The sequence below is a fragment of the Zingiber officinale genome, chromosome 7A (genome assembly GCF_018446385.1).
Source record: "Zingiber officinale cultivar Zhangliang chromosome 7A, Zo_v1.1, whole genome shotgun sequence".
Lineage (NCBI taxonomy): Eukaryota > Viridiplantae > Streptophyta > Magnoliopsida > Zingiberales > Zingiberaceae > Zingiber > Zingiber officinale.
This window is the reverse complement of record NC_055998.1, coordinates 37,797,282-37,940,313: the sequence shown is the minus strand read 5'-3', so window position 1 is coordinate 37,940,313 and position 143,032 is coordinate 37,797,282. Positions and strand designations below refer to the sequence as shown.

The 143,032-nt window shown below is 36.1% G+C and overlaps 3 protein-coding genes, 1 long non-coding RNA gene and 1 pseudogene across 7 annotated transcripts; 4 read left to right on the top strand and 1 right to left on the bottom strand.

Moving 5' to 3' along the window:
• The first annotated feature begins 17,166 nt into the window (after positions 1-17,166).
• Positions 17,167-18,697, top strand: LOC122000061. Its single transcript, XR_006116914.1, has 3 exons — positions 17,167-17,190; positions 17,274-17,393; positions 18,636-18,697. It is a non-coding gene; the product is annotated as an uncharacterized LOC122000061 (long non-coding RNA).
• A 3,632-nt stretch (positions 18,698-22,329) lies between these two features.
• Positions 22,330-25,116, top strand: LOC121999350 (60S acidic ribosomal protein P0-like). The gene is made up of 6 exons (XM_042554041.1): positions 22,330-22,587; positions 22,681-22,749; positions 23,697-23,742; positions 24,709-24,780; positions 24,872-24,990; positions 25,108-25,116. The coding sequence occupies exons 1-6, from the start codon at positions 22,330-22,332 to the stop codon at positions 25,114-25,116; spliced, it is 573 nt and encodes a 190-aa protein (XP_042409975.1).
• A 4,540-nt stretch (positions 25,117-29,656) lies between these two features.
• LOC122001336 (glucose-induced degradation protein 8 homolog) lies at positions 29,657-37,163 on the top strand. 2 transcript variants are annotated; one of them, XM_042556037.1, is made up of 7 exons: positions 29,657-29,828; positions 32,925-33,066; positions 35,280-35,427; positions 35,502-35,577; positions 35,658-35,769; positions 35,849-35,935; positions 36,877-37,163. In XM_042556037.1, the coding sequence occupies exons 1-7, from the start codon at positions 29,766-29,768 to the stop codon at positions 36,915-36,917; spliced, it is 669 nt and encodes a 222-aa protein (XP_042411971.1). In that variant the 5' UTR covers positions 29,657-29,765; the 3' UTR covers positions 36,918-37,163. The 2 variants fall into 2 exon arrangements, with proteins under 2 accessions (XP_042411971.1, XP_042411970.1); XM_042556036.1 differs by having other exon boundaries at positions 35,849-35,940.
• Positions 37,164-40,623: 3,460 nt separating this feature from the next.
• Positions 40,624-62,441, top strand: LOC121999348 (annotated as a pseudogene).
• A 1,253-nt stretch (positions 62,442-63,694) lies between these two features.
• On the bottom strand, positions 63,695-135,852 carry LOC122001334 (protein SABRE-like). 3 transcript variants are annotated; one of them, XM_042556033.1, is made up of 24 exons: positions 135,422-135,852; positions 133,267-133,378; positions 129,397-129,666; positions 124,910-125,166; positions 124,287-124,500; positions 118,779-118,952; positions 118,619-118,696; positions 112,863-113,114; positions 109,400-111,514; positions 107,517-108,131; positions 105,915-107,175; positions 105,499-105,599; positions 98,597-98,950; positions 98,357-98,475; positions 94,124-94,370; positions 93,529-93,753; positions 91,614-91,753; positions 74,523-74,595; positions 67,206-67,307; positions 66,924-67,109; positions 66,374-66,724; positions 66,107-66,274; positions 65,400-65,772; positions 63,695-64,336 (listed from the first exon to the last, which is right to left on the bottom strand). In XM_042556033.1, exons 1-24 carry the CDS (start codon positions 135,490-135,492, stop codon positions 64,233-64,235), a joined length of 7,962 nt encoding a protein of 2,653 aa, XP_042411967.1. In that variant the 5' UTR covers positions 135,493-135,852; the 3' UTR covers positions 63,695-64,232. The 3 variants fall into 3 exon arrangements, with proteins under 3 accessions (XP_042411967.1, XP_042411968.1, XP_042411969.1); XM_042556034.1 differs by having other exon boundaries at positions 105,915-107,498; positions 107,840-108,131; XM_042556035.1 differs by lacking the exons at positions 124,910-125,166; positions 129,397-129,666; positions 133,267-133,378; positions 135,422-135,852 and having other exon boundaries at positions 118,779-118,947; positions 124,287-124,419.
• Positions 135,853-143,032: the final 7,180 nt, after the last annotated feature.

Below are 143,032 nucleotides of genomic sequence, written 5' to 3'. Positions count from 1 at the left end.
TTGTTTCTCAATGAAGGACTTAGGTGAAGCAGCCTGTATTCTAGGCATAAAAATGTATAGAGATAGATCTAAGAGATTACTTGGCCTAAGTCAGAGTACATATATTGACAAGATATTACTACGGTTTGCCATGCAGAATTCCAAGAAAGAATTTCTACCGATGTCACATGGTGTGAGTATTTCTAAGACTCAAAGTCCCTCTTCTAGGGAGGAGAGAGACCGTATGGATAAGATCCCTTATGCTCCAGCCATAGGATCTATCATGTACGCCATGCTATGTACTCGTCTTGATGTTTCATATGCTTTGAGCATGACGAGCAGATACCAGTCAGATCCAGGTGAACGTCACTGGATAGCGGTTAAGAATATTCTTAAGTACATGAGAAGGACAAAAAACTATTTCTAGATATTTGGAAGCGATGACGAGCTAGCTGTAAAGGGTTATAGTGATGCTAACTTCCAAACTGACTAGGATGATTATAGATCGCAGTCTGAGTTCGTGTTTTGCTTGAATAGTGGTGCTATGAGCTGGAAGAGTTCGAAGCAGGTCACAGTTGTTGATTCTACAACAGAGGCCGAGTATATTGCTGCATCAGAAGCAACAAAGAAGGCAGTTTGGATCCGCAAGTTCATTACTGAGCTTGGGGTGGTTCCTAACATAGCAGATCTTATAGAGCTCTATTGTGACAACAATGGAGCAATTGCGCAGGCTAAGGAACCTCGCTCACACAGCAGACCAAACACATACTATGGCGCTTTCATATCATTCGAGAGATCATCGATAGAGGAGATGTGAAGAATTACAGAGTACCCACAGAGGCTAACGTTGTTGATCCCTTGACCAAGGCTTTGGCGCAAAGAAAGTATGATGGTCACTCTAGGTTATTAGGCCTTAGAACCTACACTGATTGACACTAGTGCTAGTGGGAGATTGTTAGTTAAAGCCCTAGAGCCAATCATATGATGATTGTTATATGGACTCGATGTATCATATTCCTATATACTTATAAAGACATTTCTTTATGGTTATTATACTTACTTGTATTGGTGTCAAATAACTAAGTGTAATAGCGTTCTTGAGTAGAAGGTTCTTATCTATATCAATCGATTGGTTGAATCGATAGTGAGATGATATAGAGAACACTACTCTTAATCATTCCTAGTCAAGTATTAACATTCAGGGACAATGTTAATGGGCTGAGACTAGCATGTAGGTCAACTCGATGATTTGATCTCACAAGTCATGGATATAGTGTTGGGTTTTTTGGGCCGCGAAAACCGCTTTTTGCGTCGCGGAAACCCCGAATCACCCAAAGCCATAGATCCGTGCAAGGAAAACCGAGCGAAATACAAATACGAGTTTCAAAATCTTTAGATCTACTCCTAGATCTATGTGTTGAGAACTTTACCCTTGTTGCGTGCCCTTTCGCGTTCCCGCTCTTCCAAGGAGTTGCCGGATCTCAAGACCGTCAAGCGCCGGTCCTCTAGAAGTATCCACACGGACACGTAGGTGGAGAAACCTCACACAAAAGGTGTGCTAGCACCTTGGTGAGATTCGGCCAAGCAAAGAGGAGAGGGAGAGGGAGAGCTTGAGAGAAGAAGAAAGGAGTAATCACTTGAATGAATGAATGAAAATCAATTCACCCCATTCAAAATGTGGCCGGCCACTATCTTCATGTGTAAATTCCCATTAAATGCAATTAATGTGAAGTTATTAAGAAAATGACTTTGTAACTTCCATGAGGTGGCACCCATGATGATGTGGAGTAACATCATTGGTCCACTTCAATGCCAACTCACCAATGAGGTGGCATAAAGTCAAGTCAAACTTGACTTTTAATCTTCCTCTCAAGTCAAGTCAAACTTGACCAAATCTCTTCCATGGTTGATCGAATCCAACCATTTGATTCAAGCCAACTTAATATAATGAATCTAATTCATTTAATTAAATTAATTCAATGAGTCAAAATCTAAATTAGACTCATTGAACACATGAATCAACTTGAGTCGAACTCAAGTTAGCCCAATTAGGATTACTCTTAATCCAATTTGATTCATCAAATGAATCTAATCCTCTTGGTTCATCATATGAACCTAATCTCCATCTAATTGTCCTAAGTGTGTGACCCTATAGGTTCTTGTAACGTTGGCAATGCCCTAAACCCATTTAGGAGCATAAGTAATGAGCGGTATCTAGCAACACATCATTACTACCCAAGTTACAAGAAATGTCGAGATCCAACATCACCTTATGACTACTAATTGTGACTCCTCACAATATATGACAATGCCCTTCTATCCTAGACATCTAGATTGATCAATATGAGGCATAGACCGTGTCATCCTCTAATCAATCTAAATCTTGAACTCCAAGTAGACTCACTCGATCAAATGAGCTCAACATCTAATGTTGATTCATTTGGGCATGGCCATGCACTTAGTGGTCTCACTCTATCAAGAATACCGATGTCGCTCCCGTCATATGAGAGGGATAGATCCCATCTACATCACTCACATCCCTCTACATAATTCGTTACATACCCAGTAATCGCCTTTATAGTCCACCCAGTTACGGGTGACGTTTGACGAAATCAAAGTACATAACTCCTTATGTAGGGATCCATGGTGACTTCAGGTCTAAGGACTAATAGTCATACTAATAGCCACATGAGAAAGTATATGACACTCATATAACGATCCATGATACTTTCTCATGCCGGGTCATTCAGTATACATTCTCCAATGCATACCCATGTGTCAACTTGATATCTCCATATCCATGACTTGTGAGATCAAGTCATCGAGTTGACCTACATGCTAGTCTTATTGCATTAACATTGTCCCTGAATGTTAATACTCGACTAGGAATGATTTAGAGTAGTGTTCCCTATATCATCTCACTATCGGTTCAACTAACCGATTGATATAGGTGAGAACCTTCTACTCAAGGACGCTATTATACTTAGTTTATTTGACACCAATATAAGTAAGTATAATAACCAAACTAAATGCCTTTATTAATATACAAGAATATGATACAATGAGTCCATACAATCATCAAATGATTGGCTCTAGGGCTCTAACTAACAATCTCCCACTAGCACTAGTGCCAATCAGTATAGGCTCTAAGGCCTAATGACCTAGTGTGACCATCATGCTTCCTCTGTGCCAAAGCCTTGGTCAAGGGATCTGCGATGTTAGCCTCTGTAGGTACTCTACAAATCTTCACATCTCCTCTATCGATAATCTCTCGAATGAGATGGAAGCGCCGTAGTATGTGCTTGGTCCGCTGGTGTGAGCGAGGTTCCTTCGCCTGTGCTATAGCTCCATTGTTGTCACAATAGAGCTCAACTGGGTCAGCGATGTTAGGAACCACCCCAAGTTCAGTGATGAACTTGCGGATCCAAACTGCCTCCTTTGCTGCCTCTGATGCAGCAATATACTCGGCTTCTGTTGTAGAATCAGCTACTGTATCCTGCTTCGAACTCTTCCAGCTGACAGCACCACCATTAATGCAAAATACGAACCCCGACTGCGATCTATAGTCATCCTGGTCGGTCTGGAAGCTAGCATCACTGTAACCCTTTACAGCTAGCTCATCATTGCCTCCATATATCAAGAAATATTCTTTAGTCCTTCTTAAGTACTTAAGAATATTCTTGACCGCTATCCAGTGACTTTCACCTGGATCTGACTGGTATCTGCTCGTCATGCTCAAAGCATACGAGACATCAGGTCGAGTACATAGCATGGCGTACATGATCGATCCTATGGCTGAGGCATAAGGGATCTGATCCATGCGGTCTCTCTCCTCTCTAGAAGAGGGACCTTGAGTCTTCGAAAGACTCACGCCATGTGACATCGGCAGAAATCCCTTCTTGGAGTTCTGCATGGCAAACCGAAGGAGTACCTTGTCAATGTATGTACTCTGACTTAGGCCAAGCAATCTTTTAGATCTATCTCTATAGATCTGTATCCCTAGAATACGAGATGCCTCACCTAAGTCCTTCATTGAGAAGCAACTCCCTAGCCAGGTCTTGACAGACTGAAGCATAGGGATGTCCTTCCGAATGAGTAGTATGTCATCCACATATAATATGAGGAAGACAACTATATCCCCTACAACCTTCTTGTAGACACAAGGTTCATCTTCGTTCTTGATGAAACCAAACTGTTTGATTGCATCATCGAATCGAAGATTCCAGCTCCGAGAAGCTTGCTTTAGTCCATAAATGGACCTATGTAGCTTGCATACTCTACAAGTATGCTGTGGATCTACAAAACCCTCAGGTTGTGTCATGTACACATCCTCGAGCAGGTTTCCATTCAGAAACACGGTTTTGACATCCATCTGCCATATCTCATAGTCATGGTAGGCTGCAATAGCAAGCATGATCCGAATGGACTTAAACATCGCTACTGGAGAAAAGGTCTCATCATAGTCAATACCATGAATCTGCTTGAAACCTTTAGCTACCAAGCGACCCTTATAAATAAGTCCATCCATGTCAGTCTTTCTCTTAAAGACCCACTTGCACCCTATGGGTTTTACCCCTTCAGGTGGATCAACCAAAGTCCAAACTTGGTTGGTGTACATGGATTCCATCTCGGATCTCATGGCCTCTAGCCATTTCTCGGAATCTGGTCTCATCACAGCTTCCTGATAGGTGGTAGGCTCATCCTCTATTAGCACAACGTCATCATGGTCAGACAAGAGAAATGAGTATCTATCAGGCTGACGACGTACCCTATCAGACCTGCGAAGAGGAATGTCTACTTGAACTGGTTGTTGTTTCTCAACTCCTTGTGGAACATCATCCACAACACTTTGTGGTTCCAGTTCAATTTCCATCGAGGCATCAGTGCTATTGTTCGCATCTTGAACTTCTTCAAGATCGAACGCGCTCCCACTAGTCTTTCTAGGAACAAAGTCCCTTTCTAGAAAGACCCCAGTCTTTGCCACAACTACCTTGTGCTGACTGGGAATGTAGAAGTAATATCCCTTAGTTTCCTTGGGATATCCGATGAAATAGCACTTGTCAGATTTGGGTCCTAATTTGTCTGAGACTTGACGTCGTACGTAAGCCTCACAGCCCCAAATCCTCATGAAAGACACCTGGGCATCTCTCTCAGTCCATATCTTATATGGTGTCTTTATCACGACCTTGGATGGAACTCGGTTGAGAATGAAAGCTGCCGTGTCTAGAGCATAGCCCCAAAGGTATGTCGGAAGATCTGTGTGACTCATCATAGATCGTACCATATCTAATAGGGTACGATTCTTCCTTTCGGATACACCATTCCACTGTGGTGTTCCAGAAGGAGTGAGTTGGGATAGAATCCCACACTCAGCTAAATAGTCACGGAACTCATGGCTAAGGTATTCTCCACCTCGATCGGATCGAAGTATCTTAATACTCTTGCCAAGTTGGTTCTGTACTTCACTCTTGAATTCTTTGAACTTTTCAAAGGATTCGGACTTATGTGTCATCAAGTACACATAACCATATTTACTGAAGTCATCAGTAAATGTGATGAAGTATCTATAACCGCCTCTAGCAGCGACATTGAAAGGGCCACATACATCACTATGTATGAGTCCTAACAAATCAGTCGCTCTCTCGCAGTGCCCACTAAAGGGAGTCTTGGTCATCTTGCCTCGTAGGCATGACTCGCATATCTCATATGATTCAAAATCAAATGAGTCCAGCAAACCATCCTTATGGAGCTGGGATAAGCGCTTGTCATTTATATGACCTAAGCGACAGTGCCAGAGATAGGTGTGGTTCATATCTTTCGATTTGAACCTCTTGGTACTAACGTTATAGATAGAGCTCTCAGGGTCTAGAATATAGAGTCCGTTCATCAGAGGTCACTACAATAAAACATATCGTTTAAATAGACAGAACAACATTTGTTCTTTATTATAAACGAGAATCCTTTCTTGTCCAAACAAGAAACTGATATAATGTTCTTAGTCAATGCAGGCACATAACAACAATCGTCTAACTCTAGTATAAGCCCAGAAGGCAGAGATAGAAAATAAGTCCCTACAACAAATAGCAAGAACCCGTGCTCCATTGCCTACTCGTAGGTCTATCTCGCCCTTTGTCAATGCTCTGCTATTTTTCAGTGCTTGTACATTAGTACAAATGTGCGAAGCACATCCGGTATCTAATACCCACGATGAAGAAATAGAGAGGTTGACTTCTATAACATTTATACTTGAAGTAGAAATCTTATTTCTCTTCTTGTTAAGATCTTCCAGGTATCCTGTGAAGTTCCTCTTCCAGTGCCCTGCTTGTCCTTGATATAGTTGACGAAGATGTTCAACCATATCATAAGCACACATCAACTCATGTTGCTTCTGAAGCTCAGAGTTCATGGTTGCGAGCATTAGACAGGACCCATCCATTGCGTCATCTTGATGCTTCTTGTAAGCATCCCGGTCAGCTCGCGTGGCAGTGGCATGATGCTGCAGAACGTACAGTTTACGTTCCTGAGTGAGAACTATTCTCAGGTTCCTGTACCAGTCCAGGAAATTTGCTCCGTTGAGCTTGTCCTTCTTAAGGACAGAACGCAGGGAGAAAGAGTTCGTATTCGACGTCATGGTTATCTACAACAGAAAATTTGCAGAAATAAATATCATATTCTTTTAAAATCATTTAATTAGGCCTTTAATTAAATGATGCTCCCACTGAATTCTATAATTCTTGTCGGACAAGATCCACATCATAATAACCCTTGAGTTAGCTTTGGCTAATACGCCCAAGGCTTAGTATGATCGGTAGGTAACGATTACCAATTATATCTCTATGCAACTCTTTTTTATAAAATCAATATCCGCATTTATATTAAAACTCAAGTTAGCTTTGGCTAATACGCCCGAGAGTTAATATAGATGTGATTTTGACCTATCTTTTCCAACCGTTGGAAGAATGCCTATAGTTGACTCGATCTAACCGAGCAACTAGGAATACTCAATCTAATTGAGTTTGTATTCACCCATGCGTTGATAGGCGGGACCAAGATTGTCCCTCCGTACCCTACCAAGATAATATGTATTGCTCTGCTTTGGCAGATTCAACAATACATGTGATCGAGGTAGTGATAGGTATCACGACACGGTTAGACATTTAGAGTTGGTTCGATCGAGATCTAATCTAATCGAAAAGGATGCATCTTGTGCACGACTTAGATCTAATCTAATCGCAAGGGTGCATCATGTGCATGACTTAGATCTAATCTAATCATAAGGCACTAATTAATTAATTACTTATTAAACATGCATCATACACATAAGCAATTAACTAATTAATCTATTTGTGATTTAGTCATGGCCCCACTATGATCTTCTCAAGCCAATGAGAAGATCGAATGGTCAACCTAGGGTCAACAGCTTCTCCAAGCTCCTCCCTTTGACCACCTTGTGTTGCTCGTGCCCGCCTCGAAACTCCGTCTCGTGTGGACCCTCCACCGCTTCAATTTGTACATTACAATTTGAAACTTGAGTTACATTCGAGTCTAAATCTAATTTACAACCAGAATATATGAGAAAGGCACGACGCGCAGGTCGCGGGAAAAAAAAAACATACAACACGCGCAAACATATAACGGCACGCAGGCCGTATTATGAATTACAACACAATCCAATCATATTGGGTTTTTGGGCCATGACTATCACAAAATTAATATATAATTCAAAATTATATATTTTCATAATTTTCTATAATTTTACAATTAATTTTTACAATTTTTACAAGTAAACTTTCCCGGCGGTCCCGTTTAGCGGTTTCGGGCGCAATCGCGGAACGGATCCCCTTGCGGGGCCAGGGGCAGCGCCCCTACCCGCGATCTAATCATCGCGAGGGTTCCTTTGCGATCCTACAGCGCCTTAGCCCACTGTCCCAAAATAATTTGGGACGAAACCTTTGAGAAGAATTTTCGCGGCGGTCCCGATTAGCGATTTTGGGCGCAATCGTGAAGCAAATCCCCTTGCGGGGTTAGGGGGAGTGCCCCTACCCACGATCTAACCATCGTGAGTTGCTCCTAAGCGATCCTACAGCGCCTTCGCTCGCTGTCCCAAACGGATTTGGGTCGAAACATCACCGTTTTGGAAAAATCTTCCCGGTAGTCGAAGCCTACAAGCGTCTAAACACTTGTGCTTCGATTACTCGAGAAAAATACTCATAAAAACCCAAAAATCATAATTTTACAGAAAATTACAGAAACTTTAGTTTTCATAAAACCAAAAATTAAACTCGTACAAGCCTTGCACGTGGCTCTGATACCACTGTTGGGTTTTTCGCGTCGCGGAAACCCCGAATCACCCAAAGTCGTAGATCCGTGCAAGGAAAACCGAACGAAATACAAATACGAGTTTCAAAATCTTTAGATCTACTCCTAGATCTATGTGTTGAGAACTTTACCCTTGTTGCGTGCCCTTTCGCGTTCCCGCTCTTCCAAGGAGTTGCCAGATCTCAAGACCGTTAAGCGCCGGTGCTCTAGAAGTATCCACACGGACACGTAGGTGGAGAAACCTCACACAAAAGGTGTGCTAGCACCTTGGTGAGATTCAGCCAAGCAAAGAGGAGAGGGAGAGGGAGAGCTTGAGAGAAGAAGAAAGGAGTAATCACTTGAATGAATGAATGAAAATCAATTCACCCCATTCAAAATGTGGCCGGCCACTATCTTCATGTGTAACTTCCCATTAAATGCAATTAATGTGAAGTTATTAAGAAAATGGCTTTGTAACTTCCATGAGGTGGCACCCATGATGATGTGGAGTAACATCATTGGTCCACTTCAATGCCAACTCACCAATGAGGTGGCATAAAGTCAAGTCAAACTTGACTTTTAATCTTCCTCTCAAGTCAAGTCAAACTTGACCAAATCTCTTCCATGGTTGATCGAATCCAACCATTTGATTCAAGCCAACTTAATATAATGAATCTAATTCATTTAATTAAATTAATTCAATGAGTCAAAATCTAAATTAGACTCATTGAACACATGAATCAACTTGAGTCGAACTCAAGTTAGCCCAATTAGGATTACTCTTAATCCAATTTGATTCATCAAATGAATCTAATCCTCTTGGTTCATCATATGAACCTAATCTCCATCTAATTGTCCTAAGTGTGTGACCCTATAGGTTCTTGTAACGTTGGCAATGCCCTAAACCCATTTAGGAGCATAATTAATGAGCGGTATCTAGCAACACATCATTACTACCCAAGTTACAAGAAATGTCGAGATCCAACATCACCTTATGACTACTAATTGTGACTCCTCACAATATATGACAATGCCCTTCTATCCTAGACATCTAGATTGATCAATATGAGGCATAGACCGTGTCATCCTCTAATCAATCTAAATCTTGAACTCCAAGTAGACTCACTCGATCAAATGAGCTCAACATCTAATGTTGACTCATTTGGGCATGGCCATGCACTTAGTGGTCTCACTCTATCAAGAATACCGATGTCGCTCCCGTCATATGGGAGGGATAGATCCCATCTACATCACTCACATCCCTCTACATAATTCGTTATATACCCAGTAATCGCCTTTATAGTCCACCCAGTTACGGGTGACGTTTGACGAAACCAAAGTACATAACTCCTTATGTAGGGATCCATGGTGACTTCAGGTCTAAGGACTAATAGTCATACTAATAGCCACATGAGAAAGTATATGACACTCATATAACGATCCATGATACTTTCTTATGCCGGGTCATTCAGTATACATTCTCCAATGCATACCCATGTGTCAACTTGATATCTCCATATCCATGACTTGTGAGATCAAGTCATCGAGTTGACCTACATGCTAGTCTTATTGCATTAACATTGTCCCTGAATGTTAATACTCGACTAGGAATGATTTAGAGTAGTGTTCCCTATATCATCTCACTATCGGTTCAACTAACCGATTGATATAGGTGAGAACCTTCTACTCAAGGACGCTATTATACTTAGTTTATTTGACACCAATATAAGTAAGTATAATAACCAAACTAAATGCCTTTATTAATATACAAGAATATGATACAATGAGTCCATACAATCATCAAATGATTGACTCTAGGGCTCTAACTAACATATAGAGATATCAAGTTGACACATGGGTATGCATTGAAGAATGTATACTGAATGACCCACCATGAGAAAGTATCATGGATCGTTATATGAGTGTCATATACTTTCTCATGTGACTATTAGTATGACTATCAGTCCTTGGACCTGAAGTCACCATGGTTCCCTACATAAGGAGTTACATACTTTGGCTTCGTTAAACGTCACCCGTAACTGGGTGAACTATAAAAGCGATTACTGGGTATGTAACAAATTATGCGGAGGGATGTGAGTGATGTAGATGAGATCTATCCCTCCTATATAACGGGAGTAACATCATGATTCTTGATAGAGTGAGACCACTAAGTGCATGACCATGCCCAAATGAGTCAATATGAGATATTGAGCTCATTTGATTAGAGTGAGTCTACTTGGAGTTCGAGATATAAATTGATTAGAGGATGACACGGTCTATGCCTCAGTTGATTAATTTAGATGTCTAGGATAGAAGGACATTATCATATATTGTGAGAGTCACAATTAATAGTCACAAAGGTGATGTTGGATCTCAACATTCTTGTAACTTGGGTAGTAATGATGTGTTGCTAGATACCGCTCTTTACTTATGTTTCTAAATGAGTTTAGGAGCATTGCCAATGTTACAAGAACCTATAGGTTCATACACAAAGGGCAATTAGATGGTGATTAGGTTCATATGATGGACCAAGAGGATTAGGTTCATATGATGAACCAAATTGGATTAAGAGTAATCCAAATTAAACTAATTGAGTTGGACTCAATTTGATTCATGTGTTGAATGAGTCTAATTTAGATTATGACTCATTGAATTAATTTAATTCAATGAATAGAGATTCATTAAATCAAATTGACTTGAATTAATGGTTAGATTTGATCAACCATGAGAGATAAATGGGCCAAGTTTGACTTAACTTGAGAGGGAAGATGAAGGGTCAAGTTTGACTTGACCAAATGTCACATCATTGTGACTTGGCATGGGGCCGACCAATGATGGTGTTCCATATCATCATGGCCACATAATTGTGTGCCACCTCATGAGGGAGACCAAGAGCCATGACTCTTGGTATTACATGGAGGTATATAACCTCTCATAAGGTGGTCATCCACTTAATGGTAATGTGAAGCAATTAAGTGCTCATTCAAGAGATCATCTTCTTCCTCCTCTCTTATCATCTCTCCCTCTCCTCCATTGCCGAGCCACCCAAGAGTGCTAACACACTCTAAGTGGTTTTTCTCCACCTTTTGTCCGTGTGGATACTTGTAGAGGAGTGTTCACTTGACACTTTTCGAGATCCGACGCCTTTTGGACGAGCGGGATAAGCGAAGGGCTTCGCTACAAAGGTATAATCTCTACCATGTAGATCTAGTGCATATCTAGGAGAAAACTATGTATATGTTAATTTTTATCTTCGCACGGATCCGTGGCAAGAATTTCGGGGTTTTTGCAACGCAAAAAGTGATTTTTGCGGCTCGAAAGTTCCTACAAACGTTTGAGAGAATCATGTACATGAGAGATCGTTGCACCAAATTTGAGGTACCTTATTTACCTTTACTTCATTTTTCCATTTACAAAGTTAAATAGGCATATTTGCTTCCATTCTGCCTTCTGTATATCCTTGCATGATATTCTCTCTAAGTTTGTTGACACTCAACAATTGTTGATATTGCTAACTGTTATAAATTAGTTTAAAAGAAATGGAGACCAAGGTATTGAATTTGAACCATGCTCAAATCTTGAAGATTTAAATTTAGATGTTAGATATATTCAAGTAAATACTCATGGATGTTGTAAATTATTTGTTAGCAAGTACAAGGGGCTTTGAGGATAGAGGTGTTTGGTTTTTCGGGCCGCGAAAACCGCTTTTCGCGTCGCGGAAACCCCGAATCGCCCAAGCCACGGATCTCGTGCAAGGTAAAACTTTCGAAAAATACAAGTACGAGTTTAAAACACGATCGACTCTTAGATCTACGAGGGAAAAACATTTACCCTTGATGCGTGCCCTTCGCAATCCCGCAACGTCCAAAGGTAGCCGGATCTCGAGACCGTCAAGCAAACGGTCCTCTAGCGGTATCCACACGAACAAGGAGTGGTCTTCTACCACTCAAAGATGGAGAGGAGAACCCACAAGTGTGCTAGCACTTTCTAGGGCTCTCGGATTGGATCTAAAAGGTGAGAAAGGAGAGAAGGGAAAAATAACTCACACACTCCTCTAGGTACTCTCCTTTTGTGACCTTCACACCACCTAGTTGCTTGGAATCAACTCTCACTTCTTCTCCACCATGAAGCCACGACCATCAGCAAGCTTGAGAGAGGGAGAAGCACCCAAGGAAGAAGAAGCATTGAACACCATTCAATAGCCACCAAATGAAACCCTTTCCTCACTTAGTGTGGCCGGCCACCACATGTGTAACCCCCACATTAATGTGGCCGGCCACATTAAGAGGATTAATGGTGTGTAACCTCCATGAGGTGGCACACCATTATATAAGGGGATGATGTGGCATGCCATGTAGGATGAGTCATCCTCATGATGTGGCAATTCATCAAGTCAAAACTTGATGTGTCAACCTCTATTTGGTCAAGTCAAACTTGACCAATGCTCTTCCTTGTTGAGTTAAATCCAAGCTTTGATTCAAGTCAATTTTAATTTAATGAATCTCAATTCATTAATATAAATTGACTCATGAATCAAATTTAAATTAGACTCATTCAACAATTGAATCTAATTGAGTCTAACTCAATAAGTCTAATTTGAATCCAATCTTTGATTCATCATATGAATCTAATCCTATTGGTTCATCATATGAACCTAATCTCCATGCACATGTTCTTTGTGTGTGACCCAATAGGTTCTTGTAACGTTGGTAATGTTTCTAAACTCCTTTAGAAACATAAGCAATGAGCGGCATCTAGCAATACATCATTGCTACCCAAGTTACAAGAAATGTTGAGATCCAACATCACCTTGTGACTATTAATTGTGACTCCTCACAATATATGACAAGTGTCCTTCTATCCTAGACATCTAGATTGATCAATGTGAGGCATAGACCGTGCCATCCTCTGACCAATCTAAATCTTGAACTCCGAGTAGACTCACTCAATCAAATGAGCTCAATATCTCATATTGACTCATTTGGGTATGACCATACACTTCGTGGTCTCACTCTATCAAGAATATCGATGTCTCTCCCGTCATATAGGAGGGATAGATCCCATCTACATCACTCACATCTCTCTGCATAATTTGTTATATACCCAGTAATCGCCTTTATAGTCCACCCAGTTACGGGTGACGTTTGACGAAACTAAAGTACATAACTCCTTATGTAGGGATCCATGGTGACTTCAGGTCTAAGGACTAATAGTCATACTAATAGCCACATGAGAAAGTATATGACACTCATATAACGATTCATGATACTTTCTCATGGCGGGTCATTCAGTATACATTCTCTAATGCATACCCATGTGTCAGCTTGATATCTCTATATCCATGACTTGTGAGATCAAGTCATCGAGCTGACCTACATGCTAGTCTTATTGTATTAACATTGTCCCTGAATGTTAATACTCGACTAGGAATGATTTAGAATAGTGTTCCCTATATCATCTCACTATCGATTCAACTAATCGATTGATATAGGTATGAACGTTCTACTCAAGGACGTTACTATACTTATTTTATCTGACACTAATACAAATAAGCATAATAACCAAAAACCAATGCCTTTATTAATATATAAAAATATGATATACATGAGTCCATACAATCATCAAATGATCGGCTCTAGGGCTCTAACTAACAAGAGGAATAATTAAATTATTTTATTTTGGATTTCCAATTGTCCTCTTCTCCGGTCTCCACATTGACTTTCATATATACTAGTTCATAAGGATTGAGCCTTGGTTACTATGTATACACATTACAGTACGAAGACAGTGAAGGATCTTAGTACTTCCTTTTATAGATGTAGAATTTATTCATTAAGTTTAGTGTAATTATATGAGCTTGTTTATTGTCTTAAGTTTAATATATAGATGTTGCATCTATTGTTAGCTTATTATCTTTGTTAAATTTATTCATTGGTCGGGTTTAATGTATTAATTATATGAGTTGCTTCATCTTAATTATAATGTAACAATTTAATATATTGATTATATGAGTTGTTTCATCTTAATTATAATGCAATATGTTTCTTCCTTGTAGATGAATGTGAAAATAAATTGAACACTACAACAAAAATGTTAAAAGACAACACCCCTATGACAACGGTTTTAAGAGAAAGTGTTGTGTATTTGCTCAAAGATAACGGTTTTTGCCAAAATCGTTGTCTTTGAACTCCCCGTTAAATATAAACGACAACGGTTTTGTGAAAACTGTTATCATTGAGAGACTTCTTTGTAAAACGACAACACTTTTTACAACGGTTTTATAAACCGTTGCCTTTATCCGTGTTTTTAGGGGTTACAACAACAGTTTTGATAAAACCGTTGTATTTGACTTTGGTCTTTTTTTTCCCCTCGCGCGCAGTTTTTGCTTTCCCTCTCTCTGAATATCTTTTCGGCGCTATGTCTTCCCCTTCGCGTTCAACCCTAGCCATTTTTCTTTCCCTCTCCTCATACAATCTCTTCATGCCATCTTGTCGACCGACTGTCCGCCTCTACTGGATCTTCCTCCATGACGGTGTCAACAAGAATCCCCCTCCCCTAATGCAAAACCCTATCGCAAACTCCCCCGCAAAACTTAAGACATTTGGTGACAGCCAGAGCAGCAGCCGCCTCCTCTAGGAGCACCGCACCCAGCGCCAAGCTGCGGACATGGATCCTGCGGAGGGAGCTCTGCGGAAGGTCCTCGTCGGAGGAGAGCTTGTGAGTGCCAACTGGATCGAGGTCGGATACCACTATGGTGGAGTGGCTCCATCGTGCAGTGGCGTCGGAGGATGAGGGTGGTGGAGGATCTCCAGCAACTTCGCGATGACGGAGACTGCACCCTTTTTGATGGCTTGCGGCCTTTGCAAGCGCCGCCTCGGCCCCGGACGCGACACCTTCATGTATAGGTATTCCTCAACGTCAACAAAGGGGGGAAATGATTTTTTAGGGTTCACTTTTTTTTTTTTTTTTGTTATTTGGATGTCTCATCATCCCTTGTTCTTCTTTTATGCTATTTTTGGTTTTTGTCTAACATTTACTTTAAAAAGAAATTTCTTATTTGATTCCCTCCTTGCCATTGTTCGATTTTGCTCCATAGGAAATCATGGAGATGATTTTGTGCACATATTTACTTACTGATCATACGCAAACCTGTGTGTATCTTCTTCTCCTTTTTCTGATGAATGAAAGCATGTAGATATTTAAGTTCATGCTTACCCCATTGGAAATATTCAAGCTGTTGTAAATGCTCGTCATTTTGCATTATTGTTCAGCTATATTTTTCAATTTATAGCAGCCAGATCATGTCACAAATCAGTAATTGGCAAGCTGTAAATCTTTGTTCAGGCTTAGAAAAATATTGTGAACTACGAGAGATATTGTCTCAAACGTGCGGCGAATCCAGTAGTCCATGACGCTCGCTTCGGTGAGGACCGCCCACCGACACCTTTCGCCCCTTCACCACTAACCCAATCTGGCCCGCCGGCGTCCCCAAAGCAAGGCTGTGCCCATGCTAAGTTTGGCCTGGTCCTGACAGCCGTACGTGTCGAGGGGTTTGACTGCCTTAACCGCGGCCGCCGGAGCTGCAGTGGCATCACTGCCATGGCCTAAACCAGCCCCTTCTTCCAACGTGCTCTCGGCACCGTTTTGGAGCGCTGCAGCAGGAAGAGTGGGGGAAAAACAGGGGAAACAAAAAATTAACATCAACAAGTTAAAAGTCTAAAAACTAGGCGAAGTTAGCAACAGAGATGGGGAAGAGAATTAAGTTAAAAAGAAAATGGAGCTCTTAGATATTTTGCGAGGCCTTTCAGCTTTTTCTTTCCAATTGTACATTTTTCTGGTACCAATCTGTCTGTTTGTAATTTAAGCTTCATGTAGATACAAAATAAGGGAGGTGAGAGGGAGTGGAATAATTCAAATCTCTTATCTTTTTTATGTGTTTGATTTTGATCCATGAATTAGATTTGAGCCATTGTTCTTAGGAGCTGTGACTCTAAAGGAAGACTATAGTTTTGAGCTCAAATGGTCTGGGTCTTCTTGTTCAGTCAGTTCCAAAATTGTTATTGTAAAAATAATTTTGAAAGAGCTTCTAAATTATCTTGTTTATATCTTTCTTGGATCCTAATATTTGCTTTTTATTCTTTTTTATTTAATTTCTTCAATGAAACAGTTGAATGTGGAAAAAATTCATCAATATCTTTTTGACAACTTGTCCTTCACTTCAACGTCCATAAATTCTGTCATTAATGCTGAGTAATACTGATCTGATCAAATTGTCTTTTGGTTAAGACCTTCATAAAAATACATAGAAACTGTTCTCATAGAATATTTTAAGGGTTTTTTTCGATATATTATTCTTGATGATGCTTGTTTTTCTTTCTTTGTAGGTTGTTGTACCAACATCTAGAGCATAGGAAATCAAGGGTATTCCTTAACTAATGGAGCATAAGAACTAGTTTTTCTTGTTCCCCTATTGACGCCAAGTAGCCATGAAGGATTTAGACTCATTGGATGATTATTAATAATTTGTAGCAAGCTAAAACAAATTTTATCAGTGCGAATCAATAATTAAGAGTAATCATATTTAGCGAAAATGACATATTCCTAACTATAGAGTTTTTTCACAGGTAACCAAGCAACATAATGAAGACTATAAAAATCTCTTAAGATTAATGGGTGTGCCTACTATTGAGGTAAACTAGTCCACTTTCACTTATTGAATTCTTTATCCTTGCTACAAGAATTTGAACTAACAATGTCACAGTTTTGCTTTCTCTTGCAAACATTTCCTAAAGCTGCATGCAATTGCTTAATATACAAGTATTGTATCTCTTGTTTTAGAAGTTAAACTCATCTTTTTGATCTAAAGGCACCCTGTGAAGCAGTCAATGCGTAGCTCTTTGCAAAAGTGACAAGGTAAAATGATACAATGTAACACATTTTGTTTTATTTTTTTAACTTTAATATCCTAAATGTATTTCTTTGTTATCAATCTCTAGGTATTTGCGGTTGCCTCAAAAGACATGGATACTTTAACTTTTGGGGCACCAAGGTTTCTCCGTCATTTAATGGATTCTAGTTCCAAAAAAATCTCTGTGATGGAATTTGAAGTTTCAAAGGTATATTTATTCTGCTTATTGCTAATTGAATTACTGTATTTATTCACATCCTTATTTTTCAGGTTCTTGAAGAGCTAAGACTCGCTATGGATCAGTTTATTGATTTGTGTATTCTCTCTGGATGTGATTATTGTGATAGCATTAAAGGTAAACTTTTTTATGAGATATTGTACATTCAACAAGTTTAAAATACAAGGCTAGTACTCTAATGCTTACTGTTTACGAAATTTGATAACTAATGTTCATTCAAATCTCTATTATGATAATGCTTGTGTGGTTGAATATGGTGTCAGTGCTACAACTGTTCCATGTCTATATTACTTGGGCTTGATATAGTGTTCAACATGAGTATGATCGCAATCTCTGACATGACTATTTTTACAAATTGTACATGTGTTCAATAGGATTAGTGATTGTTCACTCTTAGTGTCACTGTTTGAGTGTCATTATCCAAGTATCTATATCCAACGCAGATTTGGGTAGTTATGTCATGCTTTGAAAATTTCTATTTTTTTTTAAATGTTTGGTTGAAGGGAAAAAAATTTTGTTTCTACATTTGATGTTCCATGAAATAAATTATACACATACCTTTGCCCAATACCTCATTCTAACATTTGATGTTACATGACACTTATTTAGTTGTTTCTGCATTATGCAATGACTGACGGTAAAATTATATTTTGTGAATACCAGAGTTCTTTTCCTTTAAGACACAGCCTTGATATTCCTCTTCCAATGTGTTACTCATGAATGCAGCTGATTGAGAGAGAATTTTTTTATTATTAGAACCATATTTCGATAAGGCTCCTTGAGTCACATGGAGTACATTAGTTGGAAGAGTTTCTCCATTTCTTCTAGCAGTGGCTAACAGTTCTACAACATGTACAAATAGATACTCAAAGATTATGTTCAAGGGTAGTCATAAGTCTGAGTCAATGTAAAACTTGATAAAGTTGCAAAAAATCCTCTTTAAACCAGTCATTAGTTGAAAATGTAAGAGAAGGAGGAAAATTTGTAATTGTCTATTTTTCCCTAACGGGATGAAAGTAGTTTTTTAGTTGCTCTTATTCATTGGTAGTCATATTTATAGTAATTTTGACTATAACCACCTCAAACATGCAACTTCGAGTATAAAATAGCATGTTTCCTTATATTGCTTGTTTTCCAGGAATTCATGTTGTCATGTAGACTATAATCTGGAATTCTAGAATTTTATAAGTTTTGTTGAATTTTTCTTTTGAGGTCGGGCAATTCGTGAGGCTTGAGTTTTTTTGATGCAAGAAGTGAGCTTTGTTAGGATGTAGCTTGCCTTGCTAATTTGTAAATTAAAAGCCATATGGAGAACAACAAATGGAAAACATGTGATTTAATGTATATGGAGAACAGTAATGGAAAACATGTATATTTTGATGAGTAACAACTCATTTTGTATATTTTTGTATATGTGTGGCTACTTATATATGGATGTTTATTTTGGATTTAATATAGTAAATATTTAGTTTTGTATTGGTGGTTTGCTTATAGTAAAATAAGATTGGTTGTTTGGTATTAATGAACATTAAAGACAACAGTTAAAAATATTATAAAAACTATGTAAACCACAATGATTTTTTAAAAAAAAAAGTGATAAAAGACAACGGTTTTATCCGTTGTAAAATATATTAAAACTGTTGTAAAAAAAAAGCAAAACGAGTAAATATTATCTACCACAACAGTTTATATCTGTTGTAAAAATAGTCTACTACAATGGTTTATTTCTGTTGTTGAAATTAGCTATCACAACGGTTTTAAAACGTTGTCGTATCCTTCGTAGTCAAATTTTGAGCATATATACAACAACGGATAAAAACCGTTGTTAAATGTCTACAAAGACAACGGATTCAAAACCGTTGTCGTAGGGTAATACATTCTACAACACCCTCAGTTACAACGGTTTTTTGATCCTACGACAACGGATAATATCCGTTGTCGTTTGCAGTTTTTGTTGTAGTGGAAAGTGGAGTTTTTATTTTACCAAGATGGGCACTCATATATTTTTGAGAAGAAAAGTTCCAATCCAAGAAGCAAGATATATTGGAACTAATATGTATGTCTAGTATGTAGGGGTCTTGCTTTTATTAGACTTAACATGGATCCAAATTTTATGGATTATACCTACATATTTTTTGTTTAAATTGTATGATACATTTGTGGTTCAATAATAAGAAATTTGATTAGTTGTACTTTCATAGTATTTTAATTTATATTATTTATAATGGTTTAATTAAGCAATTCATGGTGTAAATATAATAGACGACGATTTTGTAAATAAAAAAATAACGCTTTTTAAGTATTACAAAAGCATTGTCTTTGCAAAAAAAAGACAATACTTTTTAAGCGTTGTAAAAGTGTTGTCTTTGCAAAAAATAACAACGCTTTTTAAGCGTTGTCTTTGAGCAGACTTTTAACAACAGTGTTTTTAACAACGTTTTTTTAGTCACATAGTTTCAGCTTTTTTCTTGTAGTGATATTTATTTTATTCCTATCTTTTATTCTTAAGAAAATAAATTATCTAAATTAAATGAACTCTTAAATGATCCAAAATTTCATATTTTTCAGTCATTTCATGTTGTATAATCATTTTAAGTCTAAAATTCAATGGTACCATTTGATTGATTTTTTTTTTGGATTAACACTCATTTTAACAAATTATTCAATTAGGTTGAGCCCAACTTTTATAACATTTTAGAGCTACAAACAGTGGCGGATTCAGACAAAAAAGGAAGAGGGTGTTCAAAGAAGGGAGCTAGAGCTTGTCTTCCTTCTCTCTGCCCCTCGGACTGTAGCATACTAGTGGAATTTTCCAGGAGCAAGGGGGTGCTCAAGCACACCCCCGCTCCCCCTAGATCCGCCACTAGCTACAAAAGATAGTTAAATGGAAATATTTTTTTAAAAAATGGCAAACTCTCAAAGGGCACACATAAAGTTTTAAAATTCCCAAAAGACCTACCAGTATTTCATTATTCTCAAGAGGTACACCAAATTATAATTTTACCCCTCTACATGCATTGAACTTTTCCCCCTCTATTTTACATGCATTCAACTTCTCTTTCCTCTTTTCTATTTCCTCCTAAATTAAATTAAACACTATTTAAATTTAATAACTAATTTTCTAAATTTATTTATTTTTAATTTAAAAAATTTAATAAAAAATATTAAAAATATAAAAATATAAAAATATAAAAAGAAGGTTAATAAAACATTAAAAGTATTTTTCCCTTGATTTTTAATATCTTTAATTTTTTAATATGTAATTATAAAAGAGTAAAAATAAAAAAAAATAATAAAAGAGTTGATTTTATTAATAAAATAAAAAATACTTTGGTGCTGGTTTTACTAGCACCATAGTGGTGCTGGTTTTTTAAGACCAACAACATAGTATTATGAAAATTTTAAATTATTTTTAACAATTTCCGGGAGGACTTTAAAATAATAAAAGAGAGCTTATTTAGACTCATGTTCATCTAATAAATCCACTGAAGTTAAAATGAGCCCGATCGATGTTTTTTAGATCCATTATTATATTTTGATTAAACTTATTGATGGACCTAGATGACTTGGATTTCTGAAACTTTATAATGAAATGGAAGTATAGAATGTGTAGAAGGTAGATATGGCAAAAAATCTTGATCCTGAGTCTCCTACACGAAGTTATATGGTCGTAATAATTTGTACAAAGTCTGAAACTTTCTTAAGCAATGCTGAAAATCTTTTACAATGATAACAGAGGACACATTTTGACTCCTTGGCACTGTAAAAACCTACATAAGTAGGAATGAATTTGATCAAAGCTCTCTAAGTCTATCAATGGGTTCCATTCATCAATAGATTTTGACTGAAACTCAATGATGAACCTAGATGACTTGGAATTCTAAAATTTTACAATAAAATGGAAGTGTGGAATGTGTAGAAGAGAGATATAGTGAGAAATCCTGGTTCTGAGTTTTCTACACACTACAACAAAAACCCTACATCAGTGGAACAACAACGGTTTTAAGCAAAAACCGATGTCTTTGAGTATTTTACACCGGTTTTTCCAAAAACCGGTGTCTATCAGCGCAGATTTCCGCTCATAGAGATCGGTTTTTTTAGCCGATGTCTTTGAGCGCCTTTTTTTCATTAATAGATATCGATTTTAACCGCGGTTTTTAAAACCGGTGTCTATGAACCAAAATTTTGGCGGACTTTCGTAGCGCCCTTTCTTTTGGGATTCTCCTCACCCACAATAAATCGAAACCCTAATCCTCTGCATCCTCCTTTTAGGAGATACCATTTGAAAGACGAGCAATGGATCTCTTGACGGCGATGTGGACGGCGGCCGTCGTCGGCGCTATCGCGGTCTACTGGTTCGTGTGGGTGATGGGCTCGACGGAAGTGAAAGGCAAGCGGGCAGTGAACCTTAAGATGAGATTGATCATGCAGGATAAGGTGCAGGACAAGTACAAGCAGTACTTGTCCTTCTTTCTCCGCTCCAAGGAGGGCATTGCCGCCGCGCCCGATGATGATAACGTCCCTGCCTTCGTCGACACCTTCTACAACCTCGTCACAGACATCTACGAGTGGGGATGGGGGCAGTCCTTCCACTTCTCGCACTCACTTCCCGGCCGCTCCCACCGGGAAGCCACACGCATCCACGAGGAGCTCGCCGCTGATCTGAGAGATGGGGATCTCCTCTCTCAGATCCCCATCCGAGGTCGCTCGCTCCTCCTTCCCTTCATTATGACCGGCAAAAGGATGGCCGCCCCATTTCTCTTGCTGCTAATCGCGTCCTGCTAATCTCTCTTGCTGCTAATCGCGCTCCGGGGTGAATCGCAGCGCAAAGGGCGGCTCGGACTCTTTGTCCCTCCATCTCTGTCCTTTCTCCGTCTCCCATTGCGTCGCCCGGAGCTAGATCGAGATGGTGGTGAAGCTCTCGAAAGCGGAGAAGAAGGTCCGCTACGACAAGAAGTTGTGCTCGCTTCTGGACGAGTACGGGAAGGTCCTAATCACCGCCGCCGACAATGTTGGGTCCAACCAGCTCCAAAGCATCCGCAGGGGCCTCCGCGGCGACTCCGTCATCCTCATGGGCAAGAACACCCTCATCCGCTGCTGCATCTGCTTCCACACCGAGAAGACCGGCAACAAGGACTTCCTCAACCTCCTCCCCCTTCTCGTCGTACGCACTCTTCGCCATTTCCCATTTCCTCATCTTTAGTTCCTCCATGAATCAATCATTTAGCTATTTAGTAATTATCCTTGACTGATTCAGGGGAATGTGGGATTGATATTCACAAAGGGTGATCTTAAGGAAGTTAGCGAGGAGGTTGCCAAGTACAAGGTGTTGAATATAATAAATGTGATTTTTTGATGTTGGTTATCACGATTATCATAGTTTTCTGTCGAGTGATCAATATTTTTGGTGTTTTCCATTTGCAAGTTCGTAGACAACTTTTTTGCTAGATTGTATAAACCTTTTCCACTCCGTAGTATCTTTAGTTCAGTACCCCATGCGTACATTTGAATTCCTTCACCAAAGGGGCCAGATATGAAACACTGAATCTATGCTGCTTGATCATCTATCTGTTAATGTGTTTTTAATGCTATTTTATGTTGGATATTACAATGATCAGAGTTTTGGGTCAAGTGATCAATATTTGTTGGTTGAGGTTTTCCATTTTGCAAGTTCTTAGATAACTTGTTTGCTATATTGTATAAACCTTTTCCACTCTGTATTACTTCCTGCACCAAAGAGACCAGATATGAAACACTGAAACTAAATCAACGATTAAAAGTGATTAATCATCTCTAGTTTAAGCCATTTTGTTCTCCAAAGAAAGTATCTTTCTTCTAGTGTTATGTCAAGCAAATGAAACATTTAATAAGAGTGTTGATGCAGGCATTGATAATGAGAAGGCAGTCAAGCTTTATGAAGTTCCACTCGTGAAATTCTTAGAGCAGAAATAGCTTTGTCATTTGGGTGGTAAGTTCCTTAACTCGAAAATAGCTTATTCTGAATCGAACATGCTAAGATCAATGATATGACTACCATGTCTTTATACTATTTAATTGCTTTTATACTACATGCATTATTGATTATGGCAGAGTCAAGTATAGTAAAGATATCCTAAGTTACTTGGAGGATCTGTGGCTGAACGATGAATGCCAATATAATGGTTCTATGCTGGATGTCTTTCTTGTTACTGATCAATGATCCCTCTCTTCCTGAGCTTTGTCTTAACTAATGTTAATGCATGTTTACACTTACGTGTGGTTGAACATTTGCAGGTTGCATCTTGTTTTTTCTTCTCCAAGGCATCTAATGATTTCTGGAGTATGCATTATTATTATGGAAATCTTATATCTAATGGATTTTTCCCTTTTGGGTTTTGTGATTTGTTCTTCAATTTTGGGATTCGGTATGCTTCCTCTTCTCTCTTGTTATAATATATTCCATTTTGACATTGCATGTAGTGTCATGAGTTGCTGCTTCTGTAGTGATTAGAAACTGGACAAGGTCTTGATGATCCATGGTCCAATAGGTTGGTGGGTTATATACAAGGCTATCCTTGTATTGTTTACAGTATTCATATGGATTTTCTCTTTTGTGCTTTAAGTTGGTTGGCAGAGAATGCACACTTGTTTCGGGTTGTATTTATAATGATCTGACTTGTGTAATGTGAATCATATATGTTCAAAGATATGCATGATCAAGAACAATGAATCAAGCTACTTAGCAATGTCGTGATTGTGTTCCAGCACCATAGTCATAGGCACAATATAACATTTGTATTTTCCAAGGTACTTAGGCAATGAATTTAGCTGTGTATTTTGATAAATATTTTTCTTTGTTAAATTATTTAGCACCCAGAGCAACATAGTTGTTTCTTATATCATTTGTGTATAGTCATCATGAAAATTGAAAATCTGATATTTGTTCAGGATCAAGAATAGTACAATTTAATTTAACACATTTCATGTCTGATATTTGATGGTATTTGGACATACAAAGGAAAGAGGGCAACCAACTTATAGCCGTAGCTTTGAGGGTCATGAATTACTAATGATGTGTTTATCCTCGTGTTTGCATATCCTTTACTCAACATTCACATGTTCCATTGTACCTAGACCATTCTGGGATATTTCACTAGGATGTCTTGATTAATATGGTTGGTGTGTATAGTTTTGCTTTGATCTGGTTACACTCCTTGAGAAACTTAAGAGGATGTGTTCTTTCTCTTCTTATAACCAGCACTTAAGAGGTGTGTATAGTTTTGCTTTGCTGCTTATGTGTTCTTAGGACAAATAAGGCTTGATGATGATGATAACATTGAAGGTTACTTATCATTCTGGTGTCATGCTGGCATGCTCAGTACACATAGTTGACATGTATGAAGTTAAACAGCCAATCCCGCTTTGTCTCTCTTGTTTCTTTGATCATGATCATGTTAAATTATGATTAGGTATTTTTGAAGCAACTTCACTTGGGAGATTTAGAAGAGGTCCTCAAGATTCTCAGCCAGGATTAGAGGGAGAACTTCAAAAGAAAATATTCAGATGTCTCCACTTCCAAGCTGATGATGTATGTTAATCCTTATTTAATCTGTTATGGGCATTCGTTTTTTTTTTTTAAAAAAAACATCTATATAGTTAACTCATTCATGTTTTGCCTTGTAAATGATAAGTCTATTTGTTGCAGGATATTTAACATCCTTTATCGTATATCACATATTAATGACAAGACAAGCAATTTCTCAATTTCTGGGTAAAAAATTGCTATTGCTATCCTTAAATAGCAATGTTAAAAACAAATTGGAAAAATGAGTGCTCCTCCATCATTAATGATTTTTCTTGTGTGGTGGAATTTTTTTTAGTAGGAGGATGTAGACACACTTGTGCTTGGGCCTTACACTTTCTCAATGTAATATGCCTAACTGAATAGCTAATCTGTCTTGTTTGCTAGTTAAGTGAGAAGTTCTTTTCCTGATTTCTTTCTTCTCGTTTGGAGAAATATCAGAATAGTTCTAGGATGAATTGATATTATGTCTAAGAATACAAGGTACTGTTTGATGTGCCCTTAGACACCAATTTGGATAGCTATTGGGATAATCGTTGAAAAACCACAATGATGAATGTTGTGTGTTTTGGTCAAAATGGATGTCTCAAAGAAATAAGGTAAATCAGAATGATTTGTCTTAAACATTCAAATTAATGGCATCATCTATTATGGTCTTGCTGTGATGTATATGGTTGCCTAACGTTGAAAAACCATTTCCCTGTTTCATTAATCTGGCGTTATGGTTAAGAAGTATTTCTTTTCAGTTTAATCTTGTACATTACATCTTAACTGCATTATTCCCTGAAACTCCTGTTTTTACTTACTATTGAATGGACCCAAAAGGAAGCTCTAACTTGCTGTTTTGGGTGCTGAACTAAGGAGGCAGCTGCCTTCTTGCCGCATTCCTTGCTGCTGTGGTTGGTAGCAGAAATCACAGAAAATAGGGGGCTTAGTGCAGGATATTCAGGATACCAAGATGGCATCAGAGGTAGTACAATAAATAGTATATCTCTTCATCAGAGGTAGCTTTGTTCTTCTATGCTTCCTTCACTGGATTTGTTGTATAGTCATATTTCTTTGTTCAACCATTATCATGCCTAGTAAGTTGTTGTATGATGTTGTCGGTTCTTATCAATCTGTACACTTGAATTAGAAGGAGCAAATTATCTATGTTATATTCTAAGCAGCATATACTAAGTGTCATATATGAAAGTTTTAGATTCTATGTTATATTCGTTATCTTCCACAGCAGCCTTTAAAAACTCAGTATTCTATTTTATTTGATACATGTACACATTTGGTTTAGTTATTTGACATATGGTGGATTTATGTGTTTTTATAGTTTACAAATCTCAAGTACTCCAGAGTTGAAATTGATGAAGTGCGGTTCGAGTGGGCTGAATGCATGCTAGATTACATTTGAAGTGCGGTTCTACCTTGATGTGTTAAAAGAATGTTCTACTTTGATTTTGATATCTATTAGCTAGCTTTTGATGTAAAAAGAATGTTTGGGTATTTTATGGATATTGTTGTAAGAAGATTATTTATATAATTTGTGAATATTTGTATATTTTATGAATATTATTGAATGAAGAATATTTGTATAATTTGTGAATATTTGTATATTTTTTTTTGTTATTGTCGGTTTTTCATTGTTTCGGAAATCAAATTTGTGCTGTTAAAAAATATACATATTACATCGGTTTTCCACCGCTGCAAAACCGGTGTTATTAACTAATATTACATCGGTCATTTACCGCTGCCAAAACTGGTGTTATTAACATACAATATTACATCGGTTTTATACCGTTGATGAAACGGTGTCGTTAAGTGATACTACACCGGTTAATAACCGATTCGAAGATCGGTGTCGTTAAGTGATATTACACCGGTTTTAACCCGATGTCTAAAATGGCAGACTTTTAACATCGACTTCATAGACATCGGTCGAAAATGAAATAGACACCGGTGGAAAACCGATGTCTATGAAGGTTTTTGTTGTAGTGACATGAAGTTATATATCCGTGCCAATTGACACAAAGTCTGAAACTTTCTAAACCATTTAAGCAATATTGTGAATAATTTATAATGATAACAGAGGGCACCCTTGGATTCTAGGGCACTGTAGAAACCTAGAGGAATTGGAATGAGTTTAATTATAACTCTCTACGCCCATCAATGAGTTTTGACCAAAATCCATTGATGGACCTAGATGACTTGAATTTCTAAATTTTTATAATAAGATGAAAGTGCGAAGTGTGTAGAAGGTAGATATGATGAGAAATCTTGGTTATGAGTCTCCTGTATGAAGTTATAAGCCTGTATCAATTAACACAAAGTCTAAAACTTTCTAAATTTTTTGTGCAATGCTGAGAATCTTTTATGATGATAACGGAGGGCACCCTTAGACTCCAGGGAACTGTATAAACCTATAGAAGTTGGAATAAGTTTGATCATAATTCTCTAAGTTCATCAATGAGTTTTGAATGAAATCCATTAATGGACACAGACAACTTGAATTCTAAAATTTTACAATGAGATGAAAGTGTGGAGTGTGTATATATGGTGTCCAATCCTGGTCCTAATACATGTAGGAAAAGTTATGATCGTGTATCAATTAACACAGACTGCGGTGTTGGTTTCTGAAGACCAACACCATAGTGGTGCTAATCTTCAGAAACCAATACCATAGTGTGTGATCGGAACCAACACTGTTGTGCTAGTCTTCAAAAACTAGCACCATAGTTTGTGCTAGTTGGCATACGACCATAACTTCACTTACGTATTAGGATCAAGATTGGACACCATATATACCTTCTACACACTAACCTCTTAAATCTCATGGAAAAATTTTAACAATCCAAATACCCTAGATGCATCAATGAGTTTCGATCAAAACCCATTGATAGATTTAGAAAGCTCTGATTAGGCTCATTCCAATTCATATAGGTTTTTACAGTGCCTAGGAGTCCAAATGTGCCCTCTATTATCATCGTAAAGGATTTCCAACATTGCTTAAAAAGTTTAGAAACTTTCAGACTTTATGCAAATTGACACGAGATTATAACTTCATATAGGAGACTCAGGATCAAGATTTCTTATAATATCTACCTTCTACACACTCCACACTCCCCAGTCTACATTTTTGTCTCATTATAAAAATTTAGAAATCCAAGTCATCTAGCTCCATTAATGAATTTTGATCAAAACCTATTGATGAATTTAAAAAGCTCTAATCAGGTTCATTCCAACTCATGTAGGTTTCTGTAGTGCCCAAGAGTCCAAATATGGCCTCTGTTATCATTATAAAGGATTTCTAGCATTGTTCAAAAGGTTTAGAAAGTTTTAGTCATTGTGCAAATTGACATGGGTCTATAATTTTGAGTAGGAGACTCAGGATCAAGATTTCTCACTATATCTACCTTCACACTTCTATCTCATTATAAAATTTTAGGAATTCAAGTTGTCTAGATCCATCAATGAGTTTCGATCGAAATCTATTGATGGACTAAGAGAGCTTGGATCAGGTTCATTCCAACTTCAGTAGATTTATTAGGTGAACATGAATCTAAATAAGCTATCATTTATTGTTTAAAAGTCCCCCAATAATGCTCAAAGCGATTTGAAAATTTTAGAACACTGTAGTACTAATTTTTGAAGACTAGTACCACAGTGATTTTTCAAACTAGTACCAAAGTATTTTTTATTTTTAATTATTTTTTTAATAAAATCAATTCTTGTTATTAATTTTATTTTTATTTTTTACTCTTTTATAATTACATATTAAAAAAATTAAAGATATTAAAAAATAGGAAAAAATGTTTTTGATTTTTATTAGCCTTCTTTTTATATTTTTATTAAATTTTTAAAAATAAAAATAAAAATAAATAAATTTAGAGGATTGTTTATTAAAGTTTAATTTAATTTAATTTAAGAGGAATGAGAAAAGAGAAAGAGAAGTTGTATACCCTGCATAAAAGGTGTAAAATTATAATTAAGGGGGCATTTTAGAAAATAATAAAATATTGATACGTTTTATTGGGAATTTTGAAATGATGTGCGTCATTCGGAAATGAGTAGTGAAAAATTCCCAACCATAATTTAAATTTTATCCTTAGTCTCCTTATAAAAATTTTTTTATTCTTACTCTCTAACTAAACATAATAAATACTCATTTACTTAATTATCTTTATATTTTTTATAGATAAAAAATCTAAAAGAAGATATGAATTCTCTTAAATTCATGATGATTAAAAAAGAATTTAATATATTTTTCATTCAATTAAATCGTATTTTTTTTCATCTGACAATTGATTGAAAATTTTATTAGTTAAGTTGAATCGATTGGTTAATACATCCTAAATTAATCGATTAATATGAATTCTTAATTAATTGATTAAATAGAAAAAGAGTCATGACTATTTTAATAAAATATATATTAAATTTTAATCTAAATATACTGAATTTAAAAAAATTATATCTCTATTTAAATTTTTATATCTATAAAAAAAAACTAAAAGGTAATTAAGTACATCAGTAAAGTGTGTATGACTGTATGTAAAAAGCAGAAACAAAACTTTTTCTGAGTAATTTTCCCTCCTGAAATTTGCGTGACAATGACACGATAATTTTAATTTTTTAATTAAAAAAAACATTGTCCAATATTATTATCGCATCGCATTTGCAATTTCGTTATCTTATAGGTGATTTAGGGAAGCGGCGTCTCTCTCCTCTTCCGGGGTTCGGCGAGTTTGAGCAGATTAGTCGGCCACGGGAACTCGTCGACGGCGAGAGCGCCGATGGCGGAGGGGACAACTGACCCTGATCGCAACTGGTTAAGGGTAGCGATGGAGTCGACAAACGTAAGAACTTCCCCCTCCTTTTCTTCTCCCTTCTCCTTGGCTCTCTTCCTGGCTCTGATCCCGCTGCCTCCATCCCTGTTCTTATTTCTTGCGAGCCCTTCTGTTCCATCTTATTTTCCCCTTCCTTTTGTTTTTTCTCTGCTTGATGCACGTGTTAGACAGCGTGTTTGTTTTAATTTCTTCCAGATGATTTCCCCACATAGCCGATATCTAGGGAAAATAAGAATAGGAATCAGCCTCGTGTTTTTCTTTTTGGTCAGAATGGATGAAATCCAGCAAGCAACAATGGTAACTCAAAGAAATGTGACATTTATTTGGTTTTCTCTTGCTTGAATCAAACTAACAGTTTGTTAATACCGTGCATTACACTATATCTTGTTCTGTTGAGGTCAGTTGGTTATAACTTAATAAATTTTTCCTGAGAAACTCATCGTACTTCACCATACAGAGAGAACCACTTCATGCATCCAGCATCCACTTGGTTTTTCTTCTCTTTTATGAAGAAAAAAAACATAATAGAAACGATGTAAAGTGAAATTCTATCCATCAAAACACACTCTTACGTGTATATTACCTGCAGTATATCCTTGATTTCTTCTCATGGTTACTGAATCAAACTTGTCAATTAGTCGTATGTCTATAATGTATGTTAAAATCTATGTTCAAAAGCTTTCCGCTTATACCGTCACCAACTTTGCATTTGAGCATCACTAAGAATTAAAATTATTGCCTTATATGAATATTTATGGATATCAATTTGTAAGCCATAGTCGAATAATTTTGATACATGTGTCATTTTATTTGCGTATGTTTGTTTGACTATTAACACCATTGACATTGAGAGTCATTCTCTAGGTCACATATGGCATTTGTGCATTAGAACCTATCTCATTTCATCATTTACAATTTAGTATTTGTAATTACCCTCAGTTATTTTATCTATGTTTGCTAGATGCTACCATTTTCCTTTCTGTTTCTTCTCTCTAATAAATGGAAAGTTTTCATATATTAATTTTAATTACAAATCAAGTATATAAGATAATTGACAAGTGGCCCAGGAAAATTAACCATAACAAAATCAAACAATTACAGCTTCCATTTTTTTTTTGGACGATTAACCTGACTCTTGGGCTTGACAATTACACACAATCAAGCAAGGAAAATTTGATTTGCATTTCACCAAGATGAACCCCACTTAACTTACCTAATGAAAAAGGGTATGAAGATACTTAAAATAGAAGAGAATGTTAAAGCGAATAAGATGTAAATACAACATGTTAGCATACTTAAATTAAAGACCAATTGCAAGGTTGTAGAGTTGGATCTTGGATCTGAGTGCTAGCTAGGTAAGCATCTTGTAGTGAGTTTAGTTACGAACTTCATGGACCGTCTACATGGGGCATGCCGTGTGCTCCCCAATTGGTATTAAAAAAATCCCATAGCCCTTTGGGGCAATCAAATACTTGGATGTATGAAAAGGACAAAAAGATAGTGATAGTTTTATTCTTTGTTGCCATAATGGGAATGTTGTAATTTTTAAATAGATTTTCACAATTAGTCTCATTTTGATTAAATAAACTGAACTTGGGTTGAAGTCTACTAAATTAAAATCATGCAAATAAATATAACTTTTTAGGAATAGTAATTAAACTATTGCACTTAGTGATATTCTCTTGCATAGAGCTCAATGGAGGTATACAGATTCATATAGCTAAACCCAAATAGGCAGGACAAAGATAGCTGATGATTTAATTTTATTGCACATTGCATGGGTCAGGACTTGGTTTTAAATATCTGTGAGTACCAATAGCGTTTACTTGGAAGATTCTTCTTTGATTAGTATTACCCATGAATTACACTGTGCATTATGGGCCAAGAAGACTCGGACTCAGGGCATCTCCAATCATTAGAGCTCTATGCTACATCAAAGGCATAAAACCTACTACTCTCTCCACAATCAAAAAACCTCCCTACAAATCTCAAGCCTCATTATTAATTAATTACTGGCCCACCCACATGGTTAATTTCGAAAAAAAAGCAGTTTTGAATTTTCTTAAATTAAAAACCTCAAACCTCATGCTCACAATGGTTCGAGCTTTTTTGTTCAACTTTTTGGTTTCACAAACTTGTCTAAAAACCTTGCATTGGAGATGCCCTTAATGATCCTTGTGCATTGTTGTTTGGTTATGTTCTTGTAGGTGCTGGAATGTGGTATATTAAATGGGGTTATTATTGGTGGCAGTAAAAGCAACAGAAGTGACCTTCTGAACTTACATCTTTAAATCTTTATTTTATCTTATGAAATATCATGGATGCTTTTGCTGACTTAAATTTCTGGAATTCACGGTTGTTTGTTCTTGTTGGATCATGCTTGCTACTACCAGCCTTTCATCGAATATTTTCAGGGTTTTTTTTCCTTATGGGTTATGATTCCTTTCAAAAATAAGAAAAAGCAAATTTTTCTTTTTTCGTTTGTCATCAATCTGGTCCAACTTTTAGAAATATGTCATACCAATCTTGGCCCATTATGACATCCATTAAGGCTGTGCAACTTATCTATAGAAGGGGGATAAGATGATACTCATGCGATGTATTTTATTGAGAGGATATGTATGCTTCGCCATAACAACATCATGTATTGGGACTGCTCAAGTTCAGAACATCATCATCATCATCAACTCATGTTTGCCCCAATTATTTTTTGTAAACCATAATCATAGCCTTTAATTTATGAAATTTGATATTGTTGGTAAGGCTTAGTGTGATATGTATATCAATTTCTTAATGCTAATTGTTATCTTCTATTTGCATCTTGACTTCATGCTTGTAATGCCACCTGTATTGCTAACAATGGTTTGTCTTAAAAACAAAATTTTTGTTTTTAGTTCTTTGCATATCTCTAGCCCATTGTTTTATAATTCTACTTCATCTCAACCAATACTTGAGTAGGTATTTATCATTAAAATAATTTAGACTTTTCTTCTTTTACCTTCCATCTTCTATCAATTAGTTGATTGAAAACTTCTTAGCTGCAAAAGTATATCCTTTTGTTGACAATTTCATGTGCTAAATTTTTTCCCATCTTTTCATTTATAGCCAATCAGCGACAGTGATGTTCATAGCATCATCTTGTCTTATCTCATGCACAATTGCTTTAAGGAGACAGCAGAAACTTTTCTTTCTTGTACTGGGATGAGCCAACCTGTTGATTATTTTGTGGACATGGATAAACGAAAAAGTAGGTAACATTAGTTACAACTTATCTGACATATATTTTAGACATTTAGGCCTTGCATTCTGGGATATTATTTTATTTGTTCTTTCTTTAGACTGTTGGTCAAATTATTTTGGAAGTGAGATGTGGATAATGGTAATTCATGGAGAAGTCAATATAGTAGCAACTGAGGAACATGAGTTGTATAGCACTAAGCTTGTGATTCTTGATTAGCTTCTGGCTGGATAATGCAAATTTTTTATAGCAAATATTCATGATTTTCACAAATCTACTCTACCAATTGCATAATCATGGATCAAGTGATTATGCAAATTCTCTTGTTACTAATGTGAAATGCTTCAACTGGGAATGAATGAAAATCTTTGTTGCAGTGGTTGGTATTGCCTGCAATGCACTCTTCCGACCAATAGCTTCTATCTGGACCAAGGCTTGTTGTCTGGTAGTCGTTTCCACTAAGTTTATCTTCCATTGACCCCATATTTCACCAAATCATCTTTGTTCAAAACTAGTACCTTGTAACATTTTTTTCATTCTAATTTTTCTCCTTCAGAGTTTGTCAAACCATTCATCCATTCTTGTGTCCTTTCCTATTATGAGTGGTTAATTTTCTCCTTCAGCTTAATTTTTTTTGACAAGTGGTTAATGAGTACCTTTAGTTTGAGTATCCAACATGAGTATGGATTTAGGTGTCTAATATTTCTGTTTTAATTTTTTTTCTATGATTAATAAGGGATTGATGACTGACTCAATGTGTTGGTGTCCAATTATGGAGGAGCTAGATAAAGAGTGGGTAGTAGAGCACCAGGTCAAATGTTGTTGCCAGAGTGGGTATCCACACATAATCATATTTTCTTTGGGATGCCTAGTGTCTTGCTAAATTTATCTACTTTTAGCTTGTCTTTAAAGTTTATGATTTTCATGTTACATGCTAATATCATCCACATTGTACAACCATTATGTTAATGTTCTTGCCTGAAGAATCTTTTTAAGCTAAGGTGATATATGCATGCATTATAAATATTCTGGAATCTAAGATGGATGTCTTTTCATTTAGCCTATATCTGTGGAATTGAATGTAAGATGTTAGAACATGGACCAGACAAGAACTTAAATCTCCATGTGCATTCTATAGGAAACTAGTTTTAATCATGTATGATTTGCCTCAAAGCTGGAGGTTGTGCATCACATCCTTTTTATTCGACATCAGTAAATAACAACAATTCATAGAGGAAGATGGCTTTTGAGTTAGGCAATGGAAAAGTAGTAGATATTTAAAAGTATCACCTTGGATGCAGATCATTGTCGTACTCACATACCATAGTGCTCTAAAATCAACTTCATAATGCTGTGATTATTCTTTTGTTTATCTGTGTGTGGTAAAATGCTTCAATATCACCTGCATCAGGAAACATTATATGTTTTTATACACATGTATTCTTGATTGATTACAAGTTACATCTACCTTCCACAGGATCAGATACTCCAATAGTTCACTTTCAGTATGACAATGTTTCTTGGAAGAAATGAATGTATATAATAAACAAAAATTTCTGATTAGTTTAATTTCCTGTTCTTCCTGTAGATGATTCAGAATTTCAATTTAAATTGAAGCTACATAGTAGAGCCAAATATGCGCCAGTTCATCCAGGAATGTTAGCGGTAATAATTTAAGATATTCCTTGATTGAGATAGTGTTTTTGATTTTTCAAACCTTAATAAGCGTGAGGAGATGAAGAAGCCAAGGATCTGATTAGAGTAAATTTTCTCAACAGTTAAGAATTGTGAGTCTTGCTTCTCATGGAGCCTCAATGCTCAACTGTTAACCATGTCAAATAAATATACATTTCAAGCGCTCTGGGCATAGAAAAATATAGGAAGTATTTAAAACATACTATTGACTTCTCATGCTGATTGTAACTGGTATAGTCTTAAACAGTAAGAGTGACATTACTTTTTAAAATTTGTTTGCCTGGAAATCCCTATGGAATTCCCTAGCGGCTTAACTTTAAACAATACTGACTGGTTTATTTGCCCATTTTAGTTTGAATGTGTGACTATTAAAGCAAAATGAACTTTATAAAAACCAATTACGTTAATCTTGATTGTTGCATGATTCTTTTGTACGCCTACTATTTGAGAACAATTTTAGTTTTCTTAAATGCTCTATGAAATTAAATATTGATACACTGATCATCATGTATTTTGATTATTTTCAGAAATTATCCATTATGCAGTTGAGGGAAATGCTCTCAAAGCAATTGAGCTAACAGAACAGCTAGTACCCAACTTGCTAGAGGATAACAAGGATCTGCACTTTGATCTACTTAGCCTTCACTTCATTGACTTAGTACGCTCAAAAAACAGGTAACAGATATTTTAATAATATATAGTAATTCATAATGTATATTGTTTTCAAGTGAGTCATCATTCTGTTGCAGCAATGAAGCATTGGAATTTGCTCAAACCAAACTCGTACCATTTGGAAATACGGCAAAGTATGTTGAGAAACTGAAAGTATGATCAAGATCTAACCTAACCAGTACGCATTCCTAACTTCATTATTACTTAGTGTCCTTACCTTTCCATTTTGTTAGGAGTTTGTCACACTCTTTGCTTATGAGGAGCCTGAGAAATCTCCAATATTTCATCTTCTAAGCCCAGAATATCGAGAAAATGTCGCAGATAGTCTGAATAGAGCTATCCTTGGTATTTTATGTCTTAAAATTCTCTCTTGTACTATCTTTCAGTATATATGATGAAGGATATACCTTGTGTTTAATGTTAGGTTGTGCTAATCTCCCAAGCTATTCTTCCATGGAAAGATTGATACAGCAAGTTACGGTGGTTAGACATTTTCTACATCAAGAACTTGGTAAGGTTAGTGGATAATAGTGGTACACTAATAGCTCAACAATTTTTTTAATGTTTCATTTTTATGCAGATTAAATGATCTTTAGAACTGTAGCCCCATTTTCTCGTTGCCTTTTTTTTCTCCTCTCTTTGTTGAATCGATGTTACCTGAATTGGAAAAACAACTAAATCCTTTTCCAACTCCTACCTACTTGATGTTTTGTTTATTATATCCATACTTACATGCACATGTTATTAGTCAAGTCCGCACATTTAGAGCCACTACTTCAGACCAGAAGCCTATGTTATATTCATGCTAGGTTTTGGGACTTCTGCCATGTTGCCCCTTGTCGAGGCTAGACAATTTTTATATAAGTTCATTGTTCATATATTTCAAACTTTTCTGGGGTCAAGTAAATCCAGTTGACGTCAGGACTCCGCCACTAGTTGAGGCCTCCTAACCCACACCATTTGTGTTATGGGACAATGTAAGTTCTTTTCTTGTTAACTTGCACTAGTATAGTATATTTAGCATTCATTGTGAGCCAATAAATATGAATTCTCAAAGAGATGTTTAGTTCTATTGCTTCTATCGTTCTTTATATTAAGCATGGAGTTAATCCCTGAAGGGGAGCCTTGGTGCAACGATAAAGTTGTTGCTTTATGACCAAAAGATCATGGATTCGAATCCTGGAAACAACCTCTTGTAAAAAGCAGGGTAAGACTGCATATAATGGATTCTTCCTCAGGACCCCGTATAGCGGGAGCTTCGTGCACCAGGCTGTCTTTTTTTGATGGAGTTAATCCCTCAAGGCATTAAATTTGTATTGGACAATTATCTTTTCTATTTCTTTTGTCACTTCATGTTATATTCTCCAGTAAGTTACCCTAATTATCATTCCCACTCACTATTGCATAGATCTATTGCCTATATGCTTACGCTTGCAAGCCCCTAATTTACAGGATGGTCCTCCACCGTTTTCTTTGAAGGCGTTTCTGAATAATTAGCGTGAATATGTACGAAGTGATCAAACACAAACGACATCGCCATGGTCGCTAGCGCCAGAATTTATCAAATGCATGTGCTCCTTGTGCAAGTTTCAGCTGGATGGAACAGAAAGCAAGCTTGCATTTGGCTATGTAATTGTTTGATGGAAGCAGTATAGTGTGGCCTGCTCAGAATATTCTCCAGTTTCTTATCTGTTCTATTTAACATTCCATAAAATTAATGAATTTTTAATTCTATAAAAGGATTTAGGATGATCTAGCTGATGAACTTGGATCAAGTCTTAAGTTTGCATGCGGTTTAATCAATTGATCTACCGGTTTGTCTATTGAATTAGTGACTTAGAGCTTGACTGGTTTGATTTTTATAATGCAATTACTCAAAACGCCAATTTCATTTTCAGCACTTTATTAAACTGCATATGCAATTTTATGTAATATATAAAATAGTATCTCAGTCGATTGATGATGTATAATTAGTCGATTAATATGTAACAGTTGAGTTCTTAAATTTATTATATTCAAATTGTGATTAATAGTTGATTGTCCATAATTCATTAGTTGACGGGCAGGATATTATAAATGTTTTAATGGAGTGTAGATTTTAAAAACTCACAACTTTTTATTTATGTTATGAAATCTATGTGTAAGAGAATGGTTACGCCTGGAATCATGTAAGGAATGAAATGCATTGTATTCTGAAGTGGTTAAGGTTATTTGTGAGCTTGGATCAAAATTTCTTTATTGATGGCCTTAGGAATATCAGAATCATTTTAAACTAATACTATTATGCTCTTGGGAGTCAGATTTGAATTTTATAACTTAGATTGAGAGAAGTGGATCTTTGATATCTTCACAATCTTTAGACAATTTAACACAAGTTCATTGAAGAGCTTAGCCATCGTCAGACATGAGTAGCTATCTAGCGATAATATTGTGCAACTTTTTACTTTATATACATTTATCTTTTGTAAAAAAAAATTAAAGAGCCTACGCCTATTCTATTTATTCATCAGTACCATAACATTGTACAACTTTTTATTTTATATACATTTATCTTTTGTAAAAAAAATTAAAGAGCCTAGGCCTATTATACTTATTCACCAATACCATAAAAATATTCCTAGGGCTTCTTTTATTTAGATCATATCAAGATTTTAAAATTCTAAATATTATAATGTCATTAATGAGTTTTGATCAAAACTCATTAATAGTTTTAGAAATTTTAACATCTCTTCAAACCTAGAGCATTATACTTCTGAGAGCCTTTTGAATATAATCATGCCCTTAGATCCAGATTTCACAACCAAAATTGAGAGATATGAGTTGCTGAAATGTTTATAGCCTTAAGATAATTTGGCATAAGTTTGTTAAAGGGTCTAGGCTTATCATATTTACTCATCAACAATACCAAAGGGTTCTTAATGTTGGTGCAGTTGGTATTAATGGTCAAATCTGAGTTTTGATGAATGATAAGTGAATTAAAGTTAGATGTGTTTGTGATTTAACCCTGTTACTGAGTGTGCAGGGTTGACTAACTTAACGGGTCAAGAGGACCAGACACTAGGTAGAAAGTCTAGTCTAGATGTGTGACTCCCGATTGGTGAAGTCCAGATGTAGGATTCTGACAGGAGGTCAGGATGTTCAATTCCTGATTGGTTGAAGTCTGGATGTGCGATTCCGGTAAGAGGTCGGGATGTTTGATTCCCGATCGGTGAAGTCCGGATGTGCGATTTTGACAAGAAGATATAGTGGGTCAGATTGAAGGTCAAGGAGGTAACATTATACTTGGTAAGTGGAGGTAAGTCACTAAAGGAGAATGACTCAGTGAAGACATATCCTGGTTGAGAGGGCATTAGGCGTCGGTCCAATTTAAATTTATTTCAGAAACCTAAATGGAGACCTTGACTAGTTCCTAATCTTGGAAAGACATGAACTAATTATTACTGTTTATTTTTATTATACTAATTTTATCTTGCAGGGATAGATATTTTTGTGATGGATAACACATTTTGTAGGACAAAAGGAGTATAAAATGCCTCTGGTGAATAGTACACGAGACGCCATCAGGAGCTTAAAAGGCACCTTGAGTACTGCTCATGGAAGGCTCCCGACGCCTTCAGTCAAATAACATAGAAGACTTCGACGACGATAAGGAGTTGAAGTTGCAGGATAAACTTTTGAGATTGAAGGTGTCTTCAGTGCTATGAAAGGCGCCTTCCATCCCCTATAAAAGAAGCATTCAACCAAAGCTTTTACATCACTTCAATTACAAGCTTCTATGTGTCTATTTGACGTTCTGACTGCTCCAGCTTTGCGCTGTTGCTCTGCTATGACACTATTGCGCTCGACTATCACTGAGAAGTCGACCAACACCGAACCTGATCCGATCATCTACAAGTGTTGTGAAACGAAAGTAAATTCTATACTTAATTTTTGTAGAAAAGGAAAGTGTTGCGTGTTATACTTGTCCTGATTTTTATTAAAATCGATCCTCTCTTCCGACGGTTTTGCAAGAGGTTATTAGTGGATTACCCATCGATAGGTCTGTGGGACCTAGGTCTTGGAGTAGGAGTTGCAAAAGACTTCGGACCAAGTAAAATCGCCTAAGTTTCTATTTTTAGTGTTTAATTTTCCGCTGCGCACTTTGTTTTCAAAACCAAAAAAGTAATAATTTTAAAACCATGTGATTCACTCCCCCTCTCACGTGCATCCTGATCCAACAAGTGGTATCAGAGCGAGGTTCTGCTCTGATTTTAGTTTTTCGTATTTTATTTGAATCGGTAAAATTTATCTTTTCAGATAATTATTTTTCGTTCAGTTTTAACTCAAAGTTGGTGTAACACCACTCAAGTCGTCGATGTTTCTTTTTACCCCAAACTCTGCTAATCCATGACCATGTCTTGGGGCATTTCTTCTCTTCTATTTTTTTTGCAAGATAATTCAAATGTCCCAACTTGAAGGATACAACACCGCTCGTCCTCCTCTCTTCAACAGAAATGACTTTCCGTATTGGAAGAAGAGAATGGAAGTCTATTTAAAGACGGGCATCGAGCAGTGGTTCACCATCCAACGAGGGTATAAGGCGTCTGTAGACGAAGCAACTAAAGTACTCCTCAACCCAGAAAGATGGAATCCAGAAGATAAGAAGAAGGCCCAGATCGACTCGAAGGCATTGAACATGATTTAGTGCGGACTCACAAAAGAAAACTCAACCAAGTCTGTCCGCACGAGAACACAAAGGAGCTATGGGACAAGCTCATCGAATTACATGAAGGAGCCAACGATGCTAAGGTAACTAAACGAAACCTGCTTCTAAATTCTTTATTTAATATCAAAATGCATGATGGAGAAACCACAAGCCAACTACACGCAAGGATCAAGGATCCTCAACGACCTGCACATGATCAGACATCAACTCGAGAACTGCAATATTATTAGGTACACTCTAAACTTGTTTCCTCGAACCGCACTGTGCGCATCGATCGTAGATTCCTATAAGGTTTAGAGGAACTTTTCAAAGTTGAAATTAGACGAGTTGTTTTGTGAATTAGAGCTGCATGAACAAACTAACTCCACAAAGGTCAAGAAAGGAATTGCGTTTCTTGCGAGTACTTCGAAGGAAGCCAAAGTACGAACCCAAGCCAAAACCGAAGCGAAACTAAGTCTGACTCAGAATCAGATGAAGAAGAGAAGCTAGTGAACATGGTAAGGAAAATGTTCACTAGATGCAAGAGAAATGTCTCCAAATGCGACATAAAGAAGATGACCAAATCCATATTCAACAACTCAAAGGCGAACATCATGTCCTACGGCTGCAACAAGAAAGGACACTTCAAACATGAATGCCCTAACGAAGATAAGACGAGGAAGACAAAGCAGAAGAAGACACTTAAGGCAACTTGGGACTAGTCTTCCTCAGACGGATTGGAAGCAGACGAACCAAAGAAAGCATGCAAGTTACCTCGCACTAATGGCAACCGAAAGCAAATCGGATCAAGAAGACGAGTCTGAATATAAGTCAAGCAACGGATCTACATTCGGTTTAGATGAACCAATCGGGGTAAATTTTAATTATATTGTAATTTTTAAAAAAAATAATTTCCTACTTAAATAAAAAATTAACAAAAGATGAGGAACATACTAAACTCCTCCTTAAGGAAAATAATATCTTTAAGGAACAACTGAGCTTGACCTCCTTAACTGACCAAGTTCAAGACAAAAATTCAACTAAAATTGCAAACTTTGAGGAAGAAAATTCTGTCTTGAAAAGTCAAGTTAAAGAATTAAAAGAACGGTTGGAAAAATTTACCTTAGGATTCAAGTATTTAAACATAATACTTGATCCCAAAGAGCTGTGTATAAAAAATCTGGACTTGGATATAATTCTAACTCTACTTTTAAATCATTTCTAACCCTAACTCAAAATAAAAAACTAACTAAAGCATGGGTTCCTAAAACTTTTTTAACAAGCCATGTAGGACAAAATCAATACTATGTACCTAAAAATAAAATAACTACCTAAAACCAAATCAAAATGAACCAAATAACTCAATATTAATCTAAAAAATTAAACCTTCTAAGCTAAATTCGAACCAAAAAAATAAAATGAAATTAAGAACTAAACTTAAATTAAGTAAATACAAAATTAATCTAAATTTAAACTATAATCAAGTTCATTATAACTATAAAATAAATAGGCACAAACCTTAAACTTAAACTCAAAGTTCAATAATTCAAGAGGAGACATCAAATTAGTTGGCACCTCCAAAACAATAGTTTACCCGGCTGGGTAATTAGGAATATTTAATTAGAGACAAAAGTTTAACTTGACAAGCAGTACTGGAGAAGTTTTGGATGATAATAGGTTGAAGAAGCTTTGTTTATGCATGTCTAGAAAGATATGGCTTCGACCGGGTGTATTTAGCTTAATGGAACTAACTGAAGCTACCTCTTACTAATCCTACCTGGTTAGACCAAAGTTTTGTACTAAGTTCAGTGGGCAAGACAATTTGAAATATTTTGAAGCATGTGGTTACTCTAATAAAGTTCAATTGACTCACCACAGCCTAGACGTTCATCCAAAAAATGTTTGCTTGTTAGATCCAAAGCTAAACTTGAATATAACACAAGTTAAACCAAACTCTGAAATTCAAATTTAACTCATCTCATAAAATTATAGGATTCTCTAATTGAAAATATAGATCAGGTGAGATGAATAATAAAAAAGGGCAGCCTGATGCATGAAACTCCCGTTATGCGGAATCCCGGGGAAGGATCCATTGTACGCAGCCTTACTCTACTTTTTGCAAGAGGCTGTTTTCAGGATTTGAACCCATGACCTTTTGGCCATAAAACAACAACTTTACTGTTGCGCTAAGGCTCCCCTTCTATCAGGTGAGATGAATAATAATTAAAAATAAAATAAAATAAAATAAAATTATATTTAAATAAAATAAAATTATATTTTTAAAAAATTAAATCAAAATTAAATTAAGTTAAAATAAAAATAAAAATAAATCAACTTTAACTAAGTTAAGTTAACACTTGAGCTAAACTTTTTTCTCCTACTCTTTGTAGAAATCTAAATGAATTTGGACAGTGGTTACATCCGACATATGATCGGGGATCAAACAATGTTCACAAAATTGACTTTCAAAAGACTAGAGACAGTTGTCTTTGGAAACAATGACAAACTTAAGGTAATTGGAATAAGTAACATTAAACTAGAATCTAATTTTATTATTCATAAAGTACTACTTATTAAAAATTTCAAATTCAACTTACTCAGTGTTAGTTAATTGTGTGATTCAAAGTATAAGGTTAGATTTACAACCACTAAATGTTTAATTAAACATATGAAAGATCCAACAATAAAATTAAAAGGATTTAGGAATAATAATATTTACACAATTAACCTAGCAAATTTCTCACTTAAGTGTCACTTAACACAAAAGAAGGAAATCTAGCTATGACATAAAAGACTATCCCACACTCACTTTAGAAACCTCACCAAACTAAATGACTTAGTTAGAGGACAACCAAAACTATCCAACTTAGACTCAATAATTTGAAATATTTGTCAATAAGAAAAACAAACAAAATTAACCCACAACCCAACTAATCAAACTCAAACCAATTCAAGACTTGAATTATTATACTTAGATTTATTAGACTTACATGGAATTAAATCTATTAATAGAAATTTATATTGTCTAGTAATAATTAATGATTACTCAAGATTCACTTGGGTAAAATTTTTAAAAAATAAAGATGAAATATTTAAATATTTAGTAATTTTTTTGAACAAATTGAAAGCAAAAAAGACATAAAAATTAAAAGAATTAGGAGTGATAACTGTGGAAAATTTAAAAATCATAGGCTTACTAAATTCTGTATAGAAAATAGGTACCATTAAGAATTCTTGTGTTCTAATACACCTCAACAAAATGGAATAATCAATGCTTAATGAATATCAACTATCAAAATATTTCTAGGCAGAAGCTGTTAGTACAGCTTGCTATTGTTAGGACCAAAAGTAGCTAGAGGGGGGGGGGGTGAATAGCTCGTCGCGTTCGCTCGGTGCTCGGCGTTGCTTGTTCCTTCAAAGATATGCAGCGGAAAATACAGAAACAAACACACAACGCTAACACGGTTGGTTTACTTGGTATCCACCTCACAAGAGGTGACTAATCCAAGGATCCACACCAACACACACACCCTCCACTAAATAAAACTCTCCTTTATGGTAACTACCAAAGGCGGAGAAGCCCTACAAGACTCAATACAAGAAGAGTGGGAAAGGATACAAGAAATACAAGCTTACAATGAGTACAAAACCCTAACCCTAGCTTCTCTTCTTGGCTTTGATCCGCCTCTTGACTTGGAGAGCTTCCAAGATCCTTCAAGAACTGGCGATCTGAGCTTTGTGAGCGCTGTGGAGGAGTTGGCGAGAGCTCTGGAGTGAATCGGAGAAAAGATTACCGCAGCCATCGAACGCCTGCAGCTATAAACGACGCCAACGGTCGGATCCCGATCGATTCGAATGTTCCCAATCGATCGGGGAGGCTTTGGATCGATCCACGGATCGATCCAGAGCGCCTCTGTGCTCTGGAAACGCGCCTGGATCGATCCAGCGCTTATCGCGCGAAGCAGCCGCGTCCCAATCGATCCACTGATCGATTGGGACCTCTGGATCGATCCACGGATCGATCCAGAAGCTCTCTGTTCGCTGGGACAGGTCTGGATCGATCCACTGATCGATCCAGAGCCTGGATCGATCCACTGATCGATCCAGCACTTGGTTTTTGTCCAAAACCAAGTCCTAAACCTCCCAAACCAACATCCGGTCAACCTTGACCTGTTGGTATGTCATGCCTAGCATCTAGTCACTCCCTTGACCTGCTAGGACTCCCTTACCAAGTGTCCGGTCAATCCCTTTGACCCACTTGGACTTTTCTCTGTGCCAAGTATCCGGTCAATCCCTTTGACCTACTTGGACTTTTCTTTCATGTCAAGTATCCAGTCAATCCTTTGACCTACTTGGACTTCCCAGCACTAGATGTCCGATCATCCTTGATCCATCTGGATTTTCCCTTGCCTGGCTTCACTCACCAGGGCTTTCACCTAACTTCACTCACTAGGGTTTTCCATCTGCCTAGCTCCACTCACTAGGACTTTCACCTGGCTTCACTCACCAGGATTTCCATCTGCCTAGCTTCACTCACTAGGACTTTCACCGCCTCACTCAGGATTTCCATCCGCCTAGCATCACTCACTAGGATTTCCTGGCTTCACTCACCGGGCTTTTCTTCCGGCTTCACTCACCGGGACTTTTACACCGGCTTCACTCACGGGACTTTCATTTTGCCTATCATCTCGACTTAAGACTTCATCAAGTATCCAATCAACCTTGACCTACTTGACTCTTCTTCAATCAATATCTTATTGTCAAACATCTAAACCCAAACCAAGACTCAGCTTGGTTACCTGTGTCAACCTTGACCCGATGGATATTGCACCAACAATCTCCCCCTTTTTGATGTTTGACAATACCACAATAACACTTACAATCCCATATGTAAGTTAGGCTAATCCCATAGCCTCCTTCTTCATGCCACTAGGTAATGAAAGCATAAATTAAGCTCTTCATTCTCCCCCTAAGAGGGCAAACTCCCTCTAGGTAATGAAAGCCTAACTTACTTCCTTTCATGAGTCCTTTCATTCTCCCTCTATGACCTTCCCATAGGTAATGAAGGACTAAGCTTAACCATACATTCTCCCCCTATTGGCACACATCAACCCATCGTTGGACACACATCAACCTATGCTCCAATTCTGGGCACACTTCAACAAATCCATTTGTTGAAGACTCTCCCCCTGAAGAGTTGCTCATCGTTGTTCACAACATCACTCGTTGTGATCAACACGATAATGAAGGTCCCACACCCTTCATTTTCCCTTAACTTCTCCCTCAATGTAGACAACTACCCAACCTTGAGCATTATCTACCACTTGAGTGTCCACTTGAAATAATGAGGATATCCACTCCCCACTTCTCCCCATTTCAAGTTTAAATGCTCAACCTTGAGCAAGTTCACAACAGAAGGTTAACCACCTTCCAAGGTTCATGAAAAATAATTTTCATGTCTTTAAAGAGTCCCTCCCCCTGAAGACATGGTGGTAACTTCTGTCATTGCACCAACAATGACTTGGAATCCCTAAACCATTAGGAAACCCAAATTTAGAAGTTTTGAGGTTCAAATATTCAAAATTTGAAACAACCTCAACCTAAACTTCTATTTAGTCTTCGTTAACCAATCCATCCTTGTTTTCAACATGAAAACACCCTTTGTATGTATACAAATGTATTTAAGGGGTTTGGAATGGTTACCTAGACTCAAAGAGGTTCAAAGATGCTGAAATCAGGCCTTCCCAGCCAAAATCAGCAACTTGGATCGATTGGAGTTGGGTTCCAATCGATTGAACCTTTCTGAATCGATCCACGGATCGATTCAGACTCCCTGGATCGATCGGCTGATCGATCCAGCGAGCTTCTGCTCGCGGGAATTGCCGTTTGAATCGATCCATGGATCGATTCAGGAACTCCAATGGATCGATCGGAGCTCTGATAGTTGCTGAAATTCCATTTCAGTCAACTTCAGAAACCCCTAGAAAATTCTACAAAAATCCAAAAATTATGAAATTTCGTGTAGACATTATTTAGGGCATACTTAATCATGGAAAAATAGTTTTCTATGAAAATACATCATATTTTCAAAGATTGACACAAACTTGAAAACTTGCAAAAACTTTAGTGTTTTTCTTCAAGTTTGTGTCTAACTATTCAATGGTGATTACTATCAAAAGATAGCCTTCACCAAGGTTTTCCAAAAACATTTTAAAAACATTTTCAAAACCAATATCCCATCATGTTCCTTGGGCTTAATGCACATGACTTGTACATTAGCTTTCCCAATGATGGGAAAACACATAACTATGTGTTTTGATGAATTTAAAACTCAAAGGAATGCACTAAATCAACATCTTGAGTTTTGTTCATCATCCTAACATCTCACTTGTATATAATATGCACTAAAACACATACAAGTCACCTTATAGTCTTTGTGAGATGTAGATTTTGGTTTTGCCCTAATCTAGGGATCATGCATATTTATCTAGGCATTTTAGAAATATTAGACATCCACCCAGGATGTCACTTGTCAATAAGTGTCGTTAAATGCCATTTGTCCTTAATTACAAGGAATTAAACTTAATGCATGATTATGTTATGACATACATCAACAGAAAATAATTTTCAAAAGAAAATATCCTATTACTACATGATGTATGAATGTCATGACATGGTATTTTTGGATTTTCCATAATAAAACATGAATGCAAAAACTAGACATGATGTCATGGCATATGATGGGCAAACAATCATGGCAAGATTTAGCATAAATAAAATATACCTAGATTAACTATCTAAGTATCCTTAAAGTCTTAGCTAAACTTACAACTTAAACCTAGATTGCCCTAAAGTGCTTCAAGAAAAATGCCAAAGCCTAAGTTTGCATTTCTTATTCCCTTGATTAATTTATGCCAATTAAAATTAAGCATATTCCTCAAATGTTGGCATATTCCATTTTTCCACAAGAGTAGCACTTTTAAATTAAGGCTCAGTTTGCCTTTAATTTCCTAAGAACATACCAAAATCCCAACTTGGTAGTTCTTGTGTTTTCTCAAATTTATGCCACTTTAAAATAAAATCAATACTTCTCCAGTTTGGCACATTTACTCTTTCAAGGAGTAATAAAAAGGTCCATTTCATTTTCAAAGGTTAACTAAAACCTTGAAAATGCTCCTTGAGTGTCAATTTCCTCAAAGTTGGGTTAACTACCCTTCTAATCGGAGTTGACACTCTCTAACCCATCTATGGGGTAGAGAAGATGCTCCTAGGAACCCAACACCTATTGGTGCTCCTTGGATGCTCTAGGTACTCACTAGGGATAACTTCCCTAGATACCTTCCTAGTGACCTTGTTGGGCTTCTTAGAAGCCTTGGTCACATTTTCTAGGTCAACTCTAGGGATAACCTCCCTTGTGACCTTGTTTGTGACTTTCTTAGACTTCTTAGAAGTGTTAGTCACATTTATTGCAAAAATACTCTTAAGGATGACTTCCCTAGCATTTTTGGCTTGACCTCTAGACTTAGGGTTCGTTCCATAACTATATGGAACCCTATGATAACTAGGCACATCCTTCTTGGCTTTTGGTTTGTATCCCAAACCTTTATGGCCATTGGATGGCTTTTGTACCCCTAAACCTAGGTTATGCTCATTTTGCCCTAATAGGATATTTTCCATCCTTTTTAGGGTCTTTTCCATTTTATCAAGCCTTGATCTCAAGACTTGATTTTCTATCACTAAGTCCTTAGTTTTTGGTTTTTCATTTGATCCATGAGTATTTTTATTTCTAGGCTTGTATCTTACATCCTTAGAGTTATCGCCTAGGTTTTTACCTACATTCCTAGCCTTAGGGATAGTAGTTTTGGCATGTAGGGCCACATGCTTTTCCTTAAAGCCCTCATGCTTCCTATTCTTATGGTAAATCGCATTAAAATGATAAAAGTTTGACCTAGCATGCTTTTTACCATTTTGCAAGGGAATAGGCTCAACGAAAGTTACCTTCCTTTTTACCTTGGAGGCTCCCCCTTGACTAGTGCCTCCTTGAGCCTTGACCATCTTCTTCCCCTTGGGGCATTGACTTCGGTAATACCCTTTTTGTTGACACAAGAAGCACACAATGTGCTCCTTGCTCTTCTTTGTCCCGGGGGTGGTCTCCTTGAGCTTCTCCTTGCCCTTTTGTGCCACTTGGCCCTTCTTCTTGGCCAATTTAGGGCATTTGCTCTTGTAGTGCCCACTTTCCCTACACTCAAAACATATTATATGATTTTTATTTTTAATTGAAACATTTATACCTTCTTGTATAGGGATGGCACTTGCTCCTCCATTTGATATTTCTTGAATTTCGGAGGTAGCACAATCTTCTTCTTCTTCACTTGACCCGGATGTAGAAGCTTCTCCTTCTTCTTGATCCGGCGTCACCAAGAATTGCTCCCCCTCAATCCTAGAGGTGGAGGCTTCATCATTTTGAATGTGAAACAAGGAGTATGCTCCCTCCTTGTTCCCTTCGGTGCATTCCCTTGAGGATGAAGCTTCTTGGATTTCCTCTTCTTCGGAGGTTGAGCATCTATCAACCTCGGAATCCTCCTTTTGGTCTTGCTCCAAAGAGTCACCCTCTTTGGATTCTTCATGATCTTGTACAGTGGAGGGGATCTCTTCATGAAGCTTGGCCAATTTGCTCCAAAGCTCCTTGGCATCTTCGAATTCTCCAACTCGAGCCAAGATGTGGCTAGGCAATAAGTTGACCAGAAGCTTGGTCACTTTGTCATTTGCCTCGCCCCTTTGAATTTGCTCTGAGCTCCATCTGCTTTTCTTTAGAAGCTTGCCCTTGGAGTTCGTTGGAGCTTTGAAGCCTTCCATTAGAGCAAACCATTGCTCTATCTCCATCATAAGAAAGTTTTCGATTCTTGATCTCCAAGAATCGAAGCTTGCCGATGTGTATGGTGGAGCCACCCTTGTGTCAAATCCAAGTCCATCTTGGAATTGCATCTTGAAGTTGAGCTTGATAAAGTCTTGAACTTGAAGAATTTGCTCCAACTTCTTCACCCTCTAGCTTTTCTTGATATGCTTGACCCTTCCGGCGATGATTCCGGTGAAGAGCGGCCTCGCTCTGATACCACTTGTTAGGACCAAAAGTAGCTAGAGGGGGGGTGAATAGCTCGTCGCGTTCGCTCGGTGCTCGGCGTTGCTTGTTCCTTCAAAGATATGCAGCGGAAAATACAGAAACAAACACACAACGCTAACACGGTTGGTTTTACTTGGTATCCACCTCACAAGAGGTGACTAATCCAAGGATCCACACCAACACACACACCCTCCACTAAATAAAACTCTCCTTTATGGTAACTACCAAAGGCGGAGAAGCCCTACAAGACTCAATACAAGAAGAGAGGGAAAGGATACAAGAAATACAAGCTTACAATGAGTACAAAACCCTAACCCTAGCTTCTCTTCTTGGCTTTGATCCGCCTCTTGACTTGGAGAGCTTCCAAGATCCTTCAAGAACTGGCGATCTGAGCTTTGTGAGCGCTGTGGAGGAGTTGGCGAGAGCTCTGGAGTGAATCGGAGAAAAGATTACCGCAGCCATCGAACGCCTGCAGCTATAAACGACGCCAACGGTCGGATCCCGATCGATTCGAATGTTCCCAATCGATCGGGGAGGCTTTGGATCGATCCACGGATCGATCCAGAGCGCCTCTGTGCTCTGGAAACGCGCCTGGATCGATCCACGGATTGATCCAGCGCTTATCGCGCGAAGCAGCCGCGTCCCAATCGATCCACTGATCGATTGGGACCTCTGGATCGATCCACGGATCGATCCAGAAGCTCTCTGTTCGCTGGGACAGGTCTGGATCGATCCACTGATCGATCCAGAGCCTGGATCGATCCACTGATCGATCCAGCACTTGGTTTTTGTCCAAAACCAAGTCCTAAACCTCCCAAACCAACATCCGGTCAACCTTGACCTGTTGGTATGTCATGCCTAGCATCTAGTCACTCCCTTGACCTGCTAGGACTCCCTTACCAAGTGTCCGGTCAATCCCTTTGACCCACTTGGACTTTTCTCTGTGCCAAGGATCCGGTCAATCCCTTTGACCTACTTGGACTTTTCTTTCATGCCAAGTATCCAGTCAATCCTTTGACCTACTTGGACTTCCCAGCACCAGATGTCCGATCATCCTTGATCCATCTGGATTTTCCCTTGCCTGGCTTCACTCACCAGGGCTTTCACCTAGCTTCACTCACTAGGGTTTTCCATCTGCCTAGCTCCACTCACTAGGACTTTCACCTGGCTTCACTCACCAGGATTTCCATCTGCCTAGCTTCACTCACTAGGACTTTCACCTGGCTTCACTCACCAGGATTTCCATCTGCCTAGCTTCACTCACTAGGACTTCCTTCTGCCTGGCTTCACTCACCAGGGCTTTTCTTCTGCCTGGCTTCACTCACCAGAACTTTTACTTCTGCCTGGCTTCACTCACCAGGACTTTCATTTTGCCTAACATCTCAGTTAGGACTTCCCAGTCAAGTATCCAGTCAACCTTGACCTACTTGACTCTTCTTCAATCAATATCTTATTGTCAAACATCTAAACCCAAACCAAGACTCAGCTTGGTTACCCAGGTCAACCTTGACCTGAGGGATATTGCACCAACAGCTATGTATAAAATAGAACAACAATAAATAAGAATCATAATAAAATCTCATTAAATCTACTATAATAAATTACCTAATATCAAATATTTTAAAGTATTTGAGTGTTCAGTCTACATATTTAATACAAGAGAATGGTTAGAAAAATTTACATCAAAAGTTAAAAATAGAATTTTTGTAGGATATTCACTAAATAGTAGAGGATACCGAGTTTATAATAAAAATATCTTAAGAATTGAAGAAACAATAAACGTAAAATTTGATGAACCCAACTCTAAGGAAACTAACTTAAATCAAACTCAACCTCAACAAACTGACTTTGTTAAAGCTAGCACTGATCTAGGGGGAGCAAGTGAAAACCTAAATTAAATAGATGAATACAAAGATGAACAAAATTAATCACAAGAAAATGAACAGACACAAATTGAATCTAGAACAATAAGAGTCAGCTCAGACCACCCAATTGAATAAATCATAGGTGACCCAGAACTAAGGTTCAAACTATATCATCATTTAGAAATCTAAGTCAAATATCTTTAAGTTCTAAGATTGAACCCAAAATAGTAGAAGAATCCCTGTTTGACCCAAACTGAATTATTGCCACGCAGGAAGAATTGATCTAATTTGAAAGAAATGAAGTCTGGGACTTAGTTCCTTTACCCAAAAATAAAAAATTCATTGAAACTAAATGGGTATTTAGGAATAAGTTAAATGAAAAGGGGGAAATTGTTAGAAATAAAGCTAAACTGGTAGCCAAAGGGTTTAGTCAAGTAGAAGGACTTGACTATGATGAAACCTATGTTGCAGTGGCTAGATCTGAGTCTATTAGAATACTTCTAAGCTATGCAACTCATAAAGGGTTTAAGCTCTACCAAATGGACGTTAAGTCAACCTTCTTGAATGAATTAATAAAAGAAGAAGTATACATAGGACAACCACATGGATTTGAAAATCTAGAACACCCTGAGTATGTATTCAAATTAAAAAGACTCTATATTGTCTAAAACAAGCACCTAGGGTTTGGCATGAATGATTATCCACCCATCTGATTTCAAAAGGATTCAAACAAGGTCGAATTGACATCCTATTTGTAAAAACCCTTAAATCCGATACTTTAATCGCCCAAGTTTACATCGATTACATAATTTTTGGATCTACAAACTCAGATTTTCTACAAGAATTTATAAGCCTAATGGAACAAGAATTTGAAATGAGTCTAGTAGGTAAGTTAACCTTCTTATTAGGATTACAAATTAAACAAACTAATGAAGGTAATTATATCTATCAAGAAAAATATACAAAGGAATTACTTAGAAAATTTGGAATGGATACTTCTAAAGAAATAAAAATACCCATGACAATAAATAAAAATATACATAGTGATCCAAATAGAACACGTGTAGACTTTAAGAATTATAGAAGTGGCATAAGTAGTCTATTATACCTAACTGTAAGCCGACCTGATATACTATTTGTAGTTAATATGTGTGCTAGATATCAAACATGTGCTAAGGAATTCCATCTAAAAAATGTTAAAAGAATTTTTAGGTATCTAAAAGGTACAAAAAATATAGGAATGTGATACCCTAGAACAACTAATTTTGAACTTTCAGGATATTTTGACTCAAACTATGCCGACTGTAAGTTAGATAGAAAAAGTACAAATGGTGGATGCCAATTACTTGGACCATCACTTGTTAGCTAGTTTGGTAGAAAATAACATTGTGTTATTTTATCTACAGCTAAGGTAGAATATATAGTTATTGGTGAGTGTGTAGCCCAATTATTATAAATGATGCACACATTACAAGACTTAAACTTAGAATATAAAAATATAAAAATCTTTATTGATTACATAAGTTCAATCAATTTAACCAAAAATTCTCTATGATGCAAACATATAGAAATTAAACACAATTTTATAAGAGATCATGTAGCTAAAGGAAACATTAAACTTAACTATATTAAGTCAAAATCAAATTTGGCTGACATATTTACTAAACCATTATCAGAATTAGAATTTAGCTACTTAAGAGAAAAATTAGGAATGTGTATGATAGACTAGTAGTCTTATTATCAAATAAATTTTAAAGTGGTTTGCAAATTCTAGGAAAATTTATTACTTATGTTTTCTAAAAATTATCATTTTTCTAATTTTTCAAAACTTATTTTAGCCTTAATCTAGGACAAATCCCTAGAAAGTATGATCCTATAGTTCTAGGTAACGAGCATCTCACAAACACACTAAGTTTACCTTAATTGTGTATTCAAAACCTTAGAATAGCGTAAGATGCATAGACTTTTTGTCTGGACTTTAGATGCTTTCATAAGTACATCAACATACGCCTAGGCGAAAAATATAGCAGTACATTGATCAAGTTAAGTAGTCATTTTCAGTAAATTTTTAAATGGACATTAATACTTAACTTGACTAACCAAGTGAACACTGCTATCTTTTGATAGTTAGTAACTAATGATTAGATAATTAAAGATAATTTTTATACGAATATTAATTTCCAAAGTAATATCAGGTTCAAGGGGAGGATATTTGAAAACTACTTTCAAAAAGAGTTTTATTTCAAAATTTATTTTTTTGTAAAGTGTTGGTTTAAAATTCTTTTGAAACCTTACTAAAACTTACTTTGCAAATAGTTCAAAAATTACTTCTAAAATATTCTAAAATATTTCCAAACATGTTTTGTTTATTTTGCAAAATGCTTTCAATTTTTTTTTTTCAAAACTTACTTAGCAAACTACTCTTATACTTTTTCAAATGTTTATTTTGAAAAATAAAATACAAGTGTTTAAAAATTGTATTGAAAAATTGCTTAAAAATACTTTGAAAATCACTTTAAATGATGTTTTCAAAGGCACTTTGAAAAGTTTTATAAACTTCTTGCAGAGGTTATCATTTCACTTTGAAAAATATCTTTGACAAACCTCTTTAAACTTTGTTTGATAACTATTTTTTTTAAAACTATTTTACTTGGACAATTTTTTTTAAAAATAGGTTTACAAATATGTTGGAAAATTAATTTTCAAAACTTTTCAAAATTTGCCTTGAACAATGGAAACTCAAAAAATTACTTTGCAACAAGTTATTTTTGAAAAGCGTTTTAAAATCTATCTTGAAAAATAATTTATAAAATTCTTGTAAAATTCAGCTTTTCAAAATGGTTTGTTTTTCAAGTTTTAAAATTTTAAAAACCTTTTGTCAATTTTGAAAATTCCTTTCAAAATACTTTGGAAAATTTTCTTAACGCTCCCTACAAAAAGCTTGCAAGTTTTTATGCTTGCTTTGAAAAATTTATTACTTGCGCGTGTATTTACATAATCTGGTACACTTATCTGCACAATTTTTTATGAATATCAAAGGAAGAGGGTTAGGATTTAAGTAAGAGAAACCAAAGAAAATATGAAAAACTTAACCTAAAAATGATCAAGAGACTAAAACTTGTTTTATTTTAGTTTTCTCTTAAAATCATTATATATATATATATATATATATATATATATATATATATATATATATATATTACATATTTCTTTTCTAACTTTAACCTAGACTGTCATTACATCATAAAGGGAAAATTGTTGATGCCATTGGCACTAATGGTCAAATATAAGTTTTCGTAAATGATAAGTGGATTAAAGTTAGATGTGTTTGTGATTTAACCTTGTTACTGAGTGTGCAGGGTTGACTAATTTGTCAGCTCAAGAGGACCAGACACTAGGTAGGAAGTTCAGTCAGGATGTGTGATTCCCGATTAGTGAAATCCAAATGTGAGATTCTTTAAGGAGGTCAGGATGTTCAATTCCCGATTGGTTGAAGTCGGGGTGTACAATTCTGGTAGGAGGTCAAGATGTTTGATTCTTAATAGGTGAAGTTTGGATGTGCGATTCTGACAGAAAGACCTGGGGGGGTCATATTGAATGTCGAGGAGATAACTTTACACTTGGTAAGTGGAGGTAAGTCACTGGAGGAGAGTGACTCAGTGAGGACACATCCCGGTTGAGGGGATAGTAGGCGTCAGTCCAATTTAGATCAATTTTAAAAACTTAAATTAAGACCTTGACTAGTTCCTAATCTTTGAAGGATAGAAACTAATTATAACTGCTTATTTTTATTGTGCTAATTTTGTCTTACAGGGTAGATATTTTTATATTGGACTAACATATTTTGTAGGGCAAAAGGAGTATAAAATACCTTAGGTGAACAGTACCCGAGCCACCTTGAGTATTATTCAAGGAAGACGCCTTCAGGAGCTTGAAAGGTGCCTTTAGTTGGATAATGCAGAAGACTTCGGTGACGATAAGGAGCTGAAGTTGCGGGATAAACTTTTGGAGTTGATGGTGCTTCCAGTGCTATGGAAGGCCCCTTCTATCCCCTATAAAAGAAGCATTCGACAAAGGCTTTACATCACTTCAATTACAAGCTTCTATGCATCCGTTTGATGTTCCGACTACTTCAGCTTCGTGTTGCTACTCTGTTACGACACTACTGCACCCAACTATAGCTAAGAAGCCGACCAACATCAAATCTCATCCAATCATCTACAAGTGTTGGGTAACGAAAGTAAATTCCATACTTAATTTCTTTAGAAAAGGAAAGTGTAGCGTGTTACACTTGCTCTGGTTTTTATTGTTCTCGATCCCCTCTTCTAACGGTTACGAAAGAGGTTATTAGTGGATTACCTATCGATAAGTTCGTGTAACCTGGGTCTTAGAGGACTCGCCGAGGGCTCTAAACCAAGTAAAACCGATCGAGTTTCTATTTTTCGTGTTTAATTTTTTGCTACACACTTTGTTTTCAAAACTAAAAAAGTAATAATTTAAAATCATGTAATTCACTCCTTTCTCACGTGCATCTCGATCCAACAAGTGATATTAGAGCGAGGTTCTGCTTTGAATTGGTGCAACCATCAATCAAGCAGGGGAACTATTTTATTTATTTTCTGATTTCAGTTTTTATATTTTATTTGAATTGGTAAAGTTTACGTTTTTAGATAATTATTTATCATTCGATTTTAACTCGAAGTTAGTGTAACACCACTCGAGTTGTTGATATTTCTTTTTACCTCAAACTTTACTAATCTAAGGCCTAGTCTTGGAACATTTCTTCTCTTTTGTTCTTTTTTTTACAAGATAATTCATATGAATATTGCAATTTATTACAATAATATTGCAATTAAAATAATCTTTACCTCCCTCTAAATTTAATTCCTATTCTCCCCATTTGATCATAGTAAAAACTAGGAGTATATACCGAAAACAATTCCAAACTATTTCAATGGACGACCAAGTGCTGAGAATTTTTATCAGGAATTATTTTATGAATACCCAAATTTCTAAAAGTTGAAAACTAGTTTAGGAAAAAATAATTTGAAAATTATTGAAATTTTTTTTATGATCACACAGAGACAAAAAGATTAGAGTAAAAATTTTGACTACAAATAAATATTTATTTTGACCCATACGAATTATTTAATTAGAAATAATAATTTTTGAAGTTTAAATACTTAAAAATAGAATCTAATATCTAAAAATCCTGATAATTTTTATCAATATATAAAATTTAATGTTTATCTATAGAAAAATTAAAATTTTTATAAATGATGTCTTGATAAGTTTAAATTATAAAAACATTATTTTTAATAAATAATTCAAAATAAATCAAACAACGGTAAAAAATATATATAATTTTTTTAATAAAGAACATAATATTTTATTACAAAAAATGAAGACTTATAAAAATAGTTCAGTGAAATAATTTTTTATTTTTATAATATGATTTTCGTTAAAAAATTTATAAGAAATTATTTATAGTAAAAATTTTTTTGATTTTTTTTATTGATACAATTTTTTTTTAAAAAAATAAAATCTAATTAATTTTGAACGGAAGGTATATGAAATAATTTATTTGATAAATTCTACTCTAAGATAATTTAAAACATGCAATTTTAAAAATTAAGGTAAATTAAAATTAAAATTAAAATTAAAGCATGTATAAAAATTTAAACTATGCATGATTTAAGAACCTAATATAAGTTTCTACCTACTGGATTTTTCAAAAATTTATGTGGTGTATAATTTCTAAGAATATTTCTAATTTGACCTTTGTAAAATCTAAAATACCAATTTAGCCCTTGACAATTCCTTAAATTTGGGACAACAGAATTTGAACATGTAGAGTTTTTAAAATTTTCTATTTGTTCTTTCAAGTTTTCATTTTTAACCTTCAATTTATCGAAATCTTCTAATAGACATGATTTTTCTAAGGTTACTCTTAATTCTAAATTCTCCTTTTTAAATTATTCAATTTTTATTTCTAGTTTACATGAGTTTTTAGAAAATTGTTTGATAAACTTATACAATTATCGGGAGATAGAGAACGTACCTCACTTACCGAGTTAGTCTCGTTGTTCCACGCTCCCCCTTTATTGTTGCTTTCTTCTGAAGTGTCTCTCCCTTCATCGAATACCTCCATTCTTTCCTTCCATGTGATAAAATCTCCCTCAAACTTTAACAGGTGAATACTCGCTCTAGCCATCTCCTTGTTGCTTTAGTCGGTAGTTAGTCCTTCTCAGGTGGTTGAGCTCTGATATCACTTGTCGGTCTCAGTATGGTCGATAAGAGGGGGGTGAATTGCCTTGTAAGAAAAAAGTTAACACTTTTGCTTTCTTCTTTAGCAAAGTCAACACACGTTAGTAAAATATAATAACATAAAAAGAATGTAAGAGACTTAAGGTTTACTTGGTTTGTTACCAGGGAGGTTGCTAGTCCAAGGCAAAATTAAACTCACTAAAAAGTCTCCTTTCTTGGAGGTGGAGACGCCCCTTACAACGTTGAAAGCACAAGTAGTTAGATGGAAGTACAGAGTTTGTAAACAATTGTTGTACAAATGAAGAGGATCAGAGCTCTATTTATAGCTTGTTGGTCAAAAGTATCCGTTGGCTGACGTGGCATCTCCGGGGGCCTGGAGTGGATCTGAGCACCCCAGCGGTGCACTTTATCTGCTTGTAATGTCTTTTCAACGACATGATGAAAAATCTTTATCGGTACCCTAGGCGTAGGATTGGTCCGGGGGCTTGGATTGTCACTGACGTGGATCCAAACTTTATTTGTAGCAACGTCTCGATGATAGGGCACCTATTCAGTACTAGGCTGGCCCAGTCGCCTGGTTTGGGCGCTTGGAGTTCAGGCACCTAGACTGAGTCCGGACACTTGGACTTAGTCCAGGTGCTTGGACAAAGTCAACATGGAGTTGACTTTGTTCGGCTACTACTTCAGTCGCTTGAGTGATTTTCCAACCATCCAGAGTTGAGCTCACCCAAACTCAACTTCAGCCTTCTCCTCGAGCAGACTTCCGCTCGTCTTCTCATTCCTCGAAAGCGTCGTGAGCATTTTTCTCGTCCACCGGTGTACTCTTCCACAAAACTTCATCCCTACGGCTTCTCATCCCTCAAAAGCACCGCGAGCATCCTTCTCATCCACCAGTGTACTCTTCCACAAAACTTCATCCCTTGGATGCACTAAGCCCGCCAACTCATTTCCCATGTCATCCTTCTCACTGGTTGCATCTTTCGCCCGACTTCTTATGTTCCTAAGTCTCTGCACACTTAGACATAAGGCATCAAATACGCAAAACCTAACTTGACTTAGTTGATTACCTCAAAATCACCCTGGAGTACTTACAGTCTCCTTAGTATAACCATGCCCTCAGACCTCTACCATCTAGATTAAAAGATGTGGATTTTTAAAATCTTCACAATCTTAAGACAATTTAACACATGCTTATTAAAGGGCCTAGGCTTGTCATATTTATTCACCAACACCACTAAAGGACATCTTTGACCCCTTAGTTTAGACCATATTAAGATTTTGAAATTCTAAACACTGGAGAACCATCAACAAGTTTTGAGAATCCCTTCAAACCAAAACCATTACATTCTTAAGAGCCTCCTGAATATAATCATGTCCTTATATTTGGATTCCACAACCTAGATTGAGATATGAGTTTTTAAAATCTTCACAACCTTAAGACAATTTGGTTCAATCTAGGCTCTCAATTTAGGTTGTGAAATTTAGATCTAAGTGCATAGTTACACTCAGGAATGTCTAAGGAGTGTAATGATTTTAGTTTGAAATGATTTTGAGGTACCTAAGGCCATCAACGAGTTTTAGATAAAATTTATTGATAGCCCTATAATATTCAGAAGTTCAAAATCTTGATATGGTGTTGATGAGTAAGTATAATAGGCCTAAACTCTTTAATGAGCTTATGCCAAATTGTTTTAAGGTTGTAATGATTTTAAAAACCTACCTCTCTTAATCTAGGTTGTGGAATTCAACTTTGAGAGCATGGTTACATTGAGGAGGCTCTCATGAATGTAATTGTCTTGATTTGAAGCAATTCTGAGATTTGTAAGGTATCCATGAGTTTTGAGTGAAACTCGCTAATAACCCCTACAATTTTCAGAATTTCAAAATCTTAACTTAATATGAATTAGGGGAGTCCTAAGAACCCTTTGGTGGTATTAGTGAGTAAGTATGATAGACTTATAACCCATTTAATGAGTTTGTGTCAAATTATTTTAAAGTCATAAATATTTTAAAAATCTACATCTCTCAATCTAGGCATTAGAATTCATATCTGAGCGCATGGTTACATTCAAGAGGCTCCCATGAGTGCAGTGGTCTTGGTTTGAAGTGATTTTGAGGTTTATAAGTTCATCTATGAGTTTTGGCCAAAACTTGTTGATGCCTTTATAATGTTCAGAATTTTAAAATCTTGACATGATCTGAATCAGGAGAGTCCTAAGAATCCTCTGGTGACGTTGGTGAATCAGTATGACAAAGTTAAACCTTTTAATAAGCTTATATCAAATTATCTTAATTTAAATTATTGGTAAAGATTTCAAAAACTTACATTTCTCAATTTAAACTGTATAATTTAAATTTGAGTGTATGGTTATACTCATATGGCTCCCAGAAGTATAATGATATTGATTTGAAATGATTTTGATGACCAAAATTTACTGATGTTCTTTGATATATTACAAGTCAAATCAAGTTCATTATTTTTGTTATGTCATCCTGAGTGTAATCACGCCTTTAGATATATTTCATAACTTAGAGAGTTGTAGATTTTTAAAATTGATATAACTTTGAAGTACTTTGATAGTTGTGTAATGGCCCTAGCTGTGTACTGGTACTTTGATAGTCGATAACTGATCACAAACATAATAAGTTTAGAAAATTGATTGATGAATTCGATTTCATTATCAGTCATTATCAGTCGACTACTCATAAGGGGTATAATTGAAAATGACTGTGATTTGATAAAAATGAAAGTTCGATACCTATTTTGGATATTACTAAAATTTGCTTACTCAGTTTATTGAATTGCTGTTTTTTTTATAACCATGACATTATCCAAATAAATACATAAGTTAATTAACATTTTCCCGAACAAATTAAAAACATTTGTTGCCGCTAAATGAATGAAACTATGCAACTTAAATTCCCTAAATATTTGAAACAAATGAAAATAAGTTGGAATATAGTGAATTAAAAATTGCAGTTAGGATAGAATGAATGAAGCTAAATAACTTAATTTGCAGTTTAACCTCATTGTTAGCACCGATCTTTCCCTGATAAAAAAGTACTCCGTTTAAAAGGTCCATTTCATTCTTACATTATTCCTTTCTTCTATCTTCTTGCACAACAATCACTTTGTAAGGAGAGACTTTACCAATCTCCTTCAAAAGCCAAATGCTTCCTCCTAGTGCTTTGTGTCGATCCTTGACCTGTGCCATGGCCAGCATAGATAATACTTGACATGAACCCATTTAGGACTTGAATATCGGTTAGGATTGGGGCATATCAAGCATGATCCCAATTGTGTTATGCCAAGCCAAGACCATGGTTGACTCCCTTCAATCTACTTGATACCTCTACCGAGATACAAAAGCAATAAAAGAAAGTAATAATTTTATTGGCGGAATCAACCTTTGATTAAGTTGATTAAATTTGAATTGTATTTCGATATTTGATTAATATGTTTGATGGTTGAGTAATGTGTTAAATGGGTAAAAGTTAATTGAATATTTGATAGTGAAAAAGTTTAAGTGGGTCAACATTCACTGACACTTGATATTTGGAAGTTTAGTAAGGAATTGACAAGGTAGATATTCAAATGGATCAAAGTTAATCGTACAAGTAGGTCCAACAAGTGTTAACAATGAATGTCATAATAAATTGTGAAGGATTGAATGTTAAAACACTTGACAGAAAATTCTAACTAGTAATGGAAGAGAAAATCCTAATAGGCGTGGAGAACTAGATGTTAGACAATGACAAAATATAAGTCGTGAAGGACTAGATGTTAGAAAATGCAAGTCATAAATAATTGAATGCTTGGTAATGACAAGTTTAAACAGGTTATCAAAGACTGAATATTTGACAATGGATGAAGTCTAGCAGTCCAAGAATTGGATACTAAGCAAGAGTGAAATCCAAGAGGAATGAACTTTAGACGGTGGAAGTCTTTACCAGCCCAGATTGACTTAGGGCTTGACAAGTCAAAGTCTTAGTAGGTCAGAGTAGGTTGAATATTATGTAATGTGTGAAGCCCCAAAGACGAAAAGTCTGTAGGGGGGAAATACATTATTACGTCCTTATTGTTTCTGAATTTTTCCACTCATGTCCCTCAAATATTTTCGTTCCCATTTATGTCCCTCATAAATCATTTTCGTTCTCACTTATGTCCCTGCCGTTAACTGGTCCGTGAATTTGAGACGGAATCGGCACGTGATCTGCACGTGCTCGTAAAAATCCTCTGCAAACTCAGCGCCACCGCTGCAAACTCAACGCCACCGCTGGTTCACCTTCGGATCTTGTGAGCGTGACGCTAACGTACGCACTGCCTCACCTGCTGTGATAACTTTAGCCCATTTTATATATATATTTATGTGATCAAAAATATTTTTTTTTTAATTTGATAGTTGTAAGAGATTGAAAGGATTGGGATGGAATCCCCTTGTTCTTGCCAAGGCGTCTCTGAAATCTCTCGTAATTAAGGCTAAAAATTGGTCGAATTCGGCGCATAAATTCCTGAAGCAGTGCGTCGATTCCGGAAACATTGAAGCTTGTTACGTGCTGGGAATGGTAGGTGTTCATTCATCGACTAAATTGAAGGGTTTCGAGAGATTCGAAGGATAAAGATGTGATCTTTGTGTGAAAATTTGGTATGCAGATTCGATTCTACTGCCTAGAGAACAGGGGAAGCGGGGCGGCGCTGATGGCCCGGGCGGCGATGGCGTCTCACGCGGCAGCTCTGTACTCCCTCGCCGTGATTCAGTTCCACGGAAGCCGCGGCTCCAAGGGAGACAAAGACCTTCACGCCGGTGTGGCGCTGTGTGCCCACGCGGCGTTTCTCGGCCATGTCGACGCTTCGGGAGCTCGGCCATTGCCTCCAGGACGGTTATGGAGTCCAACGGAACGTCGCCGAGGGCCGGCGATTCCTTGTCCAGGCCAACGCCTGAGAGCTAGCATCCGTTCTCAAGTCCTCATCCGCCTCCCATGCAGCCTGGCGGCAGAATCACAACCACCACCACGCCCTGCTTCCGGATGCTCGCTCCTCAGCGATTACGGCTCGTTTTCACAACCACCACCACTTTAGTAGATTTTTACGAGCACGTGCAGATCACGTGCCGATTCCGTCTCAAATTCACGGACCAGTTAACGGCAGGGACATAAGTGGGAACGAAAACGATTTATGAGAGATATAAATGGGAACGAAAACATTTGAGGGACATAAGTGAGAAAACTCAGAAATAATAGGGACATAATAATGTATTTCCCCGTCTGTAGGCGTGGATGAAGTTTTTGTACATCGTGATTGAATTTTACTAGGTAAACAAGAAAGTCTTAGCATGACTAAGGATCTCACCTTGGTGTGATTGTTCGGTCAAGTGGTGAATTCAAAATCACGTAGTTATGGTTGGTAAAATTCATGGTTATATTAGCCAACTTGGATAGTCGACTATTAGAGGAGATAATTGATATCCTTAGAAAAGTCAACTGATGAATTTGAAAACCATAAAGTTAAGTTCTGGAGGTTTGATCCGTTGATTGAGGTTGATATTAGTTGACTGATGGAGGAGTCAGCTCGACAATCGATTCAAGATTAAATGTAAACAAATAGAAGGTTTTGTAGCCGACTGAATCATTAAACCGTTGCATATTGGTCAATTGAAAATGATAATATCAATTAACTAGTGCCAAAATAAGAATATGTTGATCTGAGATGCAGAAAGTTTCGACAATGGTCAGATTTTGGACATCTATAATGGAGCAATAGACTGTAAAGAAAATATCAATCGATTGATGAGTGGACAATCAACTAGACGATAACAAACAACTGACCAATTAGTGAGTTCCAATTGTGAATAGAACCCTATTCGATAGAATTGTTCTCAAATTTACTTGAAAGGATTTTTGAACTAATACTACTACATTTCCAAGCCTTTAGACAACAAACAAAAACAACCAAACTAGCAATTTTTTTACCGAGCGACATCATTTTAGATAAAAGGGAACATTGGACACCTTTACATATTTACTAGCGTTGTAGCTTTATGCAATCTATGACTGGGCTTACTATGATTGCGGATCCGTTTGTCATCTCAAGGCATCATTTACCTACTTAAATCACTTAATTCCACATAAGATGGCAATATCACAATTTCCATAATAAATAAGCCACCTAAAGCTCTAAGATTTCTCTACTGGTATGTATTCATTTCCTCGACCTGAATCTGAATTTTGCAGTTTTCTGATGCAAAAGCAATAGATATCGTGAATTTGACACCAGATTGGGGGGAAATCACACTATTCCAATCCCATTTTGCAGTATAAACATAAGAATAAATATTTCCTCATAAATCATCAAGAATATATATATATAAAAAAAATTAGCGACTCCAGTTTCACAGTTTCATATCAGCAACACACCCACTCAACTCAACAGGCTCAACTGCATATCCGACCACCTTAATATTGTTTATTTGCCTTTTTTGGGGTACAATGTTCGAAGGGGGAAAACAATGAAGGCACAAGATTTGCCGAGAAAATGTCTACAAATGGGGGGGCCCGTTGATTCTACATAGCTTTCTATACAGAGATTGCCTGGACTTACAATTGGATATTAAAAGCACAGCAATGCATCTCAAAGATATATACAAGTTGAAGGCTGCCACATTTTGTCGAAGAAATTAGTGCCGGAAAGCTAATATCTCATCTCTGCTCAGCGCCACATTTTGATTCTGTACGAAAATTATCATTATTCATCATCTTCAATTGGCAGCCAAAGTTTATAACAATCTTGATCATTTGACAATCATGGCAGTGATAGTGTTGTGGCTTTAGCGAACACCAGCAACAAGTAAAACAATGCATGCAGATGTTCACTCTACCCATGCAAGTCTTCATAGGAAGATTCTCCAGATGATTCACTTTGAAATGGTGTAGATTCTCTTGGGGTTGAAGGAACTGATTCACGTTGCAGCGTTAATCCTTCAGAAGAAAGAACAAATTTTTGAAGGATATTGAGATGAAGGAATTCTCAGTGTATTATATTGGATAAGTCCAGAGAAGGACAAAATTGTAACTATTAGGCAAGCATGGAATATAAAACGTTGTATACTGATATCAGTCTAAGCCAAATATTATAAAAAGCAAGAAAGCGAATCGTTAGATGGTGGATAAGGAATACAATTCAGTATTAAATTCTGCATCATGAATCACTTAATAATGGGAACAGAAACATTTAGTAGGACACTTGAGGTTCCACAAATTTTATCAGAAACATCTAGCATCTATGAATATTCACTAGGCGTTGGTAAACTGTCACCCAAGACTCGGGTATATGAGTATCCAACACAAATGTGAATCCAAGTGTTTGGCACGGCTACTTTTAAATTTTTTTACATGTGATCAGAAAATATGAGTTGAAGTATCAGTATCCTGAGTGTTGGTATCTGACATGTACATGGATGAAGAATCTGTATTAGAGTTTGCAAATGTGCATCTGAATAACAGTCGAACAATAATATTCCTAGATGAACAATATAAACTTTAGGTTGCATCATAAATAGGTGCAGTAAGAGGGAAATTGAAAAGGTGACAGTAGAGATATTGGAATTGCCAAAAAAGTATATTCCAAATTTCTAATCCTCCAGCAAAATTTAAAATCTAGGACTGGGGATAAAAGAACGCATCTATCTCTAGTTGGCAATTACATCATGTTGCATTAATACATCACAAGTGGATCATGTTATTCATGCCAATAAAAAATCATAGGAAATAAATACAAAATTTCCAACAATTTCTATGATGAAAGATAATTTTTTCCCCCAAAATGAATTTATAAAATGTAAGATGCTATTACCTATTTTTAAAGAAGTTTTTTTTTATTAAATGGGTCAAAGGTGGCCTATTTATTGTAGTGTAATATTAGTTTAATATTTCTCTCTTCTAACCGTTTTGTATCAAGTTGGTTGGCTGTATCATGTCAGGCCCAATATTGCCAGCCCTACCTCTATGGTAAGCATGTGAACGTATTAAAGTATACAAGTACCTGAATTCTTCTGCCCTCTTGAGCGAAACTTTTTTGTATGCCGTCTTAGAAGCTTTTTAGTTGTGATCGTCAGTTGTCTGGCAAAGGGTGAGAACTCAGGATCACTTTCACTCCATTCACCATGATAATCATTTTCTGCATCACCTCTCATTCTAAGGACAAACGCTCTAGCTTTTCGTCTTTGGGAATTGAAAAGACCTTTGATGGAAGTGACAAACCCTTCATCAGCTGGCCGCTTCAACAAAGATGCAGGAAACTGATCTGATTTTCCAGGATGATCTCCATCACTGTCACTGAAATTAATCTCAATATCAGGAACAGCATTGCCATGCACTTCTCGTTGGCTATGGGCCTTATCCTTAAATTTCTTACCCTGGAGAAAAGAAAATATTCCAACAAACATTGAATAAGGTGATATAAACTGCAATAAACAAACCAAAAAACTAATCCATCGTCAAAATAACAAATCATTTTACCAGTTTAACTAACTGAAGCTTATTAGTGACTAATATCTGGATCTTAAAAACCATTTAATGTCGAGTTTGCAATGTGAAAACCACTAATGCAGAAAAAGGAAGTCAATGATTTAGATAGTTCTGACCAAATATTCCAAAAAGATTTAAATTTTTTGTTGTTTTAATAGTTCTAATAAAGCATCTAAAAGTGATGCTATGCTGTGCACCAGTTATTGTAGTTAGAGAACTTGCCTGCATGCCAGTTACAGATTTTAAAACTCCCCAAATTATATGTTTCTTAACTCGTGAAAAGAGTCTCCTCCAAGTGCCAGTAAAATCAACACGGTGAAATGTGTCCATCAGCAGCCTCAAATCATTTACAGCAAATCGTGATCCTTCATATGTAACTTGTAACTCAACCTTTAATAAAAAGGTGAAAAAGAGATTAATGCAATCAACCATGACAAGAAACACAGTCAAATATTGTCTTATATCACAAATGGAAGAAAATTAAAGAACCTGGCTTATCTTGATATTATGAAAGTCCATCATCTTTCGGGCTCTAGCTCTTTTCTCATCATGGGTTTTTCCAACCCTCTTTTCTTCATGAGGCAAACGGGCAGACTTAATAGCCTTACTGTCTTTTGGTCTAATTTTAGAAGCCTCGTTAGCTGTTTGCTGACTTTCTGGCACTGAGTTAATAGGACCACTCTTTGAAGAGCTATTCAGTGATTGAACTTGGAATTCAAGTTCATTAGCTCCAGATTCCAGTGTGTTTTCCTCCCAAGATTTATCAAATGAAGATGTTCGTTTAAGCTCTGGATTTGAACCACAGATCATATTTGCTTTCAAATTCTGCAACTTAGATACCTGCAAAAAGACCTCAATTTGAGAAATTAATATCCAAGCCTACTATTTTACAGTACATATACAAAGGTGAAGTTTCCAAAACCTCAACTGTGTCAATTGCTAATTGATTAGGCATACATACAATTCTAAGAGTTGATAACAAATGCAGGAGTACAATTCAGAGAAGATACACCTGGATAAAAAGTTCCAACAGAAATACCTGAGAAGTATCAGCATGAGAACCAGTAACAGAGGATCCAGTATTCCCTGATGTTAAAGTTGTTGCACTAAGTCTACCTGGTACCTCAGCTTCTCTTGTAGATTGACTAGTTGATGCTGCTTCAGGACCAGTAAAGTTTTTTCTTGGGCGCCTTGAACCAGCAGTGGTTGAAACTTTCCAAACTTCCTTTTTTCCCCATATTTTAAAAGAGAACAGTCACAAGTTATTTATGCTACTATCTTCCACGTCAAATAATGAATATTCTATTAACACAAAGCTAACCTGCCGTCTTTGTGAATCTTGTTCTTCTTCTGGGAAAAAGTAATCCCACATCATTCTGTACATTGTTTCTGTTAAATAAATCTTCAATGGATATATTTCCACCTAAAATTTGGAAATGTAAGGAAACCATATTCGATACTTGTGGTAAAGAAGAAAGTCAGCTTCTCATGTAAAGCAAGTAGAAACTAATCATAAAAGTGACCTGAACTATAAAAAAAAAAAAAGAGAATATTCCCAAATCTATTTCACTATATAATGCTCCATTTTCAACAAAATTCAGAAGTTATGGTCAAAATGGACAGGAGAGAACAATGAATAAATAACAAAACTCATGACCAAAGGAACAAGGTGCTAGTCTAATTCTAGGATATACGTGTCCAAGGTGTACATACCATAGGAAGGTTTAGAGGTATAACTTGATTATCAAGACGATGGAGAAATAAAAGAGCAGTGGAAGAAGTATTTTCATCAACTTTTTAATGAAGGTTTAGGTGACCAACTTAACTTAAATAATTTAAGTAGGTTAAATGAGCATAGAAATTTTAATTTTTATCGTAGAATTCAAGCTTCAGAAGTAAAACAAACTTTAAATGAGATGCACAATGGAAAAGCCGTCGGACCAGATGATATTCCGATAGAGGTATCGAAGTGCTTAGGGAAACAAGGTATTGAATGACTTACAAAATTATTTAACATGATATTGAAAACGAAAAAAATGTTTGATCAATGGAGGATAAGTACTCTAGTTCCCTTATATAAGAACAAGGGAGATACACAAAATTGTGCAAACTATAGGGGTATTAAACTAATGAGTCATACTATGAAATTTCGGGGAAAAATAATAGAAAAAAGATTAAGGAGACCACAGTGGCAGAAAATCAATTTGGGTTCATGCCTGACCAGTCGACAATAGAAGCTATACATCTTAGATAATTAATTGAAAAATATCAGGAGCAAAAACAAGATCTACACATGGTATTCATTGGCTTGGAAAAAGCTTATGATAGAGTCCCACGAGAAATTATATGGAGAATTTTAGAAAAGAGAGGTGTTAGCGTAACATATATTGAATTAATTAAGGATATGTATGAGAATGTAACGACCAAAGTAAAGACTTCAAGCGGAGTAACTGAAGCATTTCCAATAAAGATAAGGTTACATCAAGGATCAACTCTAAGTCCCTATCTTTTTACATTAATTATGGACGAACTCACTGCGCACATTCAAGACACAGTACCGTGGTGCATGCTGTTTGCAGATGATATTATTTTGGTTGATGAAACACGTGAAGGAGTAAATGCTAAACTAGAATCTTAGAGGGAAACACTAGAAGGGAAAGGTTTTAAGCTTAGTAGATTAAAGACAGAATACATGAAAATTAAGTTTAACAATATTAGAAGCAATGAAACAATTGTTAAGATAGGAGAGGACGAGTTGCTCGGAACCGAGAGATTTAAATATTTAGGATCATTTTTACAAAATGATGGAGGGATTGAGAGAGATGTCTTATATAGAATACAAGCAAGATGGGTGAAATAGAGGGAAGCGTCGAGTGTTTTATGTGACTGTAAAATACCTCTTAACTTAAAGGTAAGTTCTATAAAATCGCAATTAGACCTGCTATGTTATATGGAGCTGAATGTTGGGCTATGACTCGAGCACACGAGCAGAAGATGAGAGTTGCAGAGATGAGAATGTTAATGTGGATGTGTGGACATACGAGGATAGACAAAATAAGAAATGAGAGCATTAGAAAGAAAGTCGGAGTTGCATCTATTGAGAAAAAACTCCGAGAGACACGTGTAAGATGGTACGGACATGTACTTAGACGACCAATAAATGCTCCAGTTAGGCGATGTGAAACTATGATAAACATGCATATCAAACGAGCAAGAGGAAGATCAAAAAAGACTTTGTTAGTAACAATAAAATAAGATAAAATTTATTTAAATATAGATGATGATATAATAGGAGATAGAGCTCAATGGCGTACAAGGATTCATACAGCTGACCCCACCTAGTGGGAAAAGACTTGGTTGTTGTTGTTGTTGTTGTATATGATTAGAATTAAATCCTTTCCCTGTATTGTCAATTATTTAGAACCCAGTCATATCTGTTTGCAATTCTTCTTTGTTTTTCTTTATTTTTCTCCCAAATACTAATCAGATCGACCTGTCATTGTACCCCCAGTTTGGATTAGATTGTCATTTGTTTCAGAATTGATGGATTTCCCTAACTGCTTTTTTGTTTAATTGCTAGTTTGGATTAGATTGCCATTTGTTTCAGAATTGATGGATTTCCCTAACTGCTTTTCTGTTTAATTGCTATTTTTAACTATGATTTGTCTTTAAAAAAAACAAAGTAACTAAACCAAAACGAATATCAGCTTTTAAGCCTCTGCAAGTAGAAAATCCCATTTCTGTCCTTTTTGAGTCCTTTCTTTTCTAACTTCCAATGTTTTCATATCCCATGTTTACTTGTAAGATATAGTCTCCTGATACAGTGACACATACTGGAATCAATGTTTTTAAATCTGCACCGGCTGGTTCAACTGGTGACTGACACCAAATATGGTCCATTTTTTCAAAAACAAGTTGATGTTAAAAGCCCGTGAAAATCAAAAAGCTATATTATAAAACAGGAAACCAATAAATCTGGATATAACTAGGTTAATGGTTCAGTGGTAGGGTGTTGGAAAGTAGACAACTATTTTAGGATAGTGGATCATGAAAATTCCTTAATATAGGGAATCTCTGATAAAAAAAATCCCTTGATATGGGAACCAAATTTAGGAATAAAAGGACAGTGCGATGTACGAAGCTCCCGTCATACAGGGTCCCGGGAAAGGATCCATTGTACGCCATCTTACCCTGCTTTTTGTAAGAGGCTGTTTCCAGAATTTGAACCCGTGACCTTTTAATCACATGACAATAACTTTACCGTTACGCCAAGGCTCCCCTCCAAATTTAGGAATAAAATATTTTAATTTATTCTTTTTTATTTTTTGATTTCTATACATAATTAATTTACAATGTATATATATACTCATTATTGTGCTTAATAAAAAAAAGTAAGAGAATTTCATTCCACGTTTCTTAATATAGTATTAGAGCTCTAGGTATTATGCCTTTGAGATTTTCCTTTTTTTGTCTTCATTGCCAAGTTTCTATTTGCTCCTTCTCGATTTTCATTGTCCATTTATTATTGGCCTTCATAGTTGGTATTTTTTCATATTCTTTAATGTCCCTAACATTGCAGAAAAACCAATCGCTCCCATTCCTTAACATTCTCTGGTATGTCTCTTTCTCATGGATTACATGCCTCAAGGACTCTAGGGTCATTGACTTAGGAACTACACTCTTGTTCTCAGCCTTATACAACAACAACCACAACCAAGCCTTTTCCCACTAGGTGGGGTCGGCTATCTTCAACCACACTTGTTCTCAGCCTTATTTTCAAGGGTAATCTGACTCTATTAAGATAAGGTAGAAAATCTAGTCTTTCTTGACATATCCATCTTAGAGTCTTACTCATCTCAATTCACATCATCTTCACAAGAGCCATCCCTACGACCTGAAATGTCTCCATGAGAATCTGATCATGCACATGCCCAAAACTCAACTTCTACTCTTGAAAATGAGGTATGCACATATCCAATTTCCTCTCTCATTTCATCTAATTATGATTTACCTATTGCCTTAAGACAAGGGATAAGAGTGCACTAAATATCCAAGTTATTCATTGGCCAAATTAGTGTCCTTTCACATATTTTCTTCATCTCATAGAAGTTTCATAGCAAATTTAAATGTCATCCCAATTCCCTATACCTTATCCAAGGCTTTATTTAATGAGAAGTGGAGAGAAGCTACGAGAATAGAGATGGAGACACTTGAGAAGAACAAAACGTGGAAAATTATAGAGTTTCCACAAAATAAAAGAGCAGTGGGATGTAAATGGGTGTTTCTTGTGAAATCCAGATCAAATGGGTCTATAGAAAGATACAAGGCAAGAAAGGTTACTAAGGGCTACACACAAACCCATGGAGTAGAGTATCAAGAAACATTTGCACCGGTGGCTAAGATGAATACAGTGAGGCTTCTATTATCCTTGGCCGCAAATTTCAATTGAGATTTACAATAGATGGTGATCTAAAGGAAGAGATATATGGAGATTCCACCGGGCTTTGGAGGAGAGATCAAAGGGAGCAAAGTTTGCAAATTGAAAGAGGCATTATATGGACTCAAGAAACTTCAAGAGCTTGGTTAGGCAAGTTTACAAAGGTGATGCTCAATATCGGATATAAATAGAGTCAAGGTTATCATACATTATTCATCAAACACAGCTTCAGGAGGAGTTACTACTCTTCTAGTGTGTTGATGACATATTATTTCCGGGAACAATGAGAAAGTAAAAGGAGGCCTTGGAAAACTATTTGGCAAAGGAATTTGAGACCAAAGACTTGGGGAGAACTTGAAATACTCCCTTGGGATAGAAGTTACTAGTCTCGGCAAGCTATCTTCATTTCCCAACAAAAGTATATGATTGATCTCTTAAAGGAAACTGATAAATTAGTGTGAAAACCTACTTCAACTCTGATTAATCCCAATCACAAACTTGGAGAGGCGAATGATGATAGGATAGTAGACAAGGAAGGTTCCAGAAATTAGTTAGGAAGTTAATATATTTAACACACACTTGGTCGGAAGTGAGTGTGGTCAGTAAGTTCATGCATTAACCCTAAAGTTCATCTATAAGCTGCAAAACGGATACTCCACTATCTGCAAGCTAATATAGAAGTTATTGCACGTTCCTAAGCGGTAATCTAGTCACATGGAGTTTAAAATGTGGTAGCTCAGTCAAGTGCAGAAGCAGAGTTCAAGGCTATGACTCAAGGTGTGTGTGAACTACCGTGGTTAAAGATCGCCCTTGAAGATCTTAAGATAAAGTGGATTCCAACAATAAATCAGCCTTGACATCACTCATAATCTAGGACAACATGACAAGACAAAGCACATTATGATCGATAAACACTTTAAAAAGAAATTGTACTCCCTATGTGCCTACAAAGGAGCAAATTGCAAATGTACTTACAAAAGGCATTAATGGACACAACTTCTCAACGATTATATCCAAGCTGGGAATGAATGATACATATTCATTAGCTTGAGGAGTGTTAGAAAGTTGACAACTATTTTAGGAATCCCTTGATACGAGGAATCCTTTGATGGAAATCTCTTAATACGGGGACCAAATTTAAAAATAAAATATTTTAATTTATTCTTTACTAATTTTTTAGTTTTTATATATAATCAATGTACAATGTATATATATCTACTCTTTATTATGTAATGAAAAAAAAAGAGAATTTCATTTGACATTTCTTGACTTGGGGTTTCATTTTTTTTTTTCTTTTTTTTGTTATATAAGTCTCTGGTACCATATTCAAATTTTGACTTTTTTCTTCTTCCAATTAATTGCTATCATACTAGTTTACAATATAGCTAATTTAGTAATTTTCAATTATATTACCAATACATTTAATTAGAAAGAAGAAAGAGCTTCAATTGATTTGTTTCCCCTTTCTTTTTAACTATGAGTGTTGGTGTTGGTGCCAGTGCCCCACAAAATTTAACCTAGAGTTTTTATGTATGATTAAGGTTAAAGTTAAGTTAGTTGTGATCTAAAAAATTGTGTCATGTGTGCAGGTTACTTGACAAATGATAGCTTTGGTTGGGAGCCAAGCAGTGACCAAGTCCTAGTGGAGTTAGGCAATTGAAGTCTTGATTGGATGTTAGACATGAGCTAAGTCTTGGTTGGAACTAAGAAGACAGAAGTTCTAGCCGAAGGCTAGGTGAATTAAGTTCAAGTAGAGTCAGTTGAGAGCTGAATGATTACAGACAAAAGTCCTAGCTGGAGACTAGGTAAATCAAGTCCAAGTAGAGTCAGATGGGAGCTGAAGGCTTCGTAGACAAAAATCTTAGCCGGAGGTTAGGTGAATCAAGTCCAGGTGCAGTTAGCTGGGAGCTAAAGGCTGGGGCAAAAAAAAGTCTAAGTGGAAGCAGGGAGCTATGGCTTGGCACCTCAATCTAGATGAGTTAGTGTGAGGCTGAACATCTAGACCCAAAGTACGAGTAACTTAACATTTTGTATCCTAGCATGTAAACACTCCAAGGAAGTAAAGTTCGACAATTCTAGGCAACGCCCAGGGGCGACTGGCTCATGATAACTCTCGACGAATGAATTCAAAGGGTCCAGGAGACCGTATCAGGGCAGGGTGACCATTTCCAGGCGACTGGGTGATGACGTTATCAGCAATCCGAGCGAGTAGGGTTAAGATCAGGTTGACCCTTCTCTAGACAACTAGAGGGCTTATGAGCGATCGGAGAGCTTCGTTAACGTTATCTATAAAAGGTATAGCCACGTTAGCACTTTCCGAGCTGATCGAGTAGCCTAGGCGACCGAAGTACTATAAAAGGGCTTCCAGGCAGATCTTGAAGAACACCAATTCACTATCAATCTCTTCATCTCTGCTCGTGCTCTAGTGTTCTTGTGCCTTCAGCGCTGTGAAGACGGCATGCTACCACTTGTGCTTCATTTCTGATCGACAATACTAGAGTAACATTTTCATTTATTTGTGTTGCCATATTGATTATATTTGTGTTTAATTTTTATATTCTTTTTCGATAAACTTTTTCCATCGTCAGAGGCTTTCTTTAAAGGGTAAATTAGAAATAAGAATTATATTTTATAATTGTTGTGTGTGTCTACACTTCTGATTGATTGATCAATTGCTTACATGCTTAACTGTTAGTTAAATCCTTTGCATGATTATATTGCCTTATCTTGATTGAATCAGTCTTATTTCCACTGTGCTACTCTGTTGATTCCATTGTTTTTATTTACTATCTACTCATTAAAATTTGTAATATTATTCACCTCCCTCGTCCCTCTAGCGTCGAATTTGATCCTACAATGACAAAGATTTCATTCTTACAATTGAAAATCTCTAAACATTTTATAATTTGTTGAGCTAGTAAATTCAAGAAAAACAAAAGTCAATTGTGATTCCATTGACTGTTGGGTCTAGTGGGTTTATATTACAAGCAAAGAAGCCATAAAGTAGCTAAGTGCCTAAGATAATTAACCTTGTGGAAACGAAGGTTAGGATGATAGGCAATATTAGTGTAGATGCTGATCAGCATACTTAGAAAACATATCTCTGCGTAGTTATCTAATCAAACCAAGATGTGCAGCTTCGATGTCAAATAAAATATGGTATAACAATGGATACACTGAACACATTATGACAAGAGAAACCTGGAAAAGTTCAAGTGGTGCATTTCCATCCTTTGGAGCACCCTGCTTGGCATCCACACGAAGCATTACATTTCTGCATTGAAAATTTGGTTATTATCATTGGAAGCAAACATCAAAATACAAAAAGATAAAACAAACTTTTTATTTGCTTTTGATGATTTAATGACAATTATTTCATAAAAGAAAATACAGCTTAAAAAGTGGCAAACATCTGTAATATAGTAACTATAACAAAAACCACATACTAATGCAAAATGCAAATCTGAAAGACACGCTAGCAATAATAGAATTTCTGGATAAATTAGTACTCTTTATTTTCACATCTAAGTCTAACAGAACACTAAGTTTGGGTTACAGTCTGAATTCCGGTCTATATCTGCTAGTTTATGTGGTCAAACATGAATCAATAATGAAGATGATCTGCTAGTGCTAGTATAGGCAGTATGAACCGTCCAATGAAGTATCAATAGGTGGACCACCTGGTTTTTAGGCGATGACTTCTATTGTAGAATATATTATAAATATGGATAGTTTGATTTAAATTTATTTGATTAAACATTATGAGCAGATTTTATTTGATTCCATAAATAAGTAGGGAAGAAGTGTATAAATAGCAATGATCCTCATGTACATAATTTAATCAAGAATTTAAGAAATACAATACTAGTTCTTCCTTTCTCTCTCCCTCAGCAAAAATTTTCATGGTATCAGAGCAGCAATCTGCCATTGAATCTATTATGTCACAAAGGCTATTTCCGGCACAGTAAGCCACTAGCCATCTTTCTTCAAGTGCAGCAAATTCTCGGTGACCACAGTCTTATTCTCGCCCATTAGCTACAACAAAAAACGAAAGTCATGTCAACCCCTAATTCTCTCATCGGAGTTGAAGGCTCATATATCACTAGCCACAAACTCTACCGTCTGAATTATCTTCGATGGTCGTAGTCCGTAAGGATGTATATCTACAACATAGGGAGAGAGAATTTCCTCACCAGTAGCTCTGTCCCGCCCTCACCCAAAGGCCCAAAATATAAAATCTAGAACACTGAGAATCACATGGTGATGTCTTGGCTGATATATTCGATGACCAACGAAGAGAAAAGTTTCTTCTCCGCCAATCTGCAAAGGATATATGGGAAGCTATGAAGGAAACACACTAACATTCGGACAATACGTTGGATGTGAGATTCACGACCTTATACAAGGTGGGGTATCTGATACACAATATTTCAACACCCTTTCTCGCCATTGGCAACAAGTCAACATCTTTGATGTTCACCGATGGACCGGCAAAACTGACGCCGAACTCCATCAGAAAATCAATGAGAAGAGGAGGACCTACAAGTTCTTGTACGGGTTAAACTCCTCACTGGAGAACATACGCTCAGCATTCTCAGCCTCAAACCACTGCCTAGCGTGCGTGAGGTGGTTGTTAAAGTCCGTCGTGAGGAAAGCCGAAAAAAGATTATGCTGGAGCAACTACTGCTGTTGAAGCTTCTGCACTTGTGACTCATTGATTCCAGCCTGACTCAATGGTGACAGTCACGAGCCTCGACAAAATGGTGGAGACAGCCAACCGCGACATGGTTGTCCTTGGTGCGACCATTGTCACAAAGCTAAGCACACCAAAGATAAGTGTTAGGTGATTCACGGGAAGCCACACAACTAGAAGCCCAAGTTGAAACGCCACCCGCGATCTCACATCACCCACAATCAGTCGTCGGAGCTCATGACAACCAACCCCTTCAGCGTTGAACAGATTGACTTACTGATGAAGATGTTGCGTGGCAGCGAGACATTGGAAGACTGAGAATCAAGTTGGGTTCTTTTCCTAGCACAGGCCCACTAAAAATCAAACCCAATTTGAAATTTCATCCCTTTGGCGAGAAAGTCCCACTACTGCCTCAGCTCATCTGGAGCCCGCTGGCTATTAAACCCAAACCCATACCGAAGGTATTTTCCCTAATACCTTAAATATAAACAGGTCTCTTAGATGAAGCAATATTGACTTAGGCGCATCGGATCACATGACGGGTGTATATCCCTCCATAATTATGTTTGATGTTGAAACAATTCCACTAGTCGTGTTGCAAATGGGCCTGTTGCAAAAATCATCGGCATTGGTTTTGTAACGATAACACCAAATATATACTTGAAAACAATCCTTCACATTCCTACATTGAACTACAGTCTATTGTCCGTAGGAAAGCTGACTTGATTGTTAAATTTTCTCCTCGAGATAAGAAAACAGGGAAGACGATTGGCAGTGTTGAATCATGCTCCAGACTCTACATTATTCATGAGACTTCGCCTCATTGCGGAAATTTAACTAGCTACCACTCTACCTCTTCCAACAATAAATATGTCGAAATCATGTTATGGCACTACCGTCTTGGTCATCCAAACTTTATTTATGCTGTGAAAATGTTTCAAAACTTATTTCTTAATGAAAATGTTAGCTCTTTTCAATGTGAGTTATGTCAACTTGCTGCTCATGCCCAAGCTTAAGTTACAAACCATCTAAACTCTTTTCGCTCATTGACATTTGGGACCGTCCCGTATTAAAACTCTTATGGGAAATTGTTGGTTAATTTCATATCATACTCACCTAACTTGGTTGTTTCTAATTAAGGATCAATCTGCAGTGAGTCACATATTTGAACAGTTCTATTCTATGATTCAAAATCAGTTTCAGACATCTATTCAGGTACTCAAAATCGACAATGTCAAGGAATACTTTGCCTCGAATCTTGGCGCTTTTCTATCCTTAAGTGGCATCATTCACCTCAGTTCATGCGTCGACACTCAAAAAATGGAATTGAAAGCATCTTCTCAAGATAGTTCGCTCACTCATGTTCTCTTCCAATGTACTAACAAAATTTTGGGATGATGCCGTCTCCATAGCCACCTATCATGTTCTCCCTCTTGAATTCTCAATTTTCTTAGTCTAGTTCAACTTCTCAAATCATACCCCCACACCAAGATAATCTCTCAAAATATTCATGCAAACGTATTTTGTTGTACATCATTCATCCACCATCCCATTCGTAGCAAACTTGATCCAAGACCCACCAAATACATTTTCCTTGGCTACTCACCATTCCAAAAAGTTACAAATGCTACTCACTTGTCACCAAGAAAACCTACAACACCATGGATGTTATTTTCTTTGAACAATAGTCATACTACTCCGGTTATGATATTCAAGAAGGGAATCTGAGTGAATATCATCATCCATCACACTATTCCGGAATCGACCATCATTCACTCTCTATCCAATCCCCTTATCTCACATCTCATTCCCTCGCATCAACTCCTCCCGCAGTGAAGCAATTTCGTGTATACACATGACAAAAGTCACATTCAGCACCAATTCAAGAGTCAAAACCGGATCCAACTCCCATAGACATTCACTCAGATACGATACTCAATCATGAATCTACTTCACCCATGGATAATAACCTTGACACTCCAATTGCTTTGAGAAAGGCAATTAGATCCTACACGATACATCCCATCTCCAACTTTATTTCTTATGAAGAACTGTCCCCAAATTATCGGACGTGTGTCACCGCCTTTTATAATATTCAGGTTCCAACCACCATTGATGAAGCTCTCAAACACCCTGGATAGAGAAAAAATGTTGATGAGGAAGTAAAAGTTCTACAAAAGAATGGTACATGATCTGTTTGTGAACTATCAAAGGGAAAAAAGTAATTGAATGCAAATGGATTTTTAAAGTCAAACACAAAGTTGATGGTACAATTGAAAGACTAAAGGTACGTCTAATAGCCAAGGGATTCGCACAATCCTATGGCATCGATTACCAAAAACCTTTGCTCCAGTGGCCAAGCTCAGCACTATTAGAATCCTATTCTCTTTGGCTGCAAATAAGAACTGACATTTACACCAACTAGATGTCAAACGTCTTTCGAAATGGTGACTTGGAAGTTCTCATGGAAATTACTCCCAACCTTGGCACCCATAACAAGGTATGTAAGCTTCACAAGTCATTATATGGTCTTAAGTAATCTCCCAAGGCATGGTTTCATAAGCTTGCTACATCTGTGACAAAGTATGGATACGCTCAATGTTAAGCAAATCATACCTTATTTGTGAAAATCTCTCGTGAAAGAAGATCAACATTCTTATTATCTATATCAATGATATCATCATCACCGGTGATAATGAGAAAGAAATAGCAAATCTAAAAGCGCTTCTCACTCAAAAATTTGATATAAAAGATCTCAGGAATCCAAAATTATTCCTTGGCAAGGAAATGACTTGATCTAACATGGAATATTTCTATCACAACAGAAATACACATTGGAACTACTAAAAGAAACAGGACATGATTGGGTGAAAGCCTGATATTAGTTTCCCGTCAGTGTGGTAAGTCAATTCATAAATAGTCCTCCAGAAGAACACATGAACGTTGTCTACAGAATCTTGAGATACCTCGAGTACCCCAGCCAAAGGGTTATTATTTCAAAAGAACAAAGATCAAGGTATACATGTGAACTCAGATGCAAACTGGGTTGGGATCTTCCAGAACGATTGACGTCGGGCAACTGTGCATATGTCTTGGATAATTTGGTAACATGGAGAAGTAAAAAGCAATTTGTGGTTGCAAGAAGCAGTGTTGAAGCGGAATTTAGAGCTCTTGCAATCAAAATTTGTGAAGGAATATGGATAGGTAGAATCCTAAAAGAACTCGGAATCATCACAGATAAAGCATTGCAAAGAATCTTGTTCACCATAGCCGAACGAGACACATAGAAATTGACAGACACTTCATTTCAGAAAACATGGCGAAAGGATCCGTGGATCTCTCGTATATTCCTTCACCACATCAAATCACAAGCATACTTACAAAAGCTCTCCCAAGGATCAACTTCGAAGAACTATATGACAAGTTGGGCATGTACAATATGTACAACCCAACTTGAGGAGAGTGTTGTAGAATATATTGTAAATTTGGATAGTTTGATTTAGATTTATTTGATTATACATTATGGGCAGATTTTATTTGATTGAATTTCATTCCATAAATAAGCAGAGAAGTGTATAAATAACAATAATCCTCATGTACATAATTTAATCAAGAATTTGAGAAATACAATACTAGTTCTTTCTCTCTTGACAAAATTCTTCAATTTCTAAGTTGTATGCATGTTCCAACAAAATATCAATAGGTTGACCACACGATTTTAAGTAACTACTTTGGAACTTAATGTCGAACAGTACAGGCTTAATATAGTTTTGTGAATATGTGTTGCAAGTATAGGTGGTATGAACCGTCCAACGAAGTATCAATAGGTGGACCACCTGATTTTTAGGCGATAGCTTCTCAGTTGTATGCATGTTCTAACAAAATATCAATAGGTTGACCACCTGATTTTAGTTGACCACTTTGGAACTTAATATCAAACAGTACAGGCTTAATATAGTTTTGTAAATATGTATTGCATCAACTGGCAAAGGATACTTATTTAAAGCATTCCCACTTCTCATTCTCATACCTATCTTGCATACTCAAAAAATCCTTTTCTTTCAAGCTCTCATTATTTCATTATCATCCCACAGTTCCAAAACCTGATGTTGTTTAAACTACATGGCAACATGCTTGATGATTGGAGCAATACATCATGAGTCCATGAAAATGAGACCCCTATATACATGCTTGATGTATTGCTAGAGGCATAATACATCTCAAGCAGTGTATAAAGGTGCCACGAGATTCGACAGGCTCACTGGAAACTGAAAACTACCCAGCTATAATGAAACAAGCTAAGGGAGGACTTGCACGACCAATATGAAGGTTGCATAAATGATGTTGACAAGCTAGAAATGTCAAATAGTACACCTTTTGGTGCTTCAAGAGGAGTGTTTAAGCACAGGCATGGATGGGTACAAGCTGAAATTGACATGACATTCCATCCAAGTATATGATTCCTTGTATGCATGTCTACAATAGCTTTCATGGCTATTCTTATACCAATACCCATCCTGATGAAATGTAAGGTAATTCAAATGGATTGCTGGTTTGCCACATAGTGATACAACTGCTTTAGATGCTTGGGACCGATTTCAAATTAGGCACATTGAACCTCCAAGTTATGAACTTATAATGGGCCTCAATCATTTTGGTATTTTTAATCACTCATTGTTCATATTAATATACTTGTAAAGAAACTACTATTAACTCGTAAATTATTTATGTAATTGATTTAGTACGAATATTTTGAACATGAAATTATAATTGATAGTGCCTGCATAGATAGCCTTGTGGTATGAATCAAATGGATGGGGCTACTTTAAAAAAATTTTATGCCACGTTTACTTCATTATCTGCTGTAGAGCAACTGAGAAAGGAACAAGATTGATGATGTCATGTTCTAGTTGATTTTTCTATTGTATCTCTCGTAAAAACAAAGTATGTACAAAGTGATTATATACATAACAATCCTTATATTAGCTATGTTATCATAACCCATGAATATCCCATAATTTATGGAATCACATCCCATAATTTATAGAATCGCTCCCATGATGTATGGAATCATGATCCCATAATTTATAAAATATTTTCAGACTATGTAGAGATATACATGGTAACAAAAATAATATTTCCCCACAACCCTATCAAAATTTGGTGAATAGGTGTTTATCATTTCCAGTTTGGATACAATACTTTGAAACACTGAGATCTAGTCAAAATCCATATGTTCCAGCTTGTTATTTCTTTCCTGTTTAAGCATTAGTCAGTTGCTTCATCAATTCTAGTCATTTGGTCAACAAAAACATTCTTATTGCTCACTTTTGCTTGAGCATCAGCTGATTGACCAATCGACTGATTCTTCATTCAATTAATCAACAATTTCCAATCAACTGTTCACTCCAACAAAACTTTATGTTTGTTGCCATTTTAGCATGAGTTGTTTGATCAATTGATTACGCCATCTCTCAACCAGATATCCCATCAATCAATTGATGAAAACATAAACGTGGCAGAAACCAAAAACCTTGTATCAGTTGACTCATCCAAACCATCAGTTGATTGGTGCCCTGAATAGTGGCCTCCATTTAATTTCAACCATCAATCAACTATTGAGTTGATTGCCTAGTTGACTGATCTTCAGCCACTTCAAATCTTGCTTAGAGACTTCACGTTTCTAGCACTTCCTTGTGTGTCTAGTGTAGGTTGATCTCGATTCACCAAGGCTTTATCTTTGCCTAGTATCCCTACTAAGACTTCCCTTGCATAGAAACCCCATATATGTAGGACTTCATCCATTACCCAGTATCCAACCTACTAGAACTTCCATTTGTCCAGCCTCCAATGCCTAGAGTTCGCTCCTCTGGGACTTCATCCTTGCTTGAGATCCCGTTTGAACTTCATCTCTACCAAGCATCCAATTCTCTACGACTTGTTTGGACTTCCATCACCTGCTTAACAATACCTATCACGATTTCCTTCACTATCAAACATCCAATCCTCTATGTTAGAATATTGTAAACATAATAACTAAGGGTATTATTGTAATTATGCTACATATCCTTTTCTATAGTCAATAACTCCGTGGTGTCTAATACACGATTTTCTCTTAACATGGTATCAGAGTCAAACCCTAATTTTTCCGCCACCGCCACAATTCCTGCCGCCATTAGTCACGCTTGGACGGGAGAAAATCTCTCCCGATCCCTCTTCTCTCTCGCGCGTCGCCCGCTTCGGTTTCTCCGTGGTTGCCGTTGACGCTGACGTCAGCCACCGCAACCAGGATCTGTTCCTCGGCCTCGAGAAAGCCGCTCCCTCTCGCATCACCTGCAAGCACAAGCCGTTGTTTCTCCCTCGCGCGCCGCCTGCTTCTCCCTCTTGCGTCGCCCGCAAGCACAAACCGTCGCCTCCATTCCTTGCACGCCAGCAGAGGCATCTCTTTCCCGATCGTGAGCACAAGCCGCCGCTGCTCTTCCTTCTGTATGGAATATCCTTGTGTCGCAGCAACCCCTAAATTTTCTAGCGTCGATGCAGCAAACCCTAAATTTTCTAGTGCCACAGTGAACCCTTAATTCTCCTGCAGTCCGACGACGGAGAGAAACTCCGTGCCTGTCTCCAAGGTGCTGCAACGTCGCCGAAGAGTCGGCTACTGCCCTCTTTCACCGAGCTGATCAATGGCTACCTTTAGCACTCCAACGCCGGATATTTCGATCTTTACCAACCACATCACTGCACCATTCTCCTCCGAGCAGTTTGATGGTAAGAACTACTCCTCTTGGTCCTCTCACATTGAGCTTTGACTTGTTGGACAGGGTTATGAGACACATCTCTCTCAAACCAAAGAGGATGTCTAAGTCGTCGATCGTCCTCTGTGGAGAAAGGCTGACGCCCAGTTGTATTGCATTATCCGAGCCACCATCCATCCATCTCTTAAGGATGCCTTCCGCACTCACAAAACCTGTAAAGATGTTTGGGCTCAACAACTCTTTACAAACACCTCTCGGCGACTATATCAAGTTTGTGAAGATCTCATGACAATCCTCAATGCCCATCAAATTAAGGATTCAATGACAACTTATCTAGGTTCGGTCTTTAGCCTTCTTTGTGACTTCAATGAACTACTTCCACCTGCAGCCACTCCTGTTACAGAGATTGAAAATCGAAAGAAGTTTTTTATGTCTCTGGCTTTATATGATCTGCCCTCAAATTATTCTCATGTTCGTAATCAGATCCTGGACAGTCCCACAGAAGCTACCATAGATAGTACCTGGGTGGCTCTCCTCCATGTCCCTGCCAAAGTCTTGACGTTGCCTCCTTCCGTTCCTAGTGACTCGTCAACTTTGGTCTCTCGAAACAACAACAGACCTCCACCTCGTAAGGGTGGCAAAGGACGTCCTTGGTGTGATCACTGCTACCGACCAGGACACACAATTAATAAGTGGAGTCTACATGGTCGACCTCCTCGTGTTGCTCAGGTCGTTTAGAGTTCTATCGCTTCTTCAACTTTCGCTGCGCAGCCGCCACCGGATCCGACCTCACAACCTTCCTATAATGACTTTCTGAAATGGTTTGAGGATCGTCAGACTTCTGATTCCACTGTTGTTGTTGCACACGCTGTTAATTCCTTTGCTAGCATATCTTACTCTTCAAGTCCTTGGGTTCTTGATTCCGGGGCCATTGATCATATCACTGGTAATAAATCTCTATTGTCTTCTCTCACTATTTCTGGTTATTTACCAATTATCACCATGGCCAATGGTTCCCAAATTGAGTCCAAGGGTATTGATATTGTTCATCCTTCTCCGTTTCTTTCTAATCATAATGTTCTTTTTGTTCCCGGAGCTCCCTTTAATCTATTGTCAATAAGTCAACTTACTCGGTCTTTTGATTGTGTTATTTATTTTACTAAAACGTCTGTTTCCTTACAGGACCGGAGTACGGGGAGGATGATTGGCTTCGGATGTGTCTCATGGACTTTATCGACTTCAACAAGCCTCTGTTGTTGGTTCAACGGCGGCATGTCCACTTCTTATTCATGCTCAGTTGGGACATCCAGGTCTTAATAAGCTGAAACAATTACATCCTAGTCTTTCTCACTTAGAGTCTTTGTTTTGTGAGTCGTGCAGTTAGGTAAACATGTTCGCAGTTCTTTTTCTCCTCGCACTGTGAGTCGGGCTACGCCTAGGGCTGTAAATGAACCAAGCGTTCGTGAACAAGCATGGTGTTCGGCTTGGTAAGAGCTTGTTTATGTTCGTTCAATATATATAAGGTTAATTAAACAAACAAGCTTGAACAGCTCATTAAGCTAAACAAACAAGCTTGAACACATATGCGTTCGGCTCGTTAACATTCGTGAACAACGTTCATGAACAATGTTCAAGAACCATATTTATTAATAAAACTCTTTTTAATATGTTAAATAAACAATAATATAATATAAAATAAATAAATAAATTTAAATTATCAAACTCAATAACCAATCAAACAACTAAAAAATTTTAAACAATCAAACAAGCTTGAATTGAGAGCTTGATAACATCTAAACGAACCAAGCTCGAACCAAGCTCAAGCCAAGCTTGAATTGAGAGCTTGATAATATCTAAACGAACCAAGCTCAAGACAAGCTTAAATTGAGAGCTTGATAACATCTAAACGAACCAAGCTCAAGTCAAGCTTCAAACAAGCTCAAGCTCATAAAAAATAAACCAAGTCAAGCTTGAACACTCATTTCAAAAGCTTGGTTCATTTTAAGCTCGGCTCAGCTCGGCTCGGCTTGGCTTGTTTACAGCCCTAGCTACGCCCTCCTTTGCTTTGGTTCATTCTGATGTTTGAGGCCCGAATCGTGTTTCTTCTATATTGTGATCACGATATTTTGTTACTTTTATAGACGATTTTTTCCGTTGTACATGGTTGTATTTGATGAAAGAACGTTTAGAATTATTTTCTATTTTTCAATCTTTTTTTCATGAAATCAAAACTCAGTTTGATATTTCTCTTCGAACTTTGCAAAGTGATAATGCACGCGAGTATCTTTCTACTCAGTTTCGTTTCTTCTTGGCATCTCATGATGTACTGCATCGCACGTCTTGCCCTCATACCCCTCAACAGAATGGGGTTACAGAACGCAAGAATCGTCATCTCCTTGAGACCACTCGGACTTTTCTTCTCCATTCTCATGTTCCTCATCAGTTTTGGGGTGATGTCATACTTACTGTGTTATCTCATCAATTGTATGCCTTCCTCCACTCTCTAGGGTAAAATATCTCATCATATCCTCTACCCTCATCATCCTCTTCATCCTTTATCACCTTGGGTCTTTGGTTCTATATGTTTTGCTCATGATCTTGATCCTAGCATTGATAAACTCTCTCCCCGATCTCATAAGTGCGTTTTCCTTGGGTACCCACGATCTCAGAAAGGGTACAAGTGTTATTCCCCTACTCTTCGTCGGCACATCTCTGCTGATATCACATTCTTTGATTCGGTTTCATTTTTTGGGCCTCCCACTTCCCAGTCCGAAGTTTCTCCCTCTCCACCTGCACCAATGACTATCTTTTGTCCTTTGGAGGCGCCACTATCATCCCCAACCTCGTCTTCTCCTTTACAAGTTTATCAGCGTCGTCCTCATCCTACTTTGCCGCCGATCGACCCTGACACTGCCGTGGACACATCTTTGGAGCCAAGTCCTTCGCCGTTTTCTCCGATCCCATCTCCTGACTCTGATATTCCTATTGCACTTCGAAAGGGCATGCGTTCCACTCGTAATCCTTCTCCTCACTATGCTGTCTTTGAGTTATCATCGTCTTTCTCTTTCCTCTTATTCTTGTCTTTCTTCCTTGTCGTCTGTTTCTCTTCCTAAGACAGGTAATGCCTTTGTCCATCCAGGATAGAAACAAGCTATGCTTGATGAAATTTATGCTTTACAAAGTAGTGGGACTTGGGACCTCGTTCCTCTACCACCTAGGAAGTCAGTTGTTGGTTGTCGATGGGTGTATACGGTGAAGGTTGGTCCAGACGGCATGGTTGATAGACTTAAGGTGCGTCTCGTCGCTAAAGGCTATACTCAGATCTTCGGATTGGATTATGAGAATACTTTTTCTCCTGTTACCAAGATGTCTTTTGTATGTCTATTCCTGTCAATTGTTGCGATTCGTCATTGGCCTCTTTATCAGTTGGACATCAAAAATGCATTCTTACATGGTGATCTGCTCGAGGAAGTTTACATAGAGCAACCTCCGTGTTTTGTTACTCAGAGGGAGTCTTCTGGTCTTATATGTCGCATGCGAAAATCTTTATATGGCCTCAAGCAATCACCCAGAGCATGGTTCGGTAGATTTAGTACTGTAATTCAACAGTTTAGCATGACTCAGAGCGAGACTGACCATTCTGCCTTTTATTGCCACTTATCTACTGGTTGCATCTACGTAGTAGTTTATGTTGATGATATTGTCATCACAGGTAGTGATCATCTTGGGATTTCACAGGTGAAACATCTTTTTAAACATTTTCAGACAAAGGACTTCGGCAAAGTCAAATATTTCTTGGGGATAGAAGTAGCACAGTCTAAACAGGGGATCGTCATATCCCAAAGGAAGTATGCAATGTATATTTTGGAAGAAACAAGAATGTTAAACTCAAAGACAGTCGACAACCCTATAGATCCTAATGTCAAGCTCCTGCCAAATCAGGGGGAGTCTCTTCTAGATCCTAAACGGTACAGGCGATTAGTGGGAAACTAAGCTACCTTATTGTTACTCATCCGGATATCTCATTTACGATAAGTGTAGTAAGTCAATTTCTCAACTCTCCATGCAAAGAACATTGGGATGCTGTGACTCGCATTATTCGATATATCAGAGGCGCACCAGGAAAGGGTCTTTTGTATGCAGACAAAGGACATACTCGAGTCATAGGGTACTCTGATGCAGATTGGGAAGAATTTCCCACTGATAGAAGATCCACTTCTGGGTTTTGCATATTTGTCGGAGGTAATCTTATTTCTTGGAAAAGCAAAAAGCAGAATGTTGTGGGAAGATTCAGTGCAGAGGCAAAGTAATGGCCATAACTAGTCAAGAGCTTATATGGCTAAAACGATTGCTTCAGGAACTTAGGTTTGGAGAGGTTACACAAATGTCACTTATATGTGACAACCAGGCTGCTATGCATATTGCCTCAAACCTAATTTTTCATGAGGACAAAGCATATTGAAGTTGACTGTCACTTTGTTAGAGAGAAAGTCATATCAAGAGAAATATCTACTAGTTTTGTTAATTCACATGATCAACTAGCAGATAAATTCACTAAGCCACTGAGTGGTTCCCGAATTGACTACATATGTAATAAGCTGGGTACATATGATCTATATTCTCCAGCTTGAGGGGGAGTGTTAGAATATTATAAACATAATAACTAGGGGTATTATTGTAATTATGTTGTATATCCTTCTCTATATAAGTCAATAACTCCGTGGTGTCTAATACACGATTTTCTCTTAACACTCTACAACCTGCCTAACATCTTATCCTCTTTGACCCATTAGGACTTCCTTCACTTGTCAAATGTCTAATCTAACTTGACCCATTTGGACTTCGTGAATGTATCCGATCGACTTTGATCGACTTGACACATCATCTCCAACCATCAAACATGTTGCACAAATATAATGCTCTAACAATGAAACCTCAATTCATACCATAGTCAACTTTGACCAATAGTCGATTACACCAACAAAAGTTAACTTTGACTTGTTGCCATCGAAATTTCTCCCATAGTCATTGACAATTGTTTGCTAACACACCAAGACTAGGTTTCAATGTGGAACAATGTGTCTTGAATTTAGCTGAGACGACATTGAAATGTGCTGCAGAATAGAGCATCTTAATTTCTTAAAAGATATGCATGGTCCACTTGTTAATCTTAGTAGTATTTATCCAATGAATTTTGTTCATATATCATAACACGATGGGATTGCCAAATGCAACAATCAACATCTGGTTTGTTGCTTGTGCCATGATGTTCCCTATCAGATGCTTCAAACATGATTGGGACAATGTTCTTATCGCTTATTTGATTTCTCATTGATGAAGCTCCATTGCCCACTCTAGATGAACACTCTTTCTTTTACTTTGCCATATCTCATTAGATTTTCATTGAGGATATTTTGTTCTCTGATATAAACTCAATTGGTTAAGCACTCCTTGGGGTGTTGAACTCAAAAGAGAGATCTTCATCATGACCTTCCAGATCCAAATGTCTATGATACTACCTTCTTTTACTGTGCGACATATGGCCTTCAGATCAACAGACTAAAGTCTTGTATCTATCTGGCTAGGGTTGATGACACGACACTATGTAGTTGTTTTCCATTACGGGCTTTCGGGAGGGTTCCATGTTCAGGTATCTCGGGATTCCTTTGGCTGCAGAGTGGCTATGGATTTCTGATTACAACTCACCGCTAGATTCACTAGTCCGACAGATCAATGTTTGGCCTCATAAAACACTATCTTATGCGGGCAAGGTGCAACTCATTACCTATATACTCCAGGGAATGGAGTGTTTTTGGTTATCTATTTTACCACTTCCTATGGGTATTATTGATCGTACTTACAACATATACAGATCTTTCATGTGGACATCTAAATATCCACCAGTTTCTTGGGCAGATATGTGTAGACCCAAGGATGAAGGCGGTTTGTGGTTTCAAGACTTACATGCTTGGAACTTAGCTCTCTTGGCTAAAGTGTGATGGCAGATACATGCCTAGGGATGGCAATTTTCCCCGCGGGTTTGGAGCCCCGCGGGGAAAACCCGAAATGGGGATGGGGATCCCTGATTTTTCGGGGATGGGGCGGGTTTGGGGCGGGTATGGGAATACTATCCCCATCCCCGAACCCGCCCCGAATATTATTATTATTATTATTATTAATAAATAATAATATGATTTTTTTTAAAAATATTAATAATAGTGTTAACATTAATCTATTGGCTTCAAATAGGCAACAAGATCTGTGAGGTCTGTATGTACTTCATGATTTACCTGAGCTATTATTCGGAACCATGTCTTCTGTATTTCCCTGTTTGCCATCCTTGCAGGAAATCGAGCTGAATAAGACTAGCTGGAATGCACTGTTTGAGCCTTACCTTTTCTTTGAGACATACAAAAATTATCTCCAGGTTGACATTGTTGCTGCCGATAGATCATGGAGATGGGGCGGGGATGGGGAATCCCCGAACCCGAAAAAATGAAAACGGGGCGGGGATGGGAATGGCAAACCCGCCCCCGCCCCGCCCCGCCCCATTGCCATCCCTATACATGCCAAGGAGGATGTGCTTTGAATAAAGTGGGTCCATCCCATTTACCTAAGGCACACGGATGTATGGCCTTGGGAGGTCATCCACACATAATCCCTATTGATTAAGCAGTTGCTTCAGATACGGGACCTTGTCCTATTGGCAGCTGGGACACCGAGGGCTAGCAGATCGATTTACTCGAGATGATTGAGTGGCTTGAGCTTATGATTTCTTTAGGCACCCTAGCCCTAAGAAACCATGGGTCTGGACAATGTGAAAGACATATTCAGTTGAGCCATGCAATTACATTTTGGATGTTGGCGCAGTGACGTCTCCCCACTAGAGATAGATAAGAGTACTTGGAGGATCGGCAGTGCATCTTCTACCATCAGGTGCTAAGAGTCCCAAGAGCATCTTTTCTTTGGGTGCCCCCCTATTGCGGAGCTTTGGAGGAGGATTAAAGAATGACTTCATATGCAATAGGAGATGTCCACGTACAGACGGATGATGCGAGTCTTTGGGAAATACTATCGAGGGAGTAGGGTGTCAACAAAGGCCTATCACCTGGCTTTGTTTTCAATGATTTATTATGTTTGGCAAGCGAGGAATAGTAGTTTATTTAGAGAAGGGCAATTAGATATTCAGATCTCAGAAGTGTGCAAACTCATGTGTACCAATCTTTGGGAGTATACTCTGATTTGACATTGCGTCAGACATAAGTAACTCGCAGGGACTAGTGGTTTGGTTGGGGTGAGTGTCATTAGATATATGAGATGGTTGATGTTGGTGATTGGGCTTGTCTAATCAAGTTTGTACCTCTTTTCTCTTTGGATTCAATATATTTTTATTTATCCCAAAAAAAATATAACATTCCGTGTGGGAATAGGTATGCAATTATATTCTCTTCCTTTTTTTTTCATCTTCTTTCTTCTTTCCCATCCAATTCTCTACACCCTCACCAAACTATGAAACACGAAAATATTCAAGTCAAAGTTGAGATATTTGGCATGGCTCAAGATTTTGAACCTTAATCTGACTATCTCCTACCAAATCCAATTGATTTTTATCACTATTACTGTCCTATTTTTTATCTTAAACATTTACGAGTCAACTAACCATTGATGGTTGTTTTTGGGATCCTCAACAAGTGATTTCCTTCTTCCATTTCATCACTTCACCTATGATGCCAATGCTGCCACAAGAAGTCCACTAGAGAGATTATCTCCTAAGATGTCATCTCATATACTGATTTTTAGTTTACATCAAGATCATGCCTTAATTTTTATAAAGTCTTTCCTAGTTTATATAACAAGCTGAAAATAGTTAATATCTCTCACGTAGCTTAAATGGGAATTTTAAGAATCATTAGTTATGTGTAGTGGTCTCATAATGGGTGTTTTAACTTAATTAGGATTTAAAGATTTAGAGCAAGTTTCCTACAAAGGGAAGGATAATAACTGCCCAAACATATTTTTTTTTCCAACTGCACTTTACCTTTGATTGGCCAGAAATCTCCTTTTTCACATAGAATAGTCAACATACCCAATAAAATCTACTTTCCCTCTTCTTGCAACAGTTATCAACATTATCAACCATTTACGGCCCTAGCAGACTACTTTAATGTCCTTTTGCTACAGCAGTCAATCAGGACAGAATTCGTCAATAGGTATTCATGTTCATATGATCTCACCATGTATATGCTTCGTTGTTATCAGACTAGCAATTTATGAAAAAAAAAAAAAAAACAGCAGTGCTATTGGGATGGGATGATGCGTGCATTTTTTTCATTATCTCAACGATGCTCTGGGCGAGGGATTGTTTTCAAAATAGAAAAATACACCTAGATAATTTGTCATATTCATATGCTGGTGGGAAGAAAACAAGAAATAGAGTATTGGCGCTCGTTCAATAGAAACAATATAGTACTATGAGGAATGAACTACAACTCAAATAGCTTGTGAGAGAATGTGACTATGTTTGCTCTCGGATGAGCACGAATTATCATGTACAGTGACAATCAAGATAATGTATTGATTCATGAACAAATATAGAAAATTGAAGCTAAGTATCAACTCATTAGAGGTGTTGCTACAATGACTAAGATCACTCCTCAACCATGAAAAAAAAACTTGCTAATTTCATTACACCACCATAGCATCTCTTATAGGTCAAATAAAACTATTCCCTTCACTTTTAACTCTAACTGAAATATCATGAGCTAAGTACAATCTATGTAATAAATAATGAAATGATATAAGATACTTTCAACCAGCATAACATAAGTGAAGCAACTAAATACTTACTTTCCCCATTCAGGAGGAGCATTCCATGCTGACAATAGCATGTTTGACTTTGCATTAGGTAGGCAATTTCTAACAACAAAGGACTTAGTAGTAAATTGAGCAACACCAATGTCCTTGTAATCCCGATCAAAATCATACATCTGATGTAACATAAAAGGAAATGGGATGTTACGATATGATAACAAAAAGTCATTGGGATATTACTATAAGGCAATCAAAGATCACCATGTTTAACTATATAACAAGTAATGCCAAATTCTATTGTTCAAAATAAGACAATAGAAAAATAAAAACAAAACTGAACATGATTGGAAACTACACAGAACCAAACAACATTGACAATCTTAATACAAGATGTAAACAAACTTTTAACGAAAATTGCTTGAACAATGGTTTTTCATATTACTGGGGCATCACAATGAGAAATTCATTTGAAACACATAGCAGCAAGCGCTTTAGTTTGAAGATTCCACTTCACTCAAGTTACTCCTCATCAATAGATTGATTATGTGCAGTCGTCTCATAAAGAAATTAAGGATCTTTAAGTTAGATAAGGAACAGCATTAAACATCAAAGAGAAAAATGATAGGGTAGAGTTGGAATAACTTGTCATAGAAAATCACATGGTGACACACACACTCCAGCCGCTTAAGTTCAAAAAATAATAATAATAATAACAATAACTCCCATCAAGCATCAAGGCTAACATGATTTACATACCTAATTCAAGCACCTGAGTAATTAATATCTCAGAAAAAGAGTTTGCAACATTTTCATAACCAGAGCATGCCATACCCATTTTATTAATATTGGAAATCTCTAAAGCTATAGAAGTCTGCAAATACTTTTCAACCATGTTTCTTTTTCACAATTATCTCTATCACTACAGTCAGAAGGACAACTGCTCCTAACGTAATGCAGTATCAAATATGAAAACTACTTATAATACTTATCTTCCTAAAGAGAAGACAATGAACACAAACGCTGAGATTCTTTCTTCTTTGGATTGCATCGATGTTATCAAAGAGAACAGTGTAATTGATTGTAGCTAAAGAGAACTAGCAGCCTCTGATGATTTAAAATTTATACTAATAATAATTCAGTAATTGTATTAAGAGGCAAAAATATTATAAATGTAAGGACAAACAGAATGCTTTTAACCAACAAAACCAACAGTAAAGAAAGTTGCATCATATAAAGAATTCTCCAGCTTAGCAATTCAAAAGAAAACAAATGTCTGTGCGGATTAAAGTGTTTGATATAATCAAGAACAATAAAAATAACAACAAATTACTTTTGAAAATTAAACAAGATATATTTTACTCACCATTTCATCTCCTAGGATTACCAATATTCTCAAATGCATCCTTAAATTCTATAAAAGGTTTTAATGTATAAAGGGAAATAGGAGAAAAAAATTAGCAACCGTGGGATTGTAAAGCATAATCAGCCTCTTGCATCATTGTTATCAAAGAGGCGAACGCTGTAACTGGTTGTAACTAAAAAGAACTAGCAGCCTTGGATCATTTAAAATTTAAACCACTAATAATTAAGCTATTGGAATAAGAGGAGAAAAATACTACAAAGGTAAGAACAAACAGATTGCCTTTTACCAACAAAACCAATTGTAGAGGACAGTTACGTCATATAAAGCATTCTTCAGCTTAGCAACTCACAAGAAAAACAATGTGTTGACTAAAGTGCTTGATATAGCTAGGAACAATGAAAATAACAAACAAAATGTTTTACTCAGCATTTTCCTAGGACTACCAATATTCTCAAATGCATCCTATAATTCTTTAACAGGTTTTAATGTATACAGAGAGAAAAGGAGAAGAAATTTAAGCAACCATGAAATTATAAAAAATAATCACCCTCTTTAATAGTTTCAGAAAAAAAATCTCTAAATACACACCATCTCATTTATCTCTGCTTCAGCAAAAGATTTTCCATCAGCAAGCATAGTCCAAACGACTTTATTGATTCTCATGGAAATCCGCATAGCACAAGATGGACTTTTGTTCTTTTCTTTCTCCATTAGACGTAGCTGTGCAGCTTTTTGCAAAGCCCTCCGCAATGCAGAAGATGCCTCTTTCCTGGACTTCTGAATACTTACCAGATCTTTGTTTAGACCTTGCACCTAATTAAATAACATATCTAAGTGGCATGAAAAGGAAAATTCAGTTTCTAAATGCTAAAAACATGCTGAATCACATTTTAATCTGTTGTTGTTATTCATCAATCAGAAGGTTGATCAGTCCACCTAAAGTTTGTATATACATACAGGACTGACAATATCATTTAGAACACAAAACACTGGTGAAATTCTTTTAGTGATATTGTTAAGTAAATTTTGCAGAACGGTATTTGGATAGCATAAGGAACTACATCATTCTAATGATTGTAAAACATGTTGATTAAGATTTACCTTGAACTGAAGCCTTAAATAGTAAGATATAATAGAAATTACATTAAAGTTCTAGTTAAAGTGTTTTGAGCAGAAAATTTACCAGAATAGACTTCCCACCGGTAATCATCCACAAGTCACCACTCTTTTCTTGTGAACACAAATCAGAGTGAGAATCACCCGATAAGGTCCTAATGTCATCTAGGAGCAGCTTCCTCTCTCTTTCTGTTTTCTCAAGGTTAATTTTTGCCAATTCAACCTCTTCAACACCATCAGGAACTACCTCGTCAGCTTCTTCCTCAACATCTTCATCGTCTTCAGATGGATAGGAAAGGCTACTTCTACGAGGCCTGGTAACAACTCATGTAATTCCACTACTTTGAAGTTGAACAATGGTAGTCATGTGCGACAACAAATTTTAAAGTAAAGCAATAGGAGAAAACAAAAGGCAGAAAGACAGCTAAAAACAATTTCAAGACCTTTACAAAACACATTCATTTGACTGCTAATCTCAGAAGTAAAATCAAAATAACAGCATCTTAAAACAAGTAATGATTGTCATTCTAAATGAATCAGATGCAACCATAATTATTAAAATAAAAAAACGTGCATATGAAAAATAAATAAAAGTAGACAAATGGCTTTTTGAAGAAAGACAAAAAGATGATGGGTGAAGCATAATCTATGGTTCAGTCATGAATGATGTAACTGTAACAACAAAAAGAATGCACCTAAAGAAATCAAAGAAAACAATAGACCTTAAAAATCAAGACCATCAGCTTGCGATTGTGAGTGTTTAAAGGTAGTAGTCATAACAAGGTATGAATCAATGCTCATGCCACTAAGCCATATAAGGGTGGGCAAAAAACCTGACATACTCAACCCAACAGCATCTAAATTAGCCATACAATTTGCGTGTTAGACTATTAAATATGTCAGATTTTGGTTAGGGTAGAGTTTCAGGTTTTGATATAAAATCTGGAAACCCCTAAAATTGCTTTTGATAGTTAATAACAAATAATAGCCAAATGTATGCAATATAGTAGAAATCAAAAGTTAGTAATCAATTATCTAAGGTTTAATTGCATATTTGATACTTGAAAGGACCAATAACTCAAAACAATAATAACCAAGTCTTTATCCTATTAAGTGGGATTGACTATATGGATCTTCCTACATCATTGAGTTCAATTTCCTACTATATCTTCTATATTTAAATAAAATTCATCTTATTTTATCATTCCTAACCAAGTCTTTTTCAATATCTCTCTTCCTTGATTAATGTGTGTATTTGTCATATTTTTACATCACCTAATCGAGGCATTTATTGGTCGCATAAGTATATATCCAAACCAAGGTTTAAATTTTAGACATGTGCTGAGATTTCGGTCCCAGACAAGAACAATACGATTTTGGTATCGTATTGTGCCGAGCCAAATGAAACTTTTGAGTGAGTGAAGCAAAAAATAAAACTTTTGAACGGTTATATCAAAAATTGGATACAAAAGAAGGGGGAAAAGACATCTATAGAATAGCTAAAGTGAGAGAAAGAAAAACAAGAGATCTTAGCCAAATAAAATGTATTAAAGATGAATGTAATAGGGTATTAGTAAGCGATGGAGAAATAAAAGAGTGGTGGAAGAGGTATTTTCATCAACTTTTTAATGAAGGTTTAGGAGACCAACTTAACTTAGGTAATTTAATTAGGTCAAATGAGCATCGAAATTTTAATTTTTATCGTAGAATTCAAACTTCAGAAGTAAAACAAGCTTTAAACACAAGATTATAAGTGTTTTATTAGAAATCATAAACTTGACAGCATACCTTTATCAAAATTTCTAAAATAAAGGACAAATATTATTTCTTAGACAGATCAAATAGAAACATTCTAAGACAAAAAATATATATTTCATATGTTCAGAAAGTAAAAATCCTAAAAGTAAAAAAGATAAATATGTAATATTCATGGATCAAATTTTCAAATTAATTCTAAAATAAAAAAATATTATCTATAATAAATATATAAATTAACACAAAGATGTTATTTTATATATAATAATTATATAAAATAATTATTTATTCATTTAATTAATTTAAATAGTAAAAAAATATCAATTAAACAGAATATAAATTTAATTTATTAGAATTTTTTAGAATATTAGAATATAAATCTGAATTATAAGTTTTTTAAAATTTTAAATGAAATTTTAAATTTTCAAATTAATTCTAAAATAAAAATATATTATCTATAATAAATATATAAATTAACACAAAGATGTTATTTTATATATAATAATTATATAAAATAATTATTTATTCATTTAATTAATTTAAATAGTAAAAAAATATCAATTAAACAGAATATAAATTTAATTTATTAGAATTTTTTAGAATATTAGAATATAAATCTGAATTATAGGTTTTTTAGAATTTTAAATGAAATTTTAAATAATAAAAATTATTAAAATATAAGTCAGTTATTATATATTTTTTAGAATTTTTAAATGAAATTTAAAATAATAAAAAATATTAAAATATAAATCAGAATTATTCTAAATTTTTTTAAAAAATAATTTTTTAGAATATTAATTTTAAAAAAATAATTTTAAATATATTTGCGAATAGGGGAAAATTATACCTCGCTGCTCTTCTATCGCGAACATGCGTGATGCACGCTGAAATCATTGCACGCAGTGTGCCGGTTTCGTCCGTGCGACAAAATGGTAAAAACCGTCCGTGCCTAGCGGCACAGCACGACATTTCATTTCTTGTTTTAGGCCATCTTAAACGTGTCGCTCAAAGTTTCCTTCAATAGGTGCAACTCTCATTTTCTGTCTAATGTTCTCATTTCGTATACTATCCATACTCGTATGTCTGCATATCTATCTTAACATTCTCATCTTTGCAACTCTCATCTCATGCTAATGTGCTTACTTCATGGCACAACATTCATATAGTATAACAAGTCTAACCATCATTTTATAAAACTTTCCTTTAAACTTTTTAGAGGTATCTTATGATCACAAAGAAGAGCTGACGACCTCCTCCATTTCAATTATCCTAATTGTATCCTATATAAAACATCTCTATCAACCCCTCTATCCTCTTGCAAAAACTACTCGTAAATGCTTATAGCTTTCAATGAAAGGAAACTTATCATCTCTTCTCTTAACAATTGTCTTGCTACATCTACTACTATTAAACTTAAATTTTATATATTTTGTCATTACTCTATTACTCAACTAATCCTAAAATGTCTAAATTGTAATGTTTTTCGCTAAGAGTCAAGCCATCACATATCTCATCAACTAAAACAATATCATTTGCAAACATGCACCCTTGTAATTATTCTTGGATGTGTCCAGGGAGTTCATCACTTGATTTAGTTTGGATGGTTAAAATATTTAACTCGTAGCAAATTCTCCATCATGGTCAGTCCCAAGCTCAGATAAAGGAGGGGGTTACATTAAGTTGTCGGCCAATATTAAAACCTACACAAATATTATGTATGGATCCATCGCTTTTAAGTTTGTAATTCTGTTTATTTTCTAGTTTGATTTAGTCCTTTTAGGTGTAGGAATCTTTCTTAGCATATTCTAGTGTCTTCGACACCAACTTCCCTCATGTTAATTAACTTTTGCATAATAAAATACCACCTCATGAGTTCACATTCTATGTGTCATGATTTATTTCACTTTTTAAAATTGTTTACAACTCATGTTACTATCAAAGTGAGTTCAAACTTCTATGCGAGTTTTGATTCATTAATGTTGCATTAGGAATTAGGAGAGAAAATCATATGACTAAATATAACAGCAACAGATTCAATCTTGATGTAGACACTTCAGAGAAGAAAAATTACATAGGAATATATTGGAAAACAGAAGCATAAGAGAAATGGCTACACAAAGGAAGAGTTTATTGTGTTAGTGAAAAGAATGTCCATCTTATAATGGTTCACAAGGAATCAATTTGTTTGCCATTTTCTAACATGTATTATGACCAAATAATTATGTTTCGAAACACAAGTAAATATATAATTTGTTTCAGCTGGAACAATTTCTTGTGGATGTAAGTTTTGATTTTCGTCTTTCTAAAAGATGCTTACTTATGCAACACAATCAAATGTCTTATGGAAAGATTTAAGGCATTCAAGAGAAACTTTGTGTGGTTTTTAGTGAATAGGTGCTTGCCCAAGCACCTTTCAGTAATGATCAGTTGAATAAAGTCAATAAGCTTCATTGATGGATAAAATGAGCAGGCAAAATAACCAAAGAGAAACAATTATCTGATGAATCAAAGCATTGCACTGACAAAACAAAGTTAAGAACCTCACTTTGGAAGCCTGGCGAACAGGAGATTGCTGAGAACATCCAGCATCACCTGAAACTGACGTGATGTCATAGTTGCAGTGATATTAGGAGAATTAAAGGATAGCTCTTTTAGAGGCTTCACCTGGATTCCCAACAAGAATGGACATTTATCATATATTCACCAAAAAAAAATTGAAGACGAACTATTTTGATTCTCAAATATAACTATTTTGAAGGTAGTGTTGGATGCACTCAAATCTTACTTTCAAATCTGCAGTTCCACCCTTATGCCTAGTGTACCTGAAGTACATTTCACATGGCATAAATACCCTTTCCAGCAAAGCACCCGTCCTTTTTACTTTCAGTGAGCTTCGGAGAATCTTCGGTAGCCATTGAAGTCCAGCACCAGGATCAACATCAGTAGGTGCAACATGCGCTTGAACATGTTCCAGCATCACTGAAAGCTCTGCTCGCTTCCAAGTCATTTCAGGTTGGAATTCTGGAATTTTAATATTGCTAGTTCCAAGAGCTTGCTTTATCATCTCATACCCATGGAGAACTGAATGAAATGAACGAGCTAAAACACGGCCACTGGCAGCAGCAAGAAGAAATCTACCCTGAAGATAAAGAAACAATGAGCTATTGCTATAGGATCACATAATTATCATCTTGGTTAATAAATATCTAATTGGTGTAGATATGAGATAATTTTTAATTATAGATTACATATGCTGAGCCTATTCTATAGTTAGTGAACTGAACTGGCATGACAAAACTTGTTATATTTTACTCTGCATCTAAAACTATAACTATAAAAAAATATCACCAATATTAACTCCTCAATGGTTTTTAATTTTTTAATTCCATTGTAGTAATAATCTCTGCTAAGTCATAATTATTCCTATATTCACTGACTAATATGCAGATTAGTAGTAGAATCAAAAACTCAAAAAAATCACATTCTCTTTTAGTGTAAGACAAAGGAATATTTATAGATAAAGTGATAGAAGATCCTTATATTTTAAGTAGGCTTTCAACCTTAAATATGTTAAGTTTCACCTATGAGCTATATCACAAGGAAGATGTCATATCCATATATTGCACTAAATATTAACCAAACGAACCATTCAAGTATTAGGATTATTTTTGCATGGAGGGATTGAGAAATGTCTTAAATAGAATCAAGTAGGATGGTTGAAATGGAGGAAATCATCTAGTGTTCTTTGTGGTCGTAAAGTACCTTTATGACATAAAAGAAAGTTTTGCAAAACAGCGATCGATGAGAGTTGCAGAGAAGAAAATGTTAAAGTGGATATGCGGAAAAACAAGAATGGGTAGGATAAGAAATGAAAATATTAGAAATAAAAGTCAGGATTGCAACTATTGAGAAAAAACTGGGAGACATGTTTAATATGGAATAGACATATACTTAAACGACCAATAAATGTTCCAGTTAAACAATATAAAACTATGACAAATATGTACATCAAACGAGATAGAGGAAGACCAAAAAAGATTTGATGCAACAATACCAATAAAATAAGATAACATTTATTTAAATATAAATTATGATATAGGAAGAGATAAAAGCCAATGGCATAGAATGATTCATATAGCCGACCCCACCTAGTGAGATAAGGTTGAGTTGTTGTATTGACGAAGCATTGTAGAGTAATAGTAAACACTTAAAACTACTATTTTTTTTACTAAAAACCCATCACTTAGTCAATGTGATGTGTAACAAATATAAGAAAAAGAATTATGACTACTAATCCAATCAAATGTCAATGCAATTCTAAATAAAAAATTATGCAAAAAAAAGAGATTTATTTTTAAATCTTAAAAAAAATAATAATGGGGGAAAATCATGGTTTAAAATCTCATACCATGTCGAGTGGCATAGTCAAAATGTATTATTTTGATAAATTACCGAAACTCCATACCACTCGACACAGGTGATCTCTCATTGTGTAACAAATGTCGTTTAAGCATTGTCTCATACCAACATTTGACACCCCTTAGCATACTACAACAAGCATTAAAATAAATTGAAATAATATTAATTATTTTTTTAAAGCTTATGCCATGCAATATAATGTCAATTATATAGTTTTTTCTTCTCATCTTTTTTTTTCTTGGTTTCCTTCTTCTTTCATCTCAATTTGCAATTGGCATCATATATCATAACACTATCATTGCAGTCAAAGACGGATATTCCATGGCAAGAGATTTTAAGCCTTAGGCCAAATTGCATTGTGTCTATAAATCGTGAATATGTCCTCATAAATATTTAAAATTTGATACTCAACTAAAAAAACATTATTTAGACTTCACTATATATTTAACAAATCATTTTTCGGCACCACTTCAGTTTGAAAAAACAAATATATTAAGATTGTCACAATTATGAGAAAATCTAGATTGAGCAACAATAATTATATTTGGAGTGGTAAAAAAGGTGGTATGTTCCCCTCAAAGATTTGCAATATAAACCTTCTTTTATATCTAATATTGGGCTCTTTTTTAATCATTCTGAAAATGATATTGAATGATTCTCAAAGAGGGCTTATTCACTTCCGTGTGTCACTTAAGGAAGTACTATTATCTCAAGGATCAACAGCCCTCCTACTATTTCGTCATTTTTAAGTTAGTTAACAGCCTGCTGAGCAGGTTGATCATCCCTGAATATTCAGGATCTCTTGGATTTGATTTATTTGCTCTTAGGATAAATTTAAATCGTTAAAATTCCATAATGCAGACGTTCCAACCATTCTTTCAAAAAGATGAAGACGAAACTAAATTAAATCCAAAAATGCAATTATGAATAAAAATGAAATATTGAAAACTAAAAAAATACACCAAAAGAAGAGTGAATCATGTTCACGATAGTTAGGGCACACTACTGATAATGATAGGTATATAATATATCAAAATAATATTTAGAATGAAATTAAAAGACATTAAGGGAAAATAAAATATCAGAGAAATAGTTTCTGAATTTTGAGAGAATAAGAAATGAACATAACGAGTACGAGTGAGAATTTATGTTTGGATGAGAGATGAAAGGTAAAGGAGGGTATTTAAAGGAAATTTTCAAGAATTTTTTTAATAATTTTTTTATTTTTATGAATAATTTCGTAAAATTCTAGCCAAATAACCATAATGCCATAAAGTTTTTAATTTTGTTTTACTGTTATATTGGTATACTAGTAGTTTGGCTCCATGATTATGGGTCAGACACAAGCATGTGTCATGCCTAATTGACTATGAATCAGTCGTGTCAAGCCCAACACACCATCCAAGGCACTGCCATCAGGCTCCAACTTGGACTAGCATCATGTTCATCCAGTTTAGGGTTAAGTTATTCTAATCCATGACTATTTTATGCAAAACCATGAGATTTCCAACCTGGCTGTCATGCCAAGCTATAATTTACTATACTTATCAAATAGCCAATTACTGTTACAACATTATTAAAATCGCCAATACGGGTCCCAAGCCAGAATGAAAAAGGTTGAATTAAGTTAGGTAGCCAACAACATCAAATTAAAGCAAATGTTCTAATAATAGATCCATCAAACTATTGTGTTAATACTAGATTATTTTCCGGAATAAACACATTGTAGGGTTCGACTGCAATGTCTCGGACTGCTACATCTACATGAGAACTTCAGTGTAATATTAAATATACAAGAATTCTCACACTATAGATTGAATATGAACAAACATTACAAAAATATTGATTGTCTTATATTTGGAACATGAAATATATGACCACTCATGGGAAAAACAATAGAAATAGAATTAATATTTTGTATTTATGAGAGACAATGAATAGGTGAGAAGACAAAGATGATAGATAACTCAGATTTTAAGTTATAGTACAGATAAAAGAGTAAAATAAGAAATAGAATAGTAATTTTTGTGGATAGTTTGTTAAAAGATGTAAAAATAATAGTTAGAAAGGGGGATAGAATTATAACTCTCAAAATAGTAGTGACGAAAGAAACGATTAATATAATTAGCAAATATGCACCTTAAATAGGATTAGATGCAACCACCAAATATTGATTTTAAGAAGACCTAGATGAGGTAGTACAAAAAATATTCCATCAAACAAGATAATTTTAATAGGAGAAGATTTAAATAAGCACGCAGGAGTAAGAAGGAATATGATAGGGTGCATGGGGTTATGATTTTGGAACAAGAAATGAAAAAAAAACTATATTAGATTTTATGATAGCATATAGACTTATAATAGTGAATATATTTTTTAAGAAAAGAGAACACTTAGTTACATTAAAAAGGGAAACAAAAAGTCAGAAATTGACTTTCTTATGGTTGGGAAAAAGTATAAAAAGATATGTAAAGATTGCAAGGTTAATAGTTTAAATATGCGCTTCAAGCATAGTATCAATAGAAGAAAGATGTGCACGACTCCTAAAATTAAATGGTATAAGTTAAATGATGGGAAAAAATATATTTAAGGAGTAGAAGCATAACTATTAGGAGAAATACATGACAACTTGAATACAATATAAGATAGGATGACATTAAATGGGAAAATGGTGAGTCGAAAGGGCGTGCACTATTAAATAAAGAATATTGATGGCAGAATAAGAAAATACAAAAGAAAGTGAAGAAAAAAAGAGACATTATAACTAAAGCAAGAAAAAGGAAGACAGATTTTACCCAAATAAGATTCATTAATGATGAATACAATATGGTACTAGTGAATGATGAAGTAAAATAAAAGAGCAAAGAAAAAAATATTTTCATCAACTTTTTAATGAAATTTGGTTGATGAACTTAACTTGCAAATTTTAAGTAGGCAAAGGAGTATAAAAATTTAATTTTTACGATAAATTCAAACTTCAAAAGTAGAAGTTTTAAATGAAATGCAAAATGAAAAAGTGGTTGGATCGAAAAGTATAAAAATACTTAGGGAAGCAAGGTATTGAATGACTTACGAAGTTATTTAACCTAATATTGAAAAAAAGGGTCTAATAAGAGGAGGATAAGAACTCTAGTCTACTATAAAAAATCGACGAAAATTTACAAAATTGTGTGAATTATAAGGCATTAAGCTAATGAGACGTACCATGAAACTTAAAAAAAAAAAGAGTGATTGAAAAAATTAAAGAATGAGATCACGGTGATGAAAAATCAATTTAAAAATTATCAATAATAGAAGTTATACATCTTCAGACAATTAATTAAAAAATATCGGGAAAAAAACTTGTACATGGTATTCATAGACTAAGAAAAAACTCTCGAGGAAAATTATGTGGAGAATTCTATAAAAGAAAGGTGTTAGCATAACGTATGTTGAAATAATTAAGGATATGTATGAGAATATAATACAAGAGTGAAAACTTTCGGATTAACCGAAGTGTTTCCTATAAAGATAGGGTTGGATAAAGGATCAACTTTAAATCTCTATCTTTTTACATTAATCATGAATGAACTCACTATGACATTACCATGTTACATGTTATTTGCAAATAATATTATTTTGGTAGATGAGACAAGTGAAAAAGTCAAAACTAAGCTCGAATCTCAACGAAAGATTTTAGGCTTAATAAAGTAAAGACAAAATATATAGAATTTAAGTTTAGTAATATTAGATATAGCAAGGCAATAATTAAGATAAAAAATAACAAGTTCTATGTAATTGTGAGCTTTAAGTATTTAAAATCGTTCTGCAAAATGATGGAGGAGATGAGAGATGTCTTATATAAAATATAAACAGGACGATTGAAATGGAGAGCATCAAGTATTCTTTGTGATCGTAAAATTCCTCTAAAACTTCAAGAAGTTCTACAAAATGACAATTAGACCTCCTATGTTATATGAAGCAAAATGTTAGGTTATGCACACAAGTAGAAGATAAGAGTCGCAAAAATGAGGATGTTAAAATAGATGTATGGGCATACGAGGGTGAATAAGATAAGAAATGAGAATATTAGATAGAAAATCGGAGTTGTTTTGAGAGACACATTTAAGATGATACGAACATATACTTAAACAAACAATAAATTCTCAAATTAAGCGATGTGAAACTATGACAAATATGCACATTTAACGAGAAAGAGGAACATTAAAAAAGGCTTAGTTAGCAACGATAAAATAAGATAAAATTTATTTAAATATAGATTGTGATATAGTAGGGGACAGAATCTAATAGCATATGAGCATCCATATAGTCGACCCCACCTATTCGGATAAAACTTGATTGTTGTTGCAATATGCTATAAAATCACTATTTAGGTATTAGTAATTATTCGTATCATATTATATAACGGTGTTGTATAATTTATATAGGGAGTCTTCCTCACAGTTCACAAATGAACAAAGCAGATCGGGATCTCCTTTATCTCTACTTTCTCTTTTACCCAATTTACATCTTCCTCCACTCATATATAAACCAACGGAATTCTCTTTGCAAAGAACATCAACTCCATCAAGGAAGCGGCAAAAGAAGAGAGGAACTATATAAAGGGGTTTAGAGGATTAAGAATAGTAGGGGTGAGATGTGAACTAGTGATTGAGTGGGGAGGGGATTACTTTTTTTATTCTTCTCCAAATTCATAAGTTTGACTAAGTTTCTGTTTCATCAAATTTTATACTACCCTTTTATTGTTGGGTGTTTTGTGCATGGGACACAGGCAGAGAGGAAAGAGGAATTTAAAGATGAGTCTTGGGTCGAACTTTGACTTAAACTCAATTAGTTTTAGTCATGAGTCACATCTTATTTGAATTTGATCTCGATGAGAAATCAGCCAATTTTGAAAACCATCAATTCCTCCCAACCATCACTCATTCGATCAATTTACCACGAGAACCCTACTAAATCAGAGAATATATTCAGTTTTCCAACAAGCTCTGAAAACTAATCCTTGATTAAGTCGGAACGGGGTTGAATCATTAAGATTCTGATCCAACTCTAAGCAATCAGTACAGGAATCAGCCAACTTTTAAAACCATTACTATAACTATTTCCTACTGACCCATTTGACAGGAAATAATACAGAAGAAAACTAATATTAAAAAAATAATTGAATCAATGCTTGAAATAAAGGAAGTAAAGAGATCTGATGCATTTCCCATCCTAAACAGGACTTTTGGAATGTTGATTTAAACAAACAAAGTCAAATCCGCTTACATTAGCTTCCTCAGAATGAAGATTGAATTGAGGCTGAATGACATTAACCATAAAATGGCGTGTCCCTTCCTCCTCTGGATCATCAATCTGCCCAGGCTTTACTGGTGGTGGATAGTAATACCAAATGGTTAGAGAAGCATAAACATGTATGTAATAGCAAAGGCTTTCAAAACATAGAGATGATTTTTTTTGAGAAACAGGGTCAATGTTTCTTCTCAAAACTAGTATTTCTAAAGATACAGAAATAGCTCCAAATGAATTGAAATAATAATTTTTCATGTAAAGTTTTGAGATAAGAAAAGAGCGCAAATGTGCATAGTTAAACAATAAATGAATCAATTACCAATTCTTGGAGTGCCAAGTTACGCAGTTACTCAAGGATATCTACAACAAGAGATTAGCTCTTTTGAACTCACCATTTACATCAGATTGTATGCATTCAGCTTTGCCTGAAGAAGAACCTGATGAATTTGATTCAGATGTTTCAGCTTGTTTAGAAGCAGAACTGCCAGCATGTATTGCAGAAGTAGAGGAGACTAAGATGTCGCCACGAGGATCTTCAGGTTCATCTCTCTTCTGTTGTTCCTCAATTAATTTCCTCTGTGCATATTGACGAGAGGGAGAAGGCTTGGGAGCTTCAAAGACTTTAGATATTCCACCTACCCAGGACCAGACAGCATCTCGGTTTTCAAGTGTCCAAAGGAGCTTGAGGCCGTATACAAATATCCGTTGGCAATTGTCAGCTATTACAACGTTAAACCCATCATCATCACTTGGATCTGATTGTGTGTGATCACTCTCACTACCATTTTCGAACTCCGACCTAACATAGGTCATCTCAAGATTTTTTCTTCCAGCTTCTTGCCATGCCAATAATCTTTCAGGATCAGCCTTAGGTGCTTGCCTTCTTATTGTGAAATAATCAGAATACAAAAGAAAACCATCATCCCTACTTCTTTCCGTAAAATTATGTGGTTGGCTGCATTTATCATTGACTTTACCTGTCATTGAAGCTCTCTTAGTTGCTTGAATCTCATGAGCTGCAGATGACCTACAATCTCTATCTAAGTAGGCTTTCAGCATGTGAAGGTCAAGTCCTCGGTAGACAAGATCAAGAGGATCACGCTTGCATTCAAAGGTGTATAGCTGCTTTCCACGACTGTAGCATAATTCGTATTTCAATTTTGACATTTTAAAAGTTAAACCAATTGCAGGATCATCATCGCCTAAAGGCATATGCTTGATGCAAGAAGGTGTGGAATCAAGACGAAGACATAATTCGGTCATAACCTTGTCTAGAGACAAGTTACCAGATCTGGAAGCTCTTGGGATTCCAAATCGAGGCCATCTGGAGAAAGAACGTAGCTTATATGGGGGGTTATAATTTAGGCTCCACCATTTAAATACCCATGCTAAGTCATGGGCTCCTAGATTCATAAGCGGGGAATCAATGTTCTCCAACTGTTGTGAAGTCTCATAGATGGCCTGATCTAGCATCATGTTGTCTCCAGGATTACCATCCTGCAGCAAAGGTCTTAGAGAGAAATTCCATCTTAACGAAAGAGAAGTTGACCGGAATGGATCAAATACTTTTTCACGTGGGTTCATCTCCTTAGGTAGTGCATGTAAATAATGATTCAGGGGAGTTCCAGACTTGCAGTCCCAGTCCATTACAACCTCAAGAGAGAAAGCAGGGGAGTGAATAAATGGTCTAGAAACAACAGGAAGCTTCAAACTACAACTTTTTAACAAACTCTCCAAACTGCTTATATAAATTATAAATTCCTTTGCAGCAACTAAAACTTTTCCATCTGTTTGTTGAATCTCCATGTATTCCGAAACAATTTGAAGTTTGTCTAATTCTTCATAGGGATCTGTAGTAGCAAGTAAGTTCCATGTAGTCTTGTTAAAATACAACACAATCTTTCCATGGATATAGTATCTCATATCATCCCACCATGGTAAACTACGTTCCTTTTTAGGCAGTTGATTCTCTAGAACTAAAAGTCCATTACAACCTCAAGAGAGAAAGCAGGGGAGTGAATAAATGGTCTAGAAACAACAGGAAGCTTCAAACTACAACTTTTTAACAAACTCTCCAAACTGCTTATATAAATTATAAATTCCTTTGCAGCAACTAAAACTTTTCCATCTGTTTGTTGAATCTCCATGTATTCCGAAACAATTTGAAGTTTGTCTAATTCTTCATAGGGATCTGTAGTAGCAAGTAAGTTCCATGTAGTCTTGTTAAAATACAACACAATCTTTCCATGGATATAGTATCTCATATCATCCCACCATGGTAAACTACGTTCCTTTTTAGGCAGTTGACTCTCTAGAACTAAATTTGTAGCAGTTGAATCATTTGAGGAATTATGATAATTTAAATGAGAATTCTGGCTTCTGGTGCTTAGATTAGCCCTCCTTAGAGCTACTGTAAATGCATAGCTTATATCAGCAAATACTGGCTCATATCCCACTCCAAAAGATACTTCACCTTTCTGAAAGTATATAGGCAAGTTAGAGTACATTTTCATTGGTGGAGTTGTTCCACTAGCTGAGCGGAGCATGCGCACTCTTCTCCATCTCCCAATGAATACATCTTGATGTCTTTGGGGTTGGAAACAAGTTGCCTGTGACCCAAAGGAAAAGAGAACAATTCTATCAAGTTCAGCATTGTACATAAAGAGATGTAGAGCAATAGCTACTCCATGAATGAGAGCATTAATAAATAATTCAAGTTCAGCATTCTTCTTAATCAAACTTTCATCAACCAAAAGTGTCCATTTATAAATAGTGCACGTTGTAAAGTTATAACAAGTAAGCTCATACATCACTAATGACGAAAGATGATGCATTGGAGATGCTGCTTGGTATAGGTTTAAGTTATAGAAAGCACACTAGACACACTAGTCTATAGTCCAAACATAACTACACTAAGATGGATCTTTTTATCACAGGGACATAATTACTACATCCTTTTTTTAAAAACTCATCATAATCAATCTTCCTATGCTTCATTATCGGTTAGTTCCAAACTCAACAGAACAATCATTCACAAAGTTTTACTTTTCCTGCTCTCCCTATTCACAACTAATTGTTCACCCAATAAATGTAGAAATACCCCAACATCATTGATATTTATTCATAAAAATGCATTGAATGTCCAGGTTGGTTCTCCAGTCTATCTCGTCATCTTTCAAGACAAGTTCCAACAAAATCACATATCATCATGCAATATGTGGGACTAGTACCAATCTATCTTGTCATCTTTCAGGCGACTTCCAAAAAAATCACTTGTCATTTCAATAGGTGGGGACTATACAATGCTAATTATGAGTGTTTTATGTCATAACTTTTCATTCAAAGTTCAACTGTCATTTAATTAACATTAACTACTGCCTCCAGCTTCCGCGAAGTATGTAGGAGTACACAAGGCTAATTATATGTACATCCATATTCTGAACCAATTCATTTTAACAGAATTCTTTTACCAGAAAAACTTAGTTAAATGAATATAGAGTATAAACCAGTAAACAACTACAAGTTAAGAGAATAACAACAAAAGAGAAGTGCTGCCACATTGGACATGGATCATGGCACTGCTTATTATTTTTTAAAAAAAAATGGTTTTAATAAAAGACTGGTTTTAAAACCTAAATATAAGAAAAGAACCTTCAGAGAAACTACAGAAATATACTTGCAAACAGATGGCACTTCAATGAAACCATGTTAATTATCATCAAATGAAACACAGGAAAAGAGAGATCATTAATTCAATCAAACAGAACAATCCAAACAATAAAAATAAAATGAATTGAAAGACCTGAAAAGAGAGATCAACTATGCAATTAAACAGAATGATTTAATCAATAAATAGAAAAATGACTTGAAATGCAACCTGTTGAGCAAGCACAACACGCCCCTTACATTTGCCCAAACTTCCAGAAAATAGAGGATATGTATAGTCTCTAAGCTGAGCAATCAAAGTACCAGCATGTACATCAATATCTCTTCCATAGAGCCTGGAGAATGGTATATCATTAGACAAGCAGACTGGATCAATATCTTTTATGAACTCAACCATTCCATCATCACCTCCTTCAATTCTGGTCAAAGTTACATCCAACTCAGTAGCACAAAGTGATAGAAGTGAAGATCTACGACTACTCATTTGGAAACCAGATTGTAAATCTCTTGAGCATGCACCAGATCCTTCTGCATGGACAATCTTCTGACATGCCTGGTAGTAAGATTTGAATGTTTGCCTGTGTATGTCATCCTTCAACCTCTTAATAGCTGAAAAATCATTCAAATCAAACTCAATTCCATTATGGATAGCTTTTTGGAATTTGAAATCACTTTTGTCCCCATTCCCCATAACCCTGTTGCAAGAAGACAGAATCTCATCAAGAAACTTCATGCGCACAGCTTCCTCGCACACTTCATTTCTCAACAAGAAGTAATGCTCATCAAGCCAGCCCTGAATTGGTTCTTCTTCAATTTCCGCTGAGAATTTCCGTATGACAAATCGAACAGAACCAAATTTTGTTGATTTGAATTTTGTAGTCTTTGAACTATCCTTCTTAGTAGGAAAAATCTTACTGGTTTTAGCTGTACTAATAAGCTTCAAACCCCGAAACATATCCTCAATAGAATCCTCTATAGCACGTAATTGTAGCCGGTAGGGCATACAAATATGCACATCTAGTCCTTGAATGACCCAATCCCTTGTCACACTATATTGTGCCTTAGCATCATGTGTGTTACCTGGTGGAACTGGAATACATGAAATCTGCATTCGGCTGCTTTTCAACACCCTGGCGCCATTGAAACTAAGCATAAAGCCTTCAAGTAATACACCTATCCTAGCATTCTCTGAAAAGATAGACTGTACCTGAATTTCTGTTTCCACACCATCTGCAACTTCAGCAGATACTCTTAACATCTCCACATCAACAGCAAAAATTGACTCTTGTTTACCAAGTAGCTTTTCAGCTCGAATTTTATCTTTCATAGAAACCTTTTCAAATTCCAATTCTTTCACTCTATCAGCCAACACCTTTATCTCATTGTCAGAGTGTTGGATCTTGCTATTATTTAATAAAAGCTTAACACGAGCAAAAATTTCGTATAATGCCAAATGAGCATCAGGTTCCCATCTAGTAGTAATATCAGTTGCACTAAATAGGGAGCAAACAGAAACATCAGTAAGACCACCAGAACGACGCACAAACTTTGCATTTTGCATATCAAACAAAGTCACTTTACTACCAGGTTTATGGCCTTCAGTAAATTCCATATAAAAAGATCTAGCTCTCTCTAATTCCATCTGTGTTGATTCCTTTTCTTTGTTTACACATAAACTAAACTGCAAGATATCAAGAGATGTTGAGAATTTGAGGATCTTACTGTTATTTGGGAATGTTGAAATAATATTTGCTACACGTGGCATCCCACCTTCTGATGTACTAATTACTACATGGCCGCCATGTGAACCAAAATTCACACGTTTTGGATCTGCTACAACAGCATCTTCAATAGCCATTTCACCATGATAGCATATTGAGCATTTTTCAAGATTCAGTTTCATTATTCGTGTTCCTTTTGCTGACTTTTTGCTAGAGTATGCAACCTTAAACTCTGTAGCCCTTTTATTAGAAGATGATAAGGTTTTGATCAGTGTTCTATATGACATTAAGTTGTATACAAGAGACTCAATATGCTGAAAGCCAAAGTTTATTCCCATACCACTTATATCAGCTGAAAATACCAACATCCACCTAGTTAGACCTTGTTGTTCTTTGGATTCAATTTCCTTTTGACCCCAATCTAGACTTAGTCGTGCAATGTGCATTAAAGAACCTGAATTAGTTTCTACTCCAAACAAGTTCTCCTTCAAACACTCCTGGTATTCATCTTCCATGTGCAATTGTAGCTCACCGAGTTCCATGTGGACTTGTATCCCCTTACATGCTATGTTGTTCGCAAATAAATGTGAAGACTGTGAACAACCCTGCATAGAGTACAAATGGTTTGAAAGAGAACAAGTTTGATATAAATATGTCCCTGTCAGGCACACCAGCACTAGGAAAAAAGGCCTAGGCAATCCTAGGTTCTCATAGTCAGTCATGCAGTTATACAAAGATGAAAAATAGAAAAAATAACATATTCTCATAATCAATCAGATAATTATCCAAACATACAAAATAGCAAACTAAAATTGACTAACTAAAACATCATGCTGAAAGATGTTCTATTTGTGAAGAAATTGAAAATTAACAGCATTACAAAATTTATATAAAAGAAAAAAGTATGACAAGAATTTTAGAAATTCAAACAAAAGGATAAATTACTATAAGTGCAAAAATATTAGTGGCCTGAACAACAAACAAAGAAAACAAAAAAAAAAAATAATTCTGATGCCTAAAAAATAAGACATTGAGAAGAAGAAAGTTAATTTAGCATTCTAGAAAACTGTCTGACCACAGTAAATCAACGCATAATAGACTTGAACAATGCAATTATGTGGTCCCTATCAGGAGTACTTGTATCATGGAGACCCAGTCAAGGAAAATTATATCTTATTTTAATTAAGAGAGAATATGTGATTGCATCATTGTGATCACAAAATAAATCCTCAGCCTCCAAGCCAATAAAATACTTTTAGGTTAGCCAATATCAGTAGAAAACAAGTCCCAACCAGAACTTTAAGAAGCAAGCTATTTGGACAAGATATTCTACTTTAGAAAGAAAAAGAAAAAACTAAGGACCTGAATAAGTAGCATGCAACAACAGACTCACTTTTCTGCAGGAAGGAAATAGTTTAGAACCAACATAAAAATAAAGCAGACAACCAAAATGGTAGATATGCAATTTCAGAAACAGAAAGCAAAAGTTTCATGTGGAGAACTAAAAACAATGCATGATCAGGAACCATCAGACATGCATTCATTCTTATCTGAGCTAGAAGTATTTCTGTCAAAGTTAACGGAACATAAAATTAGCAGCTGGTCCTCGTGTTTTTCAGGCTAATTTGTGTGCGACAAAATGAACGGAAGGGCAAGAGTTGTTTTTCTCAAATTATCTCCAAAAAAATTGAACAAAATCAATACCCACCTTTATATCCCTAGGTGTTCATAAGAAACACAACATTGAGGATAACCAGAGCCTATACACATAATCAGGAGAAAATATATCATATTAGGAACTTAGTATTAAGGATAAGCAGAAAAAGATATATTGATGGAGTAATATCATTGATAAAAATGAAATAGTCTTGCTAATACCTTATACTAATAATATTCAGCAATCTTTCTAACAAAAGCAGCTTTCACATTTTCTTCTTATTATGGCCAACTTACATGATATAGCGGCAGTCCTGTAACACTATAAAGGGCAATAGTCATCTCTGGGGCTGAAACAGTACATGTCCACATGATTGATTTAACATGATTTGTTTGAGAGTTTTCATGTCGAGAATTATCCTTCCCAAGGCTAAAACTTTTCTTTTTGGACATTAGGAGTTGCAACCATGGCTTTAATCTGCTAATAATGAGATTGCACTGGGTACCACCAAGTTTCACATCAATCTCAACTCTGATAGGTAGAAGCCGCTGAGACCAGAAACAAACTTCCACATTATGCTCCATGTTAAAAGAATAAACAAAGGCATATAGCATATATATCCAGTTGTACAAGTTAAATTTGCAACAGATAAAAAGAGAGAAAATTTACCTTGACATCAAAACACAAAAAACAGCAAAGAAAGGAATTCTATATGCAGGCATTGTGGTAGTGAAAATAAAAAAGAATAAAGCAGATAAAGGTCTACTCATAAGTTTATTTGGCCTTTATACAAAATGTAAAGAAAAAGGGGCTACCAAGCACAATAGGTTCATGAATGTGGTACAAGATGATATAAGCAACACTAGAGAAGCCAGATAAACTTTAAATTTCAAAGTGAGAATACAAAAAAACATGGAGAATTGAAATGAAAATGGTACCAACTCATCATTCAGCTTTCAACTCAACGGATCTCATTTTCCTTTAATTACTGATGTGATGTCTTAAGTTTAAGTATCATATCATAATACTGATGGCCATCTTTCCAACAGTCATCCCATCTGTACCTTATGGCAGGATAAATGAGCATGTTTACCATCTAATATTGAAAAATATATAAGCAACCCCTCTCCATTGTTTAAAATAGGTCAATATCTAAATATAGATTTGAGGTTGTTTCAAATACAATCACTTTTTTCGATTTTGCTCGATTCTGTACTCACAAATCTGTTTCAAGTGTACCATGAATCAATTTACAAAAACTGTATGGTTCCGCCCAGTATGGTCAGTTTTTATAGATTTGTGTAGGGACTAGCAGGGAGTAACTGGATCACCTAGATTTGAGTGGCCCACCTAGATTTGAGTGGCCTACCAGAATTGGATGTACTGGCGGTGATACGCTGCCCATTTTGGCTCATAAACCCCACCCAGATGATCCCTCATTCTCACTAACACTTATTTTTAGACTGAATTATCTCCATAAATCTCTTCCATGACATTCAAGCTTATATTGTCAATCACGCATGGCAACATGCCATTCAACTAGATAGCCACTATAATTGAAAGTAGAAACACTTAAGATATGTATCATTTTGTAGGCCACTAAGCTAATCAGAAAAGACCCTGTTGATAACCACTTAGGCTTCAACAAATGGCATAAAATATTGCAACAAGTTTGCTATCCTTGACCAAATTCCAACTCAACATTTGAATCAATTTTAGAATAGGTGAAACAAAAAGTGCAAAGATAAGCAAGTGGCATGTATATTTAAATTCTTCAGTTGTAACATTCTTGATTTTAAACAGACTGATATTTTTCAAAAACAAAAAATAGCATTATATTTTAATCATGCTTATCAATATCTTTACCACCTTGTTGAGAATGAGAAAATGCTATATTCTATATGATAGCAACAATTGAGCGAGACTAAATTCAACAACAAAAAACATAAATGAAGAATGTTTGTTATGTGAGGCTTCTGATAGTTCCAAATTGATGGTAATATCTTTACATCATGATACAAAACCAGATATATATTCAAAAAAAAAAAAAAATCATCATTTATGCCTAACAGTAATTTGTTAGTCTAAATTATTAGCTAAAGCATAATCTTCCAATGAATGGTGGCCGAAGTTTTGGGATCATGTTGAACTTCAGATCAACGTGAGAAAGTTGGTCACAAAAATAATCTCTTAGGAGCAGTAGTAAATTGGAGTTGGTCCCTTTACCTGATTCATGTGTATAATGTTTTTTGTACAGGAACTTAGCCGAAGATGGTTTATGTCTAGCTACCACAAGGAAATCAACTTGTGTTCCTTTTTTTCAAGTAGACAGAAGATAAAAACAGGACTAGTGCTACATCCAAATGAAGGGAGGGAGGGAGGTTGGAGAGAAAGGAGTGCAAGAAAAAGAGGGAGGGGAAGAAAAGATGAAAATTTTCATCTTTACCCTCATGTTCCCTCCGTTTAGACAAAGACGGTCAACATCTGACAGTAGTCTGACCATGGGTCAGCAATGGTTGGCAGTGGTTCAACGATTGGATCCAATGGTGATTGAAGTCCAGCCATGACCCGTTAACAATGTGTGATGATCTTGGTGGTCAAATTTGACAATCAGCAGTGGTTTGATGGTTAATCTGGTGGCAAAATGATGGTTTGTCAACAATTGACCATGACTGGCAATGGTTCGACGGAGGTTGTTGATGGCTGATGATGATGATCAATTGTCTTCTGCCAATGATAGTCTAACGGTGGCTTGGCATATGTTGGTGATTAGTGGTCGGTGATGAAGAAAGGATATATATTGCTCTTTTAGCATTTTTTTCTTACTCTTCTTCCAATCCGCCCGTACTTAGGCAGGAGAGGTCAAAGGATCCTTCCTTAGTTCCATCCAAATAGATAGATGCTCTTCATTCCTAACCCTCTCCCCCTCCATTTTCATTTCGACTCCCTTCGCTGCCTAAATAATAAATTGGTATTCCATATATTGATAGCACATAAATCATGAAGCTAAACGAAACACTAGATAGTCTTATTTATTAAATATCAGGATCAAACTAGGCCTTAGTACTTCTTTATGTGTCCCTTTATATCAATGTTAATCATTGACACTCCAACATCAACACTTTGAATGAATACTTGACACTCTTATTAATCACTCGTAAGAATTTTGCAGAACAATTATGTCACACTTAGATCCACAATCATGTCGGACATTTGTACTATAGTTTGAGTGCCATGGGGACCAGGATATTATTGCACTGTTAACATCAACCTTATGCATCCTATTCCAATGCTCTTCATGACTCTATCTCAGTTGCAATGCTCTTAAGTCTCAACATCCATCCTAACCAAATGATCAACCAACATCTTGGCCAAAGCAACGAAAAGGCCAGCTATTAAAGAGGGTGATAGACCCTTGAAAGATATTATGTGAAAGATTGCATGGAAATAGAGATACATAGCCCTTTAAATGGTACAATATGATGGATGAAACACAAAGGTGATAGTGACATCCATGGCAGTGCTAGCGCAAAGGTAGAAAAGATGATATAGATGATGTGATAGGTCACAAAGAACATATAAGTTATTTCAATCAACATCCTCACAGCCCAAACCAATGATCATTGAGCAAAATTTCACCATGTTGCAAGCAAGGCTAACTAAGAAAAGGATTGAAAATAAATTTATATGAATAAGATGGGATGAATGCACCATGTGAATATCAAGCCAAAGTTTAAGTGAGTATGGAACTACCTTTGAGATCAATCACACCAGATATGATTTCTCATATGCAGATCTAGTTGCATACCTAATGCATGTTGTAATCTTAAACATGGCTTAAAATTGACCCATATTGGAGCTTCGATCTCGGATCAGAACGATACGGTTTCGGTACCATATCATACCGTACCGATATGATTTCGGTAATTTTTAAATATAAAATATATTAACTAATAATAAAAAATTTAACCTAAATATTTAAAAAAAATAAAAAAGCACATAATAATAATAATAATTTTTAAAAAATATGAAAACTCAACAACTCCGTGACACACCAGCACCTCCGCAACCTTGTGGCGCCACAGTGTCAGTGTAGATAGAATGACAAATTTCATCTGTTTCACCCCGCACAATACGAAATTTTCAACCATGGTTCTAAATGGATTATACCAATTCGAGTAATTTAGTTAGATAGAGATAATTTTTCCATTCAAATGGGTATAGTTGGTTTGCAACAAATGTTGATGGACTCCTTCGTGCTGGACAGATCTACCAAAATTCATATTATGCATAACCTCCATTAAATGTTTAATACTTGGGCTTCTACAATTTTTTCATTATAAAGTATGAGTTATTGTAGTTCAATCCCTACTTCTGTTAAACTGGACATCTAAACATTTATTTCTAACATTGTAAGGTTTAGAGGATGTTTTGAATAAAAAAATATAGACAAATACAAGTTGGCAAAAGGCGACTGTGCTCACCCAGCGCCCCTGCCAATCTGTCCCAGGTCAACACGGAGAAGGTACATCACGGGTGGCTACTAGCCCTTGGGATAGTGACTGACGCATGAGGGAGGCATTTACCTCGGCTATACTGAGATTCAAACCCCAGGCATCAAGTTGGCAGCACCTCATGCGCTGGCCATTAAACCATCCTGAGGGGACAATAGAGGCAAATACAAGATGTTATAGCTGATTGATAGAATCTACCAAAATTCATATTATCCATAACCTCCATTAAATGTATACTTGGGCTTCTACAATCATCTAAACATTTATTTCTAATGTTGTAAGGTTTAGAGAATGTTTTGAATAAAACATAAAGGCAAATACAAGATGTTATAGCTGATTGATTGGCCTCTTGAGGATTAATATTTTTAACATAAAATCACCCGTAGTCTAATGGACATTGAAATTGAAATCATCGATTACCATCAATCATCAAACATTGACAAATTGAAATTAAACTCGTTGATGACCATCAATCATAAAATGTTTGTGAATCAATATGAACTATGTTTTGTTCCAAAGATTGATCTGTTATTGCTCTTGATGATTTGTCAAATGAGCACATATCCTGTAGCACACAACACCATACCATATTGTTAACTGTGAGCTGATCCAAATTGGATGTCTAATTGGCCTAGTCAAAAACTGTCAATTTTGGACGTACAAATTATTAAATATTGTTGGTAATTTTATGTCCATATGATTTGTATTAGCAATTTTGGATGATATCTGGCTACAATTAACACAAATTTGAATGTTTGTGCAAAGAATTGAGGTAAAATCAAGGGGAAAATATATCATATTTGAAAAAATCCAATAGTTATGATGCAATTTTGGATATTAACCATACTAACTTCAAGAATCAGGCAGAAGGCAAGTGCCTTACCTCAAGAAGCCTTCCCAAATTTGTTCAACAAGTTTTCAACCCACTTTTAAGGGAAAAGTTGTTTTCATTTCTTTCAGAATAAGCATAAACAGTGAAGGGAATTAAATTATCTAAATTCAGATGATGGCAAAAGTTCTGTTAATATGTAAGTGACCACAATAGGAAGCCCAAGATTTTATATGTAGGAAAATTTTAATTTTACTAAAAATTACCAATGCAGAATGCTCCTCAAGTTTTGAGAGATTCTATATCACCATCCCAGAGGTTATAAAAATGTTGCATTTAACACTTTCTGACCTCTGCGCCTTACTATGATTAATCAAACAAATTGTCAAAGGCAAAACTTAACCTCGTGTGGCTTTAAATGGTCCATTTGGCATGAATTGATTGTTGACCAGAGTCAATAGACTTAGGAGTGAAGGAGTGGTCAAATGCAACGGCTATTAAGCATTGGGGATAAAAGGGAATCTCATGAAGTTTGAGTGGCTTCTTTAAAAAAAAAGGTAAAACCATTGGTTAATAAAAATTTCACTTATATGTATGCCTGAAAGAATCACACTTAGGAAGAGAGCTTCATAGAAAAGCAGGTTAAGATCACATCACTGAGCAAGCAATGAAAATAAGTAGAATATGGAATCAAATGATAGGGGCTTACTTCATCCGGAACATCCAAAGATGTGACAATAGCAACTTTCATAATCTCCATGATTGAACTAGTCCCTTCATTTAATAACTGAAATAATAGTAGTCTTAATTACTTGAACAATTTGAATAAAGATGGAATGCATATTACCAAAATTACAACTCATGAGTACATGAATTTCGCTGAAAACCACTTGAACATCAAAATGTGATGTAGTCTCCCCTGATTCCTCATGTAGCTGTGATTTACTGCTGCTCAGATGTATGCCCCTTACATTATTCTCAATCATTATATCTTTTCCTCTGTGCATAAACTTCACATCAAGTTTTGGCATACTGAAGCTAACCTTCCAAAATGCAAATAGGTCTTGTTAAGAGTCAAGTTGATCCTAATCTACACTAGGCATTATTACAATAGAATCAATTGTAATAAAATAATTCACAACTTCCTCTACCGCAGGAAACTTAATCTCGTCCAATCTTTCCCAAGGAAATATTAAAAGGAACCAACAGAGTTTATCCAGGTCAGAGGATCAAAGAAAAAAAAATCACATCGGTATAAAGTTCAAAAGCATGTAAAGCAGAAAAACAATAGCAAGCATCAACTATATGTTATCATTAACTTACAACCTGTCTATTTCAATTGAAAATCTAAAACAAATTATCATCTATGTTCGGCTAAAAGTAGTACTTCTCATTTGAAAGAGCAAAAAAAAATTAAATCAAATCACCCACCTGATATGAGTGGTAATATTAATTGGTACAAGATTCTTAAACCCGGAGCATCCAGCATTATATGGTCATCAAATGTACCAACCAATCGGAAAGTAAATGTTGACATACCACATGGCATGAACTACAAATTTAATCTGGCCATGCCGACATAATAAAAAAATGTTTAATTTTGTTGAATGTCCTTAGTTGTGCTGTATGGGAGTATGTCGCAAGATAAATGATGACCACTCAAAAACTAAAAGATAATAATAAAAACCAAGATACCAAGGCAATGACTTAAGGGATCTGCTGAAGAATTGTGTCAGACAACTTTCCTGCACTAGCACATCAGAAAAAAGCCTCTTCCTAATATGAACTGGATTAATCATGGGAATGGCTGGCTTCTCCCTTTGACCTATACCGGTGTAAAAACTGATCTTCAAGCAAAAGGATACTTGTGAAACACAAAATTAAGAGCTAAAACATGCCCCTATTGAGAGAAATATGCATCTCGTCTCTATTCTGTGCATTACATGCTCCCACTACTCTATTACTAACAGCTACACACAACAGTTATATAGGGAAAAAAACATATCTACTCTATTACTAACAGCTACATACAACAGTTAATATAGGAAAAAAAAACATATAAGAGCATCACTGACCACTACTTTTGTGCAACTACTTCACACAACCAAATAGTAGACTACAACAATGCATACTAGATATAAAGTGACTGACTAGTGTTTTAATGCAACTACACAGCCATCCCCTCCATTCTTTGGCTTTTCTACTACAATGTTGACAGCATTTCCACATCAACATTGTGCTTATCCCCACATGAAAGAAACCACTCCTTAAATTGAATGGTGTAAAATATATAAAATAATGAAAAGATAGAGGGGAAGGACGGCAATAAAATTATCCTTTAAGTAATCTCCTTGAATGGATTTAAATGAAGAGGAAATATATCATTTTTTTATAATAAACAATTATCAATTAGCTTTTGGCACAAATTTGGGCGGATAAATTATGAAGGGTGGATACTTAAATTTACCTCTTTAAACTTCTATCCTCCATCTTTTCGTTACAAAGGAAACAAAGAAATAGAGGATCCATCCTTTGACTTATCTCTTGTTTTGAATCAATCCAACGACCTATCATTTCAAGGAGATAGATCAGTAAGACTCATTTTGGGAATTGCACACACATGGTCGTGCTGGGCATTTTAAGAAAGGGTCAAGCCCTCGTTTTAAATAAAAGTTTATTGGTCATCCTTGAGATGTGACATTGTTAGAATTACATGTGTAATCAGCCACAGGAACCAAATAGAATTTGGGTATGCAAGGTGGTTATTATAAATGGACATCATGACCAGAGTCAACTGTTTTGAATTGTTTTGGATCAAAATGTGAAACAGTCTTATTCGACGTCTGATTCAAAATGAGATATAAGAACAGTGTTGCAGGTATCATTTTATAAATCCATTTTAAACTCTCATCAATGACTAAAAAGATGCTTGCATAGTAATTTGGGGTCAAAAATAACCTCCTAACCACCACTCTTCATCTTCTGTAGCTCCTACACCTCGATTCCAACCTTTCCCAACCTAGCTACCTTTCCCATTTGAGGAATTTGAGTCTATGTCTGGAGATCCTCTGGTTCCTTATGTGAATCATGAAAATGAGAAGAGAAAAAAAAGGAGAATAGTGAAGAAATGTTATAAATTGTTGTTGAGAAGCTAGCATACTGATGAGGAAATGAGGCAGAATCAAGGTAGCAACAACAAGGTTGAAGGCACAACTCGTTGAAGTAATCAAAAATCACAATAGACCGATCAGGCGAGGAAAATCTTGAAAGGGGAAGGGGATAGGAGCAACAGCAATTGCCACACACTCAGGGATAGGAGAACACATTTGCTGCAAGATGGGGAAGGGGCAGAGGTAAAAGCTGATTAAAATAAATTATATAACTAATATTAATCAATTTTATAACTCAAAAATTAAAATATTGTAAATACAGTTTAAAAAATGTTGTAGTCATATGGAATTAATTGTGTATCAGCATCAATAATTATGTCTTAATCTGCAACAAACTAATATTTATTACATACTGTTGATTATTAAATACTATATTTTTAATAAAAACTATATTCTTTACAAATACTCTAATTTAATAATATTAATTTGTAATTACTCTATTAATCAACACTGTATTTTAATAAATAATAATAAAAACTACTATATTGAATCAATGAATAATTTTAAATAATTAATGTATTAATTGATCAAAATTATAAGCAATATTGTTTAATCCTCTAAATTAGGAAAAATACTAGTGTGTAGATTTATAATAGATAGAGTTGGAGTTAATGTATGAATTTTATTTTCTAAATTATTTAACTTTTTAAAATAATATTTTGATATTTGTGCAAAGAGGTTTTGATGTTTATACAGAGGGTTTAAGTTATCTTTGCATTGTATATTTGTTATGTGCTTGAGTGTGCAGGCTTTATAGGACACACATGGAGCCTGCAGGACTTGTAACTCAACAAGGTTAAGGTCATGTTAGATGATGACTTAGTGTGGCCAAGGCGATACATTAAAGGGCTTGGAGGTCAGTGGAGATTGAAGAAAGTTACACGAAGCCATTGAGGGACTGCAAAATAAAAGCACTAAGGTGTGTTGGAGAGGCTCTAGAGTATAACTTAACATGGCCAAGTTGGTAGCTTAGTAGCTCGAAGTTCGTAGAGATCAAAGAAGGGTGAAGAAGGAAAGAATGAGACATCTGAGGGACTGCATGATGAGGAGGAGTAATGGTAGTGTTGATATCAGTCGGTGGAGGCACAGTACGCAGGCGAGGCATGAAAAATGACACATCCGAGGGGCAAGTACCCTGATGGGAGATGGTTGTGGTGGCGAAGTTAAGCTGCAAAGGTAAAATCTGATGAGTTGTGAGAGTTGAGTGGCTTGTATACAGAGTGAGGGTAAAATCTCAATTTAGGCATAAGACTCGATCATATTCAGGCGGTTCCAGTTGACTAAAGTTGACTTTAATGAATAAGAGGATTGAATTGACTAAGGAAACAACTAGTGTGGTCGGCAAACAACTCATAGCTTAGTTGACTAGGCAGTCGACTCAACTAAGCTACGATCAGTTGACTAATGCTACATAAGGAAAGCTTGAAGGAGTCATTGATTACACTACAATAGGTGGATTATCACAAGGCTATTGTGATCAAGTCGGCTGATGGTAAAATCTAATTGACCTAAGTAGTCATTGGCAGACTCAAGCTAAATTGATTAAGGAACTAGTTGACTGATAGGTGGATCCAATCGACTGACTGGCGACAAATTAGCTTAGAGCAAATGAAATAAAAAGTGGTTGAAGACAATAAAAGGGAGCTCAATGGAAGCTTCAAGGTTGGCAAAATAGAGTTAGTCAAATTTTATTAGAGTTTCTCCATGATCTTTAGCCTTCCCTCTTGTATTTTCTTGTAAACCTTGTATGTTGTAAGAGGGTTGTAAGAGGTTTCTCCAAGAGAAGGAGAAAGATAATGGCTTCTTGAGAGTGACTCACTAATGAATCATAAGTCGTGCAATAGAAAGAAGGGTTCCGAACTACATAAATGAAGGTGTTAGCAATTGTGATGTGCTTGTTTTAATGTTTCTTTTTTTTCAACTGCACTAATCTTGTATGATCTTGCTAAATTTGTATCAAGAGGAGATTAGGATTGCAATTGCAAGTATAATTGCTGCTTACCCACCCACATCTAGCTTCTGGTCATCTCACATCTAGGTATCAACAATGTGTACATATGCAACTAGCAACAAAATAATAAGCAGTATGATTCAGAATAGAAACACGTGTGTAGCTTAAGGAATTGATTCCACTAACATTATTTTATATTGTGATATTATTGAACATGAAGATGGGATCACACATCTCAAACAACAACTTGCTAACGGATACTCGCATGTCCCAGGGTGTTCAAAACTTCATCAAGAAATTCCACACAGAATGAAAGAGAAACTTTGATGCCAAAAAGAATGTCAAATACCAACAGAAACAACATAAGAGTTTGGTAGGAAAGCTTCTAAGGATCCTATCTATTCAAAATCATGGCAATCATATCGCACATGACCCAACTGCTCTTGTGCCACCTGAAAAAAATATGATTATGAGCAACAAATGTGTACAATTGTTGCTACTAGAAAAATCTCAATTAGTGCTAGTGGAAGTGATTAAAACTGTTGAACCAATATTAAGGAGTGCAAATATTCGTATTTCCTCATCATGAGGTGGTATTGGTAATTTCTTTCCTTCTACTCCATAAAGGCATACGGTAAATATTAGCAATATTGATCTAATGCCCTTCCCAAACCATGCTAACAAGTAGACCAGAATTAATATGCCAACGCAAAGGAGAAGAAATCCATCTATCATTAAAAAAAAAATCATTTCAATCAAATACCACCAAATGCAACAAATAATAAGTATGACATCTAACTATGATTGCATATAAAATTGTTAGTATTTACTTAGATGAACAAGTAGAGGAAACCAAGACGAAACTCATCATCCAAACAACAATGAAACCTCTGTGGAGTTATGTTGATGTGTGACAGCTAGAAATATAATATTTCACAAATTTGTTAATGCAATTAAAGAATACCATGAGACATCTTATACATATAGCCTAAGGAATAGTATAGCTCAAGAGATAGGTGCCAAACATATAATGCAAGTAGTCACAAACAACAGTGTTCACGTTAAAAAGATAAAAGTTGTTGGAGCAAGATCATCTGACATTGTTTTGAATATCAAGAGCAACATTCTGTATTGATTTGATGATAACGGAGATAGGTAAACATTGATATAGTAAAAAAGGTACTTAAAAGAAAATAATCCCTTCAGAGGCATATTACACAAAAGTAAAAATGATAATCCCTTCAGAAGATGCAAACCTTTTCAGGAAAAGCAAAAATATGCCTCTTTGTGGAAGGGGTGGACTTGTGTTTTTCAGATATTTCAGAAATCATAGCTGATGTAGCACCCTCAGTTGCAGTGTCATATAGCAGTTCCAGATTTTTATCTTTCCTTTTAAAGAGATCTTCATTAACATTAACTGAAACATCTCCACATACCATGTCCAGATCGCTGACTTTGATACCTTTCTCCCTATGTCAAACACACAAATATGAGTCCTGTGTTTATCACACGATTGAGTGTTGGTTTTCATTATAGAATGTTAATATTCACAAATATTTTGAAGAACAAGTGTACGATATTTGGTATCTTCAAAATATCCTAGGTAAAACTTTGTAACATAGTTATATAACAACTTATTTTGGAACTGGCATATGTTAATGTAATGTTTTTTAAGTTGCATGTTTAGCCTAGAAATCTAAAGTTCACAGCAAGCAGCTCTACAACTCATGAAACATAAAAGAATAGGAATTGGACTGTAACAGTGTGTTTATTTATCATAGACTGTCAGTGTTAAAATCAAGTTAATATTGAGTAACCTATATACTTGATAAATTAGGTAACTGACAAAGGCGAATAACTTGCTTAAAGTAGGGCATACCTGTCGTGACCAAAATCACAAGCCACTGACAAGTCCTCACATATAAAAGAGTTCTTCTCCATAACAGAAGAAAATGATTGTTCATCTTGCAAACATTCCTTTTGATTAGAAGTTAAAGTATTATCAACACTGAGAAATGGATCACCTAAATGAATCATAAATGGTACAAGGTGCAATTTGACACGAAGAATCTGATTTGGTTCTTCTCTAGAAATGTCCAACTTAAGTTCTTTGACTTCAATGATTGCTTTTGGCACCTATACCATTTGAAAATCAGAACCACAAAACCATATTAGCCCCCCTATATGGACAAAAATAAATAAAAATTTTAAGACAAAAATAAGAAACCTGTTTGTATCAACGAAATATATAAATTCTAGCAAAACTTTACCATTAGTTTCTAGTAAGTAACTTCATGTAGGACACAAAGTCAATGAAAAATCATCTTCATGATTGAACAGCAATATAAATTCAATTGGTGAATGTGGTAGATTCAATTGAGGGATATGATTAATGAAAGCGATCTGACCCTAAATAGTTGTAATTAACAAGGCTGGTTAATGTTGATGTCAATGTTGTGCATGCAGAAGCATTTCCAGTAATGAAGCAATGTATTCAACTTCTAAGCTGAACTATCTTATGATGAAACTGCTACTTACTCTAATAATAGTTAAATGAATAATCTAATACACCTAAATTTAGACAAAATTCGATCTTCCAACAAAGAGGGACAGCTACACTCATTTGTCACCTAAAGACTATATTATCCATACAAGACTAAACTTAGATATTCTAAGTTTCTAAGGGCTGTATAAATATTTAATCTAAAGATCATGATGAAACTGGAACATCCTACAAATAGAAAACAAGACTGGTAAAGGGTCCATGTGTTTCTCGTAAAATCTTTTTCTGGAAAACTTTTTCTTTATTTTCCACTGTTTGGAGCACCATAAATTCATAGCCAGCTGTAAATGGACAAGAAGAGGGTTTTCTCTGTGTGTAACTTTAGCTCAAAATGAATGGAATCACTTTGCCGAAACCTACTTGATCTCTCTCATTTCCTTTCTCCCTCTATTTTACTTCCCTCTTGCCTGTCTACCTCATGCCACAAGCCGTCAGTGCCAGATACTTTCTGCCATTCACATCTTCTCCCATGAACACTCATCAACCAAATGCAACAACTCCCATTGAGCATTGGTGCCATGACAACACTTCCTAGCTCCCACGGATGTCAGCAGCATCTCCAGCATCAGTTCCTCAACTCGTGGAGCATTGATGGTACATCTGTTGATCGATCATAACTCCCATGGGGGATTGGTGACACCTAAAGAGTTGGTGGCACCTCCCACAAAGGAATGGCAACACCCCAAAAAGGATGGCATCTACGACATCATTTCCTTAACGATCAACACTAGGAATTGCTTCAACAACGAGGGATAGTTGTTCTTGCTCAAGACACCCATAGCGTTGGTTGCCTGAGTGCATTTAAGGGCCAAAATAAGCACATTTAAGATGGAAGGCTCAGCAGTCGCATTATGACCAAGATTGGCAGCAAGGAAGCATTCTAGGGTGACAAAGAAAAGTTTGAGGTTGTGGCACTGCAAGGATGGGACAACTATATGGGTTTAAGAGGCTAGAATGTTTTGTCATGTACCACCAAACAAGGGGAAAAATGGTTCCCAATAAAAGTTTCCTTTGTGAAAATTTTCCTAGGAAAACATGTTACTCATAGAAATTATTTTCTGCAAAACAAACAAACCCTACATCACTCGATAAAAACACAATATTATTGCAGCATTTGGTAGTTAAACACTTCATCTACCCCTATCCATGTTGAATACCGACAGTCAAGCAACAACACTCCAAGGGACACTCAAAATCCTATTCACCTTTTGTACAAAATTTTAAAAATAATTGTGACAAATATTTACATCCACACTTGTGTCAAAACACTCATATCCAAGTCAAAGCAATAGAGGTTAAGTATAATCTTCATTCATAAATACCCCTCCAACCACAAATTTTATGGAAAACTAAAGTTTGAGAATATGGAGAAATCGTGAATTAAAAAAAACAAAAGACAGATTACAGTTAGGATTTTAATATCTAGTCTTCGACATAAAAATATGTTGAAATCACATGGCAAAATATGATATTAATTTAAGATACAAGGAGAAAATGTTAAAAGGAGAGCAGATTAAATCTTGACCTTTACTTTAGATAAGGCAAAAAAGAAGATACTAGAAGGGAACAATGACTAATATATCTATTGAGATTGCACTATCAAGAGTGATGATATTAGAATTCCAGCATTTACTTTCAAAGAGGAGAAGTGCAAATTAAATTTTTGGTTATCTTATTTTACCCCAAGAAAAAGAGATGTCAGAAGAAAGGGAAAAACAACATCTGATACTGACTTCAAGAAAATAGAGAAGATGGAAGAGAAAATTGAAATAATCTCACCTTAAATCAAGCACACAATGTATCAAAAGTTAATGGAGGATGAAAATTGAGGGTGAAACAATGAATCAGCAATGTGTAAACTTGAGATGTAAATGGTGAATTATAATACTTCAGGTCTATATTTATTCCTTTTAAACCGTAGCCACCCCCATTTTTCTAGAATCTGTAATTTTCTATTCTCAAATTTGGCTTATCTTTTCAAATGTTGTAACTTTTTTTTTTCCCAATCCAACCTTTTCTAGTCTCTCCATTTTTATACTAAACCTACTTTTTTTTTCCAAAATGTATAGATGTCCCTTGTTAAAATGGGCTTGGTCTTGCTTTTCCAGGTTGACACTTGAGCTTGGCAGTCATGAGCATAGGGGACCATGGGTGGCACTCAAAAAAAAAAAACCCCTCTCATGTGTTGGTTCTCGCTGGTTTCCTACCTCCTCTCTCCTTTTTGTGCTTTAACGTATTAAAATCTTACAGCCAAAGAAGTGACTTTTTGGGGGCAATGATAACCTTTAGTCACCAGAAAGGAAAGGACGTAGTGGAGTTTGGCCTGCTATGGGAAAGATCATTTTACCGCTTGAAGCAAATGGACAAGGTGAAGAAGGTACCAATCAAGAGTTGGATCACAGCATCCCTTACATGTTGCCACATATGCCAAATCTAAGGGGCGGAAAAATCTAATAACTGGAGGCTAAGATGAAAAATCTCACACCAATGTTTGTTGTTGTGGAGTGTCTTATTCCAACTAGCTAGTGAATGAACGGTTTGTGACTAGCATGAAGCATCTACAACAAAGGGATTGTAGTGGAAGATACCCATAAAGAGTGGTACAGATATTGATGGTGTGGAGGGGATGAAGGGAAAGAGAAAGTCCAACAGTAAAATCTAGTGAAGGAAAATTATTTGCTACCATTCTTTTTACTCTGGAAAATTTACTCTGGAAAATGGAAAGAACAGTAAGAAAATCATTTGCTACCATTCTTTTTACTCCACTCTCCATATATATACTACATATTTTTGAAAATTTACTATCAAACACATCTTGATGAACATTTCTCCTTTTTATGAAAAGGAAAATTAAAACTAGAAAGATTTCCCCAAAAAAAAAAACTAAAGAGCCTACATTATCAGCTTTAGCACCTAGTTGAGAAGCATGAAGCCTCTACAACAAAGGGATTGTAGTGGAAGATACTGATAAAGTGTGGTACAGGAAATGCTGAGGATATTGATGGTGTGGAGAGGATGAAGTGAAAGAGAAAGTCTAACAGAAACATCTAGTGAATTTGCTACCTGGAAAATTTAATCTGGAAAATGAGAAGAACAGTACGAAAATCATTTGCCACCATTCTTTTTACTCCACTCTCCATATATATATTGCATATTTTTGAAAATTTACTATGAAACACATTTTGATGAACATCTCTCCCTTTTTTATGAAAAGGAAAATTAAAACTAGAAAGATTTTCCAAAAAATATAAAAGAGCCTACATTATCTGCTTTGACACCTAGTTGAGAATGGAAAAAAAACAAATTGTTGACTTAAAATAAAGAAACAGAAAATGAAGGAAACAACAGGAAAATAACAAGTCCGGTTGTTTACTTGGACAGAGAGAATAACAAAAAAAAAAAGACTACTTATTATCAGCTTTTGTTGCCCAAAAATAGAGCACAAAGAATAGATAAATATGCAAAAAATGGGAGAGTAAAGGGACACCAACCAATCACCAACACAGGATTGGTATGTTTCCTGCATTACATCATTTCCATAGCATAATGTGATTTATTTTCCCCTTTCTTTCTTTTCCCTCTATTTTCAGACCCCTCTTTCTCCATCTCTCTAAGTAAATACAGCCTAAAAGGAAAATAATGCTCTTTTCCAGGAGAATTTCACTCAAGTCCTAGAAGCAATTAAACCTTTATGGCTTCATTAATTCCTATTAACAGAAAGTTATTTAAAATAGTTTGTGACATTGTGTATAAACATCAATTCTACAGTACAACTAGACATTCACTTTCCAAAAAACACATACCTTCACAATGAAATCTGTCACTGAAACCGAAAGAAATCTAGCAATGCTACTTAGCAACATCCACTTCCCTCTTCCAGCAGATCGAGGTTTCTCCACCCTGCTAGCATTATTTACCTTTTTGCTTTGCAGTGAAGGTCTTATTACAACTTCAATATCAGATATCAACAATTGAAGTTTGGGATCCCTAGAGATAAAACCAAATCCCAGCTTGACAAGTGATTTGCGAAAACTGAGTTTAATTTCTCCAATAGATAATGATTCAATGGAACCCTGAAAAAAAATAACTGAGTTAATTATAGATTGCAAATAATGCATAAAAACTGACTGACAAACAGAAGTTCACAAATAACTGACAACAAATGAATAAGCCAATAGCATAAAGAAAACTTGCATTAAACATAGAGTTGTAAGCACCAACTATTTAGAAACTCCACTGCGAATAGTATTAGACTAAAGCCTGTTTCAGCATTGCCATGGGCATCTTTCCCTAAAAAATAAGCTTAGCATAGACAGTGTGACTAATCAAAAGGAAATAGACACAGAACAATCTGTTTTTCTATTGTAAACCTTTTTATGAATTTTGCATCATGCAAAATCCTTAAATCTTTTCATTTAATTTTCATGGCTTATCATATGGATCAACTCTTTTGACCATAAAGTATGCACAAATTTTATAAAAAAATAATATGCAGTGCCATTAGTTTGAACATGGCCTGATATTTAGTATGAACACATATCTCCAGAAAGATTGACTCCATAAACCATAAAAATTATAACAAAAATATGACTGATAACATAAGAAAAAAAACTAATTATATTATGATGACAACTAAAACAATCAATACAACTAACATAAAGTAACAAAAAAATGCAAAAACAAGCAATTATTTTCACAGAATAATAAATTTCAATCAAATTATGATATTTTACTTGCACTTTCCTTTACATTTATATTTCATCAAGAAACTATGAAAATAAAGGGAGACCTAAAGATATCAAATTAGTGAAGAAACATTAGCAGATTCAAATTGGATTTCAGAATTAGAAGACAGCAGTGCTCAATGAAATTGGAAAAATTGAAGGGTATAGATCATCACATGTTAGCAATATGAACCTAAATTAGTGGTGTCAGATTCAAGATTGAAACAGTAGAAGTTTGCCACTCATGGCCCATTACACGTCACTTGTGGCTCATCATTCCCCCTCACCAATGAGCAGTATGAACAGACAGATTAGTGACAACAGATTCAAAAGATCTGAGAGAAACAATTGGAGAAAAATTTTTCCTGTCGTCAAGAGATATTAGATGTAAATTATGAATTATAAGAGTTGTGATTAGATAGGGAGCCTTAGCACAACAATAAGGTTGTTGTCATGTGGTTCGAATCGCAGACACGGTCTCTTACAATCAAGGGTATAGTTACGTACAATAGATTATTCCCCAAGATCCGCATTGGCAGAAGCTTTGTGCACCGGACCGCTCTTTTTTTTAGAGGTGTGGTTGTTGATCAAACTAAAATAACCCAGTTAATTTTTCATTAATTGAGGCAAAGATGCATAAATCTGCTTTTTTTAATTACTATTCTCATTTTTATTTGAAGTCAAGAACCATTAGGTTATTTAAATCCATGAAAAATAAATTAATAATGGCTCAGATATATTATTTGATCAAGACTTGAGAGATTTGATACATGTGGTAGAATTCGTAATGTTTGTTTCCATTGCCTATGGTCCTTAAAAATATGTTGAGGGCTGTGATATATCTATGAGTTTGTATCAATATGATCTTGGGCCAAGACTAGACCAAGAACATTCCTGTGTTGAGACTTTAAGATCATAAATAATATGGTTTAAACTTTAGGATCGGCAAATATATTAAATTCAAAAATTACAACAGTTATATGTTAGATTACGATATTGCAACCTAGTGTAAGACCTAACTTTTCTTATGCTTAGATTCAGATAGAATTAGTTGTATCTAAAAACTACAAATACACAATTTCTTATCCTTCTCAACTTAGTATTGCAGTGTGCTCCACTCTTAGAATCAGGTTTTCCTTCTTCAATGACCAAAGGGGAAGGCCGCAAAGTTAGTATGACAACATGGCCATCCTCCGTTGCTGACAAAGTCATAGTTCTTTTTTCCTCCTCATCTCCCTTTCCTCTATAAACCTTAATTTTCTTTCCTCTTCAACCTTTCACTATTGTCCACCATCATAATCCTTATTTTCTTCTATGTTTTTTTCCTTTTTTCCCTTCTAGTAGTAGCACTCGTCTCTATTGTAGAGCCATGAGTACATCACAAATTACCGTTACAATGACAAAGCACTCAGAATTCTAGGAAGCAACATTCCTTCCTACACCACAATATCTCTGTAGGTTGGAAACAGAGAGAAGCCAGCTTCCACATTGGATTATCTTCCTCCTTTCTGTATTTCAATATAGCTATCTTCAATGCATGGAGGGTCTGCTGTCTATACATGATGCAAAATGGCTCCCCTCTCTCAGCCCATTTACCTATCTCCTCTCCTCTTTTCCTGACAAGCACCATTTAGGAGTCCCATGCTTTCTCTTTAGTCATGCCTCCATCTCCCTGCAGAGCACTGTTCCTATCCTCAACATCTCAAATCCCAAGCCTTATCCTCTTAAGTGTCCAGTTTGGTATTTGTTATATTTCCTCTTCCTTATAAGGTTTGTAGGATTCTGGAACCCCTTCAATTCCTCAAGTTCTCACCCTCTACCCTCATATCCTTGCTACAAACCCTTTGCTCAAGCTTCTCCTTCATGCCTAAGGTTTCAAAAATGTCTAATATTCTCTTATATCCCCTAAAATCTTATAATAGAAATCTTGACTCCATCCATGATTGGAAACAGGAGAGACAGAATACATATGAATGGAAACAGAAGTAACCAAATCCTATTATGCCTGGTTCAAACAGGCCTAACTAAAAGTATATTTCTTTCTTTAAAAAAGAGCATGTATGGATTAAAAGAAATAAAAGTTTGCAAAAAAAAGAAAAAGAAAGAAAGAAATTCCAAGAGAAAAGAAATGGGCAATCTTGATCTTCATGCCTAAGGCTTCAAAAATGTTTAATATTCTCTTATATCCCCTAAAATCTTATAATAGAAATCTTGACTCCATCCATGATTGGAAATAGGAGAGACAGAATGCATATGAATGGAAACAGAAGTAACCAAATCCCATTAGGCCTGGTTCAAACAGGCCTAACTAAAAGTATATTTCTTTCTTTAAAAAAAAACATGGATGGATTAAAAGAAATAAAAGTTTGCAAAAAAAAAAAAAGAAAAAGAAAGAAAGAAATTCCAAGAGAAAAGAAATGAGCAATCTTGATTTTTTTTAAAAAAAATGGAGGGAGAAGTCCATTCCTAAAAAAGTAGTTGATTTAAAAAAAAACAGAAAGAAAGGAAGAAAGGGAATGCCAATGATGAGACAAGAGAGAAGCATTCAGAAAATGATGAGATGCTGAAGCATTTAACAATCTTCAGTTTCACTTTCTTTCTCTTTTTTTTGTCTAAAGAACCACTAGTTTGTCTCATCTTCTTTGTTTGCGCACAAGATTTAAGATAAGATTAGTTATAATTTGTAGTTTCCAATAGTTACACAAGTTGAATTGATTAGCATCAAAAGTATAAGCGTAGAGGGTGCCTAAAGAAAATTTCTTGTCAATATAATTATAACTTGAATATTACTAGTGAAATAACTTGGAACAGAGACATAAGTTTCATGTGGGCAACCCCAATAATTAGTACTAACGTGGCTTCATAATGGTGATGATTCAAAGAACATAGGCTAAAAATTAAGTTATTAGCATAACTTAACAACAAGTTTTGATATTGAGAGAAGAATACCTTTTGGAATTTCATGGTAACATCCCTTAGACAATTGCACCCAGCAACCCGTAAGCCAACAGATGCCTTCAAAATCCGACTCAAAAACCAAGCCAGCAATCTGGAAGCAAATCTGAAAGAACATATGTGCAGTGGTGCTATTATCATATAAAGAAATTAGGAAAAATACAATAACAATCATGCAAGTAGTGACTTAATAAGTAGAATATTCTGGCTATTAAGTGCTAAAATCACATAAATGAAAACTAAAAATTATAAAAATCATCATTGGTCAACCAAAATATAAAATAAATTCAATAAAATGAGTATGTTTAACGCCCAATCAAGACATGCCACATGTATGGTGGTCAAGTGTCGGTTGCCAAATGTTAGAATACTCTAGTTTTAAAGGAGCAGATATCATGATGTGTAGATATTGGAGATAACTGTTACAGCTTTTGCGATCAAGAAGGTAGGTATTGCCACCTGGTTTAGCCTACATATGCAGCCATGCCTGCATCAATTTATGTGCTGATAATTTAGTCCCAGTCAGAGAAAACTTAGTCCTAGTCAGACAAAACCTTTGCAAAAGTAAACAACCCCTCCATTACAGTAGAATAAGATTAAAAATCCTTCTTCAAAGATTGATATTTCATATATAAAATAAGCAAACACATCTTTATCTTATGTTTTGGGATTAAAAATATCTCAAGGTAAATAAACAAATTTTAAAAAAATATCACAAGTTAGAATACCTAAAGACTTGCAATGAAGAATGCATAAGAAAGTAAAGAAAATGAAAAGAAAAGAAAAGGACGAGACTATCTTGGAGAACCGAATGATATTCCTTCGAAAGATTCTTGTTCAGCACAAATATCTCTCCTTGATTGGACCAGTACATACTCTCTAAGGAAGGGAGGAGGTCTATCCATCCCCATAATGATAACTTTTGAGATGGGTGCATCCAAACACCTGTCCATGTTGGATTATAGGTATGAAGAGCTCTATCTTAACCATGCCCCCTTAGACCATCATAACTTGAAAATATCGATCTAGCTGTTGGATTTTCATCACTCCTAATATGACTAGCCTGTTGGTAGAGGAGGCCCCTCAATATAAGCACATGGACTATGGTATCTCCCCATGGGATTAAGGGCATGAGTCCTTGCCTTCAACAAAAATGCTTCCAAGAAATAGTTTGTGCATTTTCTAGTGTTTGATAAGCTAGAAAGTTTTGGTCTATAGATTTTTTTTCCATAGCTTAAACTTGGGAAACATGACTTTCCTACTTCCCTTTTGAAGAGAAGAAAGAAAGCGGATGACTGAGAGAAGGTGGAAAGAGTTGGCTCTAAGGTGGGGAAGGCTGGATCATCAAATGATAGTTCAACAAAGCAGCATTAGCATTATCAAAGGAGAAGTGAGGATTGGAATGTAGGAAGGGTAAATAGGTTACAATTAGGTTTCCTTTATATGTTTATTTTAAATTTAAAATAAAATTAAAACATTAACAAAATGGAAACATTATAAATAGTGATAGTTTTCATTAGAGAAGAGATGATTGGCTCTGGAACACTCGGAGGTATTAAGTGTATTTTTGAAACCTTCAAGAGTATAGAGAACAAAGTTGAAATTCTTAGCATCTAGTTAGTGCTACTTAACATAAAACTTTAGCCCATTTGATCTTTGTATTTTTTATTTACTCTGTTCAATTTGTTTGACTACATTATGGTAATTATATCATCAATATAGTAGTCTAAATATATTTTGTTAAACTATAATTTAATATTAAGGTTATGCTATAAAAAAAAAAATGATTTATATTACATAACAAAATTAAGTCACAAATTTTATTTACAATATATTAATAGAGCTACTATTATTCGGTAACACATCATTACTTTGGATGCTTTATCAGAATTTTTTTAGCTTATCTCTTTAAAATTTTAATTCAATTCACCATTTAGCTGATATAGTCCTATTTTTACTAGTAGCAAGCCAAATGAAAAAGGCTTCAAGAAGTAAAAAAAACACATCGAAATTCACACTTGGATGCATGGTGATACATTGATGGCGGAAAACCAATCCACGTGCTTAACTATCAAGAAAGACAACTAACTTTAAAAAAAAAAACAGAGAAAAATCCCTCAAGTATCCAAGGAATTTCTCAGTAACTTACACAAAAATGACCCATCCAACCGAAGAAACGACCAGAAGAGCGCTGAAGAACTTCACTGGCGACGATGCCATTGCACGAAAGGAGCCCCAGGACCGAAGAAAGAATTCTTAAGCTAGAGTTCTTGATACCTAAGCTTCATTGAGACTGACAGACAAAGAATCCCTCGTCGTAGGCCCCCGACCCGACTCCAGGGACCAAAGATCCCATCTTTTTGGAGACGCGCCGGGTTGCGACAGGGGCGGACAGGACCGCCCGGTAAGTAAACGACGCCGAACGGATCAGTGCTCGAGACAGAATTCCATGGTCGCAAAGCTTCGGAATCGGTTATTGTCGGGCCGATCTGGTGGAAGGAAGCGCGGAGCAAGGCGGAGATGCGTCGAGGAGACCAGAGCAAAGGGAAGACGAAAAGGACGACTACAAAGATGAATTTGGGGAAAAGGCAGTATGAGTATGACTACAGTCCTCTGTTCAAGCAAGCCTGTTCTGGGCCGAATCATGGTATAGTTTCCGAGCCGGTTTAGTCGGCCCATTAAAAATATTGTTATATACTAACCTAAATAGACTATAATTATAGTCATTAATTTTGATTTGTCAAGTCATATTACCCAAATAATGTATAGGTATTGGATTAAAATTTTGTTAATTTATTTAAAAATATACCTAAACAGATCAATCTATTTAAGTTGTGGATCTAGACAGATTGGCCCATAGTAGGTTCTACTATCATTTAGGTATTTATAGTGTCGTGGTAGAATATTCAGATTGTCATTCAGGTATTCATAGTTTGATCCCCAGCTATGACGTATTTGTAGGAATTTTTTCTCTAAATGAGGGTCGCAATTAAAAAATATTGGGCTCTTGAGTTGTCCGCTGTACGCGCTTCCTGATTTATCTTAATGGTTAATAGAAAACTTCTATAAAGTGAGACCAATTATTCCAAGAATAATCAATGAAATTAACTATATATACATATATATATATATATATATATATATATATATATATATATATATATATATTTATTTATTTATTTATTTATTTATTTGTTCATTAAGCAATATAATTTTTAATTCTTAATAAAATTATTAGAATTTAAGATTTGTGTTAACTAATTAATTAAAAAAATTATAAAAATATATTATCTTAATTTTAACATACTGTTTTTATTTTACAATTATTTTAGAAAACTTGAAATAGATATAGAAACTATGGTAGATAAATATGAACTTATCCACCGATTATAAAAAAGGATAATTTGAATAAATATATCTTATATATTATATTAAAATTTATCAGTGCAAAAGTTATTTTTTATTGTTAGAAATTATAAATAAGAAATTAAAGGTTTTAAGTATCTTTTGAATAGTTAAAGGATGACATCTTATTATGAAAAGATAATGTATTTTTTAAGAAAAGATGAGATCTAATTGAACCAAGATATTCTTATACCCCTTCATTTAGTATAAATAAAGTCTCTTACATCCTCATTTCACTCACTCAATTCTTTCTAAGCAAAGCAAGCATTACATTCCATACTTGCATTGGAGAGTTCGAGAAGTCTTCTTCGGTTCGGAGGTCTTGCGATTTGCAATGCTGTTATCACAAGATAAAGTCGTTGTATCTTAGGAGACGATTGTTGTGTTCCGTAAGTACCGTGTGTGGGGCAAATTTGTCTTAAAGAGATAGAGTTTAACTCTAACCTTAACTCAACCAAAACGATGGTATACCGTCATTCTGCCTGCGCTCAGATTGCACCAAAACAAAGGTCTCGACAATTTTAAGACAATTTTTTTTAATCGTACAAACTGATGGCTAGGATCAACGATGATTCAACCGCCATTTCACACGGAGAAAAATCGGAGAAGTTCAATGGAACTGACTTTAAATGATGGTAGTAAAAGATATTGTTCTATCTGATAACGCTAAACCTCGTACGATTTTTGTATGAAGACCCACCGGCTACTACGGAAGGTAAGTCTGATAATAAGGTTACATGTGATACGTGGACGCACAGAGATTTCCTATGCTACAACTGTAAAACCGTTGCGGTCGACTAGAAGGGGGGTTGAATAGCCCTGTAAAAATAAAACACAACCCTTCCCGAACTCTTAAACTAACACTTGCATATAAAATAGAAAAGCAATAAATCAAAATAGAAAAAGACAAAAAGACGAGGCACCAGATGTTTACTTGGTTACAACCGGGGAGGTTGTTAATCCAAGGAAAATGATCGCACTACTATCTCCTTCAGGCGGAGAAGCCTCTTTTACAGCAATATAGGCACAGAATAAAAGAAGCTAATCTAAACAGTGGAAGCGCATAAGCGTTGTTACAATTTCTGAACTGATTGAAAAGCTTATGGACCAAGGCTATATTTATAGTCTTAGTCGAGGCGCCTGAAAGGGTTTCGGGCGTCCTGGGGGGATAAATTTTATCCCCCAATGTTCAGATCGAGATAAATCTCGATCTGGTCAACATTTAAGGTCTGGGCGCCCGGAAGCATTCTGGGCGCCCCGGACTGCTCCGGGCGCCCCGGAGCCCAAAGTCGACAGACGTTGACTTTTTCGTCCGGAACCTCTTCTCCGGTTCAGTCCCACCTCAGTCTGGTTCTTCTACTCCGAATCCGCTTGCTTGGGTGATCTCTGTCATCCGGAAAAGGGCTCACCCGAACCCAACTTCCGGTCTTCTCGAGCGGGCTTCCCTCCGGCTTCTCGTCCCTTGGAATCACCGCGTGTTTCCTTCTAGTCCGCCGGCGTACTCATCCGCAGTCTTTGTTCCTCGGACGCACTGCGTGTCGTCCTTCTCGCTAGCTGCGTCTCTTGCTCCTCGAGCAGTCTTCCGCTCCGGCTTTCGTCCCTTGAAACCACCGCACGTTTCCTTCTCATCCGCTAGTGTACTCTTCCGCAGCGCCTCATCCCTCGGACGCACCGCGTGTCGTCCTTCTCGCTAGCTGCGTCTTCCACTCGACTACCTGTGCTCCTAAGCTCCTGCACACTTAGACACAAGGTTAGAAACACACAGGACCTAACTTAACTTGTTGATCACACCAAAACAACCTTGGGATTCCAACAGCAACTACGTTCTCAACGCATTGGACAACACGTTGTATAACGTGTATTGTTCGATGGAAACGACAAAATCTCTATGGGAATCACTTGAAAAGAAATACAAAACCAAAAATGCTGGATTGAAGAAATTCATCATCAGACGATTTTTAGATTTCAAGATGATGGATTCCAAGAACGTAACATCTCAAGTCCAAGACATGCAACTAATAATGCATGATCTGGATGCCGAAGGCATGAAGCTGAACGAGTTGTTCAAAGTAACTGCGGTAATTGAGAAACTCCCTCCATTATGGAAGGATTCCAAAAATTACCTGAAGCACAAGAAAAAGGAGATGAGACTTGAAGACCTAATCCTAAGGCTACGAATTAAGGAAGATAATCGAAAGATGCCCGACTCCAGAGGAACAAAATGGGCAGTCGACGAGATGTCGAACCTGGCTGAGCCAAAAGCCAAAAAGATGAACCAATATAAAAATAAGACTTAAGGCAAGAAATTCAAGGGCACATATACAACTACGAAAAGTCAGGACACATGTCCAAAGACTGCAGACGCCCGAAGAAACCAACCAAGAGTCAGAAGGATGCTGGGAACCAGGTCGTAACTTCTGACAACATGGAATTGGATCTCACTGCGGTCGTGTTTGAAGACAACACGATGATGGATAACCTGAAGCAGTGGTGGATCGATACTGGAGCAACACGTCATATCTGTTCTGATAAGGCAATGTTCTCCGAGTATACTCCGATAAATAGAAGAAAGCTCTATATGGGAAATTGCACGACATCCCCGATTGTCGAACTCGGGAAGATTGTTCTGAAAATGACGTCTGGGAAAGAGCTAATGCTCATTGATGTGCTCCATGTTCCCGACATCAGGAAGAACCTAGTTTTTGGGTTGACACTTGTTAAAGCTAGTTTCAGACTGGTTCCCAGTTAAATAACTTTGTACTCATGAAGAATGGTATATTCATAGGTAAGGAGTACTGAGAATAGAGTTTGTTCAAAATGATTGTAATGACTGTACACCGTGACTTTGATGGTAATAAAATAAAAGCTTCCAGCTACGTTGTTGAGTGTTTTAATTTATGGCATGATCGACTTGGGCATGTCAATAATAATACTCTTAAATGTCTCATCAAGTTAAATTTATTTCCAAATGTCAATATGGATAAACCACACAAATGTAAAGTGTGCGTGGAAGCAAAAATGACGAGACTACCTTTTCATTCAGTGAAAAGGTCAATGACTCCTCTAAAGTTAATATATAGTGATCTATGTGACTTAAAATTTGTGCAAACTAGAGGAGGTAAAAGTATTTTATTACTTTTATCAATGACTGCATGAGGTTCTGTTATGTCTTTCTTTTAAGAAGTAAAGATGAATCCTTAGAAGCTTTCAGAACCTATAAAATAGAAGTTGAGAATCAACTTGATAAATGAATTAAAATAATTCGTAGCGATATAGATGGAGAATATGATGCACCATTTGATGAGTTTTGTTCAGAATCTGACATTATCCATCAGACAACGGTGCCTTACTCGCCTCAATCAAATACTGTTACCGAACGAAAAAATCGGACATTAAAGAAAATGATGAATATCTTTTTGATAAATTTAGACTTACCCCAAAACTTATAGGGGGAAGATGTTGGATCATAAAATCACTAGAGGGGGGTGAATAGCAATCGTTTAAGAATTCAAAAATCGAGTAAGCAACAGAAAAAGAAAATTTAAACACAACGCTAACACAAACCAATTTTACTTGGTTCGGAGCCTTCGACGACTCCTACTCCAAGGTCCACACTGTTGGGACAATTTTCCTTGGTCAAGTTTGACCAGTTTGACTAAGCTTGAGCTGAGTCAAGCTTGAGTCGGGGTTTGAGTTTTGATGTTTGACAATATATGGAGATTGCTAGGGCAATCGTCTGATTGTGGAGATGGTCAAAGGGTTGACCAGGTTGATGAGAATATAAGTCAAGTAGGTCAAGGTTGACAGGAGACTTGACTGGGAAAGCCCTAACTCGAGGTTAGGCGTATGGAAGTCCTAACTGAAGGTTAGGCGTATGAAAGTCCTAACTGGAGTTTAGGCAATGGTGGAAGTCCTAACTGGAGGTTAGGGAAATTGGAAGTCCTAACTGGAGTTTAGGCAGTGGTGGAAGTCCTAACTGGAGGTTAGGCAAATTGGAAAGTCCAAGTATAATCTTGGTAAAGGAGAAAGTCCTGGTGAGGAGGCAGGCATTTGGGAAGTCCTGGTGAGGAGCCAGGCAACTGAAAGTCCAAGTGTGATCTTGGCAAAGGAGGAAGTCCTGGTGAGGAGCCAAGCATTTGGGAAGTCCTGGTGAGGAGCCAGGCAACTGAAAGTCCAAGTGTGATCTTGGCAAAGGAGGAAGTCCTAGTGAGGAGCCATGCAATTAGGAAGTCCTGGTGAGGAGCCAGGCAACAGAAAGTCCAAGTGTGATCTTGGCAAAGGTTGTAAGTCCAAGCATGTGGTCTTGGCAAGGTAAGTCCTAATGTGACTTGGCAAGGAGAACTCGATAACTAGGATGAGGCCGAAGGAAGCTCTTGAAGGCAAGGTGTGAAGGATAGAGAGATATCCGAGGGACGCAAGGCTGATGGAAGAGGCTAGAAGGCTAGTTCGGGGTTAGTCAAATGTGGTGGTATAATCCGACAACTAGGATAAGGCCGAAGGAAGCTCCTGAAGGCAAGACGTGAAGGATGGGAGATATCCGAGGGACGCAAGGTTGATGGAGGAGGCTAGAAGGCTAGTTCGAGGGTGGTCGGGTGTGGCCAAATACGAGGCACGGAGACCCAACAGGTCATGGGTGACCGGGAGTTGAGTTAGAGGCTTTGGACTTGAGTTTGAGTCAAGTCCAAGCTGGTTAATCGATCGGGTGATCGATTGAACCAGGGTCCAATCGATCAGTCGATCGATTAGTGTGTGCTGCGATTGTGGGAAGGCCCAATCGATCGGTTGATCGATTGGGATATGAAATCGCGAGCACAAAAGTTTCCCCAATCGATCAAGCGATCGATTGGGCAAGGGAGTTCTCGCGCGATCGCGAGAACACAGAACGCTTCTGAATCGATCCATCGATCAATTCAGATGTTCCCAATCGATCGGTCGATCGATTGGGATTCGACTGTTGGGCAGGATGCAGGTGATGGATGGCTGCGATGGAGCGGTGCTGACATGGCAATCGATTGGGGATGGATTGGATCGATTGGGAGCATTATTTAAAGCCTGGGCGAAGCGTTTTCTCCGCCAGTTCTTTGCGAGCTTTCTTCCTGCGATTTTACTGCGATCTTCAGTGACTTTCTCCGATCTTCACCGCAATTCTTGAAGGCTCTTGAGAGTATTCTTTTAAGGTTCAAGAGGCAACTACAAGCACAAGTAAACAAGAAGAGAGTGTATTCATTTGTATTTGTATTTCTTGTTCTTGTGTGAGTGTTGTGTTGTAGTGTGAGTTTGTACGAGGCTTCTCCGCCTCCGGCTGCGACCGAGAAGGAGGTTTTCATAGTAGTGATAGCGTGTCGTGTGTGGATAATTAGATTAGTCACCTCATCTTGAGATGGATACCAAGTAAATATACTTGTTAACATTGTATAGTTTGTCTTCGAGTTGTATTTCGCTGCTAACCATCAAGACGAAGCAAACGACGCAAGCGTGCGACGAACCGCTATTTACCCCCCTCTAGCGGGCACAGAGGTCCCAACACACACGTAAGAGTACTTTCATTGGTCAATCACTAATAAATTATAATAAGTACAAGAATTTATGAAAATACCGACAACAATAAAATAAAAAAACTTAATCACTTAGTTGTCGGAGAGACTTCGCAGCGTAGCAAGAGCGTCTTAGAAGCAGCGCGCACGAGAGCAGTCCTAGTAGAAGTTGTTGTTCTTTGCTCCAGGTGTTGGCCTCCTTATATAGGCAGCTTCGGGTGCACGGATCCCTTCTGTAGGACCGTGATCGTTCGATAGAGGGGGGGGTGAATATCGATTCGAAAACTCGAGTGTAAAAGTACGCAGCGGAAAAGTAAATGAACACAATTGATTTTACTTCGTTCGGAGCCTGTGATGACTCCTACTCGAAGGCCCGTACTCCGTGAGTACTTTCGTTGGGCAATCACTATCAATTCGAATATTACAGAGTTAAGTACAAGAATTGACAGATAAAGAAAATACCGACAATAGAATTAAAACAAAACCAGCACTGAGTCGGAGAGCTTTTCGTGGCGTCGCAAGAGAACAAAGCAGCAGATCTTCGATTCTGAGTTCATATCGAAGCTCTACCCTTGCCCCTTCTTTTATATGAAGCTCAGGGCGCCCCGGATCCCTTCCAGGCGCCCTGGTGAGACGTGGCAGGTCCAACCAGTGAGCTCCACGTGGCGACGCGCAATCGGGATAAAACTTGCCTCCCGGGCGCCCGGACCACCTTTCTCCAGAACAGGTCCTTCTCCTGCAAGACAAGGTTAGTCCGAGGCAAGTATAATAAATTTCCTGCAAAACAAAGTGTTAGCACAGTTCATGAGTTTGATATGAAA

Excerpts from the sequence above, each read along its gene's own strand:
- LOC122001334 (XM_042556033.1), bottom strand. The coding sequence starts at position 135,492 with ATGGCATCGTCGCCAGTGAAGTTCTTCAGCGCTCTTCTGGTCGTTTCT. Across the intron at positions 113,115-118,618 it reads CTTTGGATGTTCCGGATGAA|CGGCTTCTACCTATCAGAGT; the intron begins GTAAGCCCCTAT and ends TTCTGGTCTCAG. Across the intron at positions 98,476-98,596 it reads GTGGAACTGCAGATTTGAAA|GTGAAGCCTCTAAAAGAGCT; the intron begins GTAAGATTTGAG and ends TTGGGAATCCAG.
- LOC122001336 (XM_042556036.1), top strand. The coding sequence starts at position 29,766 with ATGGCGGAGGGGACAACTGACCCTGATCGCAACTGGTTAAGGGTAGCG. Across the intron at positions 35,428-35,501 it reads TTAGTACGCTCAAAAAACAG|CAATGAAGCATTGGAATTTG; the intron begins GTAACAGATATT and ends ATTCTGTTGCAG. Across the intron at positions 35,770-35,848 it reads TCTGAATAGAGCTATCCTTG|GTTGTGCTAATCTCCCAAGC; the intron begins GTATTTTATGTC and ends GTTTAATGTTAG.
- LOC121999350 (XM_042554041.1), top strand. The coding sequence starts at position 22,330 with ATGGTGGTGAAGCTCTCGAAAGCGGAGAAGAAGGTCCGCTACGACAAG. Across the intron at positions 22,588-22,680 it reads ACCTCCTCCCCCTTCTCGTC|GGGAATGTGGGATTGATATT; the intron begins GTACGCACTCTT and ends TGACTGATTCAG. Across the intron at positions 24,781-24,871 it reads GTGTCATGCTGGCATGCTCA|GTATTTTTGAAGCAACTTCA; the intron begins GTACACATAGTT and ends AATTATGATTAG.